The sequence below is a fragment of the Triturus cristatus genome, chromosome 4_1, assembly GCF_964204655.1.
Source record: "Triturus cristatus chromosome 4_1, aTriCri1.1, whole genome shotgun sequence".
Taxonomy (NCBI): domain Eukaryota; kingdom Metazoa; phylum Chordata; class Amphibia; order Caudata; family Salamandridae; genus Triturus; species Triturus cristatus.
In genome coordinates, this window is record NC_140585.1 from 760,517,559 (window position 1) to 760,661,737 (window position 144,179).

At 44.0% G+C, this 144,179-nt stretch overlaps 1 protein-coding gene across 1 annotated transcript; it reads right to left on the minus strand.

The window, feature by feature from the left end:
• Window positions 1-55,863: 55,863 nt before the first annotated feature.
• On the minus strand, window positions 55,864-105,612 carry LOC146855500 (uncharacterized). The gene is made up of 5 exons (XM_085651151.1): window positions 105,570-105,612; window positions 102,667-102,734; window positions 90,645-90,862; window positions 83,848-83,925; window positions 55,864-56,273 (listed from the first exon to the last, which is right to left on the minus strand). The coding sequence occupies exons 1-5, from the start codon at window positions 105,610-105,612 to the stop codon at window positions 55,967-55,969; spliced, it is 714 nt and encodes a 237-aa protein (XP_085507277.1). The 3' UTR covers window positions 55,864-55,966.
• Between the last annotated feature and the right edge of the window lie 38,567 nt (window positions 105,613-144,179).

A 144,179-nucleotide genomic window follows, 5' to 3' on the forward strand; every position in this document is an offset into this window, starting at 1 on the left:
TCTAAGTCTACCAAAATATAAAAACAGCACAGTTATCTGTCTGCAAACACATGAAAAACACAAATGCGTATCACAGAATGGTTTCTACATGCACAGACACTGTCAATAAGATTGTAGAGAAAAAAAGTACTCCCTACACTTTAGCAGGAGAAATACATTAGTCTGATTAAAATCAAAATAGTCTACATACATCCCCTCACAATTAAATAACTAATCTTTCAAGTTCTTTTGTAGATTAAGAAGTATATCAGTCACTCACCATATTTTCTTTTACAGAATATCTGCACTGTGCACCTCTCAGCAAAAACAAAGAATTGAAAAGTTTCCCTTTCATTTTCCACACATATACATGTAAACATCAAATCACAATCCTTCACACATAAACTCAAAAGCAAACACACATTTCTATTGGTTAAACATTTCAACCCTTTCCAAATGAAAGACATTTCAACCCTTCCCCCAATCTGCCTTCTGCCTGTTACCATAGAAACAGGTCATGGAACACTGCACTAAGCACACAGGTCAGAAGTTCAGCACACAATGTTCCTACACACGAGAGGAAGTGTGCTTCACTTTTCAACATATCAGCTAATCATATATAATGTTCCTTACAATCTGTTTTTGTTAACCAATAAGAATCATACCTTTAAAAAACAGAAATATACACCCTACCTTTCAGTGTACAAAGTAGTCATACAACCAATGATTTCTTGTCTTTTTAAAAACAGAGGCCTTCTGGGACCCCCTAAGCACCTCTAGAGGGTCAGAGTATTTCCACTCTGCCCCCTTTATATGTTTTACACACTTATTCCCCTTGCTTCTTCAGCCTCGCTTCTACCGAGGCAGAAAATGGCCACCAACAGTTCCTGGTTTCGAATGTAGAGAGACACTCGACAGCCAATTAGCATTCAACGCGCGATCGGGAGGGTGCGCGCTCGGTTCGGGGAGGGTGCGCGTACGGTGCATGTACGGTCCGCGGATCCTCCGCGGCCATCGATATTTATGTACTTTTAACTCTAATTTTCTCAGGAACTACTGAACGGATTCACACCATTTATACAAAAGGCACGAGTCTGAACTGAGGACTACCTCTTTGTCAAACTTGGTGTCATTCCGTTCAGCGGTTCGGGCTATAGCTGCGACAACAGATCCTATGGGAAATTGCATGGGGAAAACACGTTTTGGGACCCCCCTTTTTTCTCGGCCCCCGCTTGACGAATCACCACAAAACTTTCAGGGTAGGAGCAGAGCGGAGCTGGCCAAAAGTGTGGAAAATTTCGCGAGGATTCGTCAACCGGCGCCAGACTTATTGGGAATAGAATGTTGCGGATTTCCTATGGAAAATAGGTCCTAACTATAACTACCTACTGGCGACCGCCAGTAGGTAATATATATATGTGTGTATATGTATATATATATATATATATATTAACTGAAAAAAACATGCGTTTCAGGCACGTTATAGTTAGAAATTAGCATTTAAAAAACCATAGAAATTAACTGAAAAAACTATAGGTTTCAGGAATGTTATCGTTAGTTGGACATTTCACTCATACAAAACCATAGAAATTCCGGTGTTATAGTTAGTTCAGCTAACTATAACTCGCGCCCCCACAATGCACTGCTGATGAAGTCACATATTACATCATTCATGACATGGTCAGTGACATCACTGATGACATCACTAATGACATCTCAAATAACATCACTGATTACATCACTGATTACATCATCCAGTGAAAATCTTATGCACCTCCTCACACCTGAATATAACCTTTGATACACCCACTCTAAAATACAGACTACCATTTTCGAAAAAATAGACACATCAATACCAGTTACTAAATACACACTGACTGATTCCTAGGTCTACACACACATTCACCCATACAGTCACTCATACATAGAGTCACTCATCAATACAACACTATCATATGCACTCATACACCTATACAGACACTCACACACTGCCACATATCCAGAGTTACTCACACACTTAGTCAGTCATGCAAAGAATCAATCATACTTCCATTTACTCACCTATACAGTTATACAGACACCACCTCACTTATTCATACAGATACTAACACATAATTACTCTCATATAGAATCACTGATACAAATACACACTCATCCATGCAGGCACTCTCACAATTACTGACTCTCACATATAGTTATTTATATACACCATCACTCACATATTCTGCCTTTTACATATGTAGTTACTAGCACATGTACCACTGAGATATCCATTCACTCACCAACACACCCATACACATACTCACCCACCCATACAGCTGTTTCCACATGTACTCTTGAACCCCTACACCCAGTGAATCAACCACTAACACATCTATGCACAGATTTCACGCACCTCCCACCCACACACACACACACACTCAGGCAGCCATACAAATACTCAGGCAAGCAATCAATAACCCATGCAGCTACTCACCAACCCATGCAGCAGCTTACACAACAACAGACAGACTGATACAGACTTTCACACAGTTTAGTCACTAACCCATGCATTCATTAAGACACATTTAATCACTCACTTATACAGTCAGTCACATACTTACTAAATCCTCCATACAGACACTTATACACCCACTCATTCCTCAATACAGCTTGGCATATATATAAAACAAATTTAAACTTTACAGAAACACACAGTCACTGGATGATGTAATCAGTGATGTAATCAGTGATGTCACTGACCATGTCATGAATGATGTAATATGTGACATCATCAGCAGTGCTTTGCGGGGGCATGAGTTATAGTTAGCTGAACTAACTATAACGCCAGAATTTCTATGGTTTTGCATGAGTGAAATGTCCAACTAAATATAACGTTCTATTTTTTCAGTTATTTATATATATATATATATATATATATATATATATATATATATATGCAACACCAACCAATTCCAAATATGAAATTAAGCACGGACACCGAGGAGATATGCAGTACGATTTGGTTTATTCGCTGCAACCAAAACAACGCGTTTCAGCTTTCGCCTTGCTCACGTTAGAAAGCTGAAACGCGTTGTTTTGGTTGCAGCGAATAAACCAAATCGTACTGCATATCTCCTCGGTGTCCGTGCTTAATTTCATATTTGGAATTGGTTGGTGTTGCAGATTTGGGGCTGCCGATTGCCCCTGCACGGACCGCCCTGTCAGACAGCCTTCAGATGTATCGGGATTGCGCTATAATATATATATATATATATATATCGCCAGTAGGTAGTTATAGTTAGGACCACGTTTCCATAGGAAATCTGCAACATTCTATTTTGAATAACTTTTGCGCCGGTCGACGAATCCTCGCGAATTTTTCAAAATAGGTGGGGCGCTACGCTCCGCTCCTACCCTGAAAGTCTCGGGGGGATTCGTCAAGCGGGGGCTGAGATAAAAGGGGGGTCCCAAAACGCGTTTTTCCCATGCATTTTTCCATAGGACCTTTAGACAGGGCTACAGCCCGAACGGCTGAACAGAATTACTAGAAATTTGGCAGAGAGGTAGTCCTCAGGTCAAGGACGTGCCTTTTGTAGGTTTGGTGTAAATCTGTTCAGTAGATTCTGAGAAAATAGCCTTTAAATCAATATATATATCTGAGCCAGCTTACGGTGCGCTTACGGTGGCGTGCGCGAGCGTGATTCTGATTGGCTCTTAGATCTTAGTAAACATTCGAATCGGCCGAAACCAGGAAGCGGCGGCTGCCATTTTCTCTCTCGCACTGAGAGTGATTTTTAAAATTTAAAGCCCAAAAAACATGTAAAGGGGCTGTTTAGACAGCTCCCACACACATAGGCATGTTGAGGGAGTCCCCAAAGATCCCCCAAGGCCAAAAACGGAATTTTTTTTTTTTTGGTAATTTCGCCGATTACGCTTACCGTACGCGTACGGTAAAAAATTATTAAAAAAAAAAAATCATCCACACATTCTCCACCCCGTGTGCAATTGGTGGCCGAAGTCCACCAATTGTGCATGGCTTATAACAGATAAGATAAACTAAAAAATTTTTTATAAAAAAAAAAATTATCCACACTCTCTCCACCCCGTGTGCACCATTTGTGCATGGCTTATAAAATATACGAAAAATTAAAATATTACCTTTCAAAATAAAGTGCATCATATGTCCTCCATGTGCGCACGGTGCGCGAAGCGCATCGTGCGTACATGGCCCATCTAGCGTAACATGGGCACGCGGTGCGCGTAGCGCACCGCGTGCCCACCGTGCGTGCATGGCACTAACTGCGTAAAGTGGGCGCGCGGTGCGCAAAGCGCACCGCATGCTCACTGTGCGCGCACGGTGCGTGAAGCGCACCGTGTGCGCACAGAACGAACTGCGTTAAGTGGGCGCGCACGCCACGAATGGCGTAAAGTAACTTAGCATTTAAAAAACCGTACAAATTCACTGAAAAAAACATAGGTTTCACACACGTTATAGTTAGGAATTAGCATTTAAAAAACCTTGCAAATTCACTGAAAAAACCATAGGTTTCACACATGTTATAGTTAGCGGAAATTTTACTGATAAAAAACCAATGAAATTCCCCCGTTATAGTTACTGCAGGCAACTATAATTCACGCGACCGCAATCTTCTGCTGATGACATATGTGTCTTTATGAAAAAAGAATATTTGTAATATATGTATAGCTAAAAATGTATGGAAGAAGACATGGGCAAATAAGTGTCTAAATACAGTATTAGCATCAGCAGAGGATTGCGGTCGCGTGAGTTATAGTTGCCTGCAGTAACTATAACGGGGGAATTTCATTGGTTTTTTATCAGTAAAATTTCCGCTAACTATAACATGTGTGAAACCTATGGTTTTTTCAGTGAATATATATATATATATATATATATGAAACAACCAACACGTAAAACGTGTAAAGCGAAGAGCACTCAAAGCAAAATCCAGGGACGATGTTTCTTAAAGCATAGATGCTTTATTTAGCAAGTTCCCCCCGTGATTTCCCCGAAACGCTGACAGACGCGTTTCGCCGACTGGCTTTTTCAATGTCAGTTTCCTTTGTATACAGCGGGCACATTTAAACTTGAATCACATATCGCATGACAAAAATATTGGCATAGAAGATGGACTAGCAGCAAGATTGTTCGTAGTTTCATGGCGGCCATCTTATAACGACAAATATAGCCAAGTAAAGTGCCTTACATTAATGCAAACAATACATATAAAAGTTAAAATTAGAAGTTGGACGACAGTGCAGTGTGGCAAATAACTCTTTTTGTATTTTCATGTCAAAGAGATTGGGGAGAGACACGTAAATGCAGAATGGCAATATTCCAAGCTTATATATATTGCCATTGCGATGTGTTCTCAATACATCTAAACACCTTATATGTTGTTTCAGATTGGTGTCATGAGGGGCAAAGAGACAAACAAATAACAGTATTATTATTTTTAATTTATAAGTATAATTCATCTGTGTCTCGTGTTGCAAATAAGCCCCCCCTTTTTGGGCATCTCATCCGTGTTGCCTAGTCATCTGCTTATATGTGACAATAGAGCCCTGAATGGACATAAAACCAACTACTGAGAGAGAGTACTAATGTTTATTGGGCCATAAAACAGAAAATAAGAAAACAGATTTTAATTATTTTTGTTTGGGAATAGATTTTAAAGCGGCAGACCCAAAAAGAGAGGGTATCTAAGATGTATTTTAAGAAGTACCCTTATGATCTAAGTATATCATCTACCTCATAAGTGAACCCATAGTTCCTCATCGTTGTTAAGCCCTATAGGGGTCTTGTTCTGCAGATCTATTATGTAGGTTGACTCTAGAATACGAAGTTTTCGTACTCTATCACCACCTCTCTCCGACTTGCCAACTTGATCCAGACAATAACATTTTAATAGGTCACGGTTGCTTTGATGGTACTGTTCAAAGTGTCGGGCAACCGGATATGCTGGATCTTTATTAGCAATTGCCCGCATATGTTCCAAAATACGTTTCTTAGTGGGGTGTATGGTGCTCCCTATGTATCTTTTAGCACATGGACAAGTGAGGCAATAAACAGTGAAGTCTGAGTTGCAGTTGAGGAAAAGTTTTATCTTGCGTGTAGGTCTAGGGTCATTGGGTCTGCCTAAGTATGTAGTTGTTTTTTCACTAAATTTACAGGCTTTGCAGTGGTTGCAGGGATAAAATCCTGCAAGACCTATCCTGTTTTTGATTCTGGGGACTGGATCAAAGTGACTATGGACAAGGTAGTCACCTATTGACAGGCTACGCTTGTAAGTTATTACTGGGCGTGCCGGTAACTTTTTTTTGAGGATGTTGTCCGTTTGTAGAATGTGCCAGTTTTTCTTGAAGATCTGCATTACCTGACTGGACTTCTCATTAAAGTTGGTTATCATCCTAACCTGACCTTCATCTGATTCAGTGGCTTTCTTGGTAATTCATAGATCTTTTCTATTAATATCTTTGATTTTAGTTTCAGCTATGGAAAGGTCAGCGATCCTGTAACCTCTTTCCCTGAATCTCTTGGTGGCTTCTGTTTTGACCTGATCATAGTCTTGTTCTTTAGAACAGTTTCTTTTGAGGCGTAGGAATTCCCCGAATGGTATCTTTTTTAGGGTGCTGCGTGGGTGGTGGCTGTCAGCATGCAACACAGTGTTGCCTGCTGTAGGCTTCCTAAAGAGTTTAGTAGAAAGTATGTCATTGTCTACATAAATTTCTAGATCCAGATATGTAACTGACTTGTTACTGATTTCCCCTGTGAATCTTAAGTTAAGTTCGTTGATGTTTAGGGAAGCCACAAATTCCTCAGCCGAGGTGCGGCTGCCACGCAAAATTATAAAAAGATCATCTATGTATCGGGCCCAAAGAGCGATCTTTTCCACCCAGCATTCATTGGCCTCGCCCCTGGCCACGTGCTTCTCCCACCAGCCCACAAAAAAAAAAATATATATATATATATATATATATATATATATATATATATATATATATATATATATATATATATATATATTTGTGTATATATATATATTTTTTATATATATATATATATTCACTGAAAAAACATGGGTTTCAGGCGCGTTATAGTTAGTTGGACATTTCACTAGTACAAAGCCATAGAAATTCCCCTGTTATAGTTAGTTCAGCTAACTATAACTCGTGCGCCCACAATGCACTGCTGATGCCGTCACATATTACATCACTCATGACATGGTCAGTAACATCACTCATGACATCACTGATGACATCTCAAATGACATCACTGATGACATCATCCTTGTGATAGAGTGGCAGACCTCCTCTCACCCTAATATAACCTTTGATACACACACTCAAAAATACAAACTAACATTTTCAAAACAATGTACATGCCAATACCAGTTACAACATACTTATTCAGTAATTCCAAGATCTACACACACATCCACTCATTCACCAACAGTCCCTATACAGTCACTCATACATGTACTCACTCCTCATATGTACTCATACACCTATACATTCTGTTACACACCGCCACTCATCCATAGAGTTACTCACACACATAGTTACACATGCAAACAAAGTATCAAACATCCATTTACTTGCATATACAGTTATACACACACTACCACACTTTCTTCTATGGAAACTTACACATATTTACTCTCTTAAACAATCACTTATAGAAACACCTACTTATTTGTACAGGAACTCTTCCAATCTCTCACTCTCACATATACTCATTTATATACACCAATACTCACATATACTAGTTTAAAACATATGTAGTTACTCATAAAGACACTATTGAGACAGTCATTCACTCACTAACACACCCATACACACACTCATCCACCTATACAGTCCTGCACACATGATGTCTTCAACACATACAAACAGTGAGTCACTCATTCATGCATCTATGCACTAAGTAATACCCCCACCAAACCATACAGACACTCAGACACTCATACTGATACTCACAAAAGCAACTAACAACCCATATAGACACTCATGTAGCTACTCACCAACCCATGCAGCCACTTATACACAAAGTGAGAGACTGAAACAGATATTTACATATTTAAACATTACTCACTAACCCATGTATTCACTACGATACACTTAATCAATCAGTTATACAATCAATTTTACAAAAAAAATCATCTATTTAGACACTTATATACCCATTTATTCTTCCATCGACCTTGAGATATACATATATAAAACATATTTAATTTTCAGAAAAACACACATCCACTAGATGATGTCATCAGTGATGTCATTTGAGATGTCATCAGTGATGTCACGAGTGATGTACTGTGTGACGTCATCAGCAGTGCATTGCGGGCGCGCGAGTTATAGTTAGCTGAACTAACTATATCTGGGGAATTTCTATGGTTTTGTACGAGTGAAATGTCCAACTAACTATAACGCCCCTGAAACCTATGGTTTTTTCAATGAACTTCTGAGGTTTTTTAAATGCTAATTTCTAACTATAACGTACCTGAAACCTATGGTTTTTTCAGTGAATATATATATATTGGCTTTTGTCATTTTACAGCTCGGCAAGGACAGCACTGTGCTAGTCCTATGCTTAAAGACTTTGCTGTACAAATGGCAAAAGACTTTGTCCTTTTCTATCTCGGCGTGGATGGCACTGTGCTAATCCTATGCTTAAAGATTTTGATAGAAAAACAGACATTTGAGGTGAGCAGATCTAGAGTGTCGCTGGTGTTGAGAGTGCTCCATACAGGAGCTGCTTTCCACCTAAACTTGAGAACTACCCAGAGTTCTCTGCTTCTTTTTTTGCATTTATTATACTATGTATACATGTGAAAATGTCTCGGTGCGCCTGTTTGCCTCGGTGGCACAGAAAAAATGGGAGGAACTGATGTCAGCACGCCAACAAGGTCCTCTTATGGCTCCGATGATGTCATACGGTGTCGCGAGCAGAGCCGTGCTATTATGACGTCGTCGTCGACGTGGGAGAGCTAGGAAAGAATTTCCGTGGAATGCTGGTGCACGGGATATTCACCTAAGTGTTCAGGCTAGTCCTTTGGAGCAACTGTTTATGTTGCCACTCCGGAAACTGAAACCAGTGATCCGAGGGCAGAGGCCCTGCAGATGGCACACGAGGTGGGGTGCCCAGTCGTGTGCACCGGCGGGGCAGCGAAGTGACAAGCACCACAACCCACAAAAAAGTTAACGAGGGCACTGAATAACACAGGATCTTCTCTTTGTCTCTGGCAGGAGCAACAAAGTTAAAATGCCCTAGTACCAAAATGTAGAATTAGTGCTACAATGGTCTTCAAGAGGCCCTGCGATGATGCTTCTGCCTCCCGTACCCTGGTGGCGGCACATGGGTCACGCAGTGCGGTCATACTGCGGTGGGATGCACACTCGTTGACCTCTCATTGCGCTGCTCCACACTTCAGGGAGGACACTTTCCATTAGCTATGTTTTCTGATGACGTGTTGCTCCGGCCCTGTTCAACAACAAAACTCCTTTAGATCAGACTCTTCCACTTTCTTACTGGAAGTGAAACCAGGCCACGCAGACACTTTCACAATACAACAGCTGGGAATGCAGTTTTTGGCAAAAAACCCACATTCCTTCCTCCTAATTAATCAAATAAATGTCTCACTGAAGAACAGTGGCCAGCTTCGATCAGTAAACAGCCGCTACAACGACTTTTTTACTTCGCGATACCATTGCAACGCATGCATTACCACGCATGCGTTGTACACCGCAAAGTCATTACTACACATTTTTTAAGAACGCATGGTCATTTACCATGCATGCCTTTACAACAAATTTTGTTATAAAGGCATGTATGGTAAATGACCATGCGTTCTAAAAAACATGTAGAGGATCCACGTTGTTGTAAGGAAACAGAGGCCATTCCATTTCCACAACGACGTGCACCGCCCCTCAGAGACGACATGAAGCAGGAACCATGAGGAGAGAGGAACCACGAGGAGTGAGAGGTAAGGGGGATTGGGCATGTTTTTTTTTTTAATCTAGGGTTTAGGTAGTGCAGTGGTATTTGGGTAGTGTAGGGGGTCGTGCTGGGGTAGTGTTTTAGGGTTTAGGGTAATGCAGTAGTGTAGGGGGTCGTGCTGGGGGTAGTGTTTTAGGGTTTAGGGTAGTGCAGTGGTGTTTGTGTAGTGCAGGGGGTTGTGCTGGGGTAGTGATTTATAGTTTAGGGTAGTACAGTGGTGTTTGGGTAGTGTAGGGCATCGTGCTGGGGTAGATTTAGGGTTTAGGGTAGTTCAGTGGTGTTTGGGTAGTGTAGGGAGTTGTGCTGGGGGTAGTGTTTTTGGGTTTAGGGTAGTGCAGTGGTGTTTGTGTAGTGTAGGGGGTTGTGCTGGGGGTAGTGTTTTAGGGTATATGGTAGTGCAGTGGTGTTTGGGTAGTGTAGGGGGTAGTGCTTGGGTAGAGTTTTAGGGTTTAGGGCAGTGCAGCGGTGTTTGTGTAGTGTAGGGGGTAGTGCTGGGGTAGTGTTTTAGGGTTTAGGGTAATGCAGTGGTGTTTGTGTAGTGTAGGGGTAGTGTTTTAGGGTTTAGGGTAGTGCAGTGGTGTTTGTGTACTGTAGGGGGTCATGCTGGGTTCTAGTGTTTTAGGGTTTAGGGTAGTGCATTAGTGTTTGTGTGGTGTAGGGGGTCGTGTTTTAGGGTTTAGGGTTGTGCAGTGGTGTTTGGGTAGTGAAGGGGGTCTTGCTGGGGGGAGTGTCTTAGGGTTTAGGGTAGAGCAGTTGTGTTTAGGTAGTGAAGGGGGTCGTGCTGGGGGATGTGTTTGAGGGTTTAGGTTAGTGCACTGGTGTTTGTGTAGTGTAGGGGGTCATTCTGGGGGTAGATTCAGTGTTTAGGGTAGTGCAGTGGTGTTTGTATAGTGAAGGGGGTCGTGCTGGGGGTAGTATTTTAGGGTTTAGGGTAGTGCAGTGATGTTTGTGTAGTGTAGGGGGTTGTGCTGGTGGTAGATTTAGGGTTTAGGGTAGTGCAGTGGTGTTTGGGTAGTGTAGGGAGTTGTGCTGGTGGCAGTATTTTAGGGTTTAGGGTAGTGCAGTTATGTTTGGGTAGTGTAGGGTGTCGTGCTGAGGGTAGTGTTTTAGGTTTTAGGGTAGTGCAGTGGTGTTTGGGTAGTGGAGGGGGAAGTGTTTTAGGGTTTAGGGTAGTGTGCCCAACCAGCCACAATATCCGTGGACAAAGGGGATCCTGACTCTTTTGAACGCTCCGCCAATTGAATAATTTGGGTCAAGGGCCCTACCACATCCAAGACCTATCAATTCCTTTCTTGGGATCCCTCATATACTTGGAGAAAAAGGTACATAGTTTCTCATCAATTTCAGGCATGTGTGCCACCTTCCCCTTCAGTGAGGGCCTGGGGCATTCTCCTCTCATCCTATCCCTGACCTCCCTTTCAAGGGGCTGATGGATTTTCCCCACCACATACTCTGCCACTTTGGTGTCAGGGATCCACTCCGCTGACCTACGATGGTAAATTTGGGTAGGCTCGAACATGTTTGAGTGGACCCCAACCCGGGACTGAGAGGAGTGGGACTCTGGATGCCAGGGACGCCCGAGTCCTTATCCTCATCAGAGGAGAAATCATCTTCCGATACAATAGTGGTGACAGCGTAGCAATTTTCTCCGGACTCGTCCTCCTCCCGGCAGGGTGCATGCTTTAGCGTTCGCGCATTCTTCAGGAAGGTCTCCGTAAGTTTATAAAATCCTTCCAAGTGCCCTGCATTATGCTTAACCGCCCTTTTATTCCCCATCTGGGAGCTACTGGGACCCGCCACCACCAGATCTGGGTTACTGAACACCCCAGGGATACTTTTCGCCAGCTTATCAACCTGATCCCTAAGAGGAGCCAGCGCCCTAGAAATAGCCAGAGAGAGGGCTTGGTCCACTGCTGGAGGGAGAAGTTGGGGGGCCATTCCTCCTCCACTTCCTGGTAGGAGGAGTAAAAATGGTCTTCTGGAGAAGACATGATAGCAGAGGGTGTGAGCACAGAACAAATGCCCTTAAAATCCTTAAGGCAGCCCCCTCGCCGGTGCTCCAACAGCTGGGCTTTCCCCAAAGCTGTTATAAGAATAGACTGAGGAGCAATACCAATTACCACCACCAGGTGGCGTTGGACACTAACGGGGCTGTGTGGGGAAATCACCACGTAGTGGTGTCAAAATTAGGTGAGAGGATTGGTCGGGAATCAAGTGGACACTAAAGGAGGACCCGGATTTCCAAACGCACGTAAAGACCAGCGGGAGCGCTCGACGGAGATGCCTTGCTCGGACCAGATGCGCCTGACAGGATCTCACCGCACGCATAGTGCACAGCGGGAGAAACTGCGAGGGCGAGAACGCTCTCGGGCAAAAGCCTGCTGCGCAGGGAATATGAAACAATACCAAGGCAATAATGCTAATTACGTGCACAAGAAACCGCTATACAAACAGCAACAACGTCAGATTAAGCCAAGAATGTAGGGAATGCACTTAACTGACGAGCAGTGAATAAAGAGGAAGCAGAAGGGGCATCCCAATATTATATCCATGGACTGTAATATGATTGGACTATAGTTGCCTTGGAGAATACCCACCGAATGGTTCATGGGTTGTGTAGTCTTTTGTTTAATGATTGTTGTGTTACGTTTTCTTTGAACTGCTATGCAAATAAAGTGAGGAAAGATATGCATAATCCTCGCCTCCGTCCTGCCATAGAATTCATTAAACTTTATTCGATCTGATTTAGAAACATAGATCATAAAAGTGTATATAAAAACAGTAAATCCTCTTTCCTAATACAAGACAGTGAGAACTAATTAAAACCAGTAGGTAAAAACAGGTGTTACAAAGCCCGGTTCAGAGCACCTTCAGGTTAACAGAATCGTAAAGTTCAATGTTTCGCAAGATCAATCTCATGTACTTCGTGCAAAATACGCAATAAGGGGTCCAAGTAAGATGCAATGCTCCAATACCTGACCAGTCTGCACTATATACAACTGCAGAAAAACTAAAAATAAAAAGTGTTTTGCACACTTCCGTCATTGGGCTATCTGTGGGCTACATCTGGGTGATATTTGTGCTACATTTGGGCTCTTTTTTCTCTGGTGGCCACCTTGGGAGACTTATTTGTTATGAAGTTTCCTAATTTCCTCATTTACTGCAGTCTCCTCAGTAGGAAATGCTTTCAGTTTTATACTTTGATTCCATCAAGAAGGCATTCAGATGTGTCACATATTTGCCATAAATTCAGACTGTTAGCACCCTAGTTGTTCATTAGATCACTGTAGTAAAGCTACCGCTCACCAGGGAGTTAACTGGAAGTTTACTGCTGGTATTGAAAGTGATTGTTTAGTTTGCATGTCAGACGTTTCTAATGATTAGAAGAGGATTTGAGATCTCACTTAAAACATGCCCTACGTATTCTTTCTGCAGCACTAACCATAATTTCTATGGCAAAATGAACCCCCTCATTTTGTTCCTTTTTAAATTAAATTGTTTAAGTGTTACCAGTCTATTCCAACCAAGATGGCTTCAGGTGTGCCATAAATTTGTCATAAGTAAGACTGTTAGTGCTCTAGTTGTTCTTTAGAACACTCTGGGAAGCTGCAGTAGAACACAAAGGCATCAACTGACAGGCTGCTAATGTTGAAATATACCAGGAAGATATTCGAGATCACACTTGAAACATGTCCTAATTTTTCTTTCTACAGCAGTAACCATAATTTCTAAGACAAAATGAACCCCCTCATTTTGTTCCTTTTTAAATTAAATGTTTTAAGAGTTACCAGTTTATTCCAATCAAGATGGCTTCAGGTGTGCCATACTTTTGTAATAAGTAAGACTGTTAGTGCTCTAGTTGTTCTTTAGAACACTCTGGGAAGCTGCAGTAGGACACAAAGGCATACACTGACAGGCTGCTCCTGTTGAAATATAACAGAAAGATATTTGAGATCACACTTGAAACACGTCCTCTTAAGTTTTCTTTCTACGGCACTAACCATAATTTCTATGACAAAATGAACCCCATCATTTTGTTCCTTTTTAAATTAAAGGTTGTAAGTGTTACCAGTTTGTTCCAATTAAGATGGCTTCAGGTGTGCCATATTTTTGTCATAAGTAAGGCTGTTAGCGCTCTAGTTGTTCTTTAGAACACTCTGGGAAGCTGCAGTAGAACACAAAGGAATCAACTGACAGTCTCTGCCCTTGTTGGATGTACATGATTTACTGAGAATGACAGACTTCATTCTCACATGACTGAGAAGGATAATGTGAATTTACAGAAAATATGCTCTCATTTTAGCTTCAGTTTTCTCTCAAACATGATTCATGATATCCCAGCAGAAGGTTTTTCACAGGGTAAAATCACCTTAGAACACAGCACAATACCATCATCAAATGAATTCCACAATAAACTGCTGATGACGTCACATAGTACATCACTCATGACATGGTCAGTGACATCACTCATGACATCAATGATGACATCTGAAATTACACATTGTGGATTGCGGTCACGCAAGTTATAGTTACCTGATCTAACTATAACATGGAATTTCATTGGTTTTTTACGAGTGAAATGTACAGCTAACTATAACATGTGTGAAACCTATGGTTTTTTAAGTGAATTTGCAAGGTTTTGTAAATGATAATTCCTAACTATAACGTGTGTGAAACCTATGGTTTTTTCAGTGAATTTGTACGGTTTTTTAAATGCTAAGTTATGTATTTATTTTTTATTTTTTTTTCTGGTTTTTCACTATGAGGTCGCCAGTAGATAGTTATAGTTAGGACCCTGTTTCCATAGGAATTCCGCAACATTCTATTTGGAATAACTTTGGCGCCGGTTGACGAATCCTCGCAAAATTTTCAAAATAGGTGGGGCGCTTCGCTCCGCTCCTACCCTGAAAGCCTCGGGGAGATTCGTGAAGCGGGGGCTGAGAAAAAAGGGGGGTCCTAAAACGTGTTTTCCCCATGCAATTTTCCATAGGGACCTTTAGTCCAAGGTACAGCCCGAACGGCTGAACAGAATTACTTGAAATTTGGCAGAGATGTAGTTCTCAGCTCAGGGAAGTGCCTTTTGCAGGTCTGGTGTCAATCTGTTCAGTAGTTCCTGAGAAAATCAAAAGTAAAATCATATATATATGTGGGCGGAGCCTAACCACACATCTCATCCTGAGATCTGATTGGCTGTCAGCACTTCATCCAAGAAGTGTTGGCAGCCATCTTGCGACCAATATACATGATAGCACCTCATTAAAAAGCATTGCAGTTAATAGAAGGTTTTAAGACTTTAGTTACATTATAAATCATTTGTTGATGGTACCATACTCATTTTAGGAATTGTGGTATGTTCTAAGGTGATTTCACCATGTGAAAAAGCCTTCTGCTGGGATATCATGATTGAGAGAAAAATATTTTCTCATGCTTTTCCCACAGGGGTTTGGAAGGTGATCTATAAGCTAAACTGAGAGCTTATTTTCTGTAAATTCACATTATCTTTCTCAGTCATGTGAGAATGAAGTCTGACATTCTCAGTAAAACATGTACATCCAACAAGGGGAGAGACTGTCAGTTGATTCCTTTGTGTTCTACTGCAGCTTCCCAGAGTGTTCCAAAGAACAACTAGAGCGCTAACAGTCCTACTTATGATAAACGTATGGCACACCTGAAGCCATCTTGCTTGGATTAAAGTGGTAACTCTTAAAACATTTAATTTAAAAAGGAACAAAATGAGGGGGTTTATTCTTCCATAAAAAGTATGATTAGTGCTGCAGAAAGAAAAATTAGGGCACATTTTGAGTGACTTCTCAAATCCTCTTCTATTTCATTAAAAAATTCTGACATGCAGACTGAAACATGCACTTTCAATACCAGCAGCAGTTTTCCCTGGTGAGCAGTAGCTTTACTACAGTGATCTAATGAGCAAAAAGAGTGCTAACATTCTGAATTTATGGCAAATGTGTGACACATCTGAATGCCTTCTTGATGGAATCAAAGTAAAAAACTGAAAGTATTTCCTACTGAGGAGACTGCAGTAAATGAGGAAATTAGGAAACTTCATAACAAATAAGTCTCCCAAGATGGCCACCAGAGACAAAAGAGCCCAAATGTAGCCCAAATATCACCCAGATGTAGCCCAAGTATAGCCCAATGACAGAATGTCCCAGAGTGTTCTTAAAAACAACTAGAGCGCTTACTGTCTTCATTATGACAAAAGTATGGCACACCAGAAGCCATCTTGATTGGAATAAACTGGTAACACTTAAAACATTTAATTTAAAAAGAAACACAATGAGGGGGTTCATTTTGCCATAGAAATTATGATTAATGCTGAAGAAAGAAAATGAGGGCACATTTTGAGTGACTTCTCAAATCCTCTTCTATTTCATTAAAAAATTCTGACATGCAGACTGAAACATGCACTTTTAATACCAGGAGCAGACTTCCATGGTGAACAGTAGTTTTACTACAGTGATCTAATGAGCAACTAGAGTGCTAACTTTCAGAATTTATGGCAAATGTGTGACATATCTGAATACCTTCATGATGGAATCAAAGTAAAAAACTGAAAGCATTTCCTACTGAGGAGACTGCAGTACATGAGCAAATTAGAAAACTTCATAACAAATAAATCTCCCAAGATGGCCACCGGAGACAAAAGAGCCCAAATGTAGCCCAAAATCACCCAGATGTAGCCCAAATATAGCCCAATGACAGAAGTGTGCAAAACACTTATTATTTTGTGTTTTTGCAGTGTTATATAGTGCAGACTTGTCAGGTATTGGAGTGCTTTACATGAGCATTGGTTACATCACACAAGAACAAATTCATTTTGGTTGTAGACATGGGGAGACTAAGTGATTTGACCAGAATCACAGAATGTCGAGCTGAAGCAGAAACTCCAACCTGGTTCCCCAGTTGCAAAGTCCGCAGTTCTGAAAGTAACACCACATCCTCTCCCCTAAGTGCAACATTTATTCAAGTGGTCAACTGGATAAAAAAACATAAAGATAACAAATAATTTAAAAGTGCTTTGTCGCTATTTGAAAACTGAGAAAATATGTCCTTATTTTAGTCTTTTAGAGCACTAACCATAATTTTGAATCCAATAAGACCCTCTCATATATGTAGTTTCTAAAGGAAATGCTCTAGGTATTACAGTTTTGATTACATCAAGATGACGTCAGGCGTTCCACACTTTTGTAATAAATATAGAATGTTAGCAATCTAGTTGTTCATTAGGATACTGTTGAGAGGCAGAGGCCTGGGGCACGGACTCTGAAAATTGAAGGCAGGTAGGAGGGTGCAAAGGCAACAATTTAACCACACTGAGCAGGCAGGAAAAGCCGTGGCAGCACAACAGACTATGGAAGGCAGTGGAAAGGGGGGCAGGGGCAACAAACCAACAATACAGGACTTGCAAGAGAGGCTGTGGCAATGTAATAGACCATTGTGGGCCGAAGGAAGAGGCAATGGTAGTACAACCATACATGCCAACAGACCCGATTCAGCCAGGAAACGTCCTATGTTTTTAAGCTCAAATGGGCTTTATTTGATCTGTCTCCTGTCTACAAACTCCTCTTTTTCAATGTAACTCAAAGGGGAAAATCAATACCCCAGTTTTTTTTCAAAATCTCCCTCTTACCATGCTCAAAATGTTCGCAAGTATGGTACATTGGATCATGGAAGGAAATGGGGTAGGGACATGGACTTGGATAACAGAGGACAGGAGGGACATGGAGAGGTGCACCAAACTGACCCTGCAGGGCAGGCTTCAGGGTTTGCAGCAGCACAATACACCACACAGGGCATGGGGGACGGGAGTGCAGCACAACAATCCATAGGAAGCAAGAGGGAGGGGACAGGACCATGCACATGGACAACAGAGAACAGAGGGGCAAGAGGCAATGGTAGCTAGCTGACCATAATGGACATACAGGAGAGAAAGCTGCAGCATAACAGACCATAAAGGGTAGGAGGGACGGATCAGGGGCATTACAATGGAACAGTCAAGCCAGGAGGGAAGGAGTAGGGGTCTGCACATGTAAACAGAGGGCTGGGGGCAAGGGGGCAGGGCAGGAGCAGCAAGATAGCCATGGAGGTCAGGCAGGATGGGCACTAGAAGCAAGACACACCATGAAGAGCAATAGTGAGACTGTGATGGAATACACACAGACCATGGAGGGAAGGTGGGAGGGGGTCAGGGGCAGTTAACTGACCACACAGGGAAGGTGGGAGGGGCCATGGCAGCACAGAAGACCATGCATGGCAAGTGGGAGGGTTAGTGGCAGCACAATGGCTATGATGGGCAAGAAGCAGGGTGCAGGGGCATGCACAAAGGACGATGAAGGATAGAAGGGAGGGTCAGGACCTGTGCACAGACAAGAAAGTTCAGGGGAAGGGGCCTCTCAACAGACCGCACGGGGCAGGCAGGAGGAGCAGTTGCAGCACAACAGACCAGGGAGGGCAGAAGGGTGTGGCAGTACAATGGACCATGTAGGACAGGAGGAAGAGGATAGGGGCATGGCATGTGGACAGGCAGGGTGGAGGTGGCAGGGACAGGTTACAGTCATCTGACAATGCTAGGCAGGTGGGAGGGGAGTGGCAGCTCAACAGAACACTCAGAGTAGATAGGAGTGGCAGGTCCATGGAACATGGTGGGCAAAAAGGATGGAGCAGGGGCATGCACAAAGACATCGGAGGGCAGGGGGAAGGAGAATAGGGGCAGAACGCTAAGCACAGAGTTTAAGCAGGAGGTCAATGATGGGGCATAGAATTGGGCAATGGAGGGCAGGAGGAGTGGACTGGTACATCATACTAAATTGAGGGCAGTGGCAGCACATTAGACCATGCATGGCAGGAGGGAGGAGGCTAGTCCATGGATTCACACAACAGAGGATAGGGAGGAGGGGGATGGGGCAGCAAGCTAACTGTTCAGAGAAGGCGGGTATTAGGAACTTTATTGTTTTTAAAACGTGTGTCTGTGCGAACTACTTAAAATATGAACAAGTATGCAGCATAATCTTACTTTTATTCAGGAAGAAGAGGACGTTTGTGACTGTGACTCCGGGCTCATTTGGCAGAAACACCCCCTGACCCTCCACCCCCTATCGCAAAATGTAATGCCCGTGAAAAGGGTAGGTGAACACAGTGTTATATAGAACATAGTCCTGAGAGCACGATTGAAAATGAAAACTAGATATAGTGTATGGTATAAACTATGCACCAAAAAGTGTGATATAAGATGAACCGGGCGTGAAATATAATATGCAATACATTGTGCGCAATGACAGATTCATTGGAGAGCGCGAGATAGCACAGGCACTAGCACATGCTATGCGATATGCGCCTTGGAGTGTAATATGCACAGGGCAGTGTTGTGTAACCTAACTAGTCTCTAAAGTTGTAATATAAAATATGTGCTGGGGAGTGTAACGTTGCATTTGCACTGTGACAAAGATATGGATCCCAGATTGTAATATGTATGGCATAGCACTGTGCGTTATAACATAGGCATCGAGGAAGGCACGTTAGATGGGGCAATATAACCCGTGCGAAGACAAGTGTGGCATGACATATTCACGGGGTGGTGTTACAGTGCACATGGGCTAGAGAGTGTCATAGCATATGCACTAGCTGGTGGAATACAACACAGAGGTGTGTGGCACTCGGCAGGCAATGGTGGGTGTAACACAGCATTGGGCTCTGCCAGGAGCGCGCTGTGACTCTCAAGTGATGTTCGTCCCCTTTCCAGAGAGTAAAATAAAAAGTATTACACATCCGGCAGTGGATGTGTGTTTTATTAACCGTGAGGGGGGTTTCTTGCATAGTTTTGGTCGAATTTTTGTCGAACCCCCTTTGAAAGGCTTGGTGTGCATGTGTATTAAATGTGCCCGTCAATAGCTACCCATGTTTGTATAAATAAACGACAAGGGTGTCTACCGGGATTAGGCACGGTAGGCCATCAGACATGGCAGAGCTTCACTAGTGGTGTAAATACATTCCACGTGGATATATTGTATTCATAGTCGCCTTTTAATGAATATCACGCAAATCGTCATGGTGATAGGTACGTGCGGTTTGTCCAGCATGTCCTAGGTGTGTCTATAAATATATATTTTTTAAAAATAATAAAAAACAGTGGCCGCCCTGGGGATTGGGGTCAAAAAAATATAATTAGGAGACAGGCCCTGGGGGATGGGGTCATCAGGGCCAATAAATTAGAATAAGCAGGGGAACCACACAGCCCCCCTTCTTAAAAAATTAAAATAAATAAAAGACTGGCATCGTGCCGGAGGCCACGCCCCCTCCTTGCAGCACTCTGCAAACGCGCCCCCTGGCGAGTTGTAAGTTGGGGAATTAATTCCTCTTCAATACTGAGGGTCCCTGAGGGCCAACTAGCCCAACAGGCATCTCCAGTATGCGCCAGGGAGCTGCGCTGCAGACAGGTGTTCTGAGGCCAAGCCCCTTTTTACACCTCTCTGCAACGCAGCTCTGTGGCGCTTACTGGAGGTACCTAGTGGTCTAGTTTGACCCTAGGGACCCTCAGGATTCAAGGGGACTTAATCTCTCAACTTAGAACAGCCACAGGGCGCGTTTACACAGTGGTGAAGGGAGGGGACGGGGCCTAAGGTGACGTGTGCAAACACGCACTATGGCACGTTTTAAATTGGGGATATAATTTCCCTTCAATACTGAGGGCCCCTGGGGGCTAACTAGCCCACCAAGTGCTTCCACTGAGCTGCATTGCAGAGAGGTGGTCCAGGCCGTGCCACTTTTTACACCTCTCTGCAACGCAGCTCTGTGGCACTAGTTGGACCCTAGGGACCCTCAGGATTCAAATGAACTTAATCTCCCAACTAAAAATGGACACAGGGCGTGTTTACACAGTGGTGAAGGGAGGGGACGGGGCCTGAGTTAACGTGTGCAAAAACACCCTGTGGCCTGTTTTAAGAGGTAGTTTTAACCCCCCTGCCCTATTATATACTAGGGGCTTACAGAGGAGGTCATGCTAATCACAGGGGGACCCCAACGCATAATGTTCCCTAGTGTATGTAGGTGTTTTCACTGTATTCTAAGTGTCTTTTAACATAGCACTGGCTCTATGACTGGTTAGTCAGACTCAGTTACCACCAGTATCCGTCTGAAAAAGTTGAGGGTACAGGATGATTTTGCAACAAGGATTCTTTCTGCTCTTCTCTTTGTTCTTTCTGCACGTAATCCTTCTTCCTGCACTTTTCTTCGTCATTGAGGACTTCTGCTGCTTCTTTCTGCACTTCTTTTTTTTCTTTCTGTGCATTTTTTCTTCTTTCTTCACATGTCCTATCTCTGTAGGCATAGTTAGAAATTAGCATTTAAAAAACCTTTGAAAATCACAGAAAAATCCATAGGTTTGAGGCCCGTTATAGTTAGGAATTAGCATTTAAAAAACCTCAGAAATTCGCTGAAAAAACCATAGGTTTCAGGGGTGTTATAGTTAGCTGGACTTTTCACTTGTACAAAACCATTGAAATTCACCCGTTATAGTTAGTTCAGCTAACATTAACGCGCGCGCCCGCAATGTACTGCTGATGACGTCACATATTACATCTCTCATGACATGGTCAGTGACATCACTGATGACATCTCAAATGACATCACTGATGACATCACTGATTACATCATCCTTGTGATAGAGTGGCAGACCTCCTCTCACCCTACTATAACCTTTGATACACACATTCAAAAATAGAGACTAAAATTTTCAAAACAATGGACATACCAATACCAGTTACAACAACCTCTTCAGTAATTCTAAGATCCACATACACATCCACTCATTCACCAACAGTCCTATACAGTCACTCATACATGTACTCACTCATCATATGTACTCATACACCTATACATCCTGTTACACAATGCCACTCATCCATAGAGTTACTCACACACATAGTCACTCATGCTAATAAAGAATCAAACATACATTTACTTGCATATACAGTTATACACACACCACCACACTTACTTCTACGGAAACTTACACATACTTAGTCTTTTAAACAATCACTTATAGAAACACATACTTATTCATACAGGAACTCTTTCAGTCTCTCACTCTCACATATACTTACTTATATACACCAATAGTCACATATACTAGTTTAAAACATATGTAGTTACTCATAAAGACACTATTGAGACAGTCATTCACTCACTAACACACCCATACACACACTCATCCACCCATACAGTCCTGCACACATGCTGTCTTCAACACATACAAACAGTGAGTCACTCATTCATGCACCTATGCACTACGTAATACCCCCACCGAACCATGCAGACACTCAGACTGATACTCAAAAACCAACTAATAACCTATATAGACACCCATGTAGCTACTCACCAACCCATGCAGCCACTTATACACAAAGTGAGAGACTGATACAGATATTTACATATTTAAACATTACTCACTAAGCCATGTATTCACTATGATACACTTAATCAGTCAGTTACACAATCAATTTTTCAAAAACAAATCATCCATTTAGACACTTATATACCCATTTATTCTTCCATCATTGTTTAGATATACATATATAAAACATATTTGATTTTCATCAGTGATGTCATCAGTGATGTCATTTGAGATGTCATCAGTGATGTCATGAGTGATGTCATCAGCAGTGCATTGCGGGCGCGCGAGTTATAGTTAGCTGAACTAACTATAACGGGGGAATTTCAATGGTTTTGTACAAGTGAAAAGTCCAGCTAACTATAACACCCCTGAAACCTATGGTTTTTTCAGTGAATTTCTGAGGTTTTTTAAATGCTAATTCCTAACTATAACGTGCCTCAAACCTATGGTTTTTTCTGTGAATTTATATATATAAATATATATATTCACTGAAAAAACCATAGGTTTCAGGGGTGTTATAGTTAGCTGGACTTTTCACTTGTACAAAACCATTGAAATTCCCCCGTTATAGTTAGTTCAGCTAACTATAACTCGAGCGCCCGCAATGCACTGCTGATGACATCACATATTACATCACTCATGACATGGTCAGTGACATCACTCATGACATCACTGATGACATCTCAAATGACATCACTGATGACATCACTGATGACATCATCCAGTGAATGTGTGTTTTTCTGAAAATTAAATATGTTTTATATATGTATATCTCAAGGTCGATGGAAGAATAAATGGGTATATAAGTGTCTAAATGGATGATTTGTTTTTGAAAAATTGATTGTGTAACTGACTGATTAAGTGTCTCATAGTGAATACATGGCTTAGTGAGTAATGTTTAAATATGTAAATATCTGTATCAGTCTCTCACTTTGTGTATAAGTGGCTGCATGGGTTGGTGAGTAGCTACATGGGTGTCTATATAGGTTATTAGTTGTTTTTTTGAGTATCAGTCTGAGTGTCTGCATGGTTCGGTGGGGGGTATTACGTAGTGCATAGGTGCATGAATGAGTGACTCACTGTTTGTATGTGTTGAAGACAGCATGTGTGCAGGACTGTATGGGTGGATGAGTGTGTGTATGGGTGTGTTAGTGAGTGAATGACTGTCTCAATAGTGTCTTTATGAGTAACTACATATGTTTTAAACTAGTATATGTGACTATTGGTGTATATAAGTGAGTATATGTGAGAGTGAGAGATTGAAAGAGTTCCTGAATGAATAAGTATGTGTTTCTATAAGTGATTGTTTAAAAGACTAAGTATGTTTAAGTTTCCCTAGAAGTAAGTGTGGTGGTGTGTGTATAACTGTATATGCAAGTAAATGTAGGTTTGATTCTTTATTAGCATGAGTTACTATGTGTGTGAGTAACTATATGGATGAGTGGCATTGTGTAACAGGATGTATAGGTGTATGAGTACATATGATGAGTGAGTACATGTATGAGTGACTGTATAGGACTGTTGGTGAATGAGTGGATGTGTATGTGGATCTTAGAATTACTGAAGAGGTTGTTGTAACTGGTATTGGTATGTCCATTGTTTTGAAAATTTTAGTCTCTATTTTTGAATGTGTGTATCAAAGGTTATAGTAGGGTGAGAGGAGGTCTGCCACTCTATCACAAGGATGATGTCATCAGTGATGTCATTTGAGATGTCATCAGTGATGTCATGAGTGATGTCACTGACCATGTCATGAGTGATGTAATATGTGACGTCATCAGCAGTGCATTGCGGGCGCGCGAGTTATAGTTAGCTGAACTAACTATAACGGGTGAATTTCAATGGTTTTGTACAAGTGAAAAGTCCAGCTAACTATAACACCCCTGAAACCTATGGTTTTTTCAGTGAATTTCTGTGGTTTTTTAAATGCTAATTCCTAACTATAACGTGCCTGAAACCTATGGTTTTTTCTGTGAATTTCAAAGGTTTTTTAAATGCTAATTTCAAACTATGCCTACAGAGATAGGACATGTGAAGAAAGAAGAAAAAATGCACAGAAAGAAAAAAACAGAAGTGCAGAAAGAAGCAACAGAAGTCCTCAAAGACGAAGAAAAGTGCAGGAAGAAGGATAACGTGCAGAAAGAACAAAAAGAAGAGCAGAAAGAATCCTTGTTGCAAAATCATCCTGTACCCTCAACTTTTTCAGACGGATACTGGTGGTAACTGAGTCTGACTAACCAGTCCTAGAGCCAGTGCTATGTTAAAAGACACTTAGAATAAAGTGAAAACACCTACATACACTAGGGAACATTATGCGTTGGGGTCCCCCTGTGATTAGCATGACCTCCTCTGTAAGCCCCTAGTATATAATAGGGCAGGGGGATTAAAACTACCTCTTAAACAGGCCACAGGGCGTTTTTGCACACGTTAACTCAGGCCCCGTCCCCTCCCTTCACCACTGTGTAAACACGCCCTGTGTCCGTTTTTAGTTGGGAGATTAAGTTCATTTGAATCCCTAGGGTCCAACTAGCCCACTAGGTACCTCCAGTAAGTGCCACAGAGCTGCATTGCAGAGAGGTGTAAAAAGTGGCACGGCCTGGACCACCTCTCTGCAATGCAGCTCAGTGGCGCTTACTGGAAGCACTTGGTGGGCTAGTTAGCCCCCAGGGGCCCTCAGTATTGAAGGGAAATTATATCCCCAATTTAAAACGTGCCATAGTGCGTGTTTGCACACGTCACCTCAGGCCCTGTCCCCTCCCTTCACCACTGTGTAAATGCGCCCTGTGGCTGTTCTAAGTTGAGAGATTAAGTCCCCTTGAATCCTAAGGGTCCCTAGGGTCAAACTAGACCACTAGGTACCTCCAGTAAGCGCCACAGAGCTGCGTTGCAGAGAGGTGTAAAAAGGGGCTTGGCCTCAGAACACCTGTCTGCAGCGCAGCTCCCTGGTGCATACTGGAGATGCCTGTTGGGCTAGTTGGCCCTCAGGGACCCTCAGTATTTAAGAGGAATTAATTCCCCAACTTACAACTCGCCAGGGGGCGTGTTTGCAGAGTGCTGCAAGGAGGGGGCGTGGCCTCCGGCACGATGCCAGTCTTTTATTTATTTTAATTTTTTAAGAAGGGGGGCTGTGTGGTTCCCCTTCTTATTCTAATTTATTGGCCCTGATGACCCCATCCCCCAGGGCCTGTCTCCTAATTATATTTTTTTGACCCCAATCCCCAGGGCCGGCCACTGTTTTTTATTATTTTTTAAAAATATATATTTATAGACACACCTAGGACATGCTGGACAAACCGTACGTACCTATCACCATGACGATTTGCGTGATATTCATTAAAAGGCGACTATGCATACAATGAATCCACGTGGAATGTATTTACACCACTAGTGAAGCTCTGACATGTCTGATGCCCTACCGTGCCTAATCCCGGTAGACACCCTTGTCGTTTATTTATACAAACATGGGTAGCTATTGATGGGCACATTTAATACACATGCACACCAAGCCATTCAAAGGGGATTCGACAAAAATTCAACCAAAACTATGCAAGAAACCCCCCTCACGGTTAATAAAACACACATCCACTGCCGGATGTGTAATACTTTTTATTTTACTCTCTGGAAAGGGGACGAACATCACTTGAGAGTCACAGCGCGCTCCTGGCAGAGCCCAATGCTGTGTTACACCCACCATTGCCTTTCGAGTGCCACACACCTCTGTGTTGTATTCCACCAGCTAGTGCATATGCTATGACACTCTCTAGCCCATGTGCACTGTAACACCACCCCGTGAATATGTCATGCCACACTTGTCTTCGCACGGGTTATATTGCCCCATCTAACGTGCCTTCCTCGATGCCTATGTTATAACGCACAGTGCTATGCCATACATATTACAATCTGGGATCCATATCTTTGTCACAGTGCATATGCAACGTTACACTCCCCAGCACATATTTTATATTACAACTTTAGAGACTAGTTAGGTTACACAACACTGCCCTGTGCATATTACACTCCAAGGCGCATATCGCATAGCATGTGCTAGTGCCTGTGCTATCTCGCGCTCTCCAATGAATCTGTCATTGCGCACAATGTATTGCATATTATATTTCACGCCCGGTTCATCTTATATCACACTTTTTGGTGCATAATGTATACCATACACTATATCTAGTTTTCATTTTCAATCGTGCTCTCAGGACTATGTTCTATATAACACTGTGTTCACCTACCCTTTTCACGGGCATTACATTTTGCAATAGGGGGTGGAGGGTCAGGGGGTGTTTCTGCCAAGTGAGCCCGGAGTCACAGTCACAAACGTCCTCTTCTTCCTAAATAAAAGTGAGATTATGCTGCATACTTGTTCATATTTTAAGTAGTTCGCACAGACACACGTTTTAAAAACAATAAAGTTCCTAATACCCGCCTTCTCTGAACAGTTAGCTTGCTGCCCCATCCCCCTCCTCCCTATCCTCTGTTGTGTGAATCCATGGACTAGCCTCCTCCCTCCTGCCATGCATGGTCTAATGTGCTGCCACTGCCCTCAATTTAGTATGATGTACCAGTCCACTCCTCCTGCCCTCCATTGCCCAATTCTATGCCCCATCATTGACCTCCTGCTTAAACTCTGTGCTTAGCTTGCTGCCCCTATTCTCCTTCCCCCTGCCCTCCGATGTCTTTGTGCATGCCCCTGCTCCATCCTTTTTGCCCACCATGTTCCATGGACCTGCCACTCCTATCTACTCTGAGTGTTCTGTTGAGCTGCCACTCCCCTCCCACCTGCCTAGCATTGTCAGATGACTGTAACCTGTCCCTGCCACCTCCACCCTGCCTGTCCACATGCCATGCCCCTATCCTCTTCCTCCTGTCCTACATGGTCCATTGTACTGCCACACCCTTCTGCCCTCCCTGGTCTATTGTGCTGCAACTGCTCCTCCTGCCTGCCCCATGCGGTCTGTTGTGAGGCCCCTTCCCCTGAACTTTCTTGTCTGTGCACAGGTCCTGACCCTCCCTTCTATCCTCCATCGTCCTTTGTGCATGCCCCTGCACCCTCCTTCTTGCCCATCATAGCCATTGTGCTGCCACTAACCCTCCCACTTGCCATGCATGGTCTTCTGTGCTGCCATGGCCCCTCCCACCTTCCCTGTGTGGTCAGTTAGCTGCCCCTGACCCCCTCCCACCTTCCCTCCATGGTCTATGTGTATGCCATCACAGTCTCACTGTTGCTCTTCACGGTGTGTTTTGCTTCTAGTGCCCATCCTGCCTGACCTCCATGGCTATCTTGCTGCTCCTGCCCTGCCCCCTTGCCCCCAGCCCTCTGTTTACATGTGCAGACCCCTACTCCCTCCCTCCTGGCTTGTCTGTTCCATTGTAATGCCCCTGATCCGTCCCTCCTGCCCTTTATGGTCTGTTATGCTGCAGCTTTCTCTCCTGTATGTCCATTATGGTCAGCTAGCTACCATTGCCTCTTGCCCCTCTGTTCTCTGTTGTTCATGTGCATGGTCCTGTCTCCTCCCTCTTGCTTTCTATGGATTGTTGTGCTGCACTCCCGTCCCGCATGCCCTGTGTGGTGTATTGTGCTGCTGCAAACCCTGATGCCTGCCCTGCAGGGTCAGTTTGGTGCACCTCTCCATGTCCCTCCTGTCCTCTGTTATCCAAGTCCATGTCCCTACATCATTTCCTTCCATGATCCAATGTACCATACTTGCGAACATTTTGAACTTGGTAAGAGGGAGATTTTGAAAAAAAACTGGGGTATTGATTTTTCCCTTTGAGTTACATTGAAAAAGAGGAGATTGGAGACAGGAGACAGATCAAATAAAGCCCATTTGTGCTTAAAAACATTGGACGTTTCCTGGCTGAATCGGGTCTGTTGGCATGTATGGTTGTACTACCATTGCCTCTTCCTTCTGCCCACAATGGTCTATTACATTGCCACAGCCTCTCTTGCAAGTCCTGTATTGTTGGTTTGTTGCCCCTGCCCCCCTTTCCACTGCCCTCCATAGTCTGTTGTGCTGCCACGGCCCTTCCTGCCTGCTCAGTGTGGTTAAATTGTTGCCTTTGCACCCTCCTACCTGCCTTCAATTTTCAGAGTCCGTGCCCCTGGCCTCTGCCTCTCAACAGTATCCTAATGAACAACTAGATTGCTAACATTCTATATTTATTACAAAAGTGTGGAACGCCTGATGTCATCTTGATGTAATCAAAACTGTAATACCTAGAGCATTTCCTTTAGAAATTACATCTATGAGAGGGTCTTATTGGCATCAAAATTATGGTTAGTGCTCTAAAAGACTAAAATAAGGACATATTTTCTGAGTTTTCAAATAGCGACAAAGCACTTTTAAATTATTTGTTATCTTTATGTTTTTTTATCCAGTTGACCACTTGATTAAATGTTGCACTTAGGGGAGAGGATGTGGTGTTACTTCCAGAACTGCAGACTTTGCAACTGGGGAACCAGGTTGGAGTTTCTGCTTCAGCTCGACATTCTGTGATTCTGGTCAAATCACTTAGTCTCCCCATGTCTACAACCAAAATGAATTTGTTCTTGTGTGATGTAACCAATGCTCATGTAAAGCACTCCAATACCTGACAAGTCTGCACTATATAACACTGCAAAAACACAAAAAAATAAGTGTTTTGCACACTTCTGTCATTGGGCTATATTTGGGCTACATCTGGGTGATTTTGGGCTACATTTGGGCTCTTTTGTCTACGGTGGCCATCTTAGGAGATTTATTTGTTCTGAAGTTTCCTAATTTCCTCATTTACTGCAGTCTCCTCAGTAGGAAATACTTTCAGTTTTTTACTTTGATTCCACCAAGAAGGCATTCAGATGTGTCACACATTTGCCATAAATTCAGAATGTTAGCACTCTTTTTGCTCATTAAATCACTGTAGTAAAGCTACTGCTCACCAGGGAAAACTGCTGCTGGTATTGAAAGTGCATGTTTCAGTCTGCATGTCAGAATTTTTTAATGAAATAGAAGAGGATTTGAGAAGTCACTCAAAATGTGCCCTAATTTTTCTTTCTGCAGCACTAATCATACTTTTTATGGAAAAATGAACCCCCTCATTTTGTACCTTTTTAAATTAAATGTTTTAAGAGTTACCACTTTAATCCAAGCAAGATGGCTTCAGGTGTGCCATACGTTTATCATAAGTAGGACTGTTAGCGCTCTAGTTGTTCTTTGGAACACTCTGGGAAGCTGCAGTAGAACACAAAGGAATCAACTGACAGTCTCTGCCCTTTTTGGATGTACATGTTTTACTGAGAATGTCAGACTTCATTCTCACATGACTGAGAAAGATAATGTGAATTTACAGAAAATAAGCTCTCAGTTTAGCTTATAGATCACCTTCCAAACCTCTGTGGGAAAAGCATGAGAAAATATTTTTCTCTCAATCATGATATCCCAGCAGAAGGTTTTTTCACATGGTGAAATCACCTTAGAACATACCACAATTCCTAAAATGAGCATGGTACCATCAACAAATGATTTATAATGTAACTAAAGTCTTAAAACCTTCTATTAACTGCAATGCTTTTTAATGAGGTGCTATCATGTATATTGGTCCAAAGATGGCTGCCAACACTTCTTGGATGAAGTGCTGACAGCCAATCAGATCTCAGGATGAGATGTGTGGTTAGGCTCCGCCCATATATATATATGATTTTACTTTTGATTTTCTCAGGAACTACTGAACAGATTGACACCAGACCTGCAAAAGGCACTTCCCTGACCTGAGGACTACCTCTCTGCCAAATTTCAAGTTATTCTGTTCAGCCGTTCGGGCTGTACCTTGGACTAAAGGTCCCTATGGAAAATTGCATGGGGAAAACGTGTTTTAGGACCCCCTTTTTTCTCAGCCCCCGCTTGACGAATCCGCCCGAGACTTTCAGGGTAGGAGCGGAGCGGAGCGCCCCACCTATTTTGAAAATTTCGCTAGGATTCGTCAACCGGCGCCAAAGTTATTCCAAATAGAATGTTGCGGATTTCCTATGGAAACACGGTCCTAACTATAACTATCTACTGGCGACCGCCAGTAGATAATATATATATATATATATATATATATATATATATATTCACTGAAAAAACCATAGGTTTTAGAGAAAGTTATAGTTAGCTGGACATTTAACTCATACAAAGCCCGTGAAATTACCCCGATATAGTTAGTTCAGCTAACTATAACTGGCGCCCCCGCAATGGACTGCTGATGACGTCACATATTACATCACTCATGACATGGTCATTGACATCACTCATGACATCACTGATGACATCATCCATGTGATAATTTCATGCATCTTCTCACACCCTAATATAACCTTTGATACACCCACTCAAAATTACAGACAGCCATTCTCAAAACCATAGATACTCCAATACCAATAACTACATACCCACTCATTGATTCTTAGGTCTACACACACATCCACTCACTCACCTGTACAGTCACTCATACTTACAGTCAATCAGTACAGGACTATCATATGCATTTATACACCTATATAGACACTCACACACCGCCACACATCCATAGAGGTACTCATATACCTTGTCAGTCATGCAAATAATTAATCACACTCCCATTTACTCACCTATACAGTTATACACACACCAGCTCACTTACTCATAAAAATACTACCACATTCTTACGGTCTTATACAATCACTGATACATGCACACACTCATCCATACAGCCACTCTCACAATCAAACACTCTCACATATAGCCATTTATATACTCTAACACACATATATACTGCCTTTCACATATGTAGTTACTCACACATGTACCACTGAGATATACATTCAATCACTAACACACCCATACATACACTCACCCACCCATACAGTCCATCACAGATGCACTCTTAAAACCATGCAGCCAGTGAATCACCCACTCACACATCTATGCACAGAGTCATACACAACCCACCCACACAAACACTCAGGCACCCATACAGATACTCAGACAACCAATCAATACTCCTTATCGACACACATGCAGCTATTCGCAAACCCATCCAGCCGCTTACACACCAACAGACAGACGAATACCATCATTCACACAATTTAGTCACTAACCCATGCATTCAGTAAGTTATGTTTAATCACTCACTTATACAGTCAGTCACACACCTAGTAAATCATCCATTCAGACACTTATACACCCACTCATTCTTCAACACGCCTTTCCCTATATATATTGAAGTACTGGGTATTTTAGACCCAGCGGTGCAGGGACACACACCCTATGACTTCTGGGTTCACCCTGTTCCAGACCTACAGAAACACAGAGTCTTCTGGGTGAAGTCAAAGAATCGTTTATTGGCTGCAGACCAATGACAGGTATCCTAGAAGTACAACAGCGTGTATGTTCTCAGGAGACTGCTGAAAATCATAGGAACGGACTTCATCTTAAATACGCTTTTCCTTGCCTCAAGCATACATTCCTAGGTTTTATGATACGGCAATATACAAGTGTACATTACAAAGAAAAGGCAGAGTCATGATGACCATCCCACATTCCAGTTCGGCCAGCCCACAATGATTTACACAGTAAGGTTCAGATCCCACGTTTGATGTAAAGAGACCCCCCAATAAACATGAGCATCTCCTGTTTTGGGAAACAAGTCATAAAGCAGGAACAAGCAGGTGTGGAAGAGATTAGCCGGGGGATTGTGTAGAATGAAAGGGTTTTATGACAGGTCAAGCCCTGATGCTAATCACAGGTGGACGGAGGAAGGGGAGCTCGTGAGACCGGTTTGACCCAGGGCAGCAGAGCCAGCTGCCCAGGTCACAGAGAAGTCAGAGGGGAAGCCCATATACTGTGAGGCCCGTATTAACTCCATCATAGCCTATGTGAGGGCAATGACAAGATGGCCACTGCTTCCAAAATGGAACCCGCGTAGTGAAGCAGAATAACGTGTACACAGTGCATTCACAGCTAGAACGATGTATAAAGCACTCGTACATGCCGCATTTACTATTTGCGGTTCGCTAATACCAAGATAGACAGGGGTAGGGCCCTGTCCCCTACGCGGTCCCGAATATTAAAGTACGACAGACCCTCCTTTTGCCCTTACATAGGCAATTACTATATTCATCTTAATCCGAGTCTAGGTCAATGTCCGCAAAGTCATGGAGATGTTGCTGTAGCATCATCCTATTACTTAGCTCGTCCCTCGATACAGGTTTCCTTACACATAAGGTAGCACAGAGGCCACATATCGCAGGAGCACACTGTATGCACAGACAGAACAGGAAAAGAATGGCTAAGATCATTCCAATGACCATCAGAACTTTCCAACCCCAGGCAGATATCAATTCCCAGAACCATCCCACCAGTGACCAATCTCCCTTGTCCACGTGTATGGCTTCAGATATTTTATGGAGTTTGGAGATGGCTTGATACACTGTTGGAGCATTATCTGGTATGAAAATGCAGCAACTGGATTGGATGACCTTGCATACCCCACCGCGGTCTGCAAGAATAACGTCTAGAACCATGCGGTTCTACAGAGTCATAAGGCGATCCGCTTGGAGCTCAGCTGTCAGATTACTAAGGGCACCAGCCGTTACATTGACAGTGGATTCAACCACACGAGTCAGCTGTCTCAGGTTCCTACTATTGACCATAGGTCCCCAAAACGGCAGGAAACCCAAGAAGAAGTCTCCCGCTTCCTGACCGGCAGTGTCCTCCTTACTAATCACACCTCTCACAACTCTGGTCTTGTGATAGTCAGAGGCGGCAGTAAATGTCGGCGGTAGCAAGTTCGCAATATAACATGTGCCCGAGAAATCAGGGGGCAACCATGTATATGCTCGGTCATGACAGATGAAATATGTGCCCTTAGCAGCCAAAAACGCAGGGGAAAACTGTGACGGGAAAGTGTACGTTTCAGTACAGTCACTTCTTCCCAGTTGAGCTCTAGGATTCTGACCATTACCCTGTAAGCAGAACCGACCCATGTGGGGTACGACCCAGATTGGAGATGAGATTTTTCGCTGTCTTTCACCCAGACTAATACTATACCCCGTCGCGTTCCATCCTACATAAGGTCTCAACTCTTCTTTGGGAATGGATGAGTATGCATTAATATCCCTACTCATATCGGCAACTCCTTTCATCAAAGCCTTATTATTGGTGATGGGTCTGATGGAACGCGGTTGGCGAGGGGAGTATGTATCTAGAGCATAGAGAAACATGGTTTGGAATGCCCATGACGATCCATTGTAACTGTACGGTAGCACCAGGTAGGGAATACCCTTGTTAATGGTATGGGGCATTAACCCACACACCCAGCAATTGGTCGTATTCATTACCAGTTGGTGCTGGTGCAAGAGCTGGATAAACGAGTTATTTACAAACTCTGATCGTCTGGTCTGTTCGTGCTCAGGCAAAGGGTGAAAAGAGTGAGAGGAGGCAGTAGAAAGAGATATAGGCTGTTGAGTGGGTTCAATGGGCTTTTGAGCGGAGAAAAACACAAATCCTACAATAAACATTATGATACTACACAGTGTAAAAAGGCACGAAAAGACAAAACATTTACTTTTTACAATTCTACACATCCTTGCGTTAAAGTTCATTTCCTCAATCGGTCTCTCCATCTTAAAAAACTCCATCCTCTACTCGGGCCGCTCGCGGTGGATGAGTTTCTTCTGCTAAAGAGTACGCCTGTCAGTCCAGGGAAACGCCCTAGACCAACCAGAACCGTCGACCTAGTGTCTTCGGCCTGTACCCCAAAGTCTTGGCACCGCGACCCTGCGGCAGAACCCGGATGGTGGTTCGAAAAACAAAAATCAAGAAAGTCCTTCAGATGGGAGAGCAAAAATGTCAAAAGGGAAATAATGAGGAAATCTTTATTTGTCCATGGGCCTAGGTCTCAAATTATAGCGGAGACGGCCAGGTGCTGTTTGGTCTTGAAACAAAAGTTCAGGCTCAGTAGTGTCCAGTCGACTTGATGGTGGCACAGCTTCCTGCAGAATATTGTCACTCTCTTGGTCTGAAACTGTGTCTTTTAGGCGTGCGTCACTGAATGGTACAAAGCGAGGTACAATGTCTGTCTCTGAGTCGGCGATACCCTCCTTGACCCACTGGTCATATGGCAGAGGCAAGGGGACTACCTTGCAGTGAGTACCATGAATCCAGTGCTTCTTCCCTTTCACTCGCACTGCTGATCTTGTCGAAAGAAGAACAAGATGAGGGCCGATCCAGCGAGGCTCGTCGTTGCTCTTGCGCTGGAAATTTCGGACCAGGACCCACGAGCCAGGGTTGATAGGGTGTCCAGGAGGTTCAGAGGCTTGGGGAAGAGTATCATGTACCTGTTGGTGCAAAACACGCAGTTTAACAGTCAAATCATACAGGTAATCGAGCAGTACTGGATGCTCAATCTCACTGAACTTCGTAGGTCTCGGTACACCCCATACGTTGGCGGGACGGCCAAAAACGACCTCGTAAGGACTAAGTCCCACTCGTGAGTGTATGGTCATTCTAGTAGACAGGAGTGCTAAAGGCAGAGCGTCAGGCCATTTAAGACCGGTGCTCGCCTGGATTTTGGCCAGCTTGAGCTTTAAGGCTCCATTGTAGCGTTCTACTAATCCAGCTGATTGGGGGTGATTTGTAGCGTGGAACTTCTGCTTTATCCCTAGCCCTTCACATACATTCTTCATCACTTTACCCACAAACTCACTTCCGTTATCACACCACACCATTCTTGGCATCCCAAACCTAGGAAAAAATTCCTTCACAAGGGCTTTGGCTGTCGATAGGGCAGTGTTATCTTTCAGAGGATAAGCCTCAATCCATTTTGAGAAAGCGCAAACAACCACCAATACATATTTCAGGTTGTTGCATCTTTCCATGTGAATAAAGTCCAGCTGCAAAACTTCAAATGGACATGATGGGGGTGAAAAGTGACCAGCCGGAGTTGGGGTTCCCCTACCAGGGTTGTACTTCAAGCATACTATGCAATTCTTGACCACATTCTCTGCACACTTGGGAATCCCAGCATTCTGCCATACTGGAGCTAACAACTTGCATATACCTTTCGTACTGATATGTGCCATTCCATGTGCCATAGTAACCACTGGAAGCACATATGCATCAGGCAACAACCATCGCCTATGTTCTGTCAGATCAATCCAACAACCATTCTCATCCAACTTACCCATACTTTCTCTCCACTTGCTTAACTCTTCCTCTGTGGCTTCAGCTTGAAGCGACTTCACACTCTCTATTGTGTTCTCACACATTTCAACATCATTAACCCATCTTGCGGGACCTGCAACATACATTCTAGTCTTCACATTCTGTGCTGTTTCTCTCGCGGTCTCATCAGCAAACGCATTCCCACGTCCAACATCATCTGTAATTTTCCTATGCGCACTGCATTTCATGATCGCAACTTGCAACGGTAGGGTCAGTGACTCAAGGAGATCATTTACCACCTTGCCATTCTGAATTTTAGCTCCATGCGACGTCAGGAACCCACGCTCTTTCCACAAACGCCCAAAATTATGAGCCACGCCAAAGGCGTACTGGCTATCTGTGTATATGTTCACTCTCATTCCTTCAGACAACACACATGCTCTCGTGAGGGCGATTAATTCTGCTGCTTGGGCCGAATTATGTGGCACTCGTGCAGTTTCCACAACCGTGTGTAGAGTCGTGATGGCATATGCAGCAGTCGTGTCACCATTAGGGAGCTTGAAACAGGACCCATCTACCCATAAAGTGCCATCACACTCAGTCAGGGGAGTATCCTTTAAATCTACTCTCCCTTTCGTCTCTTCTTCTGTCCTGAACAGACAGTCATGTTGCTCAATCTCATCTGAGTCTGCTGGAATTGGCAACAATGTAGCTGGATTCAGCGTATTGCATCTCTTTATGTGTATGTGATTAGCTAACAGTGTAAGTTCATAACCCGATAATCGCGCACTAGTCAAATGTTGTGTCTTGGTCCTATTTAATAATGTGTCTACAGCATGTGGAACCATAACAATCAATGTATTGTCCATTACCAAACCAGCCGATTGTCGGATAGACATCGCTGCAGCAGCTGTCGCTCTCAGACAGCTTGGCAATGCCCTCGCTACAGGGTCCAAGGTTGATGAAAAATATGCGCATGGGCGCGGTCTGTCGCCAAAAGGCTGTGTTAACACGGACAACGCACATCCATCTTTCTCGTGAACATACAATGTAAAAGGCTTACTGTAGTCGGGAGTACCCAACACAGGTGCTGAACATAATGCATTACGCAATTCCAGAAAACTTTTCTGGCACTCTTCAGACCATGGGATAGGATTCGGTGTGTCTTTGCATGTTAAGGCTAACAAAGGTTTTGCCAATAAAGAAAAACTAGGGATCCAATGCCTACAGTATGAAGTGATGCCCAAGAAAGCACGCACTTCTCTCTGTGTTTTTGGCACACTCAACTGTGCAATAGCTTGAATTCTTTCTGGGGTCAGTTTCCTTCCCTCCTTCGATAAGAGATGACCTAAGTAGGTCACTTCTTGTCGACAATATTGCAGCTTAGAGAGAGACACTTTGTGATGGAAAGCGGATAAATGGCGCAACAGTGACAATGTGGCTTCTTTACAGATCTTCTCAGTATCCGCGGCGATCAGTAAATCGTCCACGTACTGAATCAGGATAGCGCCACTAGGTAAAACAAGTGCATCCAGCTGCGCTTTCAGAGCCTGACTGTATATTGATGGACTCTCACAGTAGCCCTGGGGAGCGCGTTTGAAGCGGAAGCTTCGGCCTCCCAGACTAAACCCAAAAATATCTCTACTCTCTTCTGCAATTGGGATACTAAAGAAAGCATTCTTTAAATCGATCACCGAAAACCATGCAGCAGAGGCTGGAATCATCGTTAACAAGGCAGTTATATCGGGGACAACCGGAAACTGTGGCACAACAATCTTATTAACCTCTCTAAGATCAATCACAAACCTGTAAACAGGTGGCTGTGAAGGATCCGTTCGTTTTAAGACAGGTAAAATCGGACTATTGCAAACGTTGCCTCTTGTTTCCTCGATCACACCCTTATTAATCAAGTCGCTGACAATGTCTAACAATGCTTTCTGCCCTTCATTAGAGATCTTGTACTGGGGAATACGTGGCAGTCTGACATTAGCCTTTAGAGTCACCACATATGGCGGTATCTCTAAGAGGCCCACGTCATTGGGACCAATAGCCCAAAGGGCATCCGGAAGGGATGACAATTCAGGTGGCATCGTGTTTTTAGACAAATACATTGGGGAAATCACTTTCTTGCCTAATGTAAGTTGTACTCCTGAAGGAGAACAATACAGTGTAGCGTGCAATCTTTTCAACAAATCTAATCCCAGTAAATTCTCACCACAACCTGTTGTCAGGATCAGGGGTGCTTTCAGCTCGCAAGGTCCAACAGAAAGTGACATGGGACTAGAAATCGGGTTCCTTACTGGGGCGCCAGAAAAACCTACTGAAACATTTATATCGCCAGACAAAGGTGCGCCAGGGAGTTTTGAATGCATGATTGAACTCTTTGCAGCACCAGTGTCTAGCAGAAAAGGCTCCGTTACATTTGCTGTAGTCACCTCAACATACGGTCCACTCTGATCCACTGGCACTGAAACAACTCCCTCTCTCTGTCTATGGCTGTCCTAGTAATCATTACTTTCTGCATCACCGTCCTCTGCATAATAATCACTATTATAATACTGGGCCGTATTACTAGTCGCGTTAGCTTGCTGATCAAAGCTATTGATGGTACTTTGAGGCGGCAGAGGACGCGCGTTCTGGGGAACACTTCCACGCCCTCTGCCTCTAGGAGCTTGCTGACCACCCCTACCTCTTGCGCCATACATATTACCGTTCCGCTGCATTAATTTAGGGCAACTATATTTATAATGACCTTCCTCTTTGCAGTATGAACATTGGTTGGGACCTACAGGGACACGTGGTTGATAATACCCATTCATTTGCTGGTTGTTCTGAAACTGTTGAGGTTGGTGATAGACACCTTGGGGTTGCCTATAATTATTCTGACCTCCACGTGGCGGATAGGCCTGCTGTAAAAGGACCTTTGTCTTTAATTCCTTCGTTTTCTTCTCCGTTCTGTCTTTCTCGTCTTTATCTCTATTTTCATAATACTGTGCAGTAGCCAGTATTTGCGCTGAAGAAGAAACAGCCCAGGAACTCTCTGAATCTTTTAACTTTTTACACAGGTCAGGAAGTAGATTCTGCACAAACTTATCCACAAACAGCCGTTGGCCACCCTCAGTACTCATATCTTGCCCACTGTGGTCAATAAACGTTTCTTCAAACCTAGTAAAGAAGTCTGACACTGTCTCATCTTTCTTCTGCTTGCATGCAGATAACTTGTCCCAATTTACGCGCATCGCAGGCATTATTGTCTTCATATACGTGATGATTCTACCAGGGAGTTCAGCTACTAAAGGTTCTGGTTTCGCACCACCCGTTTGTCTAGCATCAGCGGCAACAATGTTAGCCCATGTATCTCCTAGTTCTGCATTATGATCTACATTACGAATTGATCCCCATAGAGGCTGTGGAACAACATTGCCAAACAACATGTCTATGTCGGCCAGATTCATAATGCATGACCCTGTCGTCTGTGACAACTCTTTATAATAACCTGCTGGGTTCTTACGGGGATCAGGTAAGGACTGCTTAAGCGCTAATACTTCAGAGTGCTTCCATGGAACATGCACCCAAACACGCTGGAAATGCGCTGCCACAGCGGGGTTACCACCGACAGCTGCAACCGCTTCCTTCCATACCGGGGGAACTTCTCTCATAGGGTACTGTCGCGCTTTTGCCTTTTTCCCCACAAGGACATCTTGTTCAAACAATGACTGTTGGCAATCGTCATTCCTTAAGGACAATACAACTGCAACTGCTTTATCTACTTCGTGGTCCACAATTATACCAGTTCCAAAATCAAACCTCACTCTACACAACTCCTGCGGGTTCGGATTTCTACCACTATCCTCCAATTCTTCACAGAGAATTTCGCACATTTTCTCAAACACATATCTCTGTTTCGGGGCATCCCATTGATGGAAAGTATTGACAACTGATTCCACATCATACAGTGAAGGAAAAACGATCCATCTACGCGCCATGTGATCTATTACCTTTTTCTCATCGGGGTTAGGCAATTGGCTGCGCAATTGCTTACGCTGTAAACCAGGAGTTGCACCAGATGACCCAAAGAGAGGAGACATTAATGTAGTAACCACATTAGCTAAGCGCTGTCGCGCCGAAGGAGAAGCTGAGGCGAGAACAGGGGGAAAAACAGAGGGAAGAAAAGAGGATGTAGAGACAGGTACTGGAGTGATGGAAGGAAGAGTGTTAGGGGAGGCAGTTACTGGATTAGGCAAAGTCGCAGGAAATGCGGGGGCAGTTGGAAGCACCACTGGCGGCGCTTGAGAGGGCTGCGCTACAGGAATAGGAACTGGCTGCAAAGCAACTGGCGGTTGCGGCAAGGCTTGCAGTATATGCACTGGAGGCGGCATATTTACAAGCTGGGGAGGCGCCGTGGCAGTTTGAGCATACGGGGGTGGCGAACTCAACAAATGTGACATCAGGGGATCTTTCTCCTTTTCTTCTGACTCATCCTGCTTAGGATGTGGCAAAGCTGGGTAACATTTGTCAATCCCTAACTTGCGCTGCCTGTGCAATTGCTCATTCATTTGCTCCTCTTCATTGTCTTTAAATTGTACAGCTGCTTGCATTACTGACATACCTTTCTCTCTCTTATTCTTTTTCGCTAACTTAATTTCTTTCTGTTTGGCTTCCTTTCGCCATAAGCGGAAAGAGTCAAACATCGCCGGCCGGGCTTTCTTCTTAAACAATTTAATTTCCAGATTATCTAAAATATCGGTATCAAAACTACCATTTTGGGGCCATTTTAAAACACCATCTTTCCTGGTGTAGTGGATCCACACTTCGTTATATGCAATGGGGCCTACGCCATGTTTCACATAGAGCTCATAAGTTGGAGTTCCAACCGGAGGAACCGGACATGATTCCTCTAGCTGGAAATCTTTTCCACAACCCAAACAGAATAATCTACCAAATAGTCCAGAACCAGGCATCTTCGCTCACTAGTCTAGATCCAAACGTCAAAGGATTATCGATTACGATATTCTCGTGAATACACGAGTCCTCTGGTTTTGGCGTTTGCAAACTCCAAAGTACCAATTCAAATGATCCCGAAGGATACCAAAACAAATGGGAGACGCTCCACTTATACTTAACTGAATATTGCTGATCGATGGCGTCACCAGAAGACTCTCTCGATTGTTTCGCTCTCTCAAACTCGTCAAGGGTCCAAAACAGGTCGATTAATCAGGGCAGCAGTCCTTCGTAGCCGTCGGGACGCGGAGAACCTCGCAGAAAAGACTTTCGGACCACGTCGACATGCAGGGGTCGATGAAGTGGCGGCCTTCCTCCGGAATTTCCACACGAAGCTCCTCACGAACCTCTGGCTTGGACTGGTACCGCTGAAATCGCCCTACGTTGGGCGCCAAACTGAAGTACTGGGTATTTTAGACCCAGCGGTGCAGGGACACACACCCTATGACTTCTGGGTTCACCCTGTTCCAGACCTACAGAAACACAGAGTCTTCTGGGTGAAGTCAAAGAATCGTTTATTGGCTGCAGACCAATGACAGGTATCCTAGAAGTACAACAGCGTGTATGTTCTCAGGAGACTGCTGAAAATCATAGGAACGGACTTCATCTTAAATACGCTTTTCCTTGCCTCAAGCATACATTCCTAGGTTTTATGATACGGCAATATACAAGTGTACATTACAAAGAAAAGGCAGAGTCATGATGACCATCCCACATTCCAGTTCGGCCAGCCCACAATGATTTACACAGTAAGGTTCAGATCCCACGTTTGATGTAAAGAGACCCCCCAATAAACATGAGCATCTCCTGTTTTGGGAAACAAGTCATAAAGCAGGAACAAGCAGGTGTGGAAGAGATTAGCCGGGGGATTGTGTAGAATGAAAGGGTTTTATGACAGGTCAAGCCCTGATGCTAATCACAGGTGGACGGAGGAAGGGGAGCTCGTGAGACCGGTTTGACCCAGGGCAGCAGAGCCAGCTGCCCAGGTCACAGAGAAGTCAGAGGGGAAGCCCATATACTGTGAGGCCCGTATTAACTCCATCATAGCCTATGTGAGGGCAATGACAAGATGGCCACTGCTTCCAAAATGGAACCCGCGTAGTGAAGCAGAATAACGTGTACACAGTGCATTCACAGCTAGAACGATGTATAAAGCACTCGTACATGCCGCATTTACTATTTGCGGTTCGCTAATACCAAGATAGACAGGGGTAGGGCCCTGTCCCCTACGCGGTCCCGAATATTAAAGTACGACAATATATTAAAACATATTTAAACTTTAAAGAAACACACAGTCACTGGATGATGTCATCAGTGATGTCATCAGTGATGTCATCAGTTATGTCACTGACCATGTCATGAGTGATGTAATATGTGACGTCATCAGCAGTGCATTGCGGGGGAGTGAGTTATAGTCAGCTGAACTAACTATAACGGGGGGAATTTCACGGGTTTTGTACGAGTGAAATGTCCAGCTAACTATAACTTTCTCTAAAACCTATGGTTTTTTCAGTAAATTTCTAAGGTTTTTTAAATGCTAATAACTAACTATAACATCTCTGAAACCTATGTTTTTTTCAGTGAATTTCTAAGGCTTTTTTATTACTAATTTCTAACTATAACGTGCCAGAAACCTATGGTTTTTTCAGTGAATTTCAAAGGTTTTTTAAATGCAAGTTTCTAACTATGCCTACAGAGGTAGGACATGTGATGAAAGAAGAAACAACGCACAGAAAGAAAAAAAAGATATGTAGAAAGAAGCAGCAGAAGTCCACAAAGACGAAGAAAACTGCATGAAGAAGAAGAGATGTGCAGAAAGAACTAACAGAGGAGCAGAAAGTCCTCCTGTGCCCAAAACTTTTTCAGACTGGTACTGGTGGTAACTGAATCTGACTAACCAGGCCTAGAGCCAGAGCTATGCTAAAACACACTAGAATACAGTGAAAACACCTACATACACTAGGAAACACTATACATTGGGGTACCCCTGTGATTACCATGACCTCCTCTGTAAGACCATAGTACATATTAGGGCAGGGGGATTAAAACTACCTCTTTAAATGTGCCACAGGGAGCGTTTGCACACTGGTGAAGGGAGGGGGGTGCCTGAGGTGACATGTGTGCAAACACGCCCTGTGGGGGATAAAGTCCCTTTGAATCCTGAGTGTCCCTTGGGTCCAACTAGCACACCAGGTATCTCCAGTAAGAGCCACAGAGATGCGTTGCAGAGAGGTGTAAAAAGGTGCACGGCCTGGACCACCTCTCTGCAACACAGCGCAGGGGCGCTTACTGGAAGCACCTGGTGGGCTAGTTGGCCCCCAGCAGCCCTCATGATTGAAGGGGAATTATTTCCCCAACTTGAAACACGCCACAGAGCATGTTTGCATACGTCACCTCAGGCCCCGCCCCCTCCCTTCACCACCGTGTAAACACACCCTGTGGCCGTTTTAAGTTGGGAGATTAACTCCCCTTGAATCCTGAGGATCCCTAGGGTCCAACTAGCCCTCTAGGTACCTCCAGTAAGCGCCACAGAGCTGTGTTGCAGAGAGGTGTAAAAAGGGGCACAGCCTGCACAACCTCTCTGCAATGCAGCGCAGTGGCACTTACTGGAAGCACCTGGTGGGCTAGTTAGCCCCCAGGGCCCCTCAGGATTGCAGGGGAATTATTTCCCCAGCTTAAAATGCGCCACAGGGCGTGTTTGTACACGTAACCTCAGGCCCGGTCCCCTCCCTTCACCACTGTGTAAACACGCCCTGTGGCCATTTTAAGTTGGGAGATTAAGTCCCCTTAAATCCTGAGGGTCCCAAGGGTCCAACTAGCTCACTAGGTAGCTCCAGTGTGCACCACAGAGCTGTGTTGCAGAGAGGTGCAAAAAGGGGCATGGCCTGGACCATCTCTCTGCAACACAGCGCAGTGGAGCTTACTGGAAGCACCTGGTGGGCTAGTTGGCCCCCAGCAGCCCTCATAATTGAAGGGGAATTATTTCCCCAACTTGAAACACGCCACAGAGCATGTTTGCATACGTCACCTCAGGCCCCGCCCCCTCCCTTCACCACCGTGTAAACACACCCTGTGGCCGTTTTAAGTTGGTAGATTAACTCCCCTTGAATCTTGAGGGTCCCTAGGGTCCAACTAGCCCACTAGGTACCTCCAGTAAGCGCCACAGAGCTGCGTTGCAGAGAGGTGTAAAAAGGGGCACGGCCTGGACCACCTCTCTGCAACGCAGTGCAGTGGCGCTTACTGGAAGCACCTGGTGGGCTAGTTGGCCCCCAGGGGCCCTCAGGATTGAAGGGGAATTATTTTCCCAACTGAAAACGCGCCACAGAACGTGTTTGCACACCTCACCTCAGGCCCCGTCCCCTCCCTTCACCACTGTGTAAACATGCCCTGTGGCCGTTTTAAGTTGGGAGATTAAGACCCCTTGAATCCTGATGGTCCCTGGGATCCAACTAGCTCACCAGGTACCTCCGGTAAGCGCCACAGAGCTGTGTTGCAGAGAGGTGTAAAAAGTGGCGTGGCCTCTGAACACCTCTCTGCAACGCTGCTCCCTGTCGCATACTGGAGGTACCTGGTAGGCTAGTTGGCCCCCAGGGACACTCAGTATTCAAGGGGAATTAATTACCCAACTTACAACTCGCCAGGGGGCGAGTTTGCACAATGGTGAAGGAAGGGAACGGGGCCTCAGATGACGTGTCTGCAAACACGGCCTGTGGCGCGTTTTAAGTTGGGGAATTAATTCCTCTTCAACCCTGAGGGTCCCTGGGAGCCAACTAGCCTGTTGCAGAGAAGCGTTCAGAGGCCACGTCCCTTTTTACAACACTCTGCAACGTAGTATCCTGTTTTTCCTTCCTGATGACGATCGCGGGACACTCACGAGAGTCATGAGGCTCCCTTGCATAGCATGGGTGCATCTTGCGAGCCTATTGTGAGAGTCAGCATTTTCATTTGCGAGCATCTCGTAAGACCGTACTTTTTGATATTGCAAGTCTCTCGCAAGATCGTAACTTTTTGAAAGTTACATAATGTATACTCTCCTTCATTACAGTACTTAAAACTTTTTCTTTCTTCTTCTAAAATTTTAGGAAAATGTTACCACTCCAGTCCCATCTTTTCACAGTATGGTAGCAATATAAAGTAGGGAATGAGGAGAGAGGAGAGACTGGAGTCTTCAAAAACACCTCACCACAGAATAACCACTCAACATAGTATGTTATAATAGGAAATGGCCATTACACTAAAACCTCTCAACAGGACAATACGGATGTGCAATAAAATGTGGGGAAGGACAGGCCTTAACACTGAGAACTCTCTTTTGTATGATGAGTGTGTGTACTGGGGTGTAGGAAGGAACTGACCTTTACACTGAATCCTCTCTCAGATCTCAGGTCTATATAGAAGGGTATGAAGAGGGACTGGCCCCTATCCTTAGATAGACCTCTTGGGTGATAAGTATGCATAGAAGTGTGGACTTGCCTCTCTGCTGAGACATCTCTGTTTAATTACAGATCTACAACTATGGCGTGAAGAGAAATTAAGCTCTATACACAGATGTTTCTCTTGGATGACAAGCATATAGACTAAGGTATAGATAGACTGCCAGGTCCACTCAAACATCTCCCTAGAGTAACCCATGTGCACAATAGGCTGTCGGTAGACACTGCTGTCTCTGCTCATCCCTCTCTTTATTATAATTAATGTATTAGTATAGTCTAAAATGGAGTCTATCCTCTGTTGACAACTGTGACTTGGACTACAAGTGTGCATATTTAAATGTAAGAACACACTCATCTCTCTCTCAGATACCTCCTTATAGGATCCGGCATGTGTAGTAAGGTGTACACAGAGTCAGACCTCTGCATTGAAACTTCTATCCAGAGTGGCAAGCACATGTACTAAGGTGTGTAAAAGAATTGCCATCTCAACCAGCTGACAGCAGTGCACAGTATACTATGAGGGTTCATTCGCCTTTGTGCCAATACCTCTCTCCTGTATACAAAAATCGTTATACTACTTTGGGAAGAAGCACTAATCTCTCTATAGTACCTTATACCTACAAATACATCAAGCTGCACAGTTACAGTTCTTGAAGATGGAGCTGCCACTTTAAGTCAACATTGCAAGAGTGTAATAATATTAAAATATTTGACAACTATTAAGGAAAGAAATCAGTGGTAACCTTAAACGTTTTATTACAAAACAAAATTAGCAACATTACAAACAACAACAACCTCAATAACAAACTACAACTGTAAAACAAACAAAACAACAAACAACTAATCTATAACATATTTTCCTCACTCCAGCACCAACACTTACTCCCATTTTTCTTCATTTATCTACTGAAGTTTGATGTACGTAGATCTTTTTGTTTGTTTCAGCCACCTTAGCCTGGCAAACAATATCTGCTTTAATAGTTTTTTTTCTGGCAGGCTAGGTGGCAAAAGAATCACTTAAAGTAAAATAAAATCTGCAAAAAGGAACTCAGCCGGGAAATTAGTAACAACCAATGTATTACTCCATTACAGGAATCTACACCTGCTCAAGCAGATAACAACGCTCCTTTTCTAAATAAGGCACTTTTTTGCTGTTAAAGTAAGCATTAAAAGCAAGTAAAGATACAGAGAACAAGCATCTTCAAAGGTACAAATGACACCGTAGGCAGTAACAGCAACATCAGTTGTGCAAAGAATTTCTTTTCCTGGCTGTCCACACAGTTACCGTTCCCTCTTTCTTCCAAAGTGAACAATTTTAGTGTTTCTCTTCCATATATTTTGTGACATGATACTTCTGTTTTTCAAAACTTCTGTTTTCTATTTTCCATCTAAACAAATGTCAAGAAAACAAAAAAGTTTAAGTTACACACTGAGCAATAATTGATAACAATGATACATCACTATATACTCTAAAGCTTTTTATATTTGTCACCCACAATCACAAAGTTATATGTTCAGTACCACTATATTCATATTCCCTTTTCCTTTAAATAATTCAACAACCTCAACTAGCAAATTTATTTCATAATTAACTTATAACATGCCATCAAACTTAGTTCCATAATAATTTGTTAAGTAATACATTCCTCTTTACACACCTTTCATAATAGTGAGAACAGGGTTTAACACTAGAAATGGCAATATCTCCACTCAATCATCTCATAGTGCACATTAATGTTTGTAAAAACACTAGAACTTGTATTAACAGATTACAGATGTTTTGTTTTATAATTTCAGAAACACTAACTCTTTTACTTCCAACTATATTCAGATTGAACATTTAGCACAATGCCCAATACTTGGTGATATCTCTCCAAATTATAAAGTCTACCTCTCAAAACCTATAATAATAAATATGCACCTCTGCAGACAGTTTTTGACTACTAAACCTTGTATAAAATGTGTTTACCAACAGCAGTGTACTTACTGACAGTTCTCAACAAAGTTCATAAAGTATATTTCTAAATACCTGCAATTACAGCTGTTTCTTACATACAGCTTCACTTCTGCTGAGCACAACTCCAACAGGCATCCTTCACCTCCAAATCACCAAGAACAATCTGAGCTATCCCTGGTTCTGCACCCAGTCACATCACAGCATTTCTTCAACCATGCAATAAGATCGATAACTATTGGTTGCGCTTTGGAACTTTTTTTACTTCCCCTATAAGATCTCGCAAGATTCTCACAGGATCATAAAACACCTCGTAGCAGGCCCTGTCATTTTCCATGTGAGTCTCGCAAGATTGTAAAAAACACCGTGGAAGGCTCAGTATTTTTTCTGCAAGATTACACAGCCCTCATCTGAGACAGAGGTCTGATAGAAGAGGGTAGTCTATGTACACACCTAATACGTGCAACTATAATTAGAGAGAGAAGTTAGTGGAGAGACAGTCTCTCTCCTTGTACCCTACTACTGAAACCCACCATCTGACAGAGAGCTTAGAACCTTTGTAAGGCTATTATTCTGAGTAGCACAACCAGTGCTGCAGGCCCACTAGAAGCAAGTGATTTAAAGACCCTGGGCACACACAGTGAACTTACCGGTAAATCAAATATACCAATCATGGATAACCAATCATAATCACAATTTACAGAGAGCATATGCACTTTAACACTGTTCAGCAGTGGTAAAGTGCCCCGAGTCCTAACACCAACAAAAACAGGGTTAGAAAAATATGAGGCAGAGGGCAAAAAGTTTGGGGATAAACCTGCAAAAAGGGCCAGGTCTAACAGGACTACTGCCAAATTTTATAAAAATCAAGCTGATGGTTTCCGTGCTATGTAAAATACAAAAGTCCGATTAAAATGCTTTAGATTTCAACCCCGTTTTGGGACCCCTTTTTAGGTCTCGCCTGACCCAGCGCATGCGCTGGTCTGGCAAGACATTTTGTGAGGGCTCCAAAAAGTGCTACCAGGCCAGCCTAGAGCTACAGTGCATGAGCGCGGGCGCGCGCGTGGCGCTTTAACGCGATTACTTTCACTTTTGCGGCCGCTTTGATGTCTGATCACGATCACGATCACTTTCGCGACCGCACGCCGCTTTGATGTTCTCCGTGAGGCTCTTCAATAGATTGCAGCAGTTAAAACAAGCATTGGCATAGCCAATAGGTCTCGCTTTTGGGACCTTATAAGTGTTTAGTTATGCAACTGTTGCATGGCTAAACACTTATAAGGTCCCAAAGGCGAGACCTATTGGCTATGCCAATGCTTGTTTTCTTTGCACCTCCTCGACCAAACATGGCAAAACTTTTAGATCTCAAAAAATGAAATAGGGGCAGCAGGTCTTCAAAGTTTTGCGCACATTTGTTGATTGAGTGAAAAGTTATTAACGCACAAAAGTCTGAAAAATCTCTATGTCTGATAACCCTAAATGTAACTACAAAGTGGCTACAGCCACTCTATGCAATATATATTAGCTACTGGCAGGCCTAGTTTCCATAAAACAAAGCAGTTTCTCTTTTGCTAATAGCTTTGGCACCATTCAATGAATATTTACAAAATTTTAAAAACCAGTTTGCCATTCACTTCAGCTGCTGTCATGAAAGTGTCTGTGTGATTTGTCAAGTGGGGGCCAAGAAAAATGGGGGATGCCAGAATGCATTTTCCCCATGCAATTTCCCATTGGGAACTTAGACACGACTACAACCTGAACCGCTGAATGGAATTACACCAAATTTGGCAGAAAGCTAGATCTTGGTCCAGAAAGATTGTGTTTTGTAATCTAGTGCAAATCTGGTCTGTAGTTTTGGAGTTATTGAAGACAAAACTAAATATAGATATCTAGGGGCACGAATCCTCCACAGATCTGACAGATCTCATGCTCAGATCTAATTGCCTGTTGTCAGCCATCTTGGCACAAAAGGTGAAATAAAACATAAGGGGACAGGGTAGGAATACCCTTACTCCCTAGGCCCGGTGGTGAGGTCCCTCAAAGACCCTGCTGGGGGCCAAAAACATAATTTTGCCACCAGTTCACCGTGGATGTGTGAATTCATGACAAAATTTGAAGAAAAAAAACACCCAAGGGCTCTTGCGCTTATTCTGTTTCTGCCCAGCGGATAAGCAATGTCCTGAGGTAGATTCATGACACAAACAACCCATCTGATACCTTTCAAATCAGCATCTGAGCCCATGCTCTCCAGCCCACTCACAAACCATCTCTGCGCACAGCAGCTCTGGCTTTCTGGCATCAGAAAGAGCTTCAGGTCCTTGGGGCAATGCAAGTCTGGGATTTCTACCATTACATTTTTATTAGTCCAATAAAAGCCTTGTTTGCACTTAAAATAAAGACCCCTTCTACTAGCCAGAGCCTTCCCTCAGATACTCACACCGCCTGTTAAAACCCTTACTGCTTTAAGGACCAGCAGGGTACATTTGGGGACTTAACTACTTGCGGTACTACCTACAGGTGGCAAGAGAACGTAATACTAACCTTTGTGGTGCTTTAATAACTGAGGTTTTTATAACTACAGCCATTGTTTGTTTAATTTAATTATTTGTTTTGAATCAATGACACAGCAGAATAAAGAAAATCCATTCATTTGTTTTCCTTAAAATTAACAACAACGTGGACAGATTTTTCCTGGTTAAATCATAAATGGTGGGGGAAGGCGGTATTTCAATGCGAGATAAACATGTTTTAGTTGCGGTATGAACAAACGATATACACTTTTAAATAGATATTTTTACTGGCAACATCCGATATGAGTTGGGGAAATACACTATAAATACATCTAGGCTTTAATACTGTCTGAGTGAGTTATATCAGGGTATACTCATGCCTTTCCTTCTTCTGTGCCTTCTGTGGTAGATGAAACAAAAATAGATCAGTAAGGTTAACTGTTATTCTAAGGACAACAGACAATCCAGGCATGGGACTCCCATTTCTTGTTTCTATAACGCTTTAGGCACTTAGTGTCAGTTACAAAGCACTGTGACCAGAACAAGAGGTAGAGGTTGTGAGAGGGAAGAGGGAAGAGGGAAAAAGGGTACTTTAGAGGGAAGAGGGTATGATGCTTTACCATGTTTACTGTTTGGGTGCTGTGTAACTAAAACGCAGGACACATACCTGTAAGGTTTACATTTCCTGGCAGTGACAAACAGCTAAATTTATTCTTCACTGCTTTGAGGCCTACTCCTTCAATTGGCTAGCATTGGGGATTGCATAAAATATCTTTTAAGCTGTAATTCCCGATTAATATCCTTTGAATGGTGGTGATAAATTTCTTTAATGGTAAAGATGAATTTTACATTACCATTTTAGAAATGCCTCTTTTAGAAACTGGACATTGCTCTTAACTTTCCTTTGTGTGCCTGCAGCCTGTCTACAATATATGTCTGGGCTAGGTGGAAGTTGTACCTAGTGCATACTCTCTGGACAGTCACAATACAGGAAGGGTTGGGTGTAACAGGGCATGCATCTGCATAATGATAGTGTTCTTTGACAGGTAGAGGGAGAGGTGGTTAACTCTTACATTTGAATAGGTTGTGTCCTGCCCTCACTCAAAGGCCTGATTCATCTCTTACTGGCAGTATGGAGCTAGGGTTGGGTTGAAAGTGATCCTTGTGCACTTCAGAAAACTCTTTTTAAGTTGCCCCTACATCAAAGGCACTTTTGGGTATAAGTACCAGAGCCCTGGCCCTACCAAATTAGTATACTATTGGACCTGGAAAGAACTTTGCTACAGTGAAGGCTGCTGTGCTGAAGAATTGTCACTCTGCTGTGACTACCTGTTCTGAGGAACTGCTTCCCTGCTTTGCTGAGCAGTCCTGCTGCTGGCTGGCCTTTGCCCTGCTAAGGATCAAAGACTAAGCCCAGAATGAGTCCATGTGCTTGCTGGCTTTCCCTCTGTTAAAGAAGTCTCAGGGACATCAAAGACTTTGTTTTGTTTCTCAGTGGCCACTGGTTTTTGCACGTTGTGTCCCTCCAGCAGCTGAGGTTATCTAAAACCAGCACCTTGTGGCTGCTCGCTAATTGAGTTACCGTATTTCTCCCCAAGACGTAACAATCAGTACTTCAAACCAGCGTGCAGATCGGAGTCACTGCATTCCTGCCTGATACAGCTTCTGTGCCAATGAGAAAACCCCCAACTCACGGCCCCAGCAACGTTTCTGCCAGGACAATGCCAGATGGAGCCAGCACCGATCAACAGCCGCCAATCCATAAAACACAAGTGTGAAGCCATGCCCCGTCTGCAGCTCTCCCCTCATCAATGCAGACTCAGTGATCCAGGCCCAACCAGTGTAACTGGAGCCCGCGACTGTGCCGCAGAGTCCGATACACAATGTCAGCATCTGCAAATTAAAAGTACTGAGTGTTGTGGGGCCTATGAGGTGATTGCTACCGGCCTTCACTCCCTCTTCCATGCGGTCATAACTGCCTAACCAAATAGGCCTTGCCCACGACCAGCTTTGCCCGCGAGAACAGTGTTAATTGTTTTTCATCACTGTGGGAACAACTGTTATTTAAGGCAACACAAGTGACTTTGTGTTCACAGTAGTAGGAACAATAATTTGAACCAAATCATAAGTGACTTTTAAAGCACTGTGGTGGCATATTTATTCTCTAAAACAAACCATATCTCATGAACTACGTATTGGATTTTTGTTATTTTGGTCTTGAGTAATTCAGATAAATATTCCCTATATTTCTAAACCTGTGTGGAGTCTTTTTGTGGTGTTTTCATTGTGTTACTGTGTATGTGTGTTGCACAATTACTTTACACATTGCCTCTGGAGATAAGCCTGTCTGCTCTGCCACAAGGTACCAGAGGGTGAGTGCAGGTCATCCTATTGAGTACCTAGCATACCCCAGGGCTTGCAGAAAAAAACATAAGACCAAACAGGGAGGATACACTTTCTGAAGGCAAAAGTGAAAAAAGTGAAATAGCAACATTTTCTCTTAAAGAAGTGGGGAGTGTGTTAAAAAAGCATGAGTATCTCGCATTACAATATGTGAGATAATATGGTAACCTGGTGGCGAAACAAATTAGGGCGCACAGCAATATATTTAGGGGAAATAAACACAGCAAGTGTATTATTTAGGTGGTACTCCAAGGAAAAGAGGATTGGTTACCATAAACAACCCTAATATGCCATTACAAAGCCGCAGCATTGACCAGGGTGTCAGAAATTCTCTTTTAGTAAATACGTCAGTTATTGTTCCAGTGCTCATTCCCTTGGCAGAGGTGCTAATCTCCCAGAATCACACCAATCAAGCCAGTCACAGCACCCACTGTGAGACATTCCCTTGCCCAATAGTGAGGGCTGCCAAGGCTCATTTCCCCCCAGAATTTGGCTCACCTAACTACCGACTGCTGGTGGCAAGAGACACTTCAAACTAACCTTTGTGCTGTTTTTCTAACTGAGGTTTTTAGTTCCATGTCAAGCCAACATCTCATAACCACAGCCATTATTTGTTTTATTTATTGATTTGTTTTAAATCAAGGACTTCACTGAATAAAGAAAATCAATTTTTTTGATTCCCTGGAATTAACCACTAAATTTTGCCTGGTTACATCAGAAAGGGCGGGGGTGTTGTTTTGAGGGGAGGTGAGCATGGTTTAGTTTCAGTATGAATAAGCAATATACAATTTTAAATAGATATTCTTACCCAAAACAATGGGTACGAGTTGGAAAAATACAGTATAAATACCTCAAGGCTTTAATACTTTCTGAGTGAGTTATATCGGGGTGTACTCCTTGAAGGGCAACTCCATCTTTCATCCTTCTGCAGTTGGTGAAAGAAAAATAGATCGGTAAGGATAGCTGCTACTCTAGGGACAAAAGACAATCCAGACGGGAGGCTTGGTGCAAACTGAAATGAAGCACCCATGAATGTGTGATGTCATTGTTTCTATAGGGCTTTAGGCAAAGTCAGTTACAAAGTATTGTGATGAGAACAAGAAGCGGTTAGGGGAGAGGGTGGGAGGGAACAAGGATGCAGAAGAGGTAAACATGTTTAGCGTTTGGATAGTGCTTAGACCACCTTGAAGCCACTTCAAAGCGCTGAACAGTGAATATGAGAGGAAGAATGGCACATGAGGTGGGATGCCAAGAAGCATCAATGTGAGAGTCCTATTGAGCTAGGTCTTGCAGAAAAAAACACTTCTGAGGGCAAAAGTGAAAAAAGTGAAATAGCAAAAGTTTTGGGCAAAGAAGTGATGGGCTGTGTCAAAAAAGCATGAGTATTGCCCATTACAAAGCTGCAGCAGTCGGAAATATTCTTATAGTAAATACATAAGTTAATTATTTGGTGCTCGTGCCCTGGGCAGAGGTGCTAATCTACCAGAATCACACCAAACATGCAAGTTGCAGCATCTACCACAAGACATTCCCTCACCCAGTAGTGAGGGCTGGGAGGGCTCTTCAACTGGGGCCCCCCAAAGTCTGGCTCACTTCCATCTCAGTTGGGCAAACAGTAACTTTTTAAAACCTCAAAACCCAGAAGGTGCGATAGGAAAATATTTCCACTCATCAAAATAATACAGTCACTAACACACCCACTCACTAACCCACACAGCCACTTACACACCCAGTCACTGACCCATATAGCTACACACACACACACACATACTTACTGACCCATACAGCCACTTACACACCCAGTCACTGATCCACACAGCTACACACACACACACTTACTGACTCATACAGCCACTCACACAGCCACTCACACACCCATATAATATTAATACCAGCATTTGTAAAGTGTGCAGCTACCTCAGGAGAGTTGTCCTGGAGCTGGGGGCTGTCGGGAAGATTAAGTGAGCTACTGCCCAGAGTCACAAGGTGTTGGGATAACCTGCCGCCGGCCCCAGGGATCGAACCATGAGCCCCCATGTTCCGGAGTTAGCTGTCCTCAAAATCACTCACACCCATACAGTCACTCATACACCCACTCACATACCCACAAAACAACTCATAAACCTACTCACAGACCCATACAGCCACTCAGACACCCATACAGCCAATCACACACCCACTCATAGACCCATACAGCCACTCACATACCCACAAAACCACTCCCACTCCCATTCACAGACCCATACAGCCACTCACACACCCACTAACAGACCCATACAGCCACTCACACAGTCACTGACCCATGCAGCTACTCACACACTCTCTCATAGACCCATACAGCTACTCACTCACCCACGATTCTGTGGTAAATATTGACAAAAAGATCCTCAAATCGCTGGGGAAGGAAATATTTATTGCAGAGGATCGAAAGTATCTTGGGAATAAACCATCAGTACATTTCATGACTGTTGCTTGGGAAGTTAATCAATGTTTCCCTTATATTGATAGGCTACCAGTTTGTGGATTACGGAGGGAGGTCCTTAGGGTAAGAATTGGGGTAAACCCATGTTATACAAATTATATGATAAAAAGCGCCATGATCGACAAGATGGGAAGATGTACTTGCACTTTGCACACACATTGTGATCTGTTACATATATTATTAGATTGCCAAAGGCTTTTAGAATTACGATGCATGTTTTTAAAACCATTATTTAAGTTATATGAGATAAAAACTAGGACAAAGGCTGTCTCACTGATAACCGAAATGACTAATTTAGATATTGCTGTTGCTATGGGGAAGTTTATGCAAAAAGTTAAAGTATTTTTGAATACTTTTATTGAGCTGTAGCAAATAGACTATGTGCAACTTAGGTTATAAAGGCGTTTAAATGAGTTTTTAAGATGTATTTTTTTTTTTAAGAAATGAACTTTTTAAGATGTAATTTTAAATATTGTGTGTTTTGTTTATGGATCTACGGTCCAAATACACGTGAATTAAAACTGAAAAACTACTCACACACCCACTCACAGACCCATACAGTCATTCACACACCCACTCAGACACCAATACAGCTGCTCACACACCCACTCACTGACCCACACAGCGACTCACACACCAACTCTCAAAGGTTACAGTTTACAGTTAGGAAATAAAATTAGGAAATACTTAGAAATCAGCTTAAAAACAAAGGTTATAGGGACATTATAGTTAATGTTAATAGGATTTTTGGAGTGCACTATTACCCTTAGGCGTCCTGGCGCCAGTTCACTGATCTGATGGTAGAAACGTATGCACTAACTGTTAGGAGTGTTAGTTAGAAAATAACATTACAAAAAACATTGAAATTCACAGATAAAACCTGTCACAGGAAGGTAAGATAAAAACCACACCAGCTAATTGATATAAGAAGTCTTTTGATTGATGGATGGACTCCAAAAGAAATGATCACAACATTGTACACGTCCAAATGTTTGTCCACAGTTCACTCTTCATGATCTGAAGGTCTTTTGAGGGGGTTCTCTCCTTGTGGTTCCCTCAGTTTTTACACTGCACCCTCGGGAAAACAGATGGTAGAGTCATTTAAGTCATGGTCCTTAATAATAACCAACCCATCACCAGTATCACCATCAAGTCGTTTAATCAACCTGACAGGATCCCCTGTCTCAGATACATCCAGTGAAAAGTCTTGTGACCATTCCCTGGATTTAACATCAGATCACTCATCCTCAGTCCGTAGCCAAGCAGACTATGCACTTTCCCCAGGTGATTGATACACGTGTCTCCCTTTACCATGCTTCCCCCTTTTTTCGATGTGGGATTTAAACATAGAATGCAGAAAAAATTAAGGAAATAATGTGCTAAAGGAACCTTGCCCAAATTTGACTTGCACCACCACTATTGCTTGAAGAATGCATGCGTAAGAGTATTTGCATCACCCCACCAGATATGCCCATGACATCAGCCACCATGCAACAGTGCGTGCCCCCTTCCAGGTCACTTGCCTGAAGCTGTGACTCTTGAGAGGAGTCACGGCCATCTCGTCCTTCTCGCCTTTCCCCGGATTTTTGGGAGTGTCTTTAACTCCTTGGAACTGCTCGCTCAGGTCTCCAGTCAAGATAGGCATCTCTGTAGTCCACATGGTCTCAAGCCGAGTCCTAGTAGCGAGGTTGGGCTCCCAGGGTCGGGTTCTTCTGCCATCCTTCTCAAACTTGTCATCCTCTCCTCCACATCCCTTCTTAAAACGTCTGCCACCGTCGGTCGCCTTCCAGGTTCAATGTCACTCTCCTTCCCTGCTTGCCCTCCCGACCTATGATCCTGCAGCGGTTGATGAGGGGGAAAGGTCTCGGACCCAACCAGAACACTATTCAGTGCTCCTGCAGTGCCCCTAGGGTCCCCGCAGTGGCCAACCATATCAGCCCTGCAAAAAAAACAAAACCAAAGGTTACAGGGACTTTATAGCTATAAAATAGCATTTAAAACATTGAAAAAATCAAAGGTTAAAAGGACATTATATTTTACACACAAAACCATAGTCATTCAGCAGTTATAGTTACCTGAGCTAACTATAAATTCCTTGCCCGCAACGCACTGCTTATAACCTCACATATTATATCTCTCATGGCATGGTCAGTGACATCACTGATGGCAGCATGGATGACATCTCAAATGAATGGGTGTGTGATGGCTATATGCGTCTGTGAGTGGGTTCATGAGTAGTTTTGTGGGTCTGTGAGTGGGTGTGTGAGTGACTGTATGGGCGTGTGAGCACATGTCTGAGTGTCTGTATGGGTATGTCAGTAGCTGTGTGAGTGACTGGGTCAGAATGGAACCTTAACTCCACAGTTTGACCTAAAATGTCTACCCAACTGGTATACTTTCCACTGCTTAATTAGTAAGGTAACAAGGTTGTTGGGTAACAAGTAGTGCATATTCTACACTCCAACTGCGTAATAGACCATGAGAAAATCTCTCCAGTGACCTTGTGTGCATGTAATTTTGGCAATGTGATTGTTTCTCGAGCGTCTTGTTCCACAAATCTGTGATAACATGAATCCTCGTCTACAGAACAGAATGAGATTACAAAGATGGGAATTGCCACCAAACAGGGGTACTTTCTCCTAACTATATGAACTAAGTGTTTCTTTGTTTGCTGGAGATGTCCACCAAATTCCTCTGCATCAAGGACACATCACCAAAATGGGTGCAAAACACGCTCGGGGACCGTTTGGTAAGCTGTCTGTCAATGTGGGAAAAGGTGGAAAGACCTTTGCATACTACGAAGGCAAATGGGGTTAGGCCATACAGGCAGACCTCTGCATACTCTCGGTATTAACAGGGAGAACCATGGACTCTGCTCTCAAGAAAAGAAAGAAAGCACTTGTCATAGTCACTACAGATCAGATTATGCTCAAATGGTTCAATGATGCATCCATCTCCATTAAGGATTTCAGATTGTTTTTCAACATGTAATATGAGAGGAAGCACACTTCCTTTGCCTTTGCCAAGCCCAAGAATTTATGATCATTTGTGCTTTAGAGAAGTGGAGCATCAACTGGGGCACCTGCTGTGTTTATGCTTGCAAGAGCTTCCCATTGAGGTTTCATTTATGTGAATTGAGCATGAAGTCCAAAATGGAACTACATTTTTTCAAAGAAGAATCCATTGTTTTACCGAAAATGTCTACCCAACTGGAGTACTTTCTGCAGGTGTTGGCTGGTGACATTTCAAATTAGTGAGGCGTAAAAGGAAGGGCTGAGTTTTAACTAGCAAGCAAGTAAGTCTGACTGACATAAGGAGGATTCAAGGGGTTCTCCCCGAGAACATTTTGAAAGAAAGAGTAGAAAATGGTTCATTATAAAGCAAATGTTGATAAAGAATTTAGTGAGAGAGCAAGAAGGTTTATGAAGCAATTGAAAATACAAGGCTTGACATATGTAAACACATTTAAAACTGTCCCATATCTTACTACATTAAATGTGCTCAACGTGCTACTGTAGTGTGCAAGTTATACATTGCAACAAGTATGGTTCTTAATTTCTTAATTATCTTATCTGCACATGTTTGTCTCAGCAGTACAACTGTGTAGTAAAACTGAAACATCTTAATGCCACTTTGTTTGATGATCTCATAAGAAGCATGGTCATTGCAAAGTTGAAATGCAAGCTATGTTCTGACAGCCTCTCCATGTTTTATTTCCCTATGCCTTTCTTCAATATTGTCTCCCTCTCCCTATTTTATCTCTCCCTATTCTTTTCTCATCCTGACTCTCTAAATGTGACTTCCACTTACCCTCAACTAAAACCTCATGAGCCAAGAGTTAAAGTAAGAGCATTACCCTTTGATGTAAAATGGGAGAAAGAGATACCCATCTAGTGACGGTTTTATACAATGTAAACCAGAAAACCTTTGATTAATCTGAGATTACGCGTGTGGCCAAAACTGTGATACTAGACAAATATTGTATTCCGCCGTCTTGTTTTTTCCATGGTCACATATGAAAGTTCCTTAAAATACGTGAGTGCAGGATGCTCACTGTACAAAACCCTCTCTGAAGTGGTCACTTAACCTACAGATCTAATAGTCCCTATTTCTATAGCCCTTAAAAGAAACAATGAATTTGAAGCGCATTTAGCATTTAAGATAGACTTATGTCCCAACTTCACAGCTCTGATTGCAAACTGCAGGCCCCAAATCTGGATATCTGTGGAGACAACTTTGCCTTCCATCATTCAAAAGTCGATAAAATATTATATACCCATCTGTGTTAAGTAGCAATTCCTGAAGTTCCAAGAGACATTTTTATAAAGAAAGACAATGAAGGGTCACTGTGGGGGACCGTAGGAGCACTAGATGCTCCATAAGCCAACACACTACACATAGAAGACGAAAAAATAAGAGAACAGGCCATATCAAAAACAGTAAAAGCATAATAACCATATTATTGACCCTAGAAAGATGAACGCCAAAATCAGCCTATTCTCATCGCCTCTCCCAGAATTGGTCTGCATAATGTTGTACATCTGATCCCTACCGTACCTTTCAATAAACTGATTACCTCATTTGTTACTTACTTCACCTGTGCCGCATTTCTATTAAAGTACTTTTTTTCTGTGTAAAGCACTCTGCCACTGAGTAATTGGTTTCAGTTGTGCTATATTAAAACCAATACAATGAATACCAAACAACTGAGTTTGAAAACAAATCAGTAAACATGATTTTTTTTTAATCTGCACCCAATTCAATGAGCTTTACCTCGAAAAACGTATGTTTTACTCAGCTGTGACTCATTCGTAATTTCGAATGCAGGCATGAAAACTGATGAAAATTCTGTTCCTATGGAGCCGGAGCAGGTTTCCTGTTCCCACCTGCTGAGAGCTGGCTTACAGTTTGCTCTCACTTGGTGGGAGCTTTGTAAGCACTGGCCAAGCAAGCGCAAACTGCTATCTCCCGAGGGTGGGCACATCGGGAGATAGGGAGCAGGTCCTGGGGGGTTGCGGTCACCAGGGTCATTTATGGCTCTAGGAGGGGGAACTCGCCCCCCTCACTTCATTTTCAAGGGCCTGCCTTGGGGAGGTGGTGGTCTGAAGGGCCAAGAACAGCCTGGGGGGGGGCATGCGGTACCCTCCCTCTGTTATATTTGTGGCTCCGGGGAGGTGGTGGTCCCCTAAGCCCTTATGGGCAATGAAGGTGGGTCCACATGGCCCCCTTTTTTTTGTAATAAAGCCTCAGGGAGGTGGAGGTCCGCTGGGCTTATAAAAGACTCAGTAGGACAGCCACATGGCGCTCATCTGCTTGTTTTTTCACTCTGCCTGCCCCATGGAGGAGGGAGTCCTCGGGGCCAAGACTGGCCATGGTGACGGGGTCATTTTGCACCCCCTCCCATTATCTAAAATATAAATAACCCTCCAGGACCTGGCCCACCCAGGGGACCATGTTTAAACAAGCACGGGAGACTGTGCTGTTTTGCCTCGAATTTGTGAATCCATCGCAATTTTTGCCACAATAGTTTAAAAAATATATTTTTGACCCTGGTGAGGTCCCTGGGGGACCCTAGCACCAAGCCTGGGGAGTCAGGGTATACCTACCCTACGCCCGTCTCTATTTTTTTAAAGTTTTTTTTGGGACTTGGTTGAGACAGAGTCTCAAGATGCCTGCCAACACTTCCTAGTTGAAGTGTTGGCAGCCAATCAGATCTCTGCTCAAGATCGGGAGGATTCGTGGAGGGTTCTCACCTCTAGATATATAATTATTTTTTTATCCCCAAAACTACTGAATGGATTCATGCCAAATATCAAAAAGGGCTTTTTCAGGACCAGGAGCTACCTTTCAGCGAAATTTGGTGTAATTATGTCCACTGGTTCGGGCTGAAGTCATGTTCAAAATCCCTATGGAGAATTCCATTGGGCAAAAGCTTTTTGCCCCCCCCCCTTTTCTAGGCCTTGCTTGACGAATAATCCAAAAACATTCAACACAGCAGCTGAACTGAGCGTCTTACTAATTTAAAAATACTTGTGAAAATTCATCAAACAGCACCAAAGTTATTAGCAAAGCAAAAAAACGTTTTCTATGGAAATTAAGTCCTAACTATAACTACCACGAAGGTTGTGGCTAGGCTCAGATTTCACTAGTACAAAACCTGTGAAATTCAGCAGTTAACTTGTAACCCCCGCAATGAACTGCTTAGGACCTCACATATTACATCACTCATGACATGGTCACTGACATCACTGATGACATTATCCACAGAATCACTGATGTACCCACTCACAATTCAATAGAACCTTTCATACATACACTCCAACTCCCACACAACCATTCACAAACCCATTCACAGACCCATACAAGTACTTCCACACCCAATCACTGATTCATTGATCTATACATACATCCACTCACTCACCCTTACATCCACTCATACACCCACTCAGTCTCTAATACACCCACTGACATATCTACTCATACACCCATACAGCCACTCATACACTGAGTCAGTCACCCATAGATCTACTCATACACCTAGTCACTCACCCATCCAGTGAATCACACAACCAATTACTCACCCATACAGATGCACACACACACTCATTCACTCATACAGATACTAGCACACACTCACTCACCTACACAGTCACTGACATAAGCACACATTCAGCCATACAGTCACTCTCACATTCACTCACGCACCCTACAGTCACTCATATACCCCATCACTCACCTATACTGCCTTTCACATACCTAGTTTCTTACCCATATACCACTGATACATCCACTTACCCACACAGCCATACACATACTCACCCATACAGCCCCTCACACATGCACTCACTAACCCATACAGACGCTGACTCACTGAATCACTTATCCATACAGGCAGTCACACACCCTCTCACCCACCCACACAGACACTCAGACAACCATGTAAGTACTCAGACACCAATCACTCACCAAACCAGCTCTCAGGAATTCTGCTCTGTAGCACTTACAAGAGGTATCAGGAGGGCTTCTTGGCCCCCTATGTCCATCAGGAATAAATTAGACTTCATCCACCAACCAGTAGTATGCCAGGAGCCGCGTTTGCAGAGTGGTGGAGAAAGGAGGCGTGGCCTCCGAAGAGTGGTACTTACTGGAGGTAACGGAAGGGGTAGTTTTTAAAAAAGGGAGGGGGCCACAAGGGATCCCACCCCTCAGGGCCTGGCTACAATTCTGGGTGCACTGGTCCCACCCAGGGCAACCAGTTTCTTACATTGAGGACCGCTGTTTTCCTTAGAAAAGTGCTCCACGTCAGTCGGATTGGATCCCCCTCACCTGACATTCCTGTAAATTCAGTTCGCACAGCACCAGTGGGCACGGCGCAATGACAAGGAAGCACATAGGACAAACAGAGAACTTTTACTAATAAAACTAACAACTTGAGTGCACTTGAACATCATTGTATATTACACAGAGACTGGTCCAAACTCGTTAACAGAGAGCACCAACAACAATGTCATTCGAAGAAATAGCTCAGTTGACTAACAAAGCCGAAACCTTAGCCTACTCAACAGAAGCGGCATCAGAAATCTATGGCCTGATCCTAGAGGCTAGACTGTACAGTCATCAAATATCCTCCACTGCAAAGCTTCTGAAAAAAATGGAATATCTCAGTAAGAAAGAAATGAATCCGCAATTGCATGCAACAACTCTAATTCATTACCACAAAGCAAAAATAATTCCTTGAAGCTTGCAAATCGCTTTGAAACCAATGTTGTGTAAAACAAATAAAACCTTCATGGAAAAAGGGTATTTAATATTAAATAAATGCTACACTGGTCCATTATCAGAAGAGAGACAGACTTACAACATCTCTTTGATCAACCCCCCATATTTGCTTTGCAACGTTCTAAAAATCTCAAAGAACTATTATCAAGGAAGCCAAAAGAAGAACCTAAAGTCTATAAAGGAATGAGAAAGTGCATGAACTGCATACATTGTAATAACATGATCACGGGAGATCACTTTATACACCCTACACAAGTAAACTCCATCAAGTTATTACATTCCAGCACCTGTGACACATCTAATGTAATATACGCACTTAAATATCCTTGCGGAAAAATCTACGTTGGAAAAACAGAACGAAAAATAAAAGTGTGCCTTACGTAACACAAAAGTAATATCAGAAATCAAAATATGAAATCCACCGTAGCCATGCACTGGAGAGAAGCGAAACACAACATTGCACAACTGTGATTAACTATTCTTGAGGCTTTAAAACCCAAAATGGACATAGATCATCACAAAGTACTAGCCAGATAAGAATGTTTATGGATTAAAAAGTGACATGCCATAAAACCTAACGGGATGAACGATAGACTCAATTTTTAATTGTTTTCTATAAACTAACATTTGTTATTTAGATATAATTGGCATATTTGCGATCATCAGTGATGTATATTATGCGTTTATCATATAATGTCCACCATTAACTGGTTCAACACAGAGGTATTTTTTTCCTAATATTGTCAATATGTATTTATTACAAGCATATTGCAGGTATTTTATTCACATACATGTTTTCGAGATGCATTGAAACGTTATTAATTCAGCACGATAACAATTATTTAAAGCATGCCACTATTCCCTTAAAAACATTGCATCACATCCTTGATAATCCGGAAGAATTCACACTGCAAGGTTCATAGGTTCATTTCCTGTCTTGACATCAAGTTTTTCATGAGCGGTATTGAAACTTTATTAATTTAATACACTAGCAATCAGTAAAGCATGGCACAATCCCTTTAAAAATGCCTCGTTACATCCTTTATAATCCGGAAGAACTCACGCTGCATGGTTCACTTCCTTTTTCAACACAGAGGGGCTCATTGATGAGCCCCTGCGTCACTTTTGCGCCACCGGTGCATCACTTTTTGTGACGCACCAGTGGCGTAAAACATGCGCCATGATGCGCCATATTTACAAAGTGACACATCTACCTAGATGCGTCACTTTGTAAACCCCTGCGCTACATTATACCTGCGTCAGGTATAATGTATGCAGGGTGGGCGTTTACCACGTAAGTAAGCATTGTAGAAGTGACGCAGTGAAATCTACGAGATTTCACTGCGCCACTTCTAGGGTGCAAATGCGTCAATATCTTGCGCCTGCCTCACAGCAGGCGTAAGACTGACGCAGGCCCTTTCACATGGGGCTTGCCCCATGTGAAAGGACACATTGCTGGAGTTACGTCACTTTTGTGACACACTCCAGCAATGCGTCACTTTTGCGCCTACAGATACGTCAGAAATACTGACGTATCTGTGACTCCTTGCGACATGATGCGTCATACTGTAAATATGACGCATCATTGGAGTCGCAGGGAGGGCGCAGTGAAAAGTGACGCATCACTGTTTTCACGCAGTGATGCGTCACTTTTCATAAATGAGGCCCAAAGTCTTTACGAGCACCGCATCGGTGAGCAACAAACGCAAGATAACATAAGATTTTCCCCATTAACAATTGCAGCTTGCTCTATGAAACTTTGCATGACTTTTTATTTAATGCGCCCTTTGTAGCACCGGAATTATTCACTTATTCACACAGTTCGCCGCAGCACAATTAAATGTGTAAATCTTGTGCCCTTTACTTCCTGAATCACTTTTTCAACTCACACTTGGTAACTCCGGAATTATTCACTTATTCACGCAGTTTGCCTTAGCGCAATTAAAAGTGTAAATCTCGTGTCTTTTAACTTCCTGAAAATCTTTTTCACTTCTTGAATCACTTTTTCATGTTGCTAAGAGCATGGAACGGGTGCACTACTATCTATTTAATTAGGTACGAAATATTTTCATCCGTAGCAGGATATGTCATTCACTTTTTTCCCATCACAGAATCATGAGTATGATTAAGTCAAACTAGCAACTTTGAAGTTTGTATTATATATAATTTCTGTAAGGGACTGTACTGAAATAGTATCTTGCTTTTATGTCTAGAATCTATTGTTGAGACCCCTGATGAGGGGCCAACATTGATCCGAAATGCATTGGGTCCATAATGATGTGGATGATTACATAAATGCTATCAAGAAACAATAGGAAAATGGCAATAAAGAATACAATCGCAAATTGAATCATGGTTGAACGTTGATTATTAGATTTAAACAAGAGTAAAAAAAGCCTCTGAAAGAGAAAAGGAAAACAATTCTGTTTTCCATAGAAAAGTGCTCCTTTTCGGTAGGGTCCCCCTCTCCTGACATTCCTGTAAATTCAGTTCACACAGCACCAGTGGGCACTGCGGCAATGACAAGGAAGCACATAGCACAAACTACTAATAAAATTAACAATTTGAGTGCACTTGAACATCATTGTAATACACGGAGCCTCAAGGCCTCCACAGTTCCTTCCAGTTCCCTGAGACCTCCAGGAGCTGGCATTGCTTTTGGACAGAGAGAAGTGCTAACATCCAGCTCCCTCTGTCCAAAAGCAATTCTGCTGTTCTTCGAGTAAGCGAGAACATTTTCTGCTCTCACTTACTTGCAGCAGAGCAGTGTTTGCTAAGGTTTGGTGGAAGCGGTGCCCCTGCCATGCCCCCACCAAGCCAAAGCAAACTGCAATGTCCCAGGATTGGGCACCCCAGAACATTGCTGGAGCCGGCAATGGGGGGTGACAGTGCCAAGGGCCATCTAGGGCTCCAGGAGGGGGGGCCTGCAGCCCCTTCCTTTCTTGATATGTGTCCCAGGAAGGTGGTGGTCCCCCCGAGGCTCAGGGCAGGCCACTTGGCTCCTGCACATTAATTACATTTGAAGCCCCAGAGAGGTGGTGATTCCCGAAGCTGGGGGGGGGCATGCGTCCCGTATATTATTTGTGATTAAAACCCCGTGGAGGTGACAGTCCCTGGGGCTTCAGGGGCTGCGTGGCCCCCCACATAATTTGTGATTAAAGACCCAGGGAGGTGGCGTCCCAGGGCTGCGGAGGGGCCACACAACGCCCCATATTATTTTTCAACTCAAGCCTCAGGGAAGTGGCGGTCCTCAGGGCAAAGGGGTCCATGAGGCCCTCCATTTCATTAGCCCCTGGGAGGTGGCAATCTCTGCAGCTGTGGGGGCTGAACTGGAACCCCGCATCACTTCACATATGTTCACCCTGAGGAGGTGGCAGGACCCTGGGCATGGGGTACCACATGGGCACCCCCACATTACTATAAAAACTGCCACCAGGTCCTATATTTAATGAAGCGCTTCTTTTTTTAAAAAAAATGTTTGTCCGGAGTCATGGGCCCAGCATGACATCTTCCTAATTTTTTCTTTAAACCCTGCTTTTTGGCCCTGGTGGGTCCCCCTACAAGGCCTAGAGGGTCACGGTGTTTCTACCCTGTCCCAATCAGATCTCAGGCATAGGATCGTGAGGGGTCACTGATTTTCTGCGTCCCCAGAGATACAAATGAACATTTCTTTAAATATCTCTGACCCTACTGAACAGACAAAAGGGGGTTCTTTGAGGACCAACAGCTAGCTTTCTGCCAAATTTGGTATAATTCCATTCAGCAGGTCAGGCTGTAGCCTTATCTAAAGTTTCCTATGGAAATTAACATGGAGAAAAAGTGTTTCAGCCCACCCCCTTTTTCTTGGCCCCTGCTTGATGGATCACCCCAAAATTTTCAAGACTGCAGCTGAAGTGAGTGGCAGATTAGTTTTGAAAATTTCACAAAAATTCAGCAAACAATACCAAAGTCCTTGGCAAATGAAAAAAAGGCTCCTCCTGTCGAAACTACATCCTAACTAAAACTACCTACTTGCAACCTTCTGTAGGTATTATAATATGCATTTGGTTTACACATATATATATATATTTACTGAAAAAACCATAGGTTTCAGGCACGTTATAGTTAGAAATTAGCATTTAAAAAACCTTAGAAATTCACTGAAGAAACCATAGGTTTCAGGGGCGTTATAGTTAGCTGGACTTTTCACTCATACAAAACCATTGAAATTCCCCCGTTATAGTTAGTTCAGCTAACTTTAACTCGCGCGCCCGCAATGCACTGCTGATGACGTCACATATTACATCACTCATGACATGGTCAGTGACATCACTGATGACATCAGTGATGACATCTCAAATGACATCACTGATGACATCATCCAGTGAATGTGTGTTTTTCTGAAAATTACATATGTTTAATATATGTATATCTCAAGGTCGATGGAAGAATAAATGGGTATATAAGTGTCTAAATGGATGATTTGTTTTTGAAAAATTGATTGTATAACTGACTGATTAAGTGTATCTTAGTGAATACATGGCTTAGTGAGTAATGTTTAAATATGTAAATATCTGCATCAGTCTCTCACTTTGTGTATAAGTGGCTGTATGGGTTGGTGAGTAGCTACATGAGTGTCTATATAGGTTATTAGTTGTTTTTTTGAGTATCAGTATGAGTGTCTGAGTGTCTGTATGGTTCATGGGGGGTATTACGTAGTGCATAGGTGCATGAATGAGTGACTCACTGCTTGTATGTGTTGAAGACAGCATGTGTGCAGGACTGTATGGGTGGATGAGTTTGTGCATGGGTGTGTTAGTGAGTGAAGGACTGTCTCAATAGTGTCTTTATGAGTAACTACATATGTTTTAAACTAGTATATGTGACTATTGGTGTATATAAGTGAGTATATGTGAGAGTGAGGGATTGAAAGAGTTCCTGTATGAATAAGTATGTGTTTCTATAAGTATTGTTTAAAAGACTAAGTATGTGTAAGTTTCTGTAGAAGTAAGTGTGGTGGTGTGTGTATAACTGTATATGCAAGTAAATGGATGTTTGATTCTTTATTAGCATGAGTGACTATGTATATGAGTAACTCTATGGATGAGTGGCATTGTGTAACAGGATGTATAGGTGTATGAGTACATATGATGAGTGAGTACATGTATGAGTGACTGTATAGGACTGTTGGGGAATGAGTGGATGTGTATGTGGATCTTAGAATTACTGGATAGGTTGTTGTAACTGGTATTGGTATGTCCATTGTTTTGAAATTTTTAGTTTCTATTTTTGAATGTGTGTATCAAATGTTATATTAGGGGGAGAGGAGGTCTGCCACTCTATCACAAGGATGAGGTCATCAGTGATGTCATTTGAGATGTCATCAGTGATGTCATGAGTGATGTCACTGACCATGTCATGAGTGATGTAATATGTGACGTCATCAGCAGTGCATTGCGGGCGCGCGAGTTATAGTTAGCTGAACTAACTATAACGGGGGAATTTCATTGGTTTTGTATGAGTGAAAAGTCCAGCTAACTATAACGTCCCTGAAACCTATGGTTTCTTCAGTGAATTTCTAAGGTTTTTTAAATGCTAATTCCTAACTATAACGTGCCTGAAACCTATGTTTTTTTCAGTGAATTTCAAAGTTTTTTTAAATGCTAATTTCTAACTATGCCTACAAAGATAGGACATGTGAAGAAAGAAAAAAAAATGCACAGAAAGAAAATAAAGAAATGCAGAAAGAAGCAACAGAAGTCCTCAAAGACGAAGAAAAGAGCAGAAAGAAGCCTTGCTGCAAAATCATCCTGTACCCTCAACTTTTTCAGACGGATACTGGTAGTAACTGAGTCTGACTAACCAGTCCTAGAGCCAGTGCTATGTTAAAAGACACTTAGAATAGAGTGAAAACACCTACATACACTAGGGAACACTATGCGTTAGGGTCCCCCTGTGATTAGCATGACCTCCTCTGTAAGCCCCTAGTATATAATAGGGCAGGGGATTAAAACTACCTCTTAAAACGCGCCACAGGGCGTGTTTGCACACGTCACCTCAGGCCCCGCCCCCTCCCTTCCCCACTGTGTAAACACGCCCTGTGGCCATTTTAAGTTGGGAGATTAAGTCCCCTTGAATTCTGAGGGTCCCTAGGGTCCAACTAGACCACTAGGTACCTCCAGTAAGTGCCACAGAGCTGCGTTGCAGAGAGATGTAAAATGGGGCACGGCCTAGACCACCTCTCTGCAATGCAGCGCAGTGGCGCTTACTGGAAGCACCTGGTGGGCTAGTTGGCTCCCAGGGTCACCCAGGATTGAAGGGGAATTTTTTCCCCCACTTAAAACGCACCAAAGGGTGTGTTTGCACACGTTAACTCAGGCCCCGTCCCCTCCCTTCACCATTGTGTAAACACGCCCTGTGGCTGTTTTTGGTTGGGAGATTAAGTTCATTTGAATCCTGAGGGTCCCTAGGGTCCAAATAACCCACTAGGTACCTCCAGTTAGCGCCACAGAGCTGTGTTGCAGAGAGGTGTAAAAAGTATCACGGCATGGACCACCTCTCTGCAATGCAGCTCAGTGGCGCTTACTGGAAGCACCTGATGGGCTAGTTAGCCCCCAGGGGCCCTCAGGATTGAAGGGGAATTATTTCCCCAACTTAAAACGCATCATAGGGCATGTTTGCACACGTCACCTCAGGCCCCGTCCCCTCCCTTCCCCACTGTGTAAACACGCCCTCTGGCCGTTTTAAGTTGGGAGATTAAGTCCCCTTGAATCCTGAGGGTCCCTAGGGGCAAAATAGCCCACTAGGTACGTCCAGTAAGCGCCATTGCAGAGAGGTGTAAAAAGGAGCACGGCCTGCACCACCTCTCTGCAACGCAGAGCAGTGGAGCTTACTGGAAGCACCTGGTGGGCTAGTTGGCCCCCAGGGTCCCTCAGGATTGAAAGGGAATTATTTCCCCAACTTAAAACGCGCCACAGGGCGTGTTTGCACCTGTCACCTCAGGCCCCGTCCCCTCCCTTCACCACTGTGTAAACGCGCCCTGTGGCCGTTCTAAGTTGAGAGATTAAGTCCCCTTGAATCCTAAGGGTCCCTAGGGTCAAATTAGCCCACTAGGTACCTCCAGTAAGCGCCACAGAGCTGTGTTGCATAGAGGTGTAAAAAGGGGCATGGCCTCAGAACACCAGTCTGCAACGCAGTTCCCTGGCGCATACTGGAGATTACTGTTGGGCTAGTTGGCCCTCAGGGACCCTCAGAATTGAAGGGGAATTAATTCCCCAACTTACAACTGGCCAGGGGGCGCGTTTTCAGAGTGCTGCAAGGAGGGGGCGTGGCCTCCGGCACAATGCCGGTCTTTTATTTATTTTACTTTTTTGAAGAAGGAGGGCTGTGTGGCCCCCCTTCTTTTTCTAATTTGTTGGCCCTGGGGAGCCCATCCCCCAGGGCCTGCACCCTAAAGTCTTTTGTTGAAAAAAATTAATTTGGAAGGGGGCCGCGTGGCCCCCCTCCCAAGGCCTTAATCGGCCCCGGGGACTCCAACCCCCGGGTCATGGCCTTTTTTTTTTTTTATTCTTTAGGAGGGCGGCTGCGTTGCTCCCCTCCTCAGGTCACTTATGGCCCCGGGGACCCCATTCCCCGGGGCCGGCCTTTGTTTTTTTTAAAAATATATTTATAGAAACACCTAGGACATGCTGGACAAACCGTATGTACCTATCACCATGACGATTTGCGTGATATTCATTAAAAGGCGACTATGCATACAAGGAATCCACGTGGAATGTATTTACACCGCTAGTGAATCTCTGACGTGTCTGACGCCCTACCGTGCCTAATCCCGGCGCCCCCGCCGGTGGGCACTCTCCAAGTAGACACCCTTGTTGTTTATTTATACAAACATGGGTAGCTATTGACGGGCACATTTAATACACACGCACACCAAGCCATTCAAAGGGGATTCGACAAAAATTCTACCAAACTATGCAAGGAACCCCCCTCACGGTTAATAAAATACACATCCACCGCCAGATGTGTAATACTTTTTATTTTACTCTCTGGAAAGGAGACGAAACCTCACTTGAGAGTCACAGCGTGCTCCTGGCTGAGCCCAATGCTGTGTTACACCCACCAGTGCACGCCGAGTGCCACACACCTCTGTGTTGTATTCCACCAGCTAGTGCGTATGCTATGACACTCTCTAGCCCATGTGCACTGTAACACCACCCCGTGAATATGTCATGCCACACTTGCCTTCGCACAGGTTATATTGCCCCATCTAACGTGCCTTCCTCGATGCCTATGTTATAATGCACAGCGCTATGCCATACATATTACAATCTGGGATCCATATCTTTGTCACGGTGCATATGCAACGTTACACTCCCCAGCACATATTTTATATTACAACTTTAGAGACTGGTTAGGTTACACAACACTGCCCTGTGCATATTACACTCCAAGGCGCATATCCCATAGCACGCGCTAGTGCCTGTGCTATCTCGGGCTCTCCAATGAATCGGTCATTGCGCCCAATGTATTGCATATTATATTTAAAGCCCCGGTTCATCTTAAATCACACTTTTTGGTGCATAGTTTATACCATATACTATATCTAGTTTTCATTTTCAATCGTGCTCTCAGGACTATGTTCTATATAATACTGCGTCCACCTACCCTTTTCACGGGCATTACATTTTGCGAAGGGGGGTGGAGGGTCAGGGGGTGTTTCTGCCAAGTGAGCCCGGAGTCACAGTCACAAACGTCCTCTTCTTCCTGAATAAAAGTGAGATTATGCTGCATACTTGTTCATATTTTAAGTATTTCGCACAGACACACATTTTAAAAACAATAAAGATCCTAATACCCACCTTCTCTGAACAGTTAGCTTGCTGCCCCATCCACCTCCTCCCTAACCTCTGTTGTCTGAATCCATGGACTAGCCTCCTCCCTCCTGCCATGCATGGTCTGATGTGCTGCCACTGCCCACCATTTAGCATGATGTACCAGTCCACTCATCCTGCCCTCCATTGCCCAATTCTATGGCCCATCATTGACCTCCTGCTTAGCCTCTGTGCATAGCTTGCTGCCCATATTCTCCTTCCCCCTGCCCTCCGATGTCTTTGTGCATGCCCCTGCTCCATCCTTTTTGCCCACCATGTTCCATGGAACTGCCACTCCTATCTACTCTTAGTGTTCTGTTGAGCTGCCACTCCCCTCCCACCTGCCTAGCATTGTCAGGTGACTGTAACCTGTCCCTGCCACCTCTACCTTGCCTGTCCACATGCCATGCCCCCATCCCCTTCCTCCTGTCCTCCATGGTCCATTTTCTTGCCACACCCTTCTGCCCTCCCTGATCTGTTGTGCTGCAACTGCTCCTCCTGCCTGCCCCGCGTGGTCTGTTGTGAGGCCCCTTCCCCTGAACTCTCTGGTCTGTGCCCAGGTCCTGACCCTCCCTTCTATCCTCCATGGTCCTTTGTGCATGCCCCTGCACCCTCCTTCTTGCCCATCATAGCCATTGTGCTGCCACTAACCCTCCCGCTTGCCATGCATGGTCTTCTGTGCTGCCATGGCCCCTCCCACCTTCCCTATGTGGTCAGCTAGCTGCCCCGGACCCCCTCCCACCTTTCCTCCATGGTCTGTGTGTATGCCATCATAGTCTCACTGTTGCTCTCCATGGTGTGTCTTGTTTCTAGTGCCCATCCTGCATGACCTCCATGGTCATCTTGCTGCTCCTGCCCTGCCTCCTTGACCCAGCCCTCTGTTTCCATGTGCAGACCCCTATTCCATCCCTCCTGGCTTGTCTGTTCCATTGTAATGCCCCTGATCCGTCCCTCCTGCCCTTTATGGTCTGTTATGCTGCAGCTTTCTCTCCTGTCTGTCCATTATGGTCAGCTAGCTACCATTGCCTCTTTCCCCTCTGTTCTCTGTTGTCCATGTGCATGGTCCTGTCCCCTTCCTATTGCTTTCTATGGATTGTTGTGCTGCACTCCCGTCCCGCATGCCCTGTGTGGTGTATTGTGCTGCTGAAAACCCTGATGCCTGCCCTGTAGGGTCAGTTTGGTGCACCTCTCCATGTCCCTCCTGTCCTCTGTTATCCAAGTCCATTTCCCTACCCCAATTCCTCCTGCCTAACATGATCCAATGTACCATACTTGCGAAAATGTTGAACTTGGTAAGAGGGAGATTTTGAAAGAAAACTGGGGTATTGATTTTCCCCTTTGAGTTACATTGAAAAAGAGGAGATTGTAGACAGGAGACAGATCAATTAAAGCCCATTTGAGCTTAAAAACATTGGACGTTTCCTGGCTGAAACGGGTCTGTTTGCATGTATGGTTGTACTACCACTGCCTCTTCCTTCTGCCCACAATGGTCTATTATATTGCCACAGCCTCTTTTGCCAGTCCTAAATTGTTGGTTTGTTGCCCCTGCCCCCCTTTCCACTGCCCTCCATAGTCTGTTGTGCTGCCACTGCCCTTCCTGCCTGCCCAGTGTGGTCAAATTGTTGCCTCTGCACTCTCCTACCTGCCTTCAATTTTCAGAGTCCGTGCCCCTGGCCTCTGCCTCTCAACAGTATCCCAACGAACAACTAGATTGCTAACATTCTATATTTATTGCAAAAGTGTGGAACGCCTGACGTCATCTTGATGTAATCAAAACTGTAATACCTAGAGCATTTCCTTTAGAAATTACATATATGAGAGGGTCTTATTTGCATCAAAATTATGGTTCGTGCTATAAAAAACTAAAATGAGGACATATTTTCTGAGTTTTCAAATAGCGACAAAGAACTTTTAAATTATTTGTAATCTTTATGTTTTTTTATCCAGTTGACCACTTGATTAAATATTGCACTTACGGGAGAGCATGTGGTGTTACTTCCAGAGCTGCAGACTTTGCAACTGGGGAACCAGGTTGGAGTTTCTGCTTCAGCTCAACATTCTGTGATTCTGGTCAATTCACTTAATCTCCCCATGTCTACAACCAAAATGAATTTGATCTTGTGTGATGTAACCAATGCTCATGTAAAGCACTCCAATACCTGACAAGTCTGCACTATATAAAACTGCAAATACACAAAAAATAAGTGTTTTGCACACTTCTGTCATTGGGCTACATGTGGGCTACATCTGGGTGATATTTGTGCTGCATTTGGGCTCTTTTGTCTCTGGTGGCCATCTTGGGAGATTTATTGGTTATGAAGTTTCCTAATTTCCTCATTTACTGCAGTCTCCTCAGTAGGAAATGCTTTCAGTTTTTTACTTTGATTCCATCAAGAAGGGATTCAGATATGTCACACATTTGCCATAAATTCTGAATGTTAGCACTCTAGTTGCTCATGAGATCACTGTAGTAAAGCTACTGCTCACCATGGAAGTCTGCTGCTGGTATTAAAAGTGCATGTTTCAGACTGCATATCAGAATTTTTTTAATGAAATAGAAGAGGATTTGAGAAGTCACTCAAAATGTGCCCTAATTTTTATTTCTTCAGCACTAATCATAATTTCTATGGCAAAATGAACCCCCTCATTGTGTTCCTTTTTAAATTAAATGTTTTAAGTGTTACCAGTTTATTCCAATCAAGATGGCTTCAGGTGTGCCATACTTTTGTCATAAGTAGGACTGTTAGCGCTCTAGTTGTTCTTTAGAACACTCTGGGAAGATGCAGTAGAACACAAAGGAATCAACTGACAGTCTCTGCCCTTGTTGGATGTACATGTTTTACTGAGAATGTCAGACTACATTCTCACATGACTGAGAAAGATAATGTGAATTTACAGAAAATATGCTCTCAGTTTAGCTTATAGATCACCTTCCAAACCTCTGTGGGAAAAGCCATGAGAAAATAGTTTTCTCTCAAACATGATTCATGATATCACATCAGAAGGCTTTTTCACATGGTAAAATCACCTTAGAACACACCACAATTCCTAAAATGAGTATGGTACCATCAACAAATGATTTGTAATGTAACTAAAGTCTTAAAACCTTCTATTAACTGCAATGCTTTTTAATAAGGTGCTATCATGTATATCGGTCCCAAGATGGCTGCCAACACTTCTTGGATGAAGTACTGACAGCCAATCAGATCTCACGATGAGATGTGTGGTTAGGCGCCACCCAGATATATCTATCTTTTTAACTCTAATTTTCTCAGGAACTACTGAACGGATTTACACCATTTAAGCAAAAGGCACGAGTTTGAACTGAGGACTACCTCTTTGCCAAATTTGGTGTATTTCCGTTAAGCAGGTCGGGCTGTAGCTGCGTCAACAGGTCCTATGGGAAAATGCATGGGGAAAACGCATTTTGGGACCCCCCTTTTTTCTCGGCCGCCGCTTGACGAATCACCGTGAAATTTTCAGGATAGGAGCGGACCGGAGTTGGCCAAAAGTTTGGAAAATTTCGCGAAGATTCGTCAATCAGCGCCAACGTTATTCCAAATAGAATGTTGCGGATTTCCTATGAAAAATATGTCCTAACTATAACTACCTACTGGCAGTAGGTAATATATGTATATATATATATATATATATATATAGATATATATATAGATATATATATATATATATGTATCATCTACTGGCAGTCGCCAGTAGATAGTTATAGTTAGGACCGAGTTCCCATAGGAAATCTGAAAATTCTATTTTGAATAACTTTGGCGCCGGTTGACTTATCTTCGTGAAATTTTCAAAACTAATGGGGCGCTCTGCTCAGCTCCTACCCTGAAAGTCTCGGGGTGATTCGTCAAGCGGGGGCTGAGAAAAAAGGGGGTCCCAAAACGCATTTTCCCCATGCATTTTCCTATAGGACCTTTAGTCAAAGGTACAGCCCGAACGGCTGAACAGAATTACTTGAAATTTGGCAAAGAGGTAGTCCTCAGGTCAGGCATTTGCCTTTTGCATATTTGGTGTCAATCTGTTCAGTAGTTCCTGAGAAAATTGCAGTTAAAAGTGCATAAATATCTATATGCGCGCACTGTGCGTGCACCAAATGTCCGCAAGCGTAATTCTGATTGGTGGTTAGATGTCAGTCAACATTCCAATCGGTCGAAATCAGGAAGTGTCGGACGCCTTTTTGTGTGTGACAGTGAAAAAGAAAGGTGGAGAACGTGAAAAGGGGCAGGGTAGAGAGTTCCTGACCCCCTAGCCTTTGTCAGGGGGTCCCTGAAGGACCCCGAAGGGTGAAAAAAACATTTTATTTTTTTTCAAAAAATCGTGGGTTGCGCGCATGGTGCGCGCACCCCCAGCTGCCATTTTGAGTTTTAGCGGCAGAAGAGAGCTAAAAACACAAGTGGAGAACGTGAAAAGGGGGCAGGGTAGAGAGTCCCTGACCCTCTAGTCCTTCTCAGGGGGTCCCTGAACGACCTCGTAAATAAAAAAAAAACATTTTGTTTAATAAGAAAAATTGCCGGTGCAAGCACGGTGCGCGCACCATGAAAAACCCTTAAAGAAAAAAAAACATTTTAAACTGTTTATAAGTTTATAGAAGATATTAAGTATGCTGTTCAACTTTATCCAAATAAAAAAAAAAGAGCTGAGCCATTCCATATTACAGGATACAGTCAATCTATAATTATATACATAGGTAGTTTATTGTAAAATAAATATATAAAAAATATAATAATACATACATAAATTAGCATTTAAAAAACCTTGCAAATTCACTGAAAAAACCATAGGTTTCACACATGTTATAGTTAGCTGGACATTTCACTCGTAAAAAACCATTGAAATTCCCCTGTTATAGTTAGTTCAGCTAACTATAACTCGCGCGACCGCAATCCACTGCTGATGACGTCACATATTACATCACTCATGACATGGTCAGTGACATCACTCATGACATAACTGATGACATCTCAAATGACTCACTTATAGAGTCACTTACGCACCTAGAAAATCATCCATTCACACACTTGTACAGCCACTCATTCTTCCACAGCCCTTTCCGTATATATATTATACATATTTAAACCTTACAGAAACACACACTCACTGGATGACGTCATCAGTGATGTAATACGTGACGTCATCAGCAGTGGATTGCGGTCGCGCGAGTTATAGTTAGCTGAACTAACTATAACGGGGGAATTTCAATGGTTTTTTACGAGTGAAATGTCCAGCTAACTAGAACATGTGTGAAACCTATGGTTTTTTCAGTGAATTTGCAAGGTTTTTTAAATGCTAATTCCTAACTATAACGTGTGTGAAACCTATGTTTTTTTTAGTGAATATATATATATATATTCAAGAAATCACCAAACTTCCCATCCGGCAGCAACAGGTATCCACAGCACCCCAATCAGGACTCGAGGCAGGTTTTGAATTATTTGTAAGTTTTATTTCATCATCATGGTAGGGGATACAGACGGTCTACGCATTTCGGCGATGAGCCTTCAACTGGACCATAGAGTTTTCTGCGCCTGGAATGTCTTTTTTAAAGGGGTAAGTGCAATTATAAGTCCAGTTTTTTTTATTTGTACTGTTTTTACAGTTTTTTTCGATTTTTTTACAGACAAAACTTTATTTGACATTCACTATTGTCTTTAGACGTATCGCTATCACAATCTACACGAGATTTTATCATTATTGGCTAATTTAAAGTTCATAATTGTAAAGTACTCAAAACAATTCATGTGTAAAGACTGCATATAATTTATAAAGTGCATAAGTGTATGTGCAAAAATTTGCATAGTCTTAAGGATTGTGCTAGAGGTCTGTGCAAAATAGGCGCTGATCAGTGCAAAGTCACAATATAAACTTCATTTAGAGCTTCATTTTAAAAAAGAGGATCGATGAGAGTGATAAAGCAGGTTACATTGACAATATTATAAGTGGAGTATTTTCCATATTTCAACTTGTTGATTTGATAGTCTTATGGCAATAAATTTTCATTTTGGATCTTATATCATTTCCTAACTTCTTCTATGTAGTGTAAATCAATATACCATTGGTTTGGGGTTTTCTAAATTTGTGCAAATTGACAAAATTTCATTTTAGTAAATTTAGGGACACATTTGACATATTTCAACAATTTCTATGTAAAGTACAATTCTATCGAAATTGTTTATACTTTTCAATATTTTCTATGTCTGATTATTATGGACCACTAATGGTTATTAACAATTTGTGCAAATTCTGCAATTATAAATATGTAAATAATTTATAAAGAAACTCTCCCAATTAATAAAAGAAGGAAAAAGAAAAAAGGAAGAAAGAGAAAAAAGGGAAGAAGAGGAAGAAGAAAGTTCAATGTAAAGTACACAGCTTTAAAATCCAAAGTACAATCATAAAATTGAAATTATGTTTTGCCATAAAAACAATTTTCGCCTTATGTATATTGTCTCTGTTTTAAAACCACTTGACCAATTCTATTTCTCAAGAGTCAGCTAGCACTGATAGGCAAACAAACAATTCCAACATAAACAAGGAAAATATTTTTTCTAGTAATATCCACATTGGTATTTCAGATCTATGGCATGATTCAGAAAAGGAGTTAAAATTGGATATAATGTCTCTCTTCATAGTATTATTATTGCAAGTGTATATACAGTTCAGCATCTAAGTTATGACCAAAGGGGGTCTCTGTACCAATTTTTAGAATGTATCTTGACTCCATTTTTCTAAGATCTAGAGTTCTGTCTCCCCCTCTGTTCTTATAGGTGGCAATTTTGATTCCAAAATATTTCAACTCTCGATCATTACCCTCATGATGTTCAAAAAAGTGTTTTGCAATTGGGTAACTGAAGTCTTTATTTTTAATTGCTCTTAGATGTTGCAATGTTCTTAATTTCAATTTATTTATAGTGCTTCCAACATATTGTTTTTTACATGGACATTCCAGGATATAAATTACGTGATTTGATTCACAGGTGATGTGATCTTAAATTTGTTCCGATTCACCATTTTGTAATTTAAAATTTTGTTTATTCTGGCCATATTCACATGCTTTACATTTCTGGCATTTCCAGAATCCTGGAGTGTTCAGCCAGCTATTGTTCCTTTTTAAGTTTTTTTCTTCATAGTGGCTCTGGGTAAGAATGTCCCCCAGGCTTGCAATTCTTCTGTAGGTCATACTTGGGTGGGTTGGGAGCTTCTTCTTGAGAGTTTCATCCAATATTAAGATATTCCAATTCTTTTTGATCATCTTTTTGATTTCAATATTTTCATTGTTAAAATCCACAATTAATCTGATTGTGTCTCGCTCATCGATGTGTTCAATTTCATCTTCCAAGTTAAATCTAAGTAAAGATTCTCTTGACTTCCCATTGACTTTGGATCTAGCTGTTTTGATCACTTCGATGGGGTAACCTCTTTCTAGAAAGCGGGCGCTCATTTCATTTAGTTGTTGGTTCATATCTTCAATTTCTGAGCAGTTCCTTTTTACCCTTAACATTTGTCCGTAGGGTATGCTCCATTTTAGGTGTTGAGGATGTCCACTGTTAGCATGTAGGATGCCATTACAAGCAGTAGGTTTGCGATGTATTTTACTGCATATTTTTTGATTTTTGATGAAAATTTCCATATCCAAAAATAGAATTTTTTCTCTGCTAACAGTGGATGTAAAACTTAGATTGAATTTGTTCTCTTCTAATGAAGCAATGAATGTTTCTAGATCTTCTTGTTCTCCATTCCAAATTATGAACAAGTCGTCTATGAACCGACACCATTTAATGATATTCATGTTGTCATTTTTCGATAAGACGTCTTGTTCCCATATGCCCATCAGAATGTTAGCATGTGTTGGGGCAAAAGATGTCCCCATTGCCGTTCCTTGTCGTTGAAGGAAAAGATCATTTTTAAAAAGGAAGATGTTGTGTGTCAAGCAGTATGTTAACATCTCAATAAGCATATTCGAATGTTCCAAGTAGCTTAATGATCTTGCGTTTAAGAATTCCCTGACGGCTGCTATACCATTGTGATGTAAAATTGAGGTATATAAGGAGCAGACATCAACAGTTGCCATTATCATTTTTTCATTCCATTGCACATCCTGGATTGTCTTCAAAAAGTCTGTTGTGTCTTTTATGTAGGAAGGGAGTGAGGTTACATATTGGATGAGGAATGTATCGATAAACCTTGATGTATTTTCCAGGAGTGACCCTATTGAGCTCACGATTGGTCTCCCTGGTGGTTTACTAGTGGATTTATGTACCATCGGTAGAAAGTATATTGTAGGCACAACAGGGTGGTTTATTTTTAGGTACATATATTCATTGAAGTCGATTAGGTCAATTTCATTCCACATTTTCAATTTTTGATGAAATTCTTGTGTCCATTGTTCCATTGGATTTCCCTTCAGACATTCATAGTTTTCTTGATTTGAGAGTTGCCTCCTGGCTTCCTCAATATAGTTCTCAGTGTCTTGCACAACTATATTTCCTCCTTTATCTGAGGCTTTAATTATTATTTCAGGGTCATCTCTCAGTTCTTTTAGAGCCTGATATTCACCTCTTGTTAAGTTCCATTTTCTGTTTTGATGATTTTTCGGTTTATTATTTTTTTATCTCTTTTTAGTTTGATTCAGAGGTTGAGGGTCAATTGTTTTGGAGGTTATAAGTTTGTTAATGTCTTCAATCATCAACTATTGAAACACATCTATTTTATTCCCTGCTGGTAATTGGGGACAAAACATTGTTTGTTTTTTCAAACCACTCCTTCCTCCTTCTCTAGTAGGTATTCTCATTTTCTGACACAATTGGAGGTCAGTTATTTTATCCATGGTATTGTTTAGTCCCTCTTCTAGGGCATCTAGTGTCCTTAGGTTCACAAGATCATTCTGATCCAATGGGGAAATTGTATTAAGACTGTGAGCATCTGATCGTTGACTAACTATTTTTTCAGTATATTATTTTTGTAATTTTAACTTGCGACAGAATTTATACAAATCAATCCTGATGTTTGGGATGTCCAGGTTCTGATTGGGTCAATATGATAGACCTCTATTCAATAATTGAATATGATTTTGATTTAAGGTCTTTTTTGAAAGATTTATAACCACATCTCCTTTGGTTGATAATTTCATTAATTTTTTTATTTCTTTCCTTTTTGCTTTTTGGATCTTAATCCGCTTTCTGCTTCTTCTTGTACCTGTGGCCCTCTTCCCAGTGTTGAGCCTCTTCCCTTTCCTCTCTGCCACGTCACCATTTGCATTAGCCGCATCTCCCCGAAAAAATCCAGACCAGTGTTTTGTTCTTCATCTGCAGAGCTTACATCTGAGCTGTCTGGTGTGACAGTTGATCTTTCTCCTGTGTTTTTTTCCATCAATGCTCTGCTTCTTAGGTAGTCAAATTTTCTGGCAAAGGTATAGATGCGCCCTGACGCGTAATCAATGCGATCTCGGTTAAATTTAGATGCCTTGCGTTTTTCAATATCTTGCTCATGTTTCTCAATTTTCTTTTCCATGGACATTAATAATTCCTTCTTTTCATCATTTTCCGTAAATTTATCCAATTCACCTTCTAATTCTTTAATCTTCTCAATCATATTTGACAACTTCCTTTCTGCATGGATTATCAAGTTTCGCATCAATTTAAAAGAGCATTCATTTGTGTCCATTTGCCATTGTTTGATAAGATCTTGGTCCAAATCATTCAGTGTTGGCATTATTAAAATTCTGATTCCACGTGGTATTCTTTTAAATTCAATGTATTTTTCCAATGTGGTCTTTTCCCACCATTTTTTAACTTCCATGATTCTACATTGCTGCAACTCCCTGGTAATGCCTTGTAGAGATTTCTTTGTACTATCTTTTGATTTTTCCAGGGTGTGCAAGCTTCCCTTAGAGACCATATCATCATCCAGCAATTCATTTGCCCGCAGTGCTCTATTTTTGCTCCTTTCAGCCATTGTTCGTGAAATTGTTTTTTGTTGTTGTTTTTTTGATGTTTTTTATTTATTTTATGCCAATATTTTGTGGTGAAGTGATATTTCCACTATCCTCTACCAAGAAGATGTATTTATTTTTGTTTTACATTCAATTTCGTTTAATTCAATTTACCGCCGAGTCCTGGTTGTTCTTGGCTATTTGTGTAAGGGAGTAGCCAAAATTCGTGAAAATGTCGTTTGTTTTCAATTTTCGGTATTCCGCCTAGGAGTTTATGCCAACATTGTTTTCAAGCCCATGAGCAGATCTCACGTGTGACAATCGAGCCTGTTGTAGATCTCGCTCCACACTTGGCTGTTTGTTCGGACGCGGCAGGTTTTCCTTAGCGCCCGGGACTCGGTAGAGGTGCAACGAACTTGCACCACCTCCGTGACCTGCGCAGGTCGACACACCCACCACTTTCCCCAGGCGATCCGTACTCACCATACACCGCTTCCGTGTAACACCCTCAGCTCCAGGGCAACTCCGTTCGCTTCTCCTAGTTTATCAGCGTTGCATCAGTATGACATCGGGCGGAATTTCTCGACAGAGGTCGTGACGGCAATCCTTCACCGCTTCAGTTCAGCTGTACGAAGCGTTCGCCAATTACCTCGACTCCCGAGTGCTCGTGGTGTGTGTTATCAGCTTCCACACGATATCTTCAAGAAATCACCAAACTTCCCATCCGGCAGCAACAGGTATCCACAGCACACCAATCAGGACTCGAGGCAGGTTTTGAATTATTTGTAAGTTTTATTTCATCATCATGGTAGGGGATACAGACGGTCTACGCGTTTCGGCGATGAGCCTTCAACTGGACCATAGAGTTTTCTTCGTCTGGAATGTCTTTTTTAAAGGGGTAAGTGCAATTATAAGTCCATTTTCTTTTTTTACTGTTTATACATTTTTTGGGGATTTTTTTACATACAAAACTTTATCTGACATTCACTATTGTCTTTAGACGTATCGCTATCACAATCTACATGAGATTTTATCATTATTGGCTAATTTAAAGTTCATAATTGTAAAGTACTCAAAACAATTCATGTGTAAAGACTGCATATAATTTATAAAGTGCATAAGTGTCTGTGCAAAAATTTGCATAGTCTTAAAGATTGTGCTAGAGGTCTGTGCAAAATAGGCGCTGATCAGTGCAAAGTCACAATATAAACTTTATTTGGAGTATTTTCCATATTTCAACTTGTTGATTTGATAGTCTTATGGCAATAAATTTTCATTTTGGATCTTATATCATTTCCTAACTTCTTCTATGTAGTGTAAATCAATATGCCATTGGTTTGGGGTTTTCTAAATTTGTGGAAATTGACAAAATTTAATTTTAGTAAATTTAGGGACACATTTGACATATTTCAACAATTTCAATGTAAAGTACAATTCTATCGAAATTGTTTATACTTTTCAATATTTTCTATGTCTGATTATTATGGTCCACTAATGGTTATTAACAATTTGTGCAAATTCTGCAATTATAAATATGTATATAATTTATAAAGAAACTCTCCCAATTAATAAAAGAAGGAAAAAGAAAAAAGGAAGAAAGAGAAAAAAAGGGAAGAAGAGGAAGAAGAAAGTTTGATGTAAAGTACAGAGCTTTAAAATCCAAAGTACAATCATAAAATTGAAATCATGTTTTGCCATAAAAACAATTTTCGCCTTATGTATATTGTCTCTGTTTTAAAACCACTTGACCAATTCTATTTCTCAAGATTCAGCTAGCACTGATAGGCAAACAAACAATTCCAACATAAACAAGGAAAATATTTTTTCTAGTAATATCCACATTGGTATTTCAGATCTATGGCATGATTCAGAAAAGGAGTTAAAATTGGATATAATGTCTCTCTTCATAGTATTATTATTGCAAGTGTATATACAGTTCAGCATCTAAGTTATGACCAAAGGGGGTCTCTGTACCAATTTTTAGAATGTATCTTGACTAAGATCTAGAGTTCTGTCTCCCCCTCTGTTCTTATAGGTGGCAATTTTGATATCTCAGTCCAAGTTTCTCCTGTAGCGTCCACAATCATTGAGTGGTGGCGCAAGACCCGCGGAGAGAAACCGGTATTCAATATATTCATAAAATAGAGTTCCACTCGCGCACTCAGAGTCTCCTGACACAGAAAACCAGGCTTGGTTCAATTACAATGGGGGTTTATTTCAATCATAAACCCGCCGTGACGCGTTTCACCACCGTAGTGGCTTGTTCACACAGCGTTTGTGAATAAAGATTGCCAATACATAAATTTTCGCAATACTGATTAATGAACACAGTGAAAGGACTACAGCCTGTTTCTACAACATGAGCGCCATTTTGTAGATGTAGTTTTTACCCAATTTGTCATTGAATCATAGCTGCATCCATTTGATTCATTCATATACATATTCTTATTGGGTACAAATAGAGTCTATTCATGTAATGTCTTAGCGAGTTGCTCATTTTATCAGATATGCAGTACTTTTTATATTCGCAAAGGATTATGGTCTTTGTAGTGCTTCCCAAATAAGAATTAGTAATGTGTAGTGCATGGATCGCATAAATGTATTCACAAATTACTAATTCGCTTTGTAATCGCATAGTGCCCCATTTTCGGATCACTGATAACACTGTATTTTCTATATTTTCTTATTACCCTGGTTAGTGGGTGTTTACATGGTCAATTCATATCTAGTGGGATAGTTGTAAAAACCTGTATATAACATATGGATGTGAAATCAAATCAATTCACTCTTGTTCATAAATATCTGACGATATTGTCATGACTGTATGGCATCTATATACTCACCCCCTTACATAACAAAACTCCTGGTGTTCAAATATATATATCAAAAAAGTACATATCAAAAAAGTGCATAATTAAAATCTTATCTTGACTCACACATAACCGCAGGATGGTCTGAAGAAAAGGGTAGGGATCTCGTTGGCACTGGTAACGACATTTTCCCTTCCTTTCCTCCTGTGGGAGATAGATATACATACAATTAGACAGATTTAGATAACCTTCAAAATCTCTAAATAAACCAAATCATAGTGATTACTATTCTTCTTGTAGATGTATGGCCATTTCCTCGTCTAACTTGTGGCCTCTTGGGAAAAGAGTACACCTACCTATTATGTGTCTTGGCTCTCGCTGTCTAAGTCTCAAAACTCGATTACCACCTCTGGCTTTGGGTAAGACCTGTTCAATGGCATAGTATCTTAATTTCGTGTAATCTGAAAAATGATGGCTAGCAAAATGACGGGCAATAGGGTATTGTCTGTCATTATTTGTTATTGCCCGCATATGTTCCAGGACACGTTTTTTTGCCATATGTGTCGTACTACCAACGTAACGAAGTTTACATGGGTATTCCAACACATAAATGACAAACGTACTTGTGCATGTTAGAAATTGAGAGATATTGATCATGATGTTGGTGCTCGTATTCCAGAATTCTTTGACCATTTTACTGCTCCCACATGCTTTACAGTGGCCGCATGGAAAAAATCCTTGCAAGTCTATACCCCTTTCATCCATATTCGATGTTAGATCACTATGTACCAGTGAATTTCTGAGGCTGTGCCCTTTCCTATATGTTATATTAGGACTTTTTGGTAGAGCCTTACCTATGATGGGGTCGTTTCTTAGGATCCCCCAGTGTCGGTTGACTACTTTGCGTATCTGGGTAGAATTACCATTATACGTCATGATCATACGAGTTTTATTGTCATCTTCCTTTTCTGTGGTCACATTATCTGGTGTTGCCAGGGTACTGGATCTTTCCACTCCTTTAATCCTTTCAACCGCTTTCCTGAGGACCCATGCAGGATAACCTCTTATCTTGAATCTTTCAATCATGGTTGATTCTTGTTAGAAATGAGGGGGCTCTGGTTGACGCAGGTGTGAACCCACAACAAGCAGGCATGCACCACAAACGGACACCAATCATTAAGTATATAAAAATAAGCTTTTATGTAGATTCAGCAGATTCAAATACAAGGCCCAGTAACGTTAACTGATGGGGCCACGATTCTTAGGAATACGGTAAAGTTCTCTTTGTTACGGAAAGTTCTTTAGGCGGGCACAAGGTAACTGTAGGCCTCAGCGTGCTTCGTGCTGAGGCGGTGCCCGGGAAGCACGCGGCAGATGACAGGGAAATCAGAACGTTGCGGACCCTGGATCCGATGCGAGCTCGCGGTCCAGTTCGTAAGTACAGTACCTTGTTTCTTGACGCAAAGGCGGGTGCGGGATTTCAGCGGCTCTTCGACAGAAGGGCGAGGCGGCGTCCGAGGCTCCCACACTTCACAATGGGGGTCTGATCTTCAGGCTCACGGCAAGAGTGGGGTGTTGCAGGTGGCGGGTGAACAAAGCGGGGCAGCCGGGCACGCAGATTACGTCCGGGCCGTCCGAGGCTTGGAGATGCTCACAAACGCCGATTCCGGCGGGAGGGTGAAGGTGCACAGCGAGCCTCCAATGAGCGAGGTGACAGGGGCAGCCCAGCACAGCGTAGGGGGAGTGGCTCCGATCGAGCGAGGCTCTTCCCAAGGCGGGGGCGGCTAAGCAGTCCTGGTCACGGCTCAAGGAGGGACTGGGGCACGAGGGTCACAGCTCCGGCGAGGGAAAGGACACCACAGTCCAGCGGCAGGCGAGTGAAGATCAGGTAGAGCCCAATGGTCCTGGGGCTCAGTTCAGGGGGCAAGCTCAGTTCCAAGCCCTTGGAGATCGTTTTGGAAAAGCTCAAGTCTTGAAAGTAAAAGTAAAGTAAAGTCTTCAGCAACAGTTTCTCTTCTCCCCTTTGGCAGCAAGGTCACCACTTCAGGCCAATCCCCCAGGATAGGGACAGTCTTCCTCCTACAGCTTTCCCGGTGCCTCCTCCTCAGGCAGAGATTCTTCTTGGTCAAGAGCGGATCTCCTCCATTTATACAGCAAATCTTTTGTTCTCCCAGGCCAGGGGGTCCTTTGCCTAGTCCAGTCCGGTTTCTGAGCACTTTGTTTACGCGATGCAGGCTTCTCCTTTCAGAGTGCAGGGCAGAGTCCTCAGACGCTCCACAGGGGGCAGAGCCGGCATTGAGGTGGCAGAGCACTGTCCTATTCAGAGCCTAGGAGCACTCCTCCCACCCATCTACCTGTCGATCGTCCTATTCACCACCGGGCTACCTAGCCCTGCCCATCTGGGTTCCCCCAGCCCTGTCACTCATACCAGCCAGACATCAGATACACATCACGCAGAGGCGGGCTGAAATGTTTAGGCAAGCAAAGGCCAGCTTTCTAAAAGCGGCATTTGCAAACGCGGAATATTAAAATAAACCTTACGAAAAGATGTACCTTATTATTCCGAGTTCAGGCATACTAAACTCGATCTTCTACCATGTTCCCTGGGTCGGTTAGGATCATAGGGTGTAACAATCCAGGCCGCCCATACTGGCCTATGAGAACAGGGTAGCCTTACAGTAGTGAACAACAAGATGGCGGTCATTCACTACTAGGACATGCCACGCATCCAGGCTTGTCCTACCTTATGCTTGCAACGCACCCTGCCCGTGGGCCTACCAGAGGGGTGACTAACATGAAGTTAAGGGAAGGTTTTAGGGACCGGCAAGTGTGGGCACTTGCCAGTCAGCATGTCAGTACCAGACTGCACGCAGGTTCTGCGATGGCAGACCTTAGACGTTTTTTACCGGCCGCTTCTGTGGGTGGCACAACCAGTGCTGCAAGCCCACCAGCGGTGTTTGCACTTACATGCTCTGGCGCTCCTGGCGCACTTTACTGGGGTCTGACAGTAAACCAAATGATCCAATCATGGAATCCAACCAACCTATCCAATTTACATAGGGAGCACTCGCACCGCGACACTGGTTGGCAGTGGCACAGCGCGCTGAGCGGCCAACACCATAAAAACACATGAGGCACAGCGACAAAAAGAGGAAGGGAGACTCACGCCAAGGTGCCAGGTCTAACACGTGTCCCCTCCAGCTGAAAAGTGGGGAGAACTACCCTACCCCAGGGAGTTCCTCATCACTAAGGCGGAAAAATCTGGACAGACCGTCAGCATTGGCATGATCTGTACCAGGGCGATGTTCCACCGTGAAATCCATACCCTGTAGGGAAATGGACCACCTCAACAGCTTTGGATTCTCACACCTCATATGCATCAACCATCTGAGGAGCCTGTGGTCCGTCTGAACCCGGAAGTGAGACCCAAACAAGTAGGGTCTTAGCTTCTTCAGCGCCCAGACCACAGCAAATGCCTCACGCTCAATAGCACTCCACCTCTGTTCCCGTGGAAGTAACCTCCTGCTAAGAAAGGCTACGGGTTGATCTAGGCCCTCCTCATTAATCTGTGAAAGAACAGCCCCCACACCATGCTCTGAAGCGTCTGTCTGAACGATAAACTCTTTGGAGAAGTTGGGAGCCAAGAGCACGGGCGCCGTGCACATAGCAGTTTTCAAGGCCTCAAAAGCTTTCTGACAGGTGTCAGTCCAGATCACTTTCCTGGGCTGCTTCTTCGAAGTCAGCGCTGTCAAGGGGGCAACCATGTTGCCATACCCCTTGACAAACCTCCTGTAGTACCCGGTGAGACCTAGGAAGGCTCTCACCTCTGTCTGGGTTTTGGGCGCCTCCCAATTCAGGATGGTTTCTATCTTGGGCTGAAGGGGTGCCACCTGGCCACTCCCAACTTGGTGTCCCAAGTACACCACGGAACCCTGCCCGATCTGGCACTTACTCGCCTTGATCGTGAGGCCTGCCTTGCGCAGCGCCATCAACACTTCCCAGAGGTGTCGCAGGTGTTCTTCCCAAGTGGAGCTGAACACCGCGATGTCATCCAGGTAGGCTGCACTGAACGAATCCAAGCAGCTCCCCATAGGGTATACTCCATTGAAGGTTGTGTGGGTGGCTGCTCAGAGCATGGAGTAGAGTATTATCTGCCGTGCATTTACGATAGAGGATCGTGTGTATGGTGTTGTTTCTCACTAATACCCGTGTGTCTAAGTATTCCACTTCCTCCTTGCTGATGGTACTGGTCAGTGTAAGGCTCTTTTCATTATGATTTAACTCTTTTATGAAAAGCATTGCGTCTTTTTCTTCGCCCTGCCATACCACAAAAATATCATCAATGTACCTGAGCCACAATTTAACGCTGGTAAAGGCTTCTTCAAGTCTGATGTTACTGCAATTGTGCTCCTCCCACGCCCCCATGAAGAGATTCACAAAACTAGGCGCAAAACAAGTGCCCATCGCGGTACCATGTCTTTGTTTGTACATTGATCCATTGAACAAAAAATAATTATTCGTGAGACAAAATCTTATCATCTCTAGGATCATGTTGGTATGTTCTAAGAGGCTGATGTTCCTATGTTTTCGAAATTTTGCACATGCTTGTAGTCCCTGATCATGGTCTATTATGGTGTAGAGTGAATTAACATCCAAGGTTATAAGGATGTAGTCCTCTCTCCATACTAGATTGGCAATTTTATTCAAAAAATCTTTTGTGTCCCTTACATAGGAAGGGAGAGTAGATACAAATTCTCTCAGGAAGTGATCTACATATCTTGAGATATTTTCCAGGGCACTGCTCCTCGATGAAATAATTGTTCTACCTGGGGGATTTTCCCTGTTCTTGTGGATCTTAGGGAGCAGGTACATTACAGGTAGGATGGGATAGTCCTTTTTTAAAAAACAAAATTCTTCCCATTCTAGCAGTCCCTTGTCTTTCCACTCGTTGAGTAATTCCCAGATATTACAGATACTATTGTTATATTCTACCCGTGTGGAGATGGTATAGGTGTTGTTATCACTGAGTTGGCGCAGGGCCTCATTGACATACATATCTCTGGATAGGATAACAACATTCCCACCTTTGTCCGCAGGTCTCACTATAATGCTTTCATCAGTTGCTAGATCGCTTATAGCTTTTTTCTGTGTAGCTGTTAAATTATGTTTGAAATTTTTCATCTTTTTTGACCAACTTTTTTGTCTACAGTTTAACATTTCATTGCTCACTAGCTCCTGAAAAGTGTCAATATTATCATGACCCATTCTTGGTACAAAGGTAGATTGTGGTCTGAAATTACTACATGCTGCTTTATCATGTTTAATCTCTAACTCATCTAAAATAAGAAGAGATTCTGGACTCATGTGTGTCTCATCCGGATTATTTTGAAGTTCACGGAGAATGATCATGGTATCTATATCACCAATTGATACCACCTGTGTGGTTCTTGCTACATGATGTTGTTCCCTACTTTTAGCTGGTTTCAATTTATGCCACTTTTTAAGTTTCAATTTTCTACAAAACTTAAATACATCAATTTTGCTGTCGACATAATTCATGGGAACTGCAGGACAAAATGAAAGTCCTAGACACAGCGTTCTTTTGTCTTTGTTGCTTATGGTCTTAGTTGTTAAATTGACAATTGTTTGATTTACCATTTCATCATCCATTACTGATTCTTCTTGGAGCGTGTTTGTTTTCTTCCCACATACTCCGTATTTTTCTCTTTTCTTTCTTCTTTGTCTGGACCTTTTCCTCCTCTTCCTCTGGTACCCCTTCCTCACCCTCTGCCCCTTCCTCTCAGGTTCGGGGAGTCCTCCATCTGGTTCATCCTGGACATCGATCTTGTTGTTTGACGGCTCTGATTCATGAGCCGGTACTCATCTAAAAAAGTTGTTTTTGGTCAAGTTATCCTGTCTGTATCTGATGTCGAACTTTCAGATGCTCTTGTTGTTTCTGAATCTTCTGTGTTAATATCACTTGGATCCGTTGAGTCCTCCTCATGCTGTTCCTGATGGTGTCTAATATTGGTCTCTGCCGGTTTTCCGGTATCATAGAGATGGTCATATTTTTTGCTGTACGTCAGGACCCTGCCAGACTCATAGTCCCCGCAGTCCCTGTGTAATTTTCGTTGTTTTCTCCTTTTTATATCATCCTCCATCATTTTTAAACGTTTCTTCATTTCCTCTAGGTATTTCTTGATGATTTCTTGGTCATCATGTGCATTCAACAATATTTTTATTTGTTCTATCTCTTGTTTGATCTTCTCTCTATCAGACCAGGCATATTTGACCAATATTTCCAGCATGTTCCTGGAACTTGTGGCTGAATTCACTGACCAGTCCTCTAGCATTTGGGTATCCGGAGAGTCATATGAAGGAGTAATATAAATTCTTAAACCTCAAGGTACCATCGATTTATCAATATAGTCCTGCAAAGACGTTGCCTCCCACCATTTAGAGGTTTCTTCTTTGTGAAGTTTTTCAAATTTTCTAAGTGTTTCATAAATTGTTTTTTCAATTGGTGTTTTAGTCTGTACAGATCTTCCAATGCCTGGTGCCCTTGCAAAAAGTGTTTGTGCCGCCTCTCTGCGTTCTTTTTCTTCATCCATCCTTTTTTTCCTAGGGAATCCGAAAAATCCCCTTATGAACACACCACCCGGTGCCTGTGTCAGCTTGACTCCCTCTATAGATTATAGAGTTCCCCTGGTCCTCGGGATGTGAATGTATGTGGATTATACAAGATTGTTGTGTGCCACTTTCTCAATCTGAAAGTTATGATATCATTCGCAAATCATTAAATGAACAGTCACAATCTTCTATACCACAGTACTACACGGACGTGTAACCCGATGTAAAAGTTGCACTTAGCTCACCCACTTGCTCAAACCAAATGCCGATACATAGTAAGGCTCTGTTCTTACCTGCACGGTGTATCCCGCTCCTTGGGATAGCGTGCGGTTACGTCAATCAAGCCTCCGATGCAAAGTACGGCTCTATTCTTTCTTGCAAGGTAAATCCCGATCTCTTGGATAGTGTATGGCTTTTTCCATGCGGCCACTGTAAAGCATGTGGGAGCAGTAAAATGGTCAAAGAATTCTGGAATACGAGCACCAACATTAGGATCAATATCTCTCAATTTCTAAAATGCACAAGTACGTTTGTCATTTATGTGTTGGAATGCCCATGTAAACTTCGTTACGTTGGTAGTACGACACATATGGCAAAAACACGTGTCCTGGAACATATGCGGGCAATAACAAATAATGACAGACAATACCCTATTGCCCGTCATTTTGCTAGCCATCATTTTTCAGATTACACGAAATTAAGATACTATGCCATTGAACAGGTCTTACCCAAACCCAGAGGTGGTAATCGAGTTTTGAGACTTACACAGCGAGAGTCAAGACACATAATAGGTATGTGTACTCCTTTCCCAAGAGGCCACAACTTAGACGAGGAAATGGCATACATCTACAAGAAGAATAGTAATCACTATGATTTGGTTTATTTAGAGAGTTTGAAGGTTATCTAAGTCTGTCTAATTGTATGTATATCTATCTCCCACAGGAGGAAAGGAAGGGAAAATGTCGTTACCAGTGCCAACGAGATCCCTACCCTTTTCTTCAGACCATCCTGCGGTTATGTGTGAATCAAGATAAGATTTTAATTATGCACTTTTTTGATATGTACTTTTTTGATATATATATTTGAACACCAGGAGTTTTGTTATGTAAGGGGGTGAATATATAGATAAACAAAACCAGGAGTGCAGTTCCTCTGGGAGAGTAGGGGAGCGATTAGTCTCTATAGAATGCCCTCACACACCTAGCAAGGTGTCATGCTTCATCATAGGGCTGTGCTCCTCGTCGGGCCGGTGCTGCAATGCCCGACGGGCTCCCGCGAAGGGGCTCTTTTTCGGAGATCTTTTTAGAGACAGCCGTATGAATGCGTGGGGGTAGGTGCAACAAGTGTGGTGGTGGGTTAAAATAGGTATGGTATTGCCAATCAAGGAACAATTTTATTCTGGTGGTATACCAGCCTAATTAAAATAGGTGACCCCCAAGGGATTATGATGCTCCCCAGGGAAGTAGAAAGGTCGACATGTTTCTTGCCCTGTGCCCAATACGGGTCGGTGGCAATTCTTCAGGACCAAGTGAGAGAGTGCTCAAAAAAATATAATCTCTACTACATAGTGGGTGATAGTAAAATTAGTACATCACCAAAGAGAGTCCATTGGGTCCCAAAGGGGAGTGGACCCACTGTTGCGAGACCTAGAAGAAAAGAGAAACGAAAACAGGACAACACAAGGAACAAATTCAGCGTTCGTCATCGGTGCTTACTGGGTGGCTAAGGTGGGCAACCGTCCAATAGTGAGATTCATGCGATCATGGCTAAATAGGTGCTGCCATGGCTATTCATCTAGAAGACTACTCGGGTGGAGTTCGTAGTGCTGGAGATGGGAATTATGGACTACCAACTACAAAATACAACACCATACGTGCCAAATGCTGTGGACTACTTCATGAAGTAATGAGTGGTGTGAGACCGCGATTAGTGGCAGAGCACGTAGCGGGCAGAGTGCATTGAAAAACTGCCATCCCCAGGTCTATGGGCTAATTCGTTAGCGGGGTAACGTGAGATGCAAAAGTTGCAAATTGCATACAAAGCCGCCGCCCCCCGATCTCGGGTCGCGGGTGGCTTCTCAAGTTGTGAAGGAGACATGGAAATCTTTAAGTGCGTAATACTCCCAGTGCTAATGGCTACGAATGAGAGGGACTCCATAAGGGCAAGACTCACCCCCTGGGATACAGATATTGCTGTACGGGTTCGCCAATAAAGCCGGAATTAGCTCACCTAAAAAACGTACAAGAAAGCGTTAATTTGTGTGTGGTGGCAGTCGTCAAGTGTGTGGGTGCTTCAGTGTTGCAGGATAAGAGTCAGTGCCTGCAGGTAAAAGGTCCTACCATAGATCGAGGCAAAGTGTGGCAGCAGTTGTTGTTATGGAGTCTGGGGTCCGGGCATGGGATTTCAGTGGAGGTGATGAATACAGGCCCCAGCTAGGCCCGCAGGACACAAGGGTTCGCTCTCCTGTAATGGAATCTACAAGGAAGTTGGCACGGAAACTGCAAAGTACAAAGACAGCATTTATTAACCCTTAAGGGTGGTCCTACAATCCACACAACACTCTTCAGTATTGCATAGAGTAGCACAAAGAACCTTCGTACATGGTCCCCTTTTATACACAGTAGAGGGGCTCATAAGTGGGTGGATACAACATGAGGCCGAAGAACATTACCATTTATGGTCATTTTCGATACTGAATCAATATGTGGGCGGAGCTAACGCACTCCTTGAGCCCGCGAAAACATGGTCAAGCAAGGCTAACTGATAACAGATGTGGTCAAGTCTGGGCATGTGCCAGATGGACAAAGGAGCTATTTATAGACTGTTACTAGGCAGATTACAAGAGCAACTAACACAGAGGTTGGACTCTTCTCGTGGGGAACACGTGGAGGCATGACAATACAAAATGGAGTCCAAGCTTCGGCCAACATAACAGAGAAAACACGATCTATAAAAGGGGAATTAATGTCTTTAGTAAATGCTTAATCACATTGTTGTTTCAATTTACAACAGACGACCCTTTCAGCATTTACTGAAGACATCCGGTTTGTTAGGATAATCATCATGCATGTCAATTGTCATCATTCCTTCAACTTCTTTAGCTAAACGTTTTTGGTGGGCAACATCGGCAATAGCTTTCTTATCAGGGATACAGAATGATACACATAATGAGCAGAGCAAGGGACCACATTGAACGCAGATACAGCACGAAAACAGAACCGCCACAATAATGCAGAGACCAGTTAGAACCTTCCATCCCCAGGCGGTAATTAACGCCCAAAACCATCCAGAAAAGGACCAAATGCCGTTTTCTGTATGGATCTCAGCTGCAATTTTATGCAGTTTATTGATGGCATTATAAACTGATGGCGTATGATCAGGGATAAACACACAACAGCTACTTCCAATAATTTTACATGCTCCTCCTCTGTCAGCTAGCATAACGTCTAATACCATACGATTCTGTAATGCAACAATTCTAATAATTTGCAATTCCTCCGTAAGATTCCCAAGAGCAGCAGCAGTCTGATTTGTCACAGCTTCTACCACTCTTGTTAATCTTCGGATCTTCCTACTGTTCAGGGCAGCTCCAACAAAAAAAAAACAGTCCTAAGTTAAAATCAATATACTGCTGCAGACTGGTGTCAGTCTGATCTACATCGTCAATTGATAAAGTACGTTTATACCTATTTACAGTCACATTATTCAATAATTTCAGATCCTTATGATAAGATGCGGGAGCTAGGAATACAGGAGGTAATAGAAATGATACATAGCATACCCCAGACCACCCTGCCGGCAGACGGTAATAACCTTTATTTCCACACACAAAGTACGTATTATGGGAGGCTAAGAAGGTACTATTGTTCAACCCATCAATATTCAGAACAGTAATGCAATCACTAACACCAACAGGGATGAAACCCACACTCTGGACACACAGGTCCGCCTGAGCTTGTGCTACTTGAATCACAAATGTGTCCTTTCCCACAGTGTCTCTTGTGTTCGTGAAGATGTAGGGAATGGATTCATTGTCTGGTCGGTACTCTTCCCACTCCCAAATTGTCCCATTCGCTTGTGGATACCCATTTTTGTCTTGATGACATTCTTTATTGAGTCTGAAGAGCAATCGTCCCACTGTCGGTTTCCGAGTGGCAAAAAGCAAAGTATACCATGCTCTACAAGAGCCATTATGAGAGAAAGGAAGTGGTATAAATGGCGTTCCTCCTTTCTTCTGATGAGCTGGCATCATCCCACATATCCAACAGTTCGTAGCATTCGTAGCAACGTGGGTATGATGCAGCATCTGGATGAAAGTGTTATTCAAGTAAGATTGTCGATGCTTCAACTCTTGATACGGTAATGTATAAAAGTAGTGCTCCTCAGGCACCGGAGTTGTCAACACAAGAATCTTCCGAGCGGGAGTTACATCCTCCACGAACCATGTGGTTATCCCAACAATGGCTACTGTCAACATGAACCCTAATGCACAAAGGATTTTCTTTTTCTCCATATCAAAGCAAAAATAAAACCCAATATCTTCCTGAAACTAAAAGTCTGTCAGAACTCTTCCCCTTGGGCAGCGGTCGATTTCTTCACCAGCGGGCCAAGACGGGTGTCGCTACACTAATGCAGGGCTGATCCCCCCCCCTTGCCTCATCGGCTCTCCGTTTCACTAACCCAAGGGCCGTTCTGACAGTATGTCCCGGTACTGGAAAACTCACTTCCTTGGTCGAAGATGATATCGCCTTCCTCCAGGAGTCGCGTGGTCCGGAAAGAGCTCCTCAGTGGCGTTTGGCTCCGCAGCACGGCCTGTCTCTGCAGCCAAGATTTCTCGTTGATCGGTCAGCACGGCAGGCTCCACCAATCCGGGCGGCACCTTCCTACAGTGCAGAGAGTGGATCCAATTCTTTCTGTTGGAGACTCGCACAGCCGTCCTCGTTGCGAGGAGGACCTGCTCAGGGCCCACCCATCTCGGCTCCAAACTGTTCGTTCTGTCGAAGACTTTCACCATGACATGGTCACCAGGCCGGAGACCATGTCCTTCGCCGGTAGACCGATCAGGGAGCGCCTCCCGGACCTGTTGATGAATAGAAACCAAGTTATCCGTTAACTGTGCCAGATAATCACTCATCATCACACAAGGTACATCATGCACAGCCTTAGGTCTTGGCGGACCCCAAATATTCACTGGGCGTCCGAAAACAACCTCATATGGTGTAAGGCCAGTTCGAGAGTGCGGTACTGATCTAATTGACAATAACGCCAGTGGCAGAGCGTCTGGCCAAGTCAAAGACGTCGAAGCTTGGATTTTGGCGATCTTAAGCTTCAGTGTACCATTATACTTCTCAACTAGGCCTGCAGACTGAGGGTGGAACACGGCGTGGAACTTCTGAGTGATGCCTAGACCCTTCAAGACATACTTTATAACATCCGCTACAAAGTGAGGGCCGTTATCACTCCACAGAAGTCTACAGACGCCATATCGAGGGAAGAACTCTTTCAGCAGCAGCTTCGCAGTAGTCATTGCAGTATTGTCTTTCGTAGGGTACGCTTCAACCCATTTGCTGAAGGCGCAAACCACTACTAGAACATACTTCAGATTGTTACAGCGCTCCAGCTGGATGTAATCCATCTGCAGAACCTCAAAGGGTGCAGTGGCTGTCACAAATCCTCCTGCTGGAGTTCGAGTACCTTTTCCAGGGTTATACCTCAGGCAGATCATACAGGTCTGCACCACCCTCTTTGCTGTGCTAGCAATCTCTGGATGCTCCCAAACTTGGGTAAGCAATTTTACAATTGCGGAAGCTCCAACATGTGCTAGCCCATGTGCCATCTGAACCATAGGTTGTACAAAGGCCGTGGGTAATTTCCATCTATCCATCTGTTTATTTCTCCAGCAACCCTCGTCATCCAGTTCTCCCTCGCTAGCCCATTGTTCCCGCTCTTTGTCAGAAGCAATCCTTTGCATTTCTCGCACTTCCTCCTTCGCATCATGCCATCTCTCCACCTGTGACTTCACTACATACATGGCAGTAGTATCGGGCTGCATCGCAGTCTCCCGTGCTACTCGATCCGCTAACGCATTCCCTTCTCCAACTTTATCAACCACTTTCCTATGGGCGCTACACTTAACGATGGCAATTTTCTTTGGGTATGTCAATGCAGTTAAAAGATTGTGAACTAACTCTCCATGCATTATCTGAACTCCATGTGACGTTAAAAACCCTCTCTCCTTCCAGAGTAGGCCGAAGTCATGCGCTACTCCGAAGGCATAGCGGCTATCTGTATAAACGTTCACACATAGTCCTGTACTGAGCTCACATGCTCGTGTTAATGCTATCAGTTCCGCTGCTTGAGCTGATTTCTGTGGTATGCGTGCTGTCTCCACTATCGTTTGTAATGTGGTAATTGCATATGCTGCTGAAGTCGTACCATCTGGTAGCTTCAGACAGGATCCATCCACCCACAGTTCTCCATCTACATCTGGAAAGGGCGTATCCTGGAGATCAATACGACCCTTTGTTTGTTCCTCAGTCACGAGAATACAATCATGCGCTTTCCGCGCCTCAGGCTGGGTTTCGGGGTATGGCAACAATGTTGCCGGGTTTAACGTTACGCACCTTTTCAACGTAATATGAGGAGCCAAAAGCGTCAACTCATATCCCGTTAAACGGGCACTGGTCAAATGCTGCGTCTTTGTTTGATTAAGCAGGGCATCGACAGCATGGGGGACTAATACCAACAGCTTATGAGATAACACAATTCCCTCGCTTTTGGCGTATTGACACAGCTGTCGCCGCAACCGAGCGAAAACACCCTGGTAATGCTCGGGCGACAGGATCAAGTACAGCCGAAAAATATGCACATGGGCGCTGCTTATCGCCGTGCATCTGCACTAAAACTGACAATGCACATCCATCTTTCTCATGCACATACAACGAAAAGGGTTTTGCATAATCAGGGGTCCCTAACACTGGTGCTGAACAAAGGGCCTGTCGTAGTTGCTGAAAAGCAGTATCACACTCGTCTGACCAAGGGATTGGGATAGGCGTGTCCTTTGTCAAGAGGGCTAACAATGGCTTAGCTATGTGCGAAAACCCCAATATCCACTGTCTACAAAAAGAAACAAGGCCCAAAAATGCACGCACATCCTTCTGTGTGGACGGTCTCGGTGTATCCAAAATTACTTGGATACGATCCGGTGTGAGTGCACGTCCCTCCTTAGACAAAAGGTGACCCAAATAAGTCACCTTTGGTCTACAGAATTGCAATTTCTTCCTAGATACCTTATGATTGTGGGACGCTAAAAAGGAAAGTAAGGATAACGTACTTTTTTCACACAACTCCAGGGTGTCAGCCGCCAGCAAGATGTCATCAACATATTGAATGAGGGCGACCCCCTCGAGCAGAACAAAGGAATCCAATTGTCGTTTCAAAGCCTGACTGTAAATGCTAGGGCTTTCTGTATAGCCCTGGGGAATCCTACAGAAACGATAAGATCTATTATTCAATGTAAACCCAAAAAGATATCGGCTATCAGGGTGAATGGAAATGGAAAAGAAGGCATTCTTCAAATCAATCACTGAGAACATGGTCGCCGTAGGCGGGACCAAGGTAAGCAACGTCGTGATATCGGAAACCACTGGGTATTGAGGTATCACGATCTTGTTCACTTCTCTCAAATCAATTATAAACCGATAAACTCTGGCATCCGTATCCTTTTTCAGGATGGGAAGAATCGGACTGTTACAAATGTTGTAGGGGACTTCCTCGACTACCCCAACCGTTATCAAATCCTGCACTATCTGTATGAGAGCCTCCTCACCCTCCTGGGAAATACGGTACTGTGGGAGGCGTGGTAACACCGCCCCCTCCTGGACGCTAATGTGGACCGGTGGAATCACCATTTGTCCTACATCAGTGTCCGAAGTTGCCCACAAAGCACGAGGGAGGGTAGATAACAGCGCATCCTCTGACATTGCACACATCCGTTCAGATCGGGGGTAATTGTCATTCAATATTACCCGCACACCAGCAGGGGAGCAGCGGATAGTAGCCCTAAAATGCTTTAACATATCAAGACCCATAATATTGTCCGGTGTGTACGGGGCAAGCAGAAACGGACAGGGTGCAGAAAAAGAATCAACCTTAAACATGAGGGGCTGTGAAAGAGGGCTTCGGGAGAGTGTACCGTCAAACCCTACCGATGTGACCATTAAGCCGGATGGGGGAGCCCCCGGAACCAATTGCTTAGATAGCGCACTACGTGTCGCTCCTGTATCCACTAGGAACTGATCAGTAGAGCCCAAAACCTCAGCCGATACATAAGGGCCCTTCTGATCGACCGGCACCTCAACTGATTCTAACCCCCATCCAACGCATTCCTATGCATGCTGAGAGTCATGGTACCCCGACCGGTCAATCCCTGACGCTTGATACTGATGCTGGCGATCGAAAACATTTGATCTATCTCGGTGCTGCCCAGCAGAGTCAAAACGAGCCTGTTCGTTAGAGTTCCCTCGAAAGTTCGAGAAACCCCCTCTACCTCGCGGGCCACCGTGGGTATGCCCCTGGCGCGATGCATGCAACACCGGGCAGTCCCTAGCCCAATGACCCGATTGCTTACAATACGCACATTGGTTCCTATTCAGATCAGATCGGCCCGAGGGAGGACCATAAGTTCCTCCCCTACCTCTATTACTACCCCGTCGGGGCGGGCCATAGACTTGCGCCAACATCACCTTTGTTTTCAAATCTTTCGACTTCTTTTCCTCCTGGCCCTTTGCTTCTTGCTCCTGACGCTCATAATACTGGGCGATAGTCAGGAGGGCCGTCGGTGTAGCGGAGGACCAAGAACTTTCACTCGCTTTTAGACGGGCCGCAACTGCCGGCAGCAGATTAGCCACATATTTATCCGCAAAAAGGTGGCGTCCCGTATCGTCGGTAAGCGACTGTCCACTAAAATCATGAAACGTCTCCTCAAAGCGCGTAAAGAAGTCCGCAACTGACTCGTCAACTTTCTGTTTACATGCAGCCAACATATTCCAGTCAATCTTTTTAGGGGGGATAATTGTCTTCAACTTCGCCACAATAGCAGCAGGGAGATCTAAAATATTCTGGGGCGGTTTCTGCGCAGGCTTCCTCTCCCTATCCTCATCCTCCAGTTCAGACCATCGGGCCTTAAAAGTGGCAACATCATCTACCTTTCGCACAGATCGCCACATGTCTGGTGGTAGAATAAGCCCAAAGAACAAATCTATATCTGCTAAAGTCATAACGCAAGAATTCAAGGCCCCCTCAACTTCTTCATAGAAGGCCGCTGGATTCTTGCGGGGGTCGGGCAGCGCATTCTTCAACGCCATAACATCAGCCCTATGCCACGGAGTGTAAACCCAATTATACACAAAATATCCCTTAGCATCGGCGGAGGTAATGTCCGAGCTAGTCCCCGCTCCTTTAGGAGGAACATACAAGGGCGCCGCCTCCCGCATTGGTTTAACATGCACTATGTCATCCTTATCTGACTGGGAGGTGGATGAGTGGCCCTCTGTTGTGCACGAATCCGACTGCTTCTCCTCCCCTGCTCGCTGGCGCGCTTTCTCTTTAAAGACCAGCACCTCGTCCCGCAAGGCGAACAGCCGCCGAGCCGTATCTGGAGCCTTAGAAAAAGAGAAAACACCATTACGCAATGCTTTAGCATCCAATGACACTTCGTCGGGCTCAAAAATACCAGAACGTTTCCGGAAAGCATCAATCACTTCCTCCGCGAAATGACCCAGAAAATACAATTTATCTCTCTCCTGCCACGGCCCCCAAGTATGGAATAATTCCTCTATGGATATCTTGCCTTTAAGTGCACGGAAGGAAAGTTGCCGAAGCTCAGCCATTTGTTCGGCTGATAACATGGACCGCGTATCTACCTTACCCGGACCCGGGACAGAATCTTGCGGCCTTGGAGCAGATGCGCCGACATAAGGGGGCGGAGAACGATCTAGTAAATAAAAATCATCATCAAGATTATTAAGGACAGGATAAAGTGGCTGCCGAACAGCGTATTGACCCGAAACTTGTAGCCTACGCTCCTTCTCTTGCCTGTCCGTCTGCTCTCTGTCCTCCCGACGCTTCGCTTCCTGTGCTCGCACATGATCATTCTTCCGTTGTTCTTTATCAAACAGCGCTTTCTCACGCTTCTCTCGCTCACGCACCTCCTTCACCCACACCGTACACACTCAAACATATCCTGACGAGCACGCCGCTTACACATACACTGTTCCACATACTCAATCTTACGTATATCAAACGATCCATACAAAGGCCATCGCAACTCAGGATCTTTTTTTGTATATTTCCTCCATACTGTGCTGTACATTATGGAAGAAAGACCATGCTTCACATACATATCCCTATTAGGAGTCCCCTCTGGGGGAGCTGGAGCAGATTCCTCGAGGTTCAACCGGTTCCCAAAACAGCAACACCACTTACGGAGTGCGCTGAAAGCAGGCATGCTCAGAAATAATGCAAAATATGCAATATTATAGAAAAATGGCACTTAATCGTTGCGCCGTTCAAAGTTACACAGCTCCGGAGAAATCTCTCCACATTACCTGCCTATATGTGTTGCAACGCATATATGTTCACAAAGACAAATACAAAATATGACTAGTCATCCCAAATCAAACTCAAATAGCCAGATCAGGCTTCAAAAACTCGGAGCAAGTACCGTACACCGGTTCTTACCAATCAAGAGTCCAGATTCCAACTGCCAAGCTCCACAATCGCCCAAACGGCTTTCACGGCCAGACCGACAGAAGAGGTCTCAGTCGAGGACCGGCGCCACCCAGACGGTCAGCTCGGAAGGGAAGGAAGAAAAACCTCGGGATGCCAGGGCTAAGACGCCGCTGGCAGTGATCACGTCCCCGGCCCAATTCCTCACCTTCGTCGCGACCAGTCCTTCGAGCATCCGAGTCGCCGATGAGCCCCACGTGACGGGCGCCAATTGATGAATACAGGCCCCAGCTAGGCCCGCAGGACACAAGGGTTCGCTCTCCTGTAATGGAATCTACAAGGAAGTTGGCACGGAAACTGCAAAGTACAAAGACAGCATTTATTAACCCTTAAGGGTGGTCCTACAATCCACACAACACTCTTCAGTATTGCATAGAGTAGCACAAAGAACCTTCGTACATGGTCCCCTTTTATACACAGTAGAGGGGCTCATAAGTGGGTGGATACAACATGAGGCCGAAGAACATTACCATTTATGGTCATTTTCGATACTGAATCAATATGTGGGCGGAGCTAACGCACTCCTTGAGCCCGCGAAAACATGGTCAAGCAAGGCTAACTGATAACAGATGTGGTCAAGTCTGGGCATGTGCCAGATGGACAAAGGAGCTATTTATAGACTGTTACTAGGCAGATTACAAGAGCAACTAACACAGAGGTTGGACTCTTCTCGTGGGGAACACGTGGAAGCATGACAATACAAAATGGAGTCCAAGCTTCGGCCAACATAACAGAGAAAACACGATCTATAAAAGGGGAATTAATGTCTTTAGTAAATGCTTAATCACATCGTTGTTTCAATTTACAACAGAGGTATATCTTAGGGTGGTGGGAGAGCCAGGGGTCTGGGCGCTGGGTGTGTCCAGGTGCGGACGGGCACAGGTAGGCTTGACTTTGACGTTATTTCCCTGCACCGGCGGTGCAGCTGCATAGCAACCTCCACAAACAACGTCCACTTCTTGAGCTCTTACAAAAGACTTGCATTGCATAGTGGCAATGGGAGCAGTTCAAATCTTTCATTCAGACAATGATCCTGCGTTCGCCAATAAGGCGTTCAGGCATGAAATGTCTCCTCTGGGAGTAAAACTGCTACATTTGCATTCTTTTCTACTGGAATCGAACACAATCATAGAATTTACCAAAGGTATGATTAAACAAGCTTTAACTACGATATTGGATACAGGATTGAGCTGGCTGCATTATATTTATGGAGTCCATAGAGTAATAAATAACTTACCTAGATGGAGTATTAGGTGGGCACACCACATCTAAAATATACTCTTTGGAGTACTAATGTATGTGCCTGCATTTGATGTCCAATGAAAGGTGACAGAGTCAACCTTTCTTGACCCATTGGTGCATTTAAATTTGTTGCAGAATGCACAAGAAGTCAGAACATAATATTCTAATGTGAAGCACAGTGAATCTGTCAATGGTGAAGATAATATTCTTAAAGCTGCTGACAGGCGACTTCCCAAAGAGAGATTGTGCAGCAAAAGAACCTCGATAGTTTTGGGGAAATCTTACAGACAACCTGTTGCAGTAAAAGGCACTCAAAACAGTAACCGTGCCTCCATATCCTGGCTCAAAGTAAACTAGAAAGGTGTACATCAAACACATTAAAAAGCATTATGTGGCCGATTCTGTTCAGCAGACCATCACTGACACTAAAGTGCCTCAGGAGTAATACCGCAGATCATTTCTCTACGCTGCAAGAGCTATACCAAAAAGAGTACAGCCATGCTAAAATCCTAAGCCCCATTCAGGGCACTGTGGTGCCTGTTGTTTCTACAACTTTACACCAAGTAAAGGATGGCCCTGATTTTGTGATTTCAGCAATCTCTAGAGTTAAAACTACTACTACTGTGGCTTACCATGAACCACCAACGAACCAACATTGATTGAAATGTTACCTTTACAAGAGGTTGTGGTGTATGAGAATGACTCTGATGCAGAGTTTGAACTAAGAGACATAAACCATTCTACAAATAATCAATATTGCAGGTGGCTTACTATTTGATGTTCGATTTGTGGTAGATGCTATATTTGATAGTTACTAAAGTATTTTTTCTAATAATGTGGTTTGGGATGCCAATTACAGTTTTGCTCTTGAAACTTGGGAGCTATATTCCCACTTAAACAGTTTTATCTCCTGTGGTTTAGGAACTGCAGTCTCATTCTTCTTCTCACAGAGCATGTCGACATTATTAAGCTGTGAACATCACTGCATTTCCTTTGCTGGACAGCATTGTTTGGGAAAAGGTTCCTTGTCAGATTATGGATCCAACAGAAATGACACAAATTCTCTATGTTTTGTAAGTGTCTTTAGATGATTTTATATCTCCTGGTCGTTTTTCATATTCATTGGATGTAGCCTCTGTTAAACAGTGTTAGAATTGGGATTTCTAGTTGGCTAGGGTAAGCTCCTAAGCCAGGCAGAAACCACCACTCTAGTCAGGGCAAGGGAGTTACACACTGAAGATAACCTCTGCTCACCCCCTTGGTAGCTTGGCAGTCAGGCTTATCCCAGAGGCAATGTGTAAAGCGTTTGTCCAACACACTCACACAATAGCGACACACTAGGCACACCACAAAAGAAACTCCACACAAGGTTATATCAAAAATAGCCTTTGTATTATCCAGAAACACATTAGAACAAAATCACAAATATACACTGTGCCATCTGGCACTTAGGTGTAACTTTACAGGGGCTTATATACAGGACAGGGCCAATTGGGCCACTGTCAGAACCACCAGAACCGGTAGTAAAAGATAAAACAACCAGTAACTACTGGTCGAGGCACACTTAGCATAAACACATTATGCATCATCACAAATAGGCATAAACCACATTATGCATCATCGCATTAGGCATAAACCACATTATGCATCATCACATTAGGGATAAACTCTGAATTAGCCCCACTAACACCATGCGCACTTCGTAGGTGCACACATGACCTAATGGCATTAACAGGTTAGATATACATCCTAATTATCAGCATACCCTTGTAAGAAGCATTAGATGTAACCATCATAGCATTTCCTAGGAGAGCCTATTACCTTCTGCAGATCAGGCCCCTCATCCTCAGGTAACATTATTAATGACCCCAACACTGGTGAAGTGCACACATCATAAAGATTATTAGGGTGCACATAACATACCATCACCCTTACAATATATCTCTCTGCATGGCACCAGGACAATTACGGATACGTTGCCCCCAGTACAATGACACCTGGTGGATCAACTACTCCTTGCTTGCTCGGGTGACCAGACCCCCTCCACCCTCCTCTGGTAGGCACACTCACCCTGGGCAATCGTTACCCTGTCCCTACCATGCTACGATGTCCTACCCTCCTGGACATTGAAAAAGGGGGCAATGGAGTGAATCCGGAAAGATGCATCCCCCGGGGGCAGGGAGATTTCACTCAGTCCCCTCTGCCTGAGGAATGTCCGCGGCAGCCCCGTAGGTGTGTGGCGCAGCTGCTGGACACTCACATGGCATGTAATAATACAAGGGAGACCTACCCCCAGTCTCTAGGCTCTGCCTGTCTGGCCATGTCATTCCTCCCCAGCTGTCAATGGACCTCGCCCTGCTCTGCGCCGGTGAAGACTCATGCCTTCCCTTCCTTGGAGAGAAGGACAGCGTTGGATGCACTGAGGTCGGGCGTTTCAGGAGCGGCAGTGCTGGCCGGCTCCTCTGCGCTCAGTCTCCACCATTTGGCCACACACCGGGCTCTCCGCTGCCTATTGGGAGCCCCGCCTACAACCAGGCGTCCTCAGCCTGACTTCTGGTCTCTTTGACCGGCATAGCGTGCCTGCGGGGTTCTTCACGGGGGTCGCCTCGGTCCTGTCCTGGGGTGCCGACCCTCTGTCCTGCACTAGGAGTCCACGAGGCTCCGGTCCCTTGTCAAGATACTGGCCTTGCCCATGAGCAGGCTCCGGCAACACGCGGGGCTCTCCTTGTGGATACGGGCTCCCCGCCCACAAGCAGGCTGCACCTCCGCCTGGTTTCCCTCGTCTGGCCAGCCCCGCCCCCGGTCAGGCTCGTCCTGCCTGACTTCCCCATTTGCAGGCCCAGATACGGAGCAAAGTCTCCGTCGATCTGCAAATCCATGAGCCGCCCAAAAAAACTGGATGATGCCCCACACGCTTCTGGGGTGTAGTCACTGCAACTTGCAGCACAGAAAGGATAGGGGTGCTCCTCGCGCCGTGTCGACGGACACCTCCTCACAGAGGGAGGGGGAAACACAGCACTCAGCCTGCATCGCACTTCCAGGCACAGCCAGGGAGCAGGCAGCGCTCCTCCTCAGGAATTGGCATGGGCAGAGGACAGGGCCCAGGCAGGCCAGCACAAAGGGCCCCTAGCAGGGGGGCAGTCCTCCCAGCTCCCCAGCAGGCAGCAGGTAGTCTCTGGCAGAAGTACCTCCTGGCTTCCAGCCTTCCTCTGGCAGCACTTCAGCCTCCATCCATAATGTTAATGAGCACTATCATCACCCTTTCATGGGGTCACAGCCCCAATACTTATGCCCCCAATGTATTTGTTCTCCCCCTGGCCCAGGGCTCTGTGCCCGGTCCAAACTATTTCAGTGGGCATTCACACCTTTCTCTAAAGGTGCACCACCACCCCCTTTGTCAGTGTAGGCTCTGGCCCCAGACACACCACAGGGGGGCAGAGCCAGCATTGTGGAAGGCAGGCACAGTCCTATTCAGTCCCAGGTGCTACTCTTCCCACCACTCCAAATGCAGATCAGCTTATTCAGCCTAGCGCTGACCTCCCAGCCCCTGTCACTCCAGAGCAAGACATGCGATACACATCAGGCAGGCACAAAGACACATAGCACACAGAAATGCCCACTTCTAAAGGTGGCATTTGTAAAATAGTGATAATAAATCTGCGCACGCCATAGCGCAGCATTTATTACGACCATTCCAAACATACCAAACTTGACCACTCTAATCCTCTCAGGTCAGGAATTACCACTGAAACATTTATCAGGGAATCCCCAATGCATTCCTATGAGAGGGCAGCCTCATAGTAGTGAGACACCAAAATGGCTGTTTGTCACTATCAGGACATGCCACACAGTTAAGGCACATGTCCTACCTTGTACCTACAATGCACCCTGCCAATAGGGCTTGCTAGGCCCTAGCTTAGGGGTGACTGATATGTAGTAAAAGGAGAGTCACAGACGTGGCACCCACTTTATGTGTCACCTCACAGTGGAAGTAAACTGCACGTGCAAGCCCTGCAATGGCAGAGGCCTGAGACAGGTTTGAAAGGCTACTTTGTGGGTGGCACAATCAGCGCTGCAAACCCACCAGTAGCATTTAATTTACTGCCCATGGGTATCTGGGGCACCGCTTTACAGGGGACTGACAGGGAAATTAAATTAGCCAAACAAGTGTAGACCAATCTTAACATGTTTTACTATAGAGAGCACATGCACTTTACTAACCCTGGGCGGTGAACTCTGCTCCGCTCGTGGAGTTCGCAGAGTTTTCTGCACTCCGTGTTATGCGAAGATCACGGAGTGCGAAAAACTCTGCTTCGCGTTGTGGAGCTGAGTTTTTTCCTCGCTCGCGTTTGTCAACGTCAAGTTGGCGACTGTGAGCGAGAAAAATCAACCTCTCGGCGTGATTTTTCCTCGCTTGCAATCGTCAACATCAAGTTGGCATGCGTGGGCGTAGAAAATCAACCTCCCAGTGAGATTTCTCAATGCGGAGGGGGCAGGTTTCTCATTGCAACTGGTCGTGTATGCTCGCGACACTTCACGTTGAGAAACTGCCCGTTCGTGTTGAGAAAGGTGCAGCTCAAGTAAAAATCTACTCGAGCGGCAGAAAAGGAAAGCAGGGACCTCTTGCACTGTGCATATTGACAGTCGCAATGATTGCACAGTGCGGACAAGCATCCGGCACAGTGAAATCACCACAAATGTTATTTTTCTATCGTACTCTGCCGCTCTGGGAGCTCCGCGTAGTGCAACGGAGTTTTTTTGCACTTCGCGGAGTTCCTTGTAGTGCAACTCCACGAACCCCACCCAGGGTTACACTTTACACTGGACAGCAGTGATAAAGTGCTCAGAGTCCTAAAACCACCAACACCATGTCAGAAAAAATATCAGGAGGAAGGCAAAACTATGAGGGATGACCCTGCAAAAAGGGCCAAGTCCAACAAACAGTTAATGCTTGATCTATTTTGTATGTTACAATAGATAATGAAGATCCTTATTTGAATGATGTAAATCACAAAAAAACAGATAGGTGTTTATGAAGATCTTTACTTTGTTGGTGGTGGTCACAGTTGCTAGGTCCTTGACGTTTCAGATCTTCTTTAGCTAAATGAAGGCAGCCCTTTCTTTGCTGATTCTTGCCTAGACGTATACATCTGTTTCTCCCTGTTTGTCTATGACACTGCCCAGGTAGGTGAAGGCCTTAACCTCTTCCAGTGCATTGCCTTCAATAGTGGCAGTTGTGCTAGCTGTCTTAGCCTTCAGAATCTTGTGCTTTCCCCTGTGGATGTTGAGGCCAGTTTTTGCTGATGTGGTTGTCACATTGTCAGTCTTCTCTTGCATCTGCAGTTGGGTATAGTAGAGTAAGGCCAGGTCATCTGCAAAGTCCAGGCCATCAAGCTGCATCCAAGGTTTCCATTGGATCCCATTTCTTCTCCTTCTTATGGATTTCTTCATGATCAAGTCTATGACCAACAGGAAGAGAAAAGGCAAGAGTAAACAACGCTGGCAGACTCTGGTCCTTACCTGGAAGGCTTCTATGAGTTGTCCTCCATGGACTATCCTGCATGTCATTCCCTCGTAAGAGTTGCTGATGACTTTTATGAGTTTATCTAGCACACCGTAGTGGTGGAGAAGTTTCCAAAAGGTATCTCTTCCATGGTTTTGAATTCCTTCTCATAGTCGTTTAAGTTAACATAGAGAGAGGAGTTCCATTCCATTGACTGCTCAATGATGATGCGCAGGATTGCAATCTGGTCTTTGCAGGATCTATCTTTGCAGAAGCTGGCTTGCTGGTCTCGCAACTAAGGGTTGACTTGTTCCTTCATTCTGTGCAGGATGAGCACTTTGCCTGAGGTTGATAGAAGAATTATCCCTCTGTAGTTTGCACAGTTACTCAGGTCAACGTTCATGGGGATCTTGATGAGATATCCCTCCTTACAGTCTAGTGGTACCTTTTCCTCTTCCCAGATCCTTCCAAAAATAAGGTAAGGCATGTCTACTGATATTTCAATGTCTTTCTTCAGTGTCTCTGCAAGAATGATGTCAGGTCCTGCTACCTTCTCATTTCTCAGATGTTTGATGGCTTGCCATATTTCTTCTTCAGTTGGTCTGCAGCAGTTGATTGGCAAGTCCTTGTCAGCTGGCTGCATGTCTTGCCAGCGTTGTCTTTAACAGGTCTTTCTGACTTTCTGCATCTGCCAGAGAGTTTTCTTGTTATGTCGTAGAGTTCTTTCTAGTTTTCATGGTTTGCTGCTTTCCAGACTTCTGTAGCAAGAGCAGCAATGAATCATTCTTTGTCTGCTCATAAACTTCTTTTTGCTTCCTTGTGGGTTTTGGGGTATTTGCCTTGAGCTTTCACTATCTCTGCTGTGGTTCAACTGGTGTTGACAGCGGCTTTCTATTTCTTTCTCGCTTGGATTTGGCAGAGAGTCTTGGTGGAGATCCATTTTTTATGTTGATTTTTCTTGTGACCCAGTACCTCCTGGCTGGTTGATGTCACTGTTTCTTTGATCTTCTCCCACTGACTTTCTACTGGGTTTCTGTCATTCTCTAGTTCTTGAAGGACTTAAAACTTGCTACTAGGGGTATCTGAGCATTCACTCCGCTTTTGTGCGTCTTTGAGGAGGTTGGTGTTAAATCACTGACGTTAATTTGTAAAGCTTTAGCCTCCCACAACAATGTGATGGTTTGACGGCACATCTGCTCCTCTCATCAGTCTCAACATCCTGCAAGGACCTTCTGTACTTCTTGGCAATGCAGACATAGTCGATCTGATTCTCTGTTGAATGGTCTGGCGGCACCCACGTTCCCTTGTGTATTCTTTTGTGTGGGAAAACACTAACGCCTATCACCAGACTGTTCAGGGCACAGAGATCAATGAGCTTTTCACCATTTTCGTTCATGTTGCCAAGGTCACGGTTGCAATGGCTTTTTTGTACCTTGTGTTGTCACTTCCAATCTTGGCATTGAGATCCCCCATCAGTACGGTGATGTCTCTCTAAACACATTTCTCCAGGATAAACTGGAGTCCCTTTCTAAAACTTTTATTTTTCCTCTTCTATATTGTCATTTGTAGGTGCATAGTACTGGACAAAATTCATGTTCACCCTCTTTTTTTATGTGTGGCAGGTCGCTGTGAGGAGTCTGGGACCATGGGCTTCCTATCCAAATAGAGCTCTGTTGGCTGCTAGCATCAGTGCTACTTCCTGAGTGTGTGGGGCCTTCTCTTCCTCATGTCCAGAAAAGAGCAGCATTCCTCCTGGAGCCAGTCTTTTCTGTCTGGACTGTGTCCATCTGGCCTTGCTGCTGCCATGCAGGGCAAAGTTGTATTTGCTCAACTAAACTGCCACTTGGACTGTCTTGCCTGTCTCATATATGGTCCTCATGTTCCATGTCTCCCTAGGGATGGTCTTGGCCAAAGGCAACTGGATAGGCTTTTTGGCTTCTAGGGATTTCTAGCGTCATAGCTCTCCATGAAGGAGATTCCTCTCTCCCCAAGGCCAGGATGTGTTTTTTGGTCATTTGGTTGAAACGTCTGTAGCTAGGACTTTTTTACATGGTGGGGTAGCTAGCCCCATGCATAACCCTCCTCCCTTCGCAGATGGGCTTGGACCAGCCATTGTGGAGTTTATCTTCTCTCATGGGACTGATTATTACCTGAAACACATTTTATGCAAACATTGCTCACTGGGTTGTGATTGCAGTACAACTGGTTTTCTGATTTGGGTTGGCACATTGACTTGGCATCAGCGGTCTAGAAAATTGAATCCGTCAACTATTGAAACATCAAGAGAAGGCAACAAATGTATTGTGGTCAGTGTAGTAAAGCTAAGCTATTTTATTACCACTGGCATCAAGGAGTGATATGTGAAGAAAAAAAATCACACATCATCCCAGTTGAGCTGCAACACAAAAAATATATTGGTAAGAGAGATGAGCACCTCCCAAGAGGAATTACCATTATTACAGTGTATGTGTGCATTTAGTGCATGCTAATAGTTGGCTTTACCTGGGCCAACACTGCAATAAAGTCATCACAGTCATGACATATATTTTAAAAACAAGCATGTTTTTGTTATTTCACCAATCTTTTTAAAGACATTTTATAAGGAATATCAGGAGGGCCTTGAAGTTCCATCACGATTAAAGTTTGCTCACCTGTTTACCTTCAGATATATTTTGTCTATTAATGTTTATACTAAAACGGATTTTATTCATTGCCAGGATCTTTCTAAATCATTTTGTGACTCCTTTTCATAAATGTTTATGGTAGAAATGTTAACCATGGTCCAAAACACAGTGGCACTGCCAGCATGGGTGCCACAGGAAATACTTTGCTTTGCAGTATAGCAAATGGCAGATGCAGTCATTACAGAGGAAGAAAATGTAATAATTTGGATAGCACATTATGATTAAAAATTATATAGTTTAATTTGAATTTGCTCAAGTAATGAAACCTTTGAACTCACAAAGTCAGCATTTTTATTGTTATTTTTATTTTATTTTATTCAGCCAGTCATCCACTGACATATTGCCCTGGCAACCTCCAGGCGAAGCAAGAGGAAGACTGGCATTGGAAGGAATAGTAACTTGTAGTGTAAAGGTTTGGCTTCTGCCAGGAGAGGCCAGTCCATCAAGAATACTACCTCCCCTTGTATCCTCTGCAGTACTGTGTAGTTAGGAGACATGGGTGGAAGAGCATAAAGAAGTCTCCTTGGTTCTTAACTGAAAGTAATACCACTTCCCATGTCCACACCTCCAAAACCTGTGAGCAAACACTTGGGAGAAGTACTGAAACATGGTCTATGTGCAACAAGCAAGAAACTGAGGAAATGGAGGAATGACTTAGAATGTCCACCACCATGTTGTTCCTCTCTGGGTGGTAGGCATCAGTTAATGACTTTAAAGTTCACTCTGCCCAAGTGCAGAAAGCATGTGCTGTTGTTACCACACATGTCCTTACCTGTATTTTAATCAGGGTCTTGGTCATCAGGTTGTCTGATCATACCAGTAGTGCTGATGTTTCAGGAGGAGGATAAATGCTGCTAACACTTGAAAGATTGCTCTTAGTTACTTACCTCTCGTTGGATGACTGAGTTTGTTTGGATAGTTACTTCCTACCCTGCACTTGTAAGTGCTGTAAAATTGCAACACATCCACAATGACTGTTTTTAACACCACTGAAAGAGTTTGGAAGGCAGACACCTAACAAAACAAACCTCTACTCCAATCACTAAGTCATGGCATCCCACATATCCTTCTCAATCGAAGTCTTATTATTCTACTTTGCTTCTCCCTGATTCAGGGCTTCAATGTAATCATGCCATTTATACTATTGCCATTGTTGTCATCATTTACAGTTCTACTCTGAGCCAGCCTCTAGATTTTATCTTCCTTCACTGCAATATGACTACTGGTTGTCTATTCAGTAACTGAGCTTCTGTTGGAGGAGAGACTGTTCTGTCTGCTGTCAGAAATCTGGCCCAGTGACCTGCAAGATATCTTAAATCTGACCCTAAAGTCCCAGAATGTTTGAGTCTCCAAAATGTGCATGGAATCCAGTTGGTATAGACTGGTTGGAGTCATTTCAAAAAGGCTTGGCATTGCTAATCAGTCTATGTTCATGGTACACCAACAGCAAGGACTTACTCTCACACTCTTAAATTCTTGTTTAATGTCTGTGTTTGCATTTGACCACTGATTGGTGTTTTTGTCCAAAAACAAAGTTAAAATAGTATGTATAAAAACATTAGATAGTCGGTGCAATCATCCTTCTTCAAATCACCAATTGTCGTAATAATTTCTAAAAAGGTTGGGTCTGTAACTATCACCCGAGAGTAGGGAGAAGATGAATGTTAGTACAAATACCCGCTGAGGTCTTTAGGCGAGTGTATGATATCTATGGAAGGCCCTGGAGCCCTTTTGTGCACACAGATTCTTGCCAGACAACCTGTGGTATGATCCATTGCTGAAGTAGTGTTGCCTCCCACAGTGTTCATGTGATGCTCCACCTGTGAGTGTGGGTGAAACATACACAGGTTTGTTGACACACTTTTATTTGAAACGTTTGCTCGTCCTTTTCCATGGCCACTGGGCCCCATGCAATTTGGTATTATGGCTTTTAGCAATCTACTGAAGTTCTGCTTTGGTGCGTTATAGATAGGGTAAGTTTACTTCCTGTATCATCTCCCAGTGGGCGCGTAGCAAGAATGATGTAACTTACCAGACCACCTGAGAAATATATCCCCCAGAAGAACAGGCCAAATCAGAGATATCCTCTGTGGAAAGGTTTGTGATCCCTTTCAATAAGGTCTTTTATCTTTCCTTGTACAAGGGACTACTAAAGCATAGGCAGACAACACTGCTGCCCTGTCTCCATTTCTTGTGGCAAGACTTGGTTCCTGAATATTTTTTTTCTGGCCAGGCCGAACAATCATCTTTTTCCTGGATTGTCCAAAGATGTCAGTCATATTTTCAATGCTTTGCTGGGCTTGAAGATGCCAGGCCAGCAGATGTTTAGGAATCATGTTTCCCTTCAGCGAACACTCTGTCTGAACAGCTGTTTTTTATTAGCATCTTTGCATTGTGCATGCTCCTGCTTATTGCACCTGTATACAGCACTGCTCTATAGCCCACTACATCACTAGTGGTAAGCCCATGCCTGTGGTATGTAGAAAAACAAGGCTGGCCGATGCCATTGTGTTAGAAGTCAGGCTTGCCATCTTGTTTGTTGTTTGCTGCCTCAAAACGAGAGTCTACCAGCTGTAGCAAGTCTTGGCAGTTTGAAGGTTCAATGTTGGGTCCTCTCAGAGACTTCAGTTAGGCACATTACAGGATCACGTTTGCCACTAGAAAGAGGAATTCAACATCAGGTTGGAGACATTCAGTAGCACTGGATAAAGGCATTGTGAAAGATAGGCCTGCGAACTCGTATCCACATACATTCAGCAGCATCCCTGGAGGGTTATACTGCTCAGTTATGATATGGATTCATACATCAGACTTACTAACTTGTTAACATTGTGTTGTTTGAAATCGAGAATTTCTTAAACCGCATGCAAGATATATATGAATGAAAATGTTGCGCAAAATATCCAATTTACTGCCATAATTGAACACTTGAAACAAAATATCCAAGCCCTCGAGGTATAGATTTTTGGCTATCAATGCCTTGCATGAGGCATATAAATCAAATGGGAAGTGTGAAATTATCCCCAGGCCCATCAAGTTATTGTCCTTTTATCGTTATATTTTGAGGAGGCCAGTTTTTTCTTTTGGTTATCTTTATGTGCCCCTTTGCACCTTCCGGCTCTCTCAGCATACAAATGTTGTTTTCAGTGGTACTATGACTTGTTATAGGGATGAAAGCAACATGTTGTCTCTCCAGTACTAGCATATTTTTTTTGTATTCTTAGTTGAATGTTCAGAGTACTACTAAAACATAACAAATTATGTTGTAAAGCAAGAAATGGGTCCATGAAATTATCAGATAGTGCCTTTGCACAAAAGAGGAAAAGAAATTTGTGTACAATTTAGTCAGGGACATAGAAAACACCAAATTTCTTGGGGGGAAAAAGGACAACCTTTTGGACTTTCCAGTGACCCTATACAAATTACCCATTGTCTGAGAGCTGTACGCTCCATTAAACAAATACAATTGCATAGTTTTGAAGTGAAACATTGATAGAGGCAGGCATGTTGTCACCGTTTGCAAGTAAATTGTTATTTACATTCACAATGTATTTAGACCAAATGTGAAAAATCATGTTTTAGAATCTTACATCTTCAAGCAACAAGCAAACAAAGGTGGACGAAAAAAGGAAGAATAAATGCTCTTGGCGTTGTTCCGAAACCTCAAAATGCAATTGGACTAATATTGGAGTGTATTGGAGACAGACTGCAGGCACACAGAGCTGTAAGAGCATAGAAATGTCCACTTTCTAAAAGTGGCATATCTATAATAGTAATCTAAATCCAACCTCAACAGTAAGGAGGATTTGTCATTGCCATTCCAAAGACATAAAACATGAGTCAGCTACCCATTTCTAACCAGGAATTACAGCTTAAAAGAGTGTATTAAGGAATTCCTAATATTAATCTAAGAGACGAGTAGGCCTCTCAGTAGTGAAAAACACATGTAGGTGAGTTATGTGTAATAAAAGGGAAGTTTAAGGCTTTGAAAGGGGTTTTTAATGCCAAACCGACATGACAGTAAAACTGCCCACACAGGCACTGCAGTGGCAGGTCGGAGACATGTTTTTTTTTTTGTTTTTTTTTCGTTTTTTTTTAAAAACCTTTATTCGTGCATCTTAAAAGAACAAATACGGGCCTACAACCGTCAGGCCGGCCACGATACAGTAAAGCACTGATACCCACATTACAGCCCCCGTGCATCAACGGTCAGTATTAACAACAGGTTATACGTTACATACTGGAGATATCTTTGAAACCCGGGGAAGGAGAGGTGAAGGTTAATTTTAAGTTTTTTGATGATTTTATCAGAGAAAAAAAAAGTCAATGAAGGATAAGAGCAAAGTAGATTCGAGTCCGCAAGATAGCTTCACCACACGGGCGAGCAGCAACATCAGTAAGAACAACAATGGGAGTAAAATCTCAATCAGTGAGGCGGTGCAGAGATATATCAGGATAGTCACATAAGCAAGTACGCGCCCCTCCAGAGCCGCCCCCACTCGATCCACCCCACACCCGGACCCCGAATCGAAGAAAGTAGAGCACAGAGACATAAAAGAGAAAGGCCCATAGAACTAATTGAGAACAGAGTATTACCCCCCCACCCTACACCAATGCGGAGGCTACGGCCTACCCCCCCCCCAGCATAGTGCCTGTCGCCCAATGAACCCGAAATATAGAGAAGAGAGAAAGTAGGAACAGAGTAAAGAAGGGAAGAAAGCAGAAAAGAAGGTGGGGAGGAGCCCACTGGACACCCGAGCGCCCCGAACCATCAGCCAGTTATGGCCCCCACACACTGGAAGCCCTCTACGCCAAAAAACGGCATGCAAAGATACCATGGCACCACAGTTTAAGCAAGGGATACAAGTCGCGACGAGTGCGCGCAAAACATACATACAGTCCCAGTCCCAGGCCAGCCCGTCCATAACCATAGCGATAGAAGTCAGTCTAGCCCTGGCCCGATCGCGGGCTTGGGATTAAACCAGCTCCTGCGTGAAGGCCCCATGTCCCGAGCAGACAAAGACAAGATGGCCGCTTGTGAGAGGATGATGAAGTAGGATCACGAAATGGCCGCCGACCACCGATTGGGGTCCCTCGTTGCACCACATAAAATCCAAACCTGGCAAGTAAGGTACAGGAGTTCCAGAAAAAGGCAGCAGTGGGCCACCGCGGACGGTCCCTCGAAGCCGTTAGGTATCGCTCAGCAGAATAGCCTCGCGGACGCGGTGAGGCAGGGAACAATGAAGCAGGCTGCCATGACCAGGGGGACAAAGTATCCGCAGTTGAGGTGGAGAGCGGTGGACCCTGGGCGCCGGGAGCGCTAGATGAAGGCACCAGTGTAGCACAATCATACACCGCCGCTGCGTCCCCGCAAGAGGACAAGAGCACCGGGAGACCTACGCCCTGTGGATGACAAACAGTGCGCTCACGGCCCGCAGCCGACAGTATGGGGTCAAACCTCTCACTCAGCGCCTGCAGGCCAGCGCACATCTGTAGTTGAAAGTCCCGCAGGACAGCCAGAACGGAGCCGCATGTCAGCGGAAGCTGGGCCCCAACATCAGCAGCAATCCGGGACGGCACTGTGGAGCTGGTGTCCGGAAGAGGGAGGGCGAAGTGGGCAGCGGGCGAGACCGGAGTATCACCCCCCAGCCGCGAGCAGGCACTCAACGCCATGTTTTGCCGCTATACGGTGCACTGGCCAGGGGGGGGTCGTGGCAAGGGGTCAATTCCCCTCAGGTCTACGCCGCAACAGGAAAGGCCGACAGTCGCTTATCTTCTCGCCGGTCCCCCTCGCCGCTGGCTAGGCAATAGGCAAAGGGGGCAGCAGCCCCCCGCAGCTCGGTCCTCAGAGCGGGGCAGGAGACTCACCGCACCGGGGCCCACCCCACAGCTCCGGCCCGTCAGGCACAGGATGCAGAAGGTGTCCGGCCGTCTCTCCTCGGGCTCATCCGGCAACGATCCATGGTGCAAGGCGAGATCGGGACCGCGGGGCTCAGGTTAGCGCTAGCTGGTCCGGCAACTGCGGAGCCTCCAGGAGGCCGGCAAAGGCCGTAAGGGCGCAGGGTTCAGTGCCGAGGACAAAAGCACCCAGAACACGGGCATCCGGGCGGGTTGAGACTCCGGGAAAGCAGCAGCGCGGTCAGCGCGTCTTCGCACACGGTGCACCTCGAGAATCGGCAAGGATGAGCATCAGGATAGTAGTCTGAGGCCACGGACCGACGGAGCCGGGCGCTCAAGCGTCTGCTCCGGTCGCCATCTTGGCTCCTCCCCCCGGAGACATGTTTAAAGGGCTCCTTGTGTGGGTAGGCCCACTAGTAGCATTTAATTTACAGGCCCTGGGTATATGGTATACCACTGGACAAGGTACTTACAAGTAAATTAAATATGCTAATTATGTACACACCAATGACACTATGTTTAGGGGAGAAGCACATGCACTTTAGCACTGGTTAGCAGTGGTAAAGTGCTCAGAGTCCTACGGCCAACAAAAATAATCAGCAAAAAGAGGAGGTAAGCATGCAAAATGTTTGGGGGAAGACCACTCTAAGGCTTACAAGTCTAAAAGTATGTTATATGATTCTGTGTGTCTGAGTATTGAAGCCAGTTGGATCCCTTTTGGAAGCCCCTGGTTTAGCAGGGCACAAGAAGGAGAGCAAGAGTAGTTTTTTAAACACTGGTAGTTTATCGCCTGAATTCCTGTGGATGGAAGGTGGAGAAAACCTTAATGCATCGCAAAGTATACAATACAAAACAGAAACTTTTGATGTCTAATCTATGAGAAGCGTTATTGTAGATGGATGATGTGAGTGTAAAGTGCACTCAAACCGCATTATCTTACAAAAAATTATAGGATGCCCTATGAGATAAATTTGCAAAAAGAAATAGCCTTGTGTGGGATGCTTAAAAAAATTAGATGTACAGTGTTTGTGTGGAAGAGTGATGCTTGCCAATGTAGAAAAAAGCCTTCTGTGCGAGACACACATGAGATGCTCACAGGAGATAGATAAGGTATAGTGAGATATGCAGAATGAGGTGTGTGTAAAGCTCAAAGACGAGGTGTTAGTGATGAACACCAGAAACACAGTGTTTGTGTGTGAAGCTTACAAATTAATACAGTGGGTGGAAGGTCACACATGAGTAGTGTGTGGGATGCCCTAAAGCACACAACCTTTGTTATATGGGAGGCTCACAAAAAGTATAAAATGCTCAAAGCTAGCAAATATGCCTCATGCTAGGATTATTCGAACCAAAATATTGAGCATTCATTGAAATAATTAAATGGACATAATTTTCTCAAAACATATGTATAGTTGGTGTATTTGCTTTTATGTTAAGAAGCTCAGGGAAAAACACACCCATTGTGTGATAAAACTTAAAACATTGGGACGTGAGGGTGAGGATTATTGGTGCCTCACCTCTTTAGGGACAGTTTTGGGCCAAAATTCAGAGATGCATGTTTTGATTTTTTTGAGAAGCTTCAGTGAAGATGCCCATGATCTGGTAGAATGGAAAACATTGAGCCACGGAGGGGTTACTGATTCACAATGCCACTGTGAAACATTATTTCCCATATTTGATGGAATAGTTCATTATAGATACAACCAAATAACTTCTCATCTGTGGGGGTAGTACTTGATGGCCTTCTGTATTTAACCACCTCTTTGTAGAACTGTGTGTTCTGCACTTAGGCTCATAATTTGTGTCTTGTGCGACAAGTAATGTACATCGAGTTTACTATGAGTAAATATCACATATTATATATATAGAAACCTGCATCTTTGGGAAGTGTGAAGAGGGAGATACAGCAGCAAGAAGAGATAGAATTGAATTTGCCTTCTGACCAGCTTTACAGTACAGGCAAAATGTTTGTATGGGAAGCTGGGATAAGAAGATATTAAGAAACAGTACCTGGGCTATGCTTCAAGGAAAAAAACAAAAATATGAAGATGAAGTAAAGCTTGTATGCGTAGAACTGTGCTTTTCAATGAAAAGGAAACAAAAGGGTTACAATGAAGCCAACCAATAGTCAGGGGGACTAAAAGACACTTTATATATGCCTCTTAGGAGCCAAGAGTTTAGCAGTGCTTGTAGCTAAGTTAAATTGAATAACATGTCCAGGATCACAATACGTTGAGTAGAGGTTGAGGGGGAGCCATAATTAAAGTAACAGTTTCACCCTCACACTGACTATAGTGAAGACCTTGTCTTTTCCTTCTCATTAAGCACAGAATTTTTCAGATACAAACAGCAACGAGTAAGGGAAGCTCTCAGAAGTGTCAAGAGAAAGGACTTCGGTTGTCTTGGAAGTGAGCAACAAAAAATGAGTTGTCTGAGGAGAGGCTGTCACACAACACAACTATTGTGTTACCAAACATTACACTTCTTCTAAAATATGCAGAATGTTGGTGAAAAACAGGTAGTTTCACCTACACAAAGAAAAAGCAATAAAGAACACCACAAAAGGTTAACCAGCATTGGCAAACGTGAAATTTACAGTATCACTGAGGAAAATGAGAATATTTGTGCATTACAGCGTCATTGTCAACACTGAGCAAAAATGTGGCTTACTTCTCACCTTTCGATAGTGTAAACCTAGGCAGATTATCATTCATATAGGATTCTAGAAATTCAGCACATACATGCTATGGTGGGGTACTCTGTTCGGACTGTGTCCAGAATGTAAAATTATGTTTTAATAATGGGCTTGTATTTATCATGGTTTTATGCTAACTAATCATGAACACGAATATCAAAGACAATGTGATGTGCTGGCAGTGACATTAATTATATATAATCTTAAGTAAAGGTACACTGCTGTTACCTCCTGGGACAGACAGACTTGTGTGAAAAATTCTGAGGATGGTTAAAGAGTAGCAAGGTTTGCTGAGGATTTGGGTTAGCTATCTGACGGAGTGGGGTCTCATTTTATGTGCTTGCATTAGGGCCCATAGCAACCAAGTTATGCAACTGTTGGAAAGATATGTCTCCATCCAACAATACCTAGACGACACCCTAATCTACCTTAACACTTCTTCACCACTAGACATACTCATTCTTTACTTGTAACATTTACAATATTCAAAGAACTTCTTTATTCTAAATCCACAAAATAATTATTCATCCTGTTCTTCTTCAAGGACAAAAAGCAATTACACATTATCATTATTTAAAGATTCGTAAAGCGCAACAGCTACTCAATAGAGTGTCCCGGCACTAAGTAGCAAGTCTTATCCCAAAGGTACTGAAAGCAAGTTACTTAACATCGGTTACGATATATCTGCTAGAGACATATTCTAGTTGTAGATTCCTTACCTTTAAAATTCCCCTCAGGCATCAGTCTGGATTCGGAGATTTTTCATTAGCAGTACCACTGCACGTCACTAGGTGGAAGTGATCGGCTCCCAGTCCATCGGCGGCATCGAGTGCGCCAGAAATAACATCACGGGACCTACATAGATGCTTCCCGGGCGTGGTGAAGTCAGTTCTTAACACGACTTTCCACACCAGAAGCGCAGAGCCATGAAAGACACAGATCGCTGGTGGGTCAAAACTAAGGCCCTTTAGGGGAGTCCATATACCTAGAAATCAGTTTGCAAAGTGGGGAGGATAAGTGGTGCAGTATGGAATCTACAACTAGGATATGTCTCATATCTACTGAAGATACATAGTTACTGAAGGTAAGTAACTTGCTCATCTAATAGAGATTTCGAGTTATAGATTCCTTCCTTTTAGAATAGGTATCTCAGCAATACCAACCCCAGAGAAGGGTCTGCAAACCAAGATCAAACAAGAAAGTCCTGGAGGATCGAACAGGCAAAGTACCCATCCCTCCAGACTTGACTGTACAGGCAGTAGTTGAGTCTGGTAAACATGTGCAGGGATTCCCATGTTGCCGCCTGACAGATATCCAGGGCTGGGACTCTACGTGCTAATGCAGTGGTTGAAGCTGTTTCTCTAGTAGAGTGGGCAGTAACCCCACAGGAGGTTCCTTTTTTGCCAATTTGTAGCACAATTTAATGCAGAGGACAACCCATGGAGAGATGGTCCTTTTCTTCACTGCCTGATCTTTTCTTGGCACCCACATAACCAATAAAAAGTTCATTGTCCACCCGGAAGTCTTTTGTACGATCAAGGTAGAAAGACAGTGCATGTTTTGGGTCCAGGCAGTGGAGTCTCTCCACTGTCTTGGTGGAATGCTGGGGCGGATAAAAAGTGGGCACGGTAATAGATTGTTCCATATGAAAGGGCATGGTCATTTAAGGGAGGAACAATGCTTTTGTTCAAAGTACCACTTAATCTGGATGGACAGATAGATAGGGAGGCTTGGATGATAGAGCCTTGAGCTTGCTAACTCTGCGAGCAGAGGTGATGGCAATTAGGAAAGCAGTCTTAAAGGTTAGAAGGCTGAGAGGGCAAGTATGAAGATGCTAAAAGGGAGCACACATAGGAAAAGTCAAGACCACATTTAAATCCAGTTGGGGCATTATAAAAGGAGTTGGAGGAAACAAGTGAAAAATACCCTTAAGAATCCTGTTGTCAATGGGAGATAGAACCCAACAGACTGACGTGGATGACTACCAGCGGAGGAGGTGATGGTGATTCCTGTCTCCAACTGGCCGATGCTGGGCCTGAAATGCAGGACTAGGAGGGTTTGGAGGAAGTGGCAGAGGGGGAAAGAGTGGACCGGACTGACCGCTGGCTCCTTGACCCACAAGGACGCTGGGTCCCACGTCTGCAGTCACGGCTGAGCTGGACAGGATATGGCTGGGTGCCCTTTCTGTTGTCACGTAAAGGACGAAAAGCACAATGAGGGGGATGGATTGGAACCGTGAGGCCCAAAGATCTAGCAAAAACTGAGAATCCTTGATTTGCTCAAGTGCTGAGTCTGTCTTCTCCCCGAAAAGGCGAGTGCCATCAAAGGACATGTCCATCAGAGTAGATTGGACATCTCCTGAAAAGCCAGAAGTCCTCAACCAGGCATAGCGACATAATGCTACCGACAAGGCAACCATTCTGCCCAGTGAGTCAGTGGTGTCCAGCCCACAACGACTGGTGATTTTCTCCGCAACTTCCTGGGAGAGAATGGCCCAGGCCTCCTCTGGACACTCCACTGAGGCAGCACCTGCGCAACTGTATCCCAGATTGTATGGGAGTATAGGCCCAAGATGCCAGCGGTATTGACTGACCGCAATGCCAAGCTGGAGGAAGAAAACATCTTCTTCTCAAGATGATCCACCTTCTTGGAATCCTTCTATCGGTAGAGCAGAAGGGAATGCGCCATTGGAAGATGAGGCTTGGACAACCAAGCTCTCAGGGGAAGGATGTTGGTTAAGGAACGCTGGGTCGCCTGGAGCAGGGCAATGGTGGCTGGCGATTGTCCTGTCTACAGGAGCCCCTGTGCTGGGCCTGAACCAAGTGCCCAAAAGGACATCCATGAGGGCTTCATTAAAAGGCAAAAGAGGTTTGGAGGTAGAAGCTGCAGGCTGATTCACCTCTGTCAGGAGGTTAGTCCTGACTGCCACCAAAGGGAGCTCCAGGTCAAGGACCTTGGCTGCCCTTCTTATCACCATTGTGTAAAATGCCCCCTCCTCCGTCGCAGAGAAAGCAAGCCAGTGTCAGTGGAAGTGTCCAACTCACTTGCCTCACCCAGGTCTATCTGCCAGTCCATGGGGTCTTCAAGCTGGTCCATTAAAGTGTCCAGCGGCCCCTCCCAGTCCTCTTCACCACCACCCGGTACAAAATCAATATCGCGGATGGACACGGGGACAAACGTCCCCTCCGGCGTCGAAACTGATGTCGGCCTGGCTCTGTGTCCAAGTCCGGGATGAGGATGGGATTGACGCTGACCGGAGATGTGGTTGCATCGGTAGCATCATTGCTGGGATCGACGTCGGATAAGGTTGAGGTGGAACGACCGATGACTATTCAGATCCAATCATGAATCCACAAGGGGCCCTCCGGGGTCAGAGCCTCTGGAGTCAAAGGCCCAAAAGCACACCAGCGGAGCCGGACTGCCCAAAGATGAAGTGCAAGGCCTCATAAAATTGTCCCAATTGGGCAGGAGATGCTTTGGTTCCCGGAAGAGTGGGGGGTGTGGAGTTCTCAGAAAGAGGCCCCGGGGATGGAGGCCTAGAGTGACGACACTCTGTGTCCCTCGTCCCTTCAGCCGACAGAGAGAATGAAGTCGAAGAACGCCTATGCTTTTTGACTTCTTGTGTTTACCTAAATGTCCCAAAGATTTCAAATGCAACCATTCTCGGGACCTTCCTCTCCACTGAGAATGGTAGAGATTCGGAGCCGAGTGCCGGGCTTCCAACAGCTTTTGGGACTGCCCCCGCAAAGCTTTCAGATTCATGGCCCGGCACTCGGAGCATGACTTTGGGTCGTAGTCACGTTCCAAGCACCAGAGACACATGAAGTATGGATCCATCATGGACATCATCCAATAACAGGATCCGCAGGGCTTGAATCTGGTCCTACGTTAGGACATCTTGATGCCACCAGGAGTCCAAGGCTCAGAAAAACGTTGACAAAAGTTGAGAAAAGGGTAGCCAAAAAAGACTAAGGGGTAACGCTCTCCAGATCTGTGCCTAGGCTGGCACAAAAAAAGAAAGAACTGATGTCAGAGCACCCAGGAAGCGTCTATGTAGGTTCTGCGATGTCATTTCTGGCGTGCATGACACCAACGATTGACACAGAGTAGACAGATGTCACCTAGTTATGCGCAGGGGACTGCTAATGAAAAATCTCTGGATCTAGACTAACGTCTGGGGGAAAATCTAAAGGCAAGGAACCTACAACTAAAAGCCTCTATCAGATAGGCAGAATCAAAGAGCCAGGTCTTAAGAAGTCTCTTAAAGGTCAGAATGTCCCTGGAAGCAGGGAGGTGAACTGGGAGGGCATTTCACTTCCTGGCTGCCAGATAAGAGAAGGAGCTACCGTTCCACTTTTTTCATCTGAAATAAGGAAGGAGTTGGTTGACCAAAGAGACCGAGCTGGTTGGTAAGGTGTGAATCTGTTGACAAATACTGAGAGCCTTAGTGGTAAAAAAGTCTGTGTGCCAGAACCAAACCTTTTACCCTCATACATTCTTTTATTGGCAGCCAGTGAAGTTCCTTTAGGCCTAGCTGAATATGGGGTCTCTTAGGAAGGCATAGTAGAAGCCTGGTCACAGCATTCTGCACCAGATGTTATCTCTTCAGGAGATAGGCAGGTAGGCCACAGTACAGAGAGATATCATAACCCAGCCTTGAGGTGATCAAGGCCTGGATCACTGTTTTCTGCTGCAGGAGGGTGGAGGAGTTGGAGGAACTTTAACGTTTTTAGCAGGCTAAAACAGGTGCCTCCTACCCCCCCAACTGGTGGGCAAAAGAAGCAGGTCTGGAAGTTATGCAGTGCATTAGGTGAATTTCTGTCAAGTGTGAAAATGGGTTGCATATCATCTGTATAAGATATGATCTGTACTCCAAATGATTCATTTAAGGGTGCCAAAGGGGTCACATACACATTACGTTAAAATGTTATGTTTAAAATATCAATACAGAACTCATACACTGATTGGTTACTTGGAGCTGTGAGGCTTAGTGCAGACCCCTGATGGACCCCATAACCCAATGGTTTATGATCAGAGGCAAATGAGACCATCCAGACTGACCGGGATCTATCTGGTAAAATTAGCCATGCCAATGCAGAACAGCAGACACCTATGGCTTCGAGGTGCTGCAGGAGTGTCGCATGCGAGACTGGGTCAACAGCCGTGGATAGGTCAAGGAGGATCAGTGCCACCAGCTTCCCTTGATCTACTGCTAGCCTAATTGTATCTGTGACCTCAAACAGTGTGGTCTTGGTGCAGAAACCAGGGTAGAAACCCGACTGGGTAGGGTGAAGATGCTCATTTTGTTCCCAAAAAGCAGATAGATGCTTGTTGCTTCTCTATAAATTGGTAAAGGATGACAGCAGAGAAATGGGATGGAAATTAGCAAGATTGGTCTTGTCTGCTGAGGGTTTGTTTAAAAGAGGAATCAACTTGCCCTGCTTCCAACCACTGGGCACTGTGGCCAAGCAAATTGACTGGTTTAGAAACTGGTTTAGAACAGGGTTGATGGCCGTACAATTGATGGCAAGAATGTGAGATGGACAGGCGTGATCTGGCGACCCTAATTTGCAGGCACTCAAGGTCTGAGTGGACTCCTCAAGTGAAATCAAGGTACATTCCTGTAGCAATTGGCCACTAGAGGGCACTATTTCTACCTGCGGTGCCGTGTTGTCACTGACCTCAGTGGGGCAGCGCCCATGAGATGTAAAGCATCTACAATCGTTTGGATTTTAGTGTCAAAGAAGTTGGACAATTGGGTACATAAATTAAGAGAATGTTTTTAAGGCTGAAGCAAGGCATAAACTTTATGACTATTTTAAATGTCTCTACGGACTTTCTTTGAGACATGTCTTCTGAACTGTATAAAATTCAGACTCAGCTTTCTTAATTTCACGATGGTCGATGTGTAGAGCCTTCTTGTTGAGAGATTTTGTCATTACAAAGGTAATGACGCCTCCAATCCCTTTCTATTTTCTTATAGTGCTTACAAAGCACTTTAAGCTCCTCACTAACCCAAGGTGTTGATTGTCGTTTTCCTGAGGAATTAACATCTCTGTGTTTAATAGGTATGATGTGTTTAGCCACTTGTGTAAGCCAGGAGTCAACCGACTGACATCGACCTCCATGACCTCTATCATAGGTGGAGAGTGCTTGCTCAAGGCAAGAAGAAGAGACAGTGGCCCAATTACGATGTGGTAGAGAACAATGAAACCCGCATCCGTGAGGGCCGAGGTCCAGTGATCAATGGAAGTGAATGAGAGCCTGGTTGGACCGAGTGAATGGGCTGAGTTACAAACTGTGACCTATCCCAAGATGACATATGCTCCAAAAGAAGCAACCATATGGGTCAGAAGATGCATTCACATGTTTATTAGGGTCCCCTAGAACCTTGAAATTCTAGTATTTTAGGAAAGGAACTCATCCAGGGAAGACAGAAACCCCCCTGCATGCCCAGGCAGGGCAACAGATCAGCATCCCAGCCAGGATTTTATTAGTGGACAATGAAATGCAAAAGCCCATAGACTCAGACATTGCTGACATCCCATCAATGTCACCCGCTGTTTCATCGTTCATCATCATGTTTGACTCCTCCATATAAACAAAATCTTTAAAGTGGCAAACTATTACCTCTGAGTCGTGAAAAGATTAAGCCATTCTTCTCTCTTTTTTAATAAAAAAATTGTCATGACTGGAGTTTGGCCTCTCACAAGCCTGCCTCTTGCCACTGAAAACTGTCCTACTTGCCAAACTAGATGTATGTCTTTATCTCTGAAATTTGATCATGTTACTCTAATTCTAGTCGAGTAAAAAGAACTGCGGTACAAACTAAGTTAGGCAGTATGTAAGTGACATCACTGCATGTGGCATCACAACAAATGACCTCACAGGATGTTATATCACAAAAAATGACATCAGATTCAAAGACCTCTCATATGTTAAGCAGGTCTATCATGAGTACATTTGAGCACATTACAATATTTTAACAAATTATATTTTGTGTTAGCCTTGTGCCAAAAAAGTGATGCAACCCCAGCGTAAGATCTAGGCCTCCACTTATACATTTATTTATTAAAATACTGCCAGAAAGAAATTGGCAACAAGGAGAAACGTGGTAGTATATCTATTCTGCTTACTTGGTTGCAAAGTCTGCATTTTAAAATATCTTATGGGGTTAAGGCACTGGCAGCATAGATCTTTATGCACCCAGTAAATCTCAGGAAATAATAATAATGAGAAGATAGCTCTAGAGGTTAATACACTAGCTGGAGAAACTGGTGTTTTGTCTCATCCCAGTTTTGAATCAAAGTAGCATTGAGGGTTAATATGTCTCCAGCAGAGCACATTATGGGACACACAGATGACAGGAATTTTTTTTTAAATGGGTTATTGCTTTTAACACAGAGCTACTTTAGTCACTTGCAATTCATAAATTGTAATCCTTTTAATATCGCCCAGTGAACTATGAAGGAAAGGACATGTGACTCCTACACCCTGAAACCCTCACTATTTTATGTAACACATCCTGTAAATTGATTTACACACATATCATTTATTGTCTGTGCACAATGTGCATCTTTGATGTAAAGCGCTCCGAAATCCTGGATTGGGTTAAGTAGCACTACAAAAGAAATAAGACAAAATATTTGTATTTAAATTGTTATTTGTGTAAATACTAGGACAGACCAACATATCAGACACACTACGTAAGCAAGATGTGTGCTGAGACTATGTCTCATACTAATTGTTCTTATGTTCCGGTGTGAGGTTCAACTGCTCAAAATAAACATTTCAACAAAAATCAGCCTTTGAGTGGCTGAATTGCGCAGTGTGAAAAAATCAAATAAGGTAGCGTCGGGCTGGGGAGGGGCAGGGTGCAATCAACAAACCTCCTCTCTTCCTTTGTCGTTGCAGTGCAGACTTCAGGCAGCCGTGGAGGCAAGAGCGAGGTGACTATCAAAATCCTGGAGGTCTGCAGCACAACAAAAGGTAAGGTCACAGGTCAAGTGTAGGTAGTGCTTTGACGTGCCAATGCCTCTGCAACTTACAGAAGAGAGGGGGAATCAGGGCACAAGTCGGGGGTACACGCAGCTACATGGCGTCCAACCACTTTTTTCACAGGATGGATGCTGTCCCCCATGCCAAGAAGTTGGGCCCCACAAAAATATGCTGAACTTGTCCTGGTGTAATTTTCAGACACCAGGACACGTTCAGCAGCGCCTGCATGTTGTCTGCTTTCCATTTCTAGCAGCAATGATCAGCAGCAAGGGAGCTTTTTTTCACCTCCAGCTGGGCCGAAGTTAAGGGGCCATCAGGCATCCTTATGTTTGAATATCCTGACTGGAGGCTGCCTGGAACCTCACACTTAAATGTAAATGCCACTGAGGGGAAATAAATGGACATAGCTTGTTATCGCTTCACAAGTACTTAAGAGAGGCAGCTTTTGCCTGTGTTCAGTCCCTGTACATAATAGTTGAATGCACTATAAGAATGTCAGTTGTGTTGGTCTGTTCCAGTATTTACACAAATAACAATTTCAATAGCACTGTTTTATTTCTTTAATAACACTATGCAACCCTATTCGGGGTTTCAGAGCTCTGTACATAACATACACATTGTACATTGACAATAGATCAATGTACAAGATGAGTTACATCAGACAGTGAGGGTTGCAAGGTGTAGGAGTCACATGTCCTTTACACGTCACTATGCTATATTAGAAGGATTACAATTTATGAGCTGCGGGTAACAAAAGGAGTGTTAAAAGCAGTAACCCACTTTGCTACCGGCATAAAATAAAAATCTGTAATCTGTGTTATATTATGTGCCTTGCAGGAGACACATTAACCTTCTTTACTACTTTGATTCAAATCTGGGACTTTACAAAACACAGATCTCTCCAGCAAGTGCATTAACTACCAGAGTTATCTCGCCATTATTACTATTCCCTGAGACGTCCTGTGATGTCATGTGCAATGGTATGCATTGTGACATCATGAGCTGCCCAATTGTGAAGGTGGTTTTTTCACTATCAAAGCTAATCCTAAAACTATTATCAATGGACTCCTCTTGTATCGGCCTCCAGGCAAGTCCTCCCAATTCAGTAATCAACTTGCAGAGCTGATAACTCAGCATGCACTGCGGTACAAGAAATTTCTTATTTTGGGAGATCTTAACCTTCATTTTGAAGATCCTAACTGTAAGGAGGCACAGGTAGTAGTAGATGTACTTAAATCCTTGACGCTTAAACTTCAATCTACCTCTCCGTCGCATCAACTAGGACATCTCCTAGACCCCGTTTTTGCTAGCTGGGAGGGGATCACAGTTGCCACACCGATTCAAATAACATGGTCAGATCATTTCATCGTCCCTATTGAGGTAGTAATTGCCCAACAGAAAGGCAGAATGACCAAGCCTAAGCCTCAAAAACGCAGAGATTGGAGGAAGTTCCCGCAGGATGATTTTAAATCCGCCCTACTAAAAGATCCTCCTCCGCCTAGTGATACTCTGCTGAAGGCATGGAATGACTATGAAACATGGATGTCTGGGGCTCTAGACACTGTAGCACCATGGACATTCAAGCCACCTGCCAGAAAAATCAAAACTGCCAACTGGTTTTCCAAAGAACTTAAAGTTGTTAAAGCCAAATGTGAAAATCTAGAACGTGGCTGGAGGAAAAATTATACTCTGGAAGACATGCATAATAAAAAAAAAATCTAAAAATATATCACAAACTCATAAGAGCAGCCAAAGGCGCTCATTTTAAGGAACGCATTGAATTTGCAAAGAACCCCACTAAAGAGCTTTTTTCCATTTACAAAGAACTCACTGTTCCTATTAGACTGGAGGCCCAAGACACCTGCTCCAATGAGCTATGTGATGATATCGCGGACTTTTTTGTGAAGAAAGTAGACGTAATACATGCCACTTTTGTTGATAACATGCTGACTAAACATCCGATGGTGAGAAATGACCCTGCCACCAAACCCCATCTGTCATGTTTCAAAGTCCCTGAGAGGCAGGATCTGCTCACCATCATAAACGGCATCCAGTCCGGCTCCCCCTATGATGTGATCTCTCCTAATCGCTGTAAGGGAGTTTTAGAATGTATGATTGGTCAGATTCAACACCTGATCACCTTATCTTTTCAGGAGTGCTATGTGCCAGATGCATGGAAAACGGCACAAGTAATTCCCCTGAAGAAAAAAGCTACCATGCATATCTCGCAGCTACAAAATCTCCGCCCTATCTCCCTTCTCCATTTTTGTGGGAAAGTGGTAGAGAAGGTAGTAAATACACAACTCATGAAATTTGTTGAGGAGAACTTCCTTCTCCATTCAACACAGTCAGGATTTAGAGCGGGCCACTCAACAGAGTCGGCGGTTCTCTTCTCCACAGAATGTCTGAGACAACTAGTAGATGAGGGGCAGACGGCAGCGTTGGTTTTATTAGATCTAAGTGCAGCCTTTGACACCGTGCTGCACTCAATGCTGCTGTCTCGCCTCTCAGACATGGGAGTTGAGGGATCGGCACTGGAATGGATAAAATCCTTTTTAGAAAACAGGAGCTTCCAGGTGCACTGCCCCCCTTATAAGTCCTCCCTTCGAAAGCTCAGACATGGAGTTCCTCAGGGCTCCAGTTTGAGCCCCACGTTGTTCAATCTATATATGGAGCCTTTAGCTCATATTGTGGAAGCTTTTGGAGTGGATATCGTCACATACGCTGACGATACCCAACTAATAATTAAACTCACTCACAATCAGGCAGAGGATGCCTCTAACTTTTCCAACTGCATGCTCTCTGTGGCAGGGTGGATGAACAACAACTGCTTGCGCCTTAATGGCGACAAAACAGAACTGCTAGTGGTTGGTAAATCCCCCTCCGCCTGGTCGCAGGCCTGGTGGCCAACAGAATTAGGGGCAATTCCCCATCCGGTGGAGTCTGTTAGAAATTTAGGGATCATGGTGGACGCGGAGCTTTCCTTTAAGCATCAGATTAGTAAAATCACGGGAAAATGTTTTGGAATACTTAAAACACTCCGAAAAGTTCTCGACCTACTCCCCATTAGTGATAGGAAAACACTTATTCATGCCTTAGTCACGCCTCATTTAGACTATGGCAATGCTCTTCTCCTAGGCCTAAGCAAAAAAGGTATCCACCAACTGCAGTGCGTCCAAAATGCTGCTGCACAACTGGTGCTAAACCTCCCATGCAGAGCATCAGGTAAAATGGCACTATTTGAACTTCATTGGCTCCCTATTGAGGAGCGAATTAAGTTTAAGGCTCTCTGTTTTGCCCATCGCATTGCCCAGGGAAAAGGCCCAGGTTATTTGCGAAACCTTCTTACTATCCATCGTCCCACCCGTAATTTAAGATCTGCCGGAGCGATGTTGTTCCAACTTCCTCGCGTTCGCAAGACCAGGATGGGAGGTGGTTCTTTTAGGTTTCTAGCCAGTAAACACTGGAACAAGCTTCCTCTTGATTTACGCATGGAGCCCTCCGAAACAAGATTCAGACTAAAATTGAAAACTCATCTTTTCCCACGTAAATAATAGCCTCTTGCAACCTGGGATCCAGGCGAGCCCCGGACATTGGCCTTTCGGGGAGCAGTAGCATCTTTCAGCGCGGGGACACACTGTTTTAGTGTAACCATGCGCTTTAGAAGTGGTTTTATTATTATTATTATTATCATGAACTGTGACGGCACTCATCAGGATTTCACTTGCATACTGTGTAACCTGGTTAGTCCCCCCACCACTTCTTTTTTTAGGGCTTGTGCCATGTGGGGAATTATTCTTTCCCGTCGACCACCCCCCCCTCCCCCCCCCCACTCGTGTCCCCCTGTTTCCCCACACTACTAAATCTGGGGGTGATATATCCCCCACACTTCAAAGCCCATGAATTAGGTAACTAGATAGTTGAAATTATCCAATTGGTTTTGTGCAGGCCTGACACTAATCGTACTGCAGATCAAAGCAGGGTGTAGCTATCAATGGAGCAGTGACACCAGAGCCCAAAGGAGACCAATGAAACCCTAGTGCAATGGTATTTCACTTCTGAATCAGTGGTGCACGCCTGCACGGGTCTATTCACATATTTGCCGAGGGCCCGGGCCATTCTTGCCACGCCCCTGGTTCAAGGAGTAATTGTTTTTTTCGGGTAGGACAGGCCGATATTGCAGACCTGGTGGTGCGTGATAGTTAGTCATCGATATAAAGTAACAGCTGTAACCTCTGTCCTGTGACGAAAGTGTAAGGGGCTTAACAAAACTGAATGGAGGGCATTAAATACAGTCACTTTGAGGGTTTATTTCTAAACGTGTTTCAGTGTTTCTGTTGACTGACTTGGGCGCTTCGACAGTCCACACAGTGGCGTGTAGTCAGAGGTGAATAGCTCTCAGGGGGAACGGGGGTTCTTCTCTGCTCTGTTTTGCCCCTGGTGACGCAGTCAGGCTGTCTCCCCAGCACCACTGGCAGGCATTTCCCCAATCCTTCACTAGCTTCACTGATGGAAATGTAGCTCTTCAGTGCGTCAGACAGAACATTAATTGGAGCCTTATTATTCCAATGCTCATTAACAAAAATAGGCAAGACAAAGAACTCCCACCGAGCTGCTCTTTTCGGAATGTGAATGCATTAATCACTTCCTCTAGTTCCCAAAGCGTCCTTGAATCTCAGGTTTATGTGCTCGCTGATTCAGTTCAGGTGAATTGGCTTCCGTCCGGCGCTAGGCACCCTCGTATATCTGAAATTCCTAAATGGCAGAATGTCACACCTCAAGAAGCAAACAGAACAACAACATATTGTTTATCAGATATCAGCTAGAGAGATATCCACCGCTAACTAAACGAATATACTTCGTATTCGATTCGCGCGTCAACACTTCCTGAGTTGACAGGAACGGAAGCTCACTGCACCGGCTGCAGACTCCGCAATCAGGGGCGTGACGTAGGCAGGGTGCTTTCAGAAGGCAGTGGTCATGACACGCTGCTAGTGATTCGTTTAACATGGGGATTGGGATTTACTTATTCTCTGACTACAAAGTGAGAGGATTTTGCAAAGTGAATTATGTGACAATCTTGCTGCAGTACAGGGAGTCTGAAAGGAAAGGATAAAGGATTTTATGAGCAAATGATAAATATTGACTGAGACCCGATTTCCACATATTGATTGTCATTTTATCAATAAAGCTGAATTTCTCTACAAAAGTAGTGGCCATGTCAAAGAAAAATGTGTTTTATGTAAATGGCGGTGCGCTACCACACCATGCTTAATATTATATTTCTGAGAATGTGCTCCAAAATGTACAACACCCTTACAACTCTACTGCGGACTTGGTGTGACTCATTTGCTAATCGTGTGATGTCTGGATTTTTCACAATCGCTATGATTCCTCCTGCCAGCCCTCCCCCTTCACCGCCAGGTTTATGAAGATCTCTAACATATGGGAGTAATAGAGGCCCCTTACCATATCCTTCAGAGAGGCTCCATCATCTTGCGTTCTGCCTCTGTTTGGAAGCACACTCTCAGGAAAAGCAGCACATCTGCATCCTTTTCTGAACCCAAAATCGAAGCGTTCAAAAGCTCGCAACTTGTTTTGCCCAAATTGGAAGCACCAACTATCCGCGTTAAAAAGGCGACATGATCTCTGTCAGTTTCGTACTATTCATAAGTAACAAATGACTCCATGTGACAAGGAAAGGGTACGTCTGTTCTTTGTTTTCGCGCAACAGCGTAATGTGTTCTGGGAGTTTTGCTCATTTAATTATTGCTGCCGAAACGACACGCATGAGAAAACAGTAACTTCTAACAGAAAAGCCCTGGAATGGAGCACTGCCAGAGCGCTCCCATTCTCTGGGTCCATGATTAATTAAGTGATCCAATACAGTTGTCTGCTTTGAATTCTGGGACATGCAGTTCTTTTTATCACATTATATTTTCAGAAGTACTAGAAGAATTAAACTGAAGTGACTAGGCTACTCACTCATCGACCTGGGAATTTTGAGAAGCCTATTGCGCTTTTGGTGGCATAAATAATCTGGTAACCATAATTTAAGTCCCTAGATTCTATGCTCACGTACCTTATACGTATCAGGCATTTTTTTTCCATTTTGGTAATTGCAGCCCTGTTTATTAGATTATACATTCAGGACTCCAGTAATTCGCTATAAAGTATACAAAAACGGAATGCTCGGATTTTATAGACTAATGTGCCCTATCAAATGTACTTTCAGGAAATTATAGCACAGAACTCCCCAATGACGCATAATATTCATTTATAGTATGTGTGTGGCATTTTTTATAGCATGAACATAGCAAAAACTTAGTGGAGCACTGGTCAGCGTCAAAGGCAGAGACACGGCCAACATGTGATGGGAGGGGTAGCTGGTTTGAGGACTATTACTGCATCATAATTTTAGTTGTTGTTTTATAACCTGTTACTACTGTCCCGTTCTCCGTAGCTCTAGGGGCTGTGAGTATGCAGAGGCTAATGTGACAGGGTACGGGGAACGGGGATAGTACAAACCACCCACACTCAGTGCTATAGTCGGAAGCCCTGCCCCCGAGCGGGCTGCCTCCCTTTATTGGCTCCCCGCAGGCCACGCCTGGCCTGCGGATGTAGGGGTGAGTGTTCGATGTCGCTACAACAACTAGACCGCAGTCATTACATCCCTACCAAACTCCGGGGTCTTTTCTCTTCCTCTCCCCCCCCCCAACAATACTCTGAAACATGTATACTAATCACTTTACACATTTTTTTTTTGTTCTTGATACTTGCGTTTTCCCCTGATGTCGGTGGTTGGGTCTCAGCCGGCATGCAAAGTCTCTCAGTCTTTGGCTGGGATGGGGATTTGGCCTCAAACCATACCTCCCCGAGCGGGGTCCCTCGCTCGGCGTCATAGCCCGAGGGCTACCAGTGGCTGCCACGGGCATGGGAACTGCCACAGCCCCCCCTGGTGTGGCTGGCGTATTTTCCACGGTGGCCTCCTCTTCGATCTTCCAGCACAGCGTCCTCCAGGGGCAGCCCTTCCTCAGTGCCCCCTACGCCATCCGCCGGTGAAATTGCTCTGAACCAGGAAGCGTTTCTTGTCACTGTCTCCCCTCCCTTCCTGGCGGTGACCATGGTCCCCTTTACGGCCTCGACAGTCCAGAGGCCGGGTTCGAAACGGGTTTGAAATTTTCCCCCGGGCCGCCTATTTTTAATGATCACCTGCGTTCCCCGCGAGGGTATCTTGGATGCGGCCCTCCGGTGGCGACTGGCTCGTCTATTGCTTTGTTCGCGTCTTTTCTGGGTCCCTTCCTGGTCGACGGGCACCGGTGTCCACTCCCGGCTACTGGGGAGGAGGTCCCTCCTGGTCCCTTGGAACATGAGGCTCCACGGGCTCCTTTGGGTGGTGCAATGGGGCGTGCTCCTATATTCCCTCAGGAATTCATGAAGTCGTTGCTCTGGGTCAGCCTGCTCCACCATGGCTATGCGGAATGTCTTGTTTAGGGTGCGCATAAAGCGTTCCACCTCCCCGTTGGCTTGAGGCAATTGGGGTGTGATGCGCCTGTGCCGGATCCCTCTTTGGCTGAGATAGGTGGCATATTCAGCGCCCTGAAACGGTGGCCCATTGTCACTGCGGAGTTCTTTGGGGTAACCAAACATGGAGAATATCTTCTCAAGGGCGGGCCCCACCTGTCCAAAAGCCGTGGACCTCACTTTCTCTGCCACGGGGGTATTTGGAGTACGCATCTACTACCACTAGAGTGTGCCCCTCGCCGGGGAAGCTCCCAAAGTCCACGCTAACTTTTTCCCAGGGTACTAGGCTGGCATCCTCCGTGATGATGGGTTGGGGTCGGTCCGGCTCGCCTGTGAGCTGGCAGGCCAGGCAGCTCCGGACATGTTCCTCGACCATCTGCTCCAGTCCCGGGAACCACATTTTCTCTCGGATTCTGGCCTTCATTTTGGTGGTCCCTTGATGTCCCCCGTGGGCAAGTTGGATTGCCCGCTGTCTTAGGGTCGACGGGATGACTAGCCGTGGGCCGCGTAGCAGTATGCCATCTTCTGTAGCACTTAGTTCGTGCCGGATGCGCCACATCTGGGTGAGTGATTCTCTGTCTTCCTGCGCCCATGCGTTTGCTTGGTGTAGGTATCCCGTCCATGATCCTTCTTGGACTGCTTTCAAGGTCTGCATGTACACTGAATCCGTCCAGCCCCCCTCTTTGATGTCATCCAGTGTCATATTCTGGGGGCATGCAGTGAGGGCAACCCACTGAGCAAATTCATCGCATGCTTCATCTGTCCCCGTCTGATCTGGGACCGGTGGGTGACGGGATAGAAAATCCGCCGGGTTTCTGGCCCCCGGGCGATACACTACTTCCATCTCATACAGCTGCAGCTGGACCGCCCATCTCTCTATCCGCGGGGGCGGATGGGGTGATGTTCCTTTGAATAGGGGCACTAGTGGCTGGTGGTCGGTGACCATTACAAACGGATGCCCTCGTAGGTATAGATGGAAGTGGCTGCAAGCCCATTTTATGGCGAGCGCCTCACGTTCAATTTGGGCGTACCTTGCCTCGGTTGGGGTGAGGGCTTTGCTGGCAAAGCTTAGTGCCTTCCACTGGCCCGGCCCTTGTTCTTGCGTAAGTACCGCACCCAGCCCTACGGGGCTCGCGTCAACCAGTACTTCTGTCCGCTTCTTGGGGTCGAAGTAGGCCAGCGTGGCCTTTTCCAGTAGTGCCGTCTTAATCCCCTGGAAAGCTTCCTCCTCTTTCGGTCCCCACTTCCACGGGGTGTCGGTTCTCGTCAGGGCGCGAAGCGGTTCGCTCCACGTTGCCAACCCCGGGATGAACCGGTCGCAATAAGTGGCCATGCCAAGAAAACTCCTGACTTCCGTGGGTGACGTCGGGGCTGGAGCGTCCTTAATAGCTTTGGATTTTCGAGGATCCACCTGAATCCCTTCCTGACTAAACACGTAGCCGAATAATTCGATCTTTGGCTGAAAGAACTGGCACTTGTCTTTGTGTAATGTCGCACCATGAGCGCTCAGTCTCCCAAGGGTATCTCGCAGGTGTTTGTGATGTTCGGCCGCCGTTGCCGAGTGAATGAGGATGTCATCGCTGACATTGATGACTCCCGGCAATCCAGACAGCAGCTCCCGGATGGTATTTTGAAACACCTCGGCCGCCGAGGAGATCCCAAAGTTAAGTCTTTTGTACCGCCGGAGCCCTATGTGGGTGCTGAATGTGGTTATGAACCTGCTGTCCTCAGCCAGGGGCAGCTGGTGGTAGCCGGCGTTCAGGTCAATCTTCGAAAACCACCGTGATCCGTTTACATCGGCAATGATATCGTCCATTGTTGGGGTCAGGTGGCGTTCCCTCTTGATTGCACGATTTGGCAGTCTCATGTCTATGCACAGCCTGATGGCTCCAGGTTGGCGCGGTTTCTCTACAATCACCATGGGTGACACCCACGGGGTGGGCCCCTAGACTTTTTCTATAACTCCCAGGTTTTCCAGGTTCTCCAGTTCTTTTTCCACCACGGGCCTCAAATGAAACGGGATTCTGCGATGCCTCAACGCAGTCGGCTTGATCGTCTTGTCGATGTGCAATCGTATCGGGTCACACTTGATGCACCCCAGGCCCTTGAAGTGTTCTGGAAACTGAGCCAGTAGTTCATCCACCTGGTGTGTTCGGACCCGGTGTGCGAAGGCTATCAGCTTCAGATCCTCTGCCGTGTGGCTACTCAGTAGTGTTTCTGCCTCCCTGTCGATGATGTGGACTGTTGCTGTTACTTCGACTTTGTCAGCTTTGATGGGTACAATCATCTTCCCTTTCAGTGGGAGAGGGGTGTGGGCCCCATACGCAAAAATCCTTGTCCTGGACGGTATTATCGGTGGCCTGGGTCGTAGTTGATTGAATTGCTGCAGTCCCATCACATTCACTGTGGCCCCGGTGTCGATTCTGGCCTTTATCTCATTCCCTCCCAACTGGACAATGCACGTCGGTTGTGGCCTCCTCCTACGCTTCAGCTCTCGTGCGAAAGATATAATATGCACTTCTTCGTCCTCAGAGTCGGAGTAGTCGTCCACAGTTGGCAGGTATCTTTCTTGGGCAACCCTGGCTCCTTCCGGGGGCATCGGGTCACCTAGAGATAGTTGTCGCACCGCTTTCGGCAATGATTTGGGTTTCCACTGTCCTTTGGTGTGATTTCGCCGTCGACAGACAGATGCGAAGTGGTTCGGGACCCCACAATTCGTGCACGTTTTCCCCTGTGCGGGGCATTCTTTGGCTGCATGTGGTTCATATCCGCAGTATCCGCATTTTGCCCGTGAACCTTCCTTCCGAGCGTCCCTGTGGTTCCTGTTCTTTGCCGTCGTCTTTACCGCATCCACTTTTTCCGTCTTGATGTTGTCGCTCTTTCCCGAGTGTTTGTTCAGGGCTTGGTCCATGGCAGTGGCCCTCACCGCTGATAGGTCGTGCGACCGAGCTAATATGAGTATGTCCTCCAGCGAGATGCCTGGTTTTCTCAGGATCAAACCCCTTAGCGTCTTATCCCTGCATCCTTGGATAATCTGTCTTCGTATGGCTCTGGGTTGGTCTTCATTGGTGCATGTACTTGCGAGTTCCCTCACCCGCGCGTAGAATCGGTCCATGGATTCACCTTCCCGCTGCCGCGCCTGCCCCAGTTTAAATACCTCAAAATCCAGATTCAACTGAGGGTCAAAGTAACCATTGATAGCCCGGACAGCCGCATCGTAGTCGTCCACCCTGCCAGCATTAGGTAAGTGCTTGAAAAGTTTGAAAATTTCCTCCCCTGCATAGTGGAGTAACAACGACCTCTTGATCGCCCCATCCGTCTCCCTAGACGCCATGAAGTAGTTCTCTAGGCGCTCCAGCCAGAGTTTCCACCTGGGGGACGCGGTTGACGGATCCTCGACCTCGCTAAAAGGTGGCAGGACTCCCGATGCGGCGTGCTGGTATGGGATGCGGGCAGGAGTCGCCGGTTCGTCGTCGGCCATGGCTTGACTCCCTCTGACTTGCTTCAGGCCCTTCCTCCTGACTCCCTTGGTGTGGGTCGTCGAGTTTGCTGTGCTTCCCCCACTTGGCTCCCTGCTCCTCCGTGGCCCGATATGATGGTCGTCTCGCCCCTCCCGGGTCTGAAAACGCTCAGCGTTTGGCTGTGGTATCTCCTGCTTGTGGGGTGATTAGACAAAATCAGGGAGTGACAGCGACGATTTACTTTGGCCCCTGCTTGTTGGTGACCCGCTTGTGTTGGCCAATGTTTGTCGTTGATTTTTTTTTTTTCCGGACTCTCTAGGCCCTCCGCTGACTCCCTGCAGCCCTGGGGTTGTCCTTGCTGTCGCGCGTGCCTCCCTCCTTCCTTTCGCGCCTTCCCCTGCCACGTGCTGGCCAGGCCTCCTGTTCGCGCTGCCCGCGTGTATACTGGTAGGCCGTTTGTTACTGCGCATGCGCGCAGGGCTCCTTATCATGTGGGTCGCGCTCCGCGCGGCGGTTCCGCTCCTTCCCGCTTCGTTGCGTCTTCCCCGCGCCTCGCCTGCACTTCTGGACCCTCCACTGCTCACTGGGGTTGGGCCATGTGACCTTCGGGCCCGCTCACCTCTCGATCGTGCTTTGGGGTCGTGGGAGTCCCCAGTGCCACCCCGACCTTTTCAGCTTGTCGTTGTCGGGTGGGTGTGCGTGGAACCGGATCCCACCCTCGTCGCCAGTGTCCCGTTCTCCGTAGCTCTAGGGGCTGTGAGTAGGCAGAGGCTAATGTGACAGGGTACGGGAAATGGGGATAGTACAAACCACCCACACTCAGTGCTATAGTCGGAAGCCCTGCCCCCGAGCGGGCTGCCTCCCTTTATTGGCTCCCCGCAGGCCACGCCTGGCCTGCGGATGTAGGGGTATGTGTTCGATGTCGCTACAACAACTAGACCGCAGTCATTACAACTACCTCTTTACCCTACCCGTTCTTGAACCCTAAAAATTCCTTAATACACCTATACACTTTTCACCATTGAACATCAATTTTTAATAATGTAATATATAATTAACTAATATAATATTCACTAAATCATTTACATTTCTATTATTATTCACTGAAAAAAACCAAAGGTTTCACGGGCGTTATAGTTAGGAATTGGCATTTAAAAACCTTAGCAATTCACTGAAAAAACCATAGGTTTCAGGGGTGTTATAGTTAGCTGGACATTTCCCTCGTACAAAACACTAGAAATTCCCCTGTTATAGTTAGTTCAGCTAACTATAACTCGCGCCCCCGCAATGCACTGCTGATGACGTCACATATTACATCACTCATGACATGGTCAGTGACCTCACTGATGACATCACTGATGACATCTCAAATGACATCACTGATGACATCACTGATCATGTCATCCAGTGACTGTGTGTTTCTGTAAAGTTTAAATATGTTTTATATATTTATAGTGAAAGGCCTGTGGAAGAATGAGTGGCTGTACAAGTGTGTGAATGGATGATTTTCTAGGTGCGTAACTGACTCTATAAGTCATTAAATGTATCTTACTGCAGACTAGTGACTAAACTGGTTGAATGTCTGTATGTGTCTGTCTGTTGGTGTATAAGTGGTTGCATGGTTTTGTGAATAGCTATATGAGTGTCTCTATGGGTTATTGATTGGTTGTCTGAGTATCTGTATGGGTGCCTGAGTTTTTGTGTGGGTAGGGTGTGTGTGACTCTGTGCATAGATGTGTGAGTGGGTGATTCTATGGGTGCATGATTTTAAGAGTGCATCTGTGATGAACTGTATGGTTGAGTGAGTGTATGTATGGGTGTGTTAGGGATTGAATGTATATCTTAGTGGAACATGTGTGACTAACTACATATGTGAAAGGCAGTATATATGCGTCTAAGAGTATATAAGTGGGTATATGTGAGAGTGTGTGATTGTGAGAGTGGCTGTATGGATGAGTGTGTGCTTGTATCAATGATTGTATAAGAGCGTAAGAATGTGGTACTATTTTTATGAGTAAGTGAACTTGAGTGTGTATAACTGCATAGGTGAGTAAATGGGAGTGTGATTAATTATTTGCATGACTGACTAGGTGTGAGAGTACCTCTATGGATGATTGGTGGTGTGTGAGTGTCTATGTAGGTGTATAAATGCATATGACAGTCTTGTACGGAGTGACTGTAAGTATGAGTGACTGTACAGGTGAGTGAGTGGAGGTGTATGTAGACCTAAGAGTTAATGAGTGGGTATGTAGTTATTGGTATTGGAGTATCTATGGTTTTGAGAATGTACGTCTGAAATTTTGAGTTGGTGTATCAACGGTTAAATTAGGGTGTGAGAAGATGCAGTAATTTATCACATGGATGATGTCATCAGTGATGTCATTTGAGATGTCATCAGTGATGTCATCAGTGATGTCACTGACCATGTCATGAGTGATGTAATATGTGACATCATCAGCAGTGCATTACGGGGACGCGAGTTATAGTTAGCTGAACTAACTATAACAGGGGAATTTCTAGGGTTATGTACGAGGGAAATGTCCAGCTAGCTATAACGCCCCTGAAACCTTTGGTTTTTTAAGTGAATTTCAAAGGTTTTTTAAATGCCAATTCCTAACTATAACGTGCATGAAACCTATGGTTTTTTCAGTGAATTTCAAAGGTTTTTTAAATGCTAATTCCTATCTATAACTTATCTCTGAAGATATCATGTTTAATGATTTTGATTGGATTTGTATATTTTTCAAATTCAGTGTGTCAATTTCATTAATTACATTTTTTTAAAAATACTTTTTTATCACCATTTTTAAATGTATTTTTTCAATTAATTCTTTAAAAATTAAAAAAATATTATTTGAACTTAATGGGTTTTTCAAACACATTTTTTTATATTTTTAAAAATATTTTTTTAACTATATGTTCAAAACTTTATTTTATATATATTTTTCAATGTTTTTGGATCCGCGCACCCTATACGCACCGTTCTCGATCCCTACGCGATAGCATCCGCACATGGTATGCGTCGGGTACGTGGTTAGTGCGCGATTCCAATGCGACCGGTACGTGACTCCCAGCCTATACGCGACACGTTCGATGTACGTAACCCAACGTTTCCGCGCTTCCGCGATACATCATCTGCGTCTATGACGCGGTAGGTGCGCGGATCCCGCAAAGTATTTAACATTTAAAAAAACATATTTATGTATTTCATGTGAATATTAATTGAAGACAAACTCTAAACTAGTCTTAAAAGTGATATATTTTTACATCTAATTCTATAATTTTTTTTAATTAAATTTCGCGGATGCGCGCTAGGTGCATGCTGCGTAAGCGCAGGGTGCGCGGATCCCATGTGACCTGTAAAAAAAGAGATTTGATTGGTTCATTACACTTCCTCTTCTAACTATTGAAAGACCCCACCCATTTCAATCATTCTTCTTTGACCTTCTTTAGAGGACCATCTCTTTGGAGAGAAGAAGATTTTTTAGACTAAGTTTACACTTAGCTCTAACTTTTTTCAACCAAAAATGGCTTCAGGCTAGCAGGCATCACCTGCATCTCCTCATACATCTGAGGATGAATTTTTGGAGGAGGCACCACCCAAAGAACGTTTTTCTTCAGTGGTGTGGAAATTTTTTACTTTTCCCGAGGGGCAGAATAAGACCAATGCCACCTTGGTCACGTGCAAGATTTGCAAAAGAGTCCTGTTGTGAGGGGATCCTAACAAGAAATACTTGTGCGGCACGGCAAGTATGATGAAGCACATGAGGACCCTTCATCCAAACAATCTTGCACGAGAAGAGTGCCGACGGATGAGAAACACTCCTGCTCCTGCGCCTTCCACCTCATCGCAGCCGAGCACATCAAGAGTGCATCCATCAGCCCAAACCTTGGACATCCGTCCTCAATTTCAATTTTTAAAAGTGTACTGCACTAAGTGCAATGCGACTTTGTGCTATGGTGAGCAGTCGATCGATCTGATCTGCCGCCGGCAAGAAAGTCACATTTGCTAGTTTTTTTAAAGTTTTTTTTTTATTGTTCCCTGAAGTTCATTGTTTGGTTTCTCCTGGGTTTTTTTAGGTTTTTGTTTTCTGAAAAACCAAAAAAATCACAAAATTGTTAGAAAAACCAAAAAATATATATAAAAGAAGAAAGAAGAAAAAAAAAGTTCTTGTAAGAACTAACTTTCCTGGTTTAAAAAAAGAGCTAAATTTCTTTGTTAGTGTGTGAAAGTTTAGATGAATGTATGTGTAGTACGTAATTGACTGAATGAATGCATTAGTAGCGTATGGTGAATGTATAAGTGCAGAACTATGAGGAAGTGCTGCAGCATCACACAGTAACCTCTTTAACTACAGTGTGCTGTAGTACTTCCGAAGCACAGGGATGCAACATATGTACATGACTATGTTGCAAATCTATGCTTCTCTCTGCACGGCTGCTTAAACTGCAGCCATGTGGTGACACAGGCACCCTTGCACCATAGTGCAAGGATATCTGTGTCATGTGCTGTTTGTTTTTCTGCAGGAAGACACACCTTCCTGCACAAAAACAATGAGAAAATGCATTTTTCTCCTTCAATGTATGCTGAACATTTCAGCATGCATTGAAGATATAAAAATGTGGAGAAATGAAAACAATTCTCCTTGTTGTGCTTTCCTACACCAATTTTAGAATGGTGCAGCATTCACACACATATCGAGATTCATGATTTCTGATCAATCTAGACATGTGTCTTGTTCTATGATTATTCAGTGCAATCATGCACAACAACACTTATAGAACACCCTTTCAACGGAAAGTGGTGTGCATAATGAGGTTGTATTTACATGGAGTATAAAAAGTGCACAGAGTGCCTTTTCCTATCTGTAAATATGAAAGAGTGTCTTGCGCAATAACTATGTTACAAAAAGTGACATATTTCCGTTTTTAAAATTCCTTGCGAAAGATAGAAGGTAAGCACAGAGTTTTGTCTGCAAAGATGTTCAAAGAAGAATGATTGAAATAATTGCGGTCCTTCAATAGCTAAAATAGGAAATATTATGAACACCTCAAATCTCTTTTTTTGCAGGTCACATGATATCTGATTATGGTCAGATTTCAAAACTACATAGGTATAAACAGAGTGTTTTTAGAAACATGTTTCAACTTTGTAGCTTCTTGCAGACCTCCTCATTCTGCATATTGAGACTTAGTTAAACTTACCTTCACAGTAATAGGAATAAAAAATGGTACACATTTTTTTCACATTTTCATTCCAATCTAAATTCATAAAAATTGCTTATTTTAAAATTTGAATCTGTGAAAGAAAAGGAAAAAAAATGATAACATGTAATAATACATTTTTTACAACACAGCATAATTTCCACAAAGTAATTTTTTTGCCTTTTTTGCTGTTCTCAGAATATATTAAATTTCACTAAAAATAGTGATTTCAATCGTACTCATCACTTAACAGCGGGCAAAAAAAAAACAATCTCAAAGATTGTTAAAAAAACCCATCATGCTATTCTCAAAAAAAAACAAGATACAAATCACAGATATATAAAATGCATACAGCTAACAAAATTTTATAAGTTTAACATACAAAAACTGTAAATGTTGTCGCTTTAAAATATTCATCGAATCTAAGGATGAATTTTTGGAGGCTGCACCACGCCCACAACGTTTTCCTTCAGTGGTGTGGAAATTTTCTACTTTTCTCGATGGGCAAACAAAGACCAATGCCACCATCGTCACGCGCAAGATTTGCAAAAGAGTTCTGTTACGAGGGGATCCTAACAAGAAATACTCGTGCGGCACGGCAAGTATGATGAAACACCTTAGGACCCTTCATCCAAACAATCTTGCACGAGAAGAGTGCAAACAGATGAGAAACACTCCTGTTCTGTGTCTGTAAAAAAGAATCACAAATAAATGTATATTAATAACTTTCAAATGTATACTATTCCATTACTGTACAAACACATTTTATATAAAAACTGACTAAGAAACTATAGCCCTGAACCACAAGTATGACGATGGTTAAAACACTA

Excerpts from the sequence above, each read along its gene's own strand:
- LOC146855500 (XM_085651151.1), bottom strand. The coding sequence starts at position 105,612 with ATGGAGGCTGAAGTGCTGCCAGAGGAAGGCTGGAAGCCAGGAG. Across the intron at positions 90,863-102,666 it reads TTTACTGCAACAGGTTGTCT|AAATTGAGAGATATTGATCC; the intron begins GTAAGATTTCCC and ends TGTGCATTTTAG. Across the intron at positions 83,926-90,644 it reads GAGCGGGATACACCGTGCAG|GAGGAAAGGAAGGGAAAATG; the intron begins GTAAGAACAGAG and ends TATCTCCCACAG.